At 45.5% G+C, this 121896-nt stretch overlaps 2 protein-coding genes across 7 annotated transcripts; one reads left to right on the forward strand and one right to left on the reverse strand.

Moving 5' to 3' along the window:
* Nucleotides 1-19671: 19671 nt before the first annotated feature.
* On the reverse strand, nucleotides 19672-92035 carry CRYM (crystallin mu). 6 transcript variants are annotated; one of them, XM_044303541.1, is made up of 9 exons: nucleotides 91918-92033; nucleotides 88747-88885; nucleotides 53994-54144; nucleotides 48424-48486; nucleotides 45649-45750; nucleotides 41494-41677; nucleotides 40112-40233; nucleotides 37261-37345; nucleotides 19672-20052 (listed from the first exon to the last, which is right to left on the reverse strand). In XM_044303541.1, exons 2-9 carry the CDS (start codon nucleotides 88755-88757, stop codon nucleotides 19979-19981), a joined length of 792 nt encoding a protein of 263 aa, XP_044159476.1. In that variant the 5' UTR covers nucleotides 88758-88885; nucleotides 91918-92033; the 3' UTR covers nucleotides 19672-19978. The 6 variants fall into 6 exon arrangements, with proteins under 6 accessions (XP_044159476.1, XP_044159475.1, XP_044159477.1 ...); XM_044303540.1 differs by lacking the exons at nucleotides 88747-88885; nucleotides 91918-92033 and adding exons at nucleotides 86596-86655; nucleotides 88545-88737; XM_044303542.1 differs by lacking the exon at nucleotides 88747-88885 and having other exon boundaries at nucleotides 91918-92035.
* Nucleotides 92036-92058: 23 nt separating this feature from the next.
* On the forward strand, nucleotides 92059-111616 carry LOC122944856 (cytochrome b-c1 complex subunit 2, mitochondrial). The gene is made up of 14 exons (XM_044303544.1): nucleotides 92059-92165; nucleotides 94897-94974; nucleotides 97586-97735; nucleotides 99857-99921; nucleotides 100634-100690; nucleotides 100891-101015; nucleotides 102420-102517; nucleotides 102668-102725; nucleotides 103644-103739; nucleotides 104298-104497; nucleotides 104706-104786; nucleotides 106766-106842; nucleotides 107843-107996; nucleotides 111294-111616. The coding sequence occupies exons 1-14, from the start codon at nucleotides 92133-92135 to the stop codon at nucleotides 111375-111377; spliced, it is 1356 nt and encodes a 451-aa protein (XP_044159479.1). The 5' UTR covers nucleotides 92059-92132; the 3' UTR covers nucleotides 111378-111616.
* The last annotated feature ends 10280 nt before the right edge of the window (nucleotides 111617-121896 follow it).

The raw sequence follows: 121896 nt of genomic DNA on the forward strand, positions 1-121896 counted from the left end.
TATTGTAATAGAAACCCCACCATCCCCTGTAATAGAGCGTCCCTCTATTAAGTTTATGTTTTTTGTTTTTTTCTCCCCCCATTTTATTTCTCATTGATTATACTATACAAATTGGTCTGTAAAAAGTTGGAGGGCTCAGATTTGTTTTTGCAGAGGCTAACCAAGATGTATCAACAGGGATGAGCACTGTTAGCGAGTGTGACGTATACTGCACGGGGAAAAAGAATGCCGCACCGCATGTATGGTATGAAGCGGGGATGCTCAACCTGTGGCACTCCAGCTGTAGCAAAACTTCAACTCCCAGCATGCCCTAATAGCTGTAGGCTGTCCAGGCATGCTGGGAGTTGTAGTTGTGGGACAGCTGGAGGGCCGCAGGTTGGGCATCCCTGGTATAAAGAAATCTCCCCTATAAACAATGTACAATTTAGTATTTGGTGAATGTGATAAAAGACAAGTTAGGCCTTTCTATGACAGAGGGGAGAGGCAGTCTCATAGTCATATTAAAGGATTTTTTAAATGGCTAAAGATAAAAGATAAACATTTTTTTTTAAAAAAAAGCAATACTTACCTGACCGATCCCCGCTGCTCCCGTTCTGCTGCTACCTGGATCCACTCGCTGAAAAAAAGGGTCAGAGTAGCTTAAAGGGGTTTTCCTGGATTTTCGCATTGATGACCATGTACTCAGAAGAAGTCATCAATATATCGGTGGGGACCTGACCCCCAACTCCCCTCCCCCTCTGATCAGCTATTTGAGGAAGACACGGCCTCCTTTAAGCTAACCAAACACAGCACTGTCCATTGTATAGCTCATTCATTTGAAGGGGTTTTCCAGGTTCAGAGATGAAAAGCCGCCTGAAAGAACAGCTCCTGCCCGCACCGCAGCTTTCTGGCCAGCTACACGCCTGAAAAAATTGTCCCCCAGGAAGACCCCTCTTCCTCCTCGGTCCCTCTCACCTGCCAGGACCCTCGAACAGTGCTGGGACCAGGCTTCAGGTTCAGCACTCCCGCCGCGTAGCTCTAAGACACAGAGGGCCTCCCGCCATTCCTCCTTTCCCCCGCCTGACTCTTGCGCTCTGAACAGTGAGCAAAATCCGGTCCCTCCTGCTGGTGCTCACCAAGGGACCGGATCCTCGCTCCCGGCATCTGTGAAGGGAGCTTCGGAACGGGGGCTCTCACTGGCTGCCGTGGAGTTTCTACCAGCCGCTGAAAAGAGGGATCCCGCCATGGCGACTCCCGGATTCACCCCTTAGAGGGAGACGCCGCGCAAAGGTACTGTGGCTCCTATTAGGGGACGTGATGCTAACCCTGTGGACCCTGCACCTTGCCTTCCTAAGGCCCCCCTGCATGAGCCCTGGCAAAGTAAGCAGTCCCCATCCTCCACCTTGCTGGATCAAGGGGACAGCAGCTCTCCTCTCCCTTCTGATATATGGGCTGGATCACCAAGCCCCCCATCACTTGCTGTTATGGACCCCCCACCCCTGTCTGAACCCCCGCAGCCCTGGGCGAGTTATTTTAGCCGTTTTCCTACAAAGGAGGACTTTCGGGCTCTTATTTCTGAAGTTACAGAGGCCTGCAGAGCTGAGATTGCGGCAGTCCGCACTGATATCAAATACGTAGTGGACCTGGTGAATTCCCTGGAAAATGCCCATGATGACACCAGGCAGTACATATCCACTCTTCATGAATCCATTACTGCCCAAACAGCTGTACTCAGGGGCATGGGACGGCACTTAGATCTCGGATCTTCACCCTTTTTGCGAATCGCTCGGAATTCCTATACCAGACATGTCTGATTGGGAGTTTGAGTCCCCAGCACTCCCGCCACCATGCATATGGTCCCCTGTAACCAGGAAAAGAAGACCTGGCCCAAGTGCATCCTCTTCTCCGCGGTCACCTCCGTCATCGGGGAAACGTCCACCTGCCTGACCGCCACTGGCCTAGAGGACTTGGTCGTCCTGAACTCTGCCCTTAATCCTTCACACTCCCTGGGGCGTTGGACTTTGATGGACCCCATATTGGTCGTTCATTAGTAAAGCCACCAACACGTACGGATTCCCTTGGTGAGCTGTACCCTGCACATATTATACAGGTCCTTCTAAAAAAATTAGCATAGTGTGATAAAGTTCATTATTTTCTGTAATGTACTGATAAACATTAGACTTTCATATATTTTAGATTCATTACACACCAACTGAAGTAGTTTTAATATTGATGATTTTGGCATACAGCTCATGAAAACCCAAATTTCCTATCTCAAAAAATTAGCATATTTCATCCGACCAATAAAAGAAAAGTGTTTTTAATACAAAAAAAGTCAACCTTCAAATAATTATGTTCAGTTATGCACTCAATACTTGGTCGGGAATCCTTTTGCAGAAATGACTGCTTCAATGCGGCGTGGCATGGAGGCAATCAGCCTGTGGCACTGCTGAGGTGTTATGGAGGCCCAGGATGCTTCGATAGCGGCCTTAAGCTCATCCAGAGTGTTGGGTCTTGCGTCTCTCAACTTTCTCTTCCCAATATCCCACAGATTCTCTATGGGGTTCAGGTCAGGAGAGTTGGCAGGCCAATTGAGCACAGTAATACCATGGTCAGTAAACCATTTACCAGTGGTTTTGGCAATGTGAGCAGGTGCCAGGTCGTGCTGAAAAATGAAATCTTCATCTCTATAAAGCTTTTCAGCAGATGGAAGCATGAAGTGCTCCAAAATCTCCTGATAGCTAGCTGCATTGACCCTGCCCTTGATAAAACACAGTGGACCAACACCAGCAGCTGACATGGCACCCCAGACCATCACTGACTGTGGGTACTTGACACTGGACTTCAGGCATTTTGGCATTTCCCTCTCCCCAGTCTTCCTCCAGACTCTGGCACCTTGATTTCCGAATGACATGCAACAGTCCAGTGCTGCTTCTCTGTAGCCCAGGTCAGGCGCTTCTGCCGCTGTTTCTGGTTCAAAAGTGGCTTGACCTGGGGAATGCGGCACCTGTAGCCCATTTCCTGCACATGCCTGTACACGGTGGCTCTGGATGTTTCTACTCCAGACTCAGTCCACTGCTTCCGCAGGTCCCCCAAGGTCTGGAATCGGTCCTTCTCCACAATCTTCCTCAGGGTCCGGTCACCTCTTCTCGTTGTGCAGCGTTTTCTGCCACACTTTTTCCTTCCCACAGACTTCCCACTGAGGTGCCTTGATACAGCACTCTGGGAACAGCCTATTCGTTCAGAAATTTCTTTCTGTGTCTTACCCTCTTGCTTGAGGGTGTCAATGATGGCCTTCTGGACAGCAGTCAGGTCGGCAGTCTTACCCATGATTGCGGTTTTGAGTAATGAACCAGGCTGAGAGTTTTTAAAAGCCTCAGGAATCTTTTGCAGGTGTTTAGAGTTAATTAGTTGATTCAGATGATTAGGTTAATAGCTCGTTTAGAGAACCTTTTCATGATATGCACATTTTTTGAGATAGGAATTTTGGGTTTTCATGAGCTGTATGCCAAAATCATCAGTATTAAAACAATAAAAGGCTTGAACTACTTCAGTTGGTGTGTAATGAATCTAAAATATATGAAAGTCTAATGTTTATCAGTACATTACAGAAAATAACGAACTTTATCACAATATGCTAATTTTTTTAGAAGGACCTGTATATCATCACATACCCTCATGGTGCGGTGCATAACCTTCAATGTCAAAGGGCTCAACTCCAACGCCAAGAGGAAACTCTTGCTTTTGGAACTGAAATCCCTTAAAGCGGACATTGTGTTCCTACAAGAGACACATTTTGATGGCAGCTCTTCCTTCCATTTTGCCTCTTATCTGTACCCTATTGCTTATTCAACTACTCACAGCCGTCGGAGGGCGGGGCTTGCTATCTTGGTGTCTGCACAGTGTCCCCTCAAAATTGAATCCTCAATTATAGACCCGCAGGGGCGTTATATTTTTCTTCGTGGCCACTTAGCAGATAAATCCATTACCTTATGTAATATCTATGCCCCAAATACTTCACAGGTCCGCTTTCTTGGCGGAATCTTCCGCAAGGTTTTTGCTGAGGGAGTGGACTCTTCGGAGCCCCTGGTCCTTTTGGGTGAGGACTTTAATGCCATGTTTTCTGAATCGATGGATCGCCTGGCGCTACTGGACAGACCGATACATTCAACACCGCAGCACTTGGCTAGGGACTTTCGTAAACTGGTACGGAAATACTCACTATACGACCTATGGCGCCTCACTTACCCCACTGATAGGTCCTTGTCCTTTTACTCTGCCCCACACGGTTCCCACACCCGTATTGATTATCTCTTTGGTACTATTTCGACCCTCAGGTTATTGGAGGGAGCGGACATGGGCCAAATCAACTGGTCTGACCATGCTCCTGTACTGGTTGACATTAGTAGCGGTTCGGGCCATGTTTGCCAATGCCACTGGAGACTTAATGACTCCCTCCTGAAGCAGCCCATTACTAGGGAGGAACTCCGCGAGCACCTGAACTTTGAACTGAATGAGGGATCGGTAGGGGATGTCCGTCCTTTGTGGGAAGCACATAAGGCGGTTATGAGGGGACATTGTATTGCAATAAGCTCAAAACTAAAGAAGGACTCGACTGCTTTGGTCAAGACCCTTACCTCTCGTTTGCGAAGACAAGATGGCTGCTCACCCCTCACGCTGCACACTGAGACGAATAGTTGACACTAGGGCCCAATTGAAGAGTCTAGCTTTAGGTCATGTCAATAAGTTACTACTTTACACACGACAGTGTTACTACGCCTGGGGGAACAAACCTCATACTTTGCTGGCCAGACAACTCAGGAACCGCAATCCCCAAACGGGTCCGAGTGCTATTAGGGGGAATGACGGAACGATCCACTATGACCCCAGAGTGATAGCAGAGAGGTTCTCGACCTACTACTCTTCCCTGTACAATCTACCCTCCGATCTCCCCTCGGATGAGAGGCTTAGAGATAGTACACTCCAGTCTTATTTGGCCTCCTGTCACCTCCCTACCATATCGGCTTCTGATCTTGCCACCCTTAATAGTCCGATAACACCGGAAGAGATAGGAGAAGTGGTGGACCATCTACCTCAGGGTAAATCCCCAGGACCTGATGGCTTCTCGGATAAATATTATAAGATTTCAAGACCGAACTAATCCCTCACTTAGTTACCCTTTTTAATCATTTTATAGCTGGCAACGCAGTACCTGCCCCAATGTCTCACTCTTATCTCACGATGATTCCGAAACCTGGGAAAGACCCCCACGAGTGCCAAAATTACAGGCCCATTGCCCTGCTTAACTCAGACCTTAAGATTTACACCAAGGCCCTGGCCTCCCCACTAAACGTTTTTCTCCCCTCCCTGACCCACAAAGACCAGGTGGGATTTGTCCCAGGCCGTCAGGGGACCGATAACACAGGAAGAAGCATTGACTTGATAGATGTCATATCTCGCTCGGGTGAGGAGGCGCTACTTTTTAGTTTAGAGGCAGGAAAGGCGTTCAACCGTTTAGGTTGGCCTTTCCTTTTTGCTACCTTGCAGGCTTATGGCCTTTCTGGTCCCTTCGTTAGGGCCACTCGTAGCCTATACTCCTCCGCCACAGCGACAATCAAACTACCTCATGCTCAATCTCGACCCATACGCATTGCTAATGGGATGAGACAGGGGTGCCCCCTATCTCCTCTATTATTTGCCATGTGTATCGATCCCAGGGCGGCCAAAGTCAGGGCATGTCCAGACATCAGAGGTGTTATGGTCAGGGACAAGGAGTTTAAGCTATCGCTATATGCAGACGACATCCTTCTTACCCTCACTAAACTTCATATTTCCCTACCAAACCTCCACTATATCCTGCAGAAATTTGGTCGGCTCTCAGGGTATAGGGTCAACACTCATAAAACTGAGGCCCTCCCTCTTAATATTTCTCAGGCAGCCCTGAGCTCTCTTAGGGTTAACTTCCCTTTCCACTGGAAGATGGATTCCCTGCGATATTTAGGTGTTGACCTTCCGCCCCGATATGGGGACCTTTACAAAGCTAACTTCCCAGGCATATATGCAGAAATCAGGGGTCTCCTGGACAAGTGGCAAGCTCTCCCACTCTCTCTCATGGGACGTATTGCCGCGACTAAAATGACGATCTTGCCCAAGCTTCTGTATCTTTTTGAGACCTTACCAATTGTAGTTCCCCTCAAGGATCTGAGATCCATTCATTCTCACCTCCTTAGATTCATATGGGCGGGGAGACATCATAGAACCCCAAGTTCAGTTCTTCTATCCAGTAAGTGCCAGGGTGGACTGGGAGTACCAGATCTGTCCAAATATTACTGGGCGGCCCAACTACATTCTCTCACGGCTTGGGCTTCCTTGCACCTGTACTCTGTCTGGATGCAGATAGAAAGACTCTGGTTAGCTCCTACACATCCTAACTCTATGCTATGGTGTGGTTCTCGCAAGACCCTACCAGTTAGGGACCTCTTAGGGCCTATGGCTTGCACTAGACTCATATGGCAACTGTGTAGTGGTAGGTTCCCTCTGGTTTCTAGCCATTCTGCTATAACCTCCTTTTTGTATCACCCTATGCTCCCTACTATTCTTACCACGTCCACGACGAGACCATAGTTTCAGCGGGGAGTGTTTCGGTTTGCAGATATTGTGTCCCCCTTCACTAGGGACCTCTTGCCGTTTTCTACCCTCCAGACCAAATATCATCTCCCCTCCTCCTCCAATTACTTTTATATCCATATCAGTCGCTTTGCACAGTCCATTTTTTTAGGGGTCACAGTCTCCCGACTCCCTTTGAACGCCTTTGCAGGGAAGGAGTACACGCGAAGGGTCTAATTTCTGAGATCTACTCCATATTGCTGACTCCCTCCCCTGATCGGGTTCAAAGGCACACCTACATGGTACAGTGGGAGGAGTACCTAGGGAAGGCCTTACTGGACGCACTTTGGCACCTTATATGGAGGAGAGCAGCGAAATCCTCTATGTCGGTACTACACCAGGAGAACCAATATAAAATTTTAATGTAATGGTACCATACTCCTGACCTCCTCCATAGAATGAACCCAGTAGTCCCGAGAGATTGCTGGAAGTGTGGGTTGCATAGGGGTACTTTGCCTCATATTTTCTGGGACTGCCCCAAAATACGCCCCTATTGGACTGGAGTAGGCACCCTAGAAATCCGACCTGACCCTATGTTCTTCCTGCTTATTGTGGTCCCCATTCAAGTTAAAAAACACTCACTTACGTTATTACTATTAATACTAACAGCAGCCCGTTGTTTAATCTCCCAATCTTGGAAAAGCCCTGATCCACCACGGGTTTCTGATTTGTATGCTAGGGTGACAGAGGTCCAAACAATGGAATACTCCACGGCTATGTTTCAGGAAAAATTTTACTCTTTAATGCCATATGGGACCTGTGGGATAACTACTGGGCCACGAGGCAACCTTAACGACCTTGGGATAAAGATGTGTTGTCCCCCCCCCCCCCCCCATTGTGTCATTGTCTTCTTATTTGTCTTGTCTTTTGGATATTAGTTTGATGAAGCATTACTTATTGAGAAGCTCTGGGCTCTCGGGTGTCACGGATGATGTTGCAGATAGCTGGAACTTATAAATAAACATCCGACTGGCTTGATCCCAAACTAAGGAGCATATGGATGAGGCCTATAAAACTCTAAGAGCTCTCCCTGACTGCTATGCCCATGCAAGGGTCTGAATGGTAGACAATTGCATGCCCACGTACCTAAGACTGTGTGACACCTGAAGACCCTATAATAGTGAGGGGACACGACCACCGGCTCCCTGCACTTAATACGGAAGGAGACAGGATCACCTAGAATCAAGCCAGCAAGGAAACACAAATAAAGAAAAAGACTTATCTTAGCAAACAGCAGCAGCAGCCTCCAGCAGTGAACACCTCATCCATGAAGTAGTATAAACCGCAAAGTGAGGCAGTATGGGAGGGAATATAAAGGGAGACAATTAGTCTAAATTGTCCTAGGAGAAGGAAAGGAGATGATAAAGTGAAACCAAAACAAAGAACGTCATGCAAGGGGTAGAGAAGAACGTCTGCCAGACCTACTCACAGAACTGGCGGTGACATCGGGCCTCTAAGACACCTTCATTACTACTTGATGTCTTATTGGTTCTAGGATTTGCTGCTCAGTAGTCCTATCTTGGACTGATTAAAGATAGACACAGTTTCTCTTAGTTCACTTTATTGTTATATTACTGCTCGTTTTTTCATTTTCCATCATCGCATATTATCGAGTGTTATACATGCTCAATCAACATGAATGGGATGCTTTACATGCTTCATCTTTTACCTTGTACTATTGTGGATGAATCTATTGTGGATGTGCATTGTCATTTTATATTCTTTAACAAATATACAATATAAAAAAATAAAAAAATGAGATTGAGCTGCATCTGAGGCATGTGACCAATGAATGTGATGTCACTAGTCTAGGAAGAGATGTAAGAGCTCACACACCCCAAAATCTCTTTGTAGGCCATCATTATGAAATTCCTGATACTCACCTTCTGTTATGATACTTCTTGAGTCCCTCAGAGGTCTGTACTTCCTGTCAATATTGACATAGGAAATTTTTTATTTCTATAAAATTTTTAATTTTACTGGCAGAACAACCCCTTTAAAGTAGAGAGCTGGTGCTGCTTTGCACTCTTTGTTACCCCAAGGACAGCAATAAGAAATGGGTCAAGCCATCCACCACCAAATTTACAGAATAAGGACTGAGGGTGGAACTACAGCACCAGATTCTGGGCCCCATAGACACTGGATAACCAGCCTATATGGCACATATACCACTGCAGCAACAGTTTTAACAATTATTAGAGACTGTTTTGTTTACTTTGTTTTTTTAAGATTTTATCAGTCTGCGGGCATATTTTAATTAAACCTTAGTTTCCTGTACTAGATAGGGCTTATCTTACCCTATGACAAATCTGGCAATGAATTACATTTGCAAATGAGTTTTAATCCAATAATTTCTGGAAGAAAACAGCCAGAACACACAAAAATATTCAGGCTGAATTTATTTAGAGCACTCACATAGTTTTTTCTCCAGTTAATATCTATATTTAGAGTCCATTCACACGTTCATGTGTGTGACACCGCCAATGTCGCTGGCACTTAATAGAAAATGCCTAATCTTGTCCGCGGACAAGAATAGGACATGTTCTATTTTTTGGGGGATCGGAATTGCAGACCCGGAAGTGCAGATCCGCAATTCTGGATCCGGGCCGCACATAGTGCGGCCCCATAGAAATAAATGGGTCCACAATTCCGTTCCACAAAATGCAGAACGGAATTGCGGATGTGTGAATGGAGCCTTAACAAGTACACGTCTTATCATTGAAATGAATGGAAACTCAATGAGGAGGTGTCTTTCTTCCCAGTTCTCACAAAGGGCATGTGGTCTGTCATGTGTACTAATCTAAGTAGACACAGAACATACAAATTAATGATCGCTGATCACGGCATTTGAGATCAATATTCAGGCCTTTCAGGGGTTACCTCATCCATTTGAGCACGAAGAGGCAGCCGTGGCCATCTTGCTTGAAGATCCAGGGCGAAATCTTGCACAAGTTTCGCGCAGGATCTTCAAGCTAGATGGCCATGGCGGCCTCTTCGCGCTCAAATGGATGAGGTAAGTACAATTTCTTTATGTTTTTTAAATGAATAACCCCTGAATGCAGGTATGATTTTTTTTAATTTTTACCACAATTTCAGGGAAAATTGATTCGTTACAACAAAGCACAAGGAAATTTGGCTTTGCGGTGAATCTAATTTTTCCTGAAATTCAGATCAAAGTCCACTTTGAATATTTTGATTCGCTGAAGACTAACTATGACAGTAACATACACAACATTAATACACATTCTTAAATAGGTTGTGCAGTACAAAGATTTTGGGGACCTATCCTGAGGATCGGATGGTGGTCTAACTCCTGGTACCCGCGCCGATCAGCTATTTAGTAAGATAATTTTCTCATGTGCGACCGTGGCTTCCACTTTCAAAATTGCCTGAGTGCTGTCTCCTCTGCAGCGTTGGCAAAGTGTAAGGCTACAAGCACACGACAGTGGAAAAAAACGTCAGCTAAAAACGCATAAACTGTCCGTTTCTTTGACTGATGCCTTTCCGAGAAACGGACATTAAAAAGTGTGGCGAAACTAACCTTGCCACTGGGTTTTGGAGAGGCCTGTTTGCCAGCCTCTTGCCTCAGGATTATGGCCCAAATACTAACTTTGAAGGAGAAGATAGACCGGCCGCACAGCTGTGGAACTGTTTTGGGCAGGAAAGCCATGCTTGTGGTCGGCCAAATGTGACTTCCACGGAATTCGGGAACCCCTGCTCGGATCTGGGTGATTTTTGGATATGTTGTTCACCCAGATCAGAGCTATCCATGGATGTATAAATTATGGGGATATGTGGGGTTTTCAGGTGTTTTCTGTGTTTTGGGAAAAAAGTGTGTTTTCTGCCTGTGAGTGATTAAGTTAGCCCATTATGTTTGGTAATTGTATCACAGGCAGATCCCAATGTGTTTTGGTAATTGCATTTTGTTAATTGTGTCACAGACCATGCCATTGTGTTTGTTAATTGCATCACAGACCATTGTGTTTGTTGAATAGGGTTAGTTTTTGTGTTTAAACCGTAAAGCTGTAAAGGATTGGCTGCTATGTCATGTCTTCAGTTCCCAACCAGGTCCACGGGGGTGGTACCCTGGTTGGAAAATGTGTATATAAGTCAATGCTGGTGTGTTCAATAAAGAGTTCCTGTTTTACATTCAACATAGAGCCTCGTCTCATGTGTGTGGGGATTGCTATACGTGTATACTCCCCTGGCTATTACTCCTAGCTCTTGTAAGAGCTGTTCCTGTTCCTGGTTCCTGTGGTGGTATCGGTGTCGAGTGGAGTGCTTGGAGTCCTCGGGAAGCACTAGGAGCATCCATCAACGGAGGTACGCAGTCGGGGTGTCAGGAGATCCTTTACATTGGTGGCAAGCTGCGGGATCGTTCCCACAGCCAGAAGGACAGCTACAGGAGACACCATTCCATGGATTTTACAATTTGAGGGCAACGCATGTCCTAGTACAGCGACCCTGACAGCACCAGAATGGAACCAGCAGTGGAGTACGATGAGGGTGTCATGGATGACCCAGATGCAGTCCGCAAAGGCATCTGGTACCAGGCACTGGGTATTGTGGAGTATATGCGGGACAAGAGACTCCCCACGGAAAACCAGCGGTTGCAGAAGCGAGTAGCCCTGCGGATGCCCTTCCTGGGAGAGCAGCCCCGGGAGGAATGGGTAAAGAAATTGGAACACCTAGCATGGCAGGAGCTATGGCTGGAAGATGCCTACCAGGCGCTCTGATGGTATGGAGCACAGTACCTACCCAGGACAGCTGAGCATGACAAGCCAGAGGGAAAGGAGTTTGATGGTCCTGGTTTGTTATGGGAGACTTTTTCAGAGCTGAAGTTTGGGAGCCCTACACAAGCCCGGTTCCGTGATCTCTTGGAATGGAGGGAGAGCAGGTATGACTGGGACGACACTCATGAGATTGAGCAGGACCTGGTCCACCTGGTGACCCGGGAGATGGAGCTGGAATAGGGCTACCAGCAGCTGTTCCACTCCAGTGAGAAGGCTCAGCAGGAGAGCAGAGTGACAGACCCAAAGCCAGACCTCTTCAGCTGGGAAGATATTGTGGAGGTTTACTGGGAAGAACCCCAGGGGGACGGTGGAGATGGGACCGAGGTGTCTCCACCGGTCCTGCAGGGAATTGGGAGCCCAGTCTCCATTCCCCAGTGGCAGGCTGAGTTACAGGGGGTAGAGACAGTCAGTCCTGTCCCCCAGCGGCAATGTGATTTATTGGGAATTGTGAGCCCAGTCTCCATTCCCCAGCGGCAGGCTGAGTTACAGGGGGCAGAGACAGTCGGTCCTGGCCCCACAGCGGCAGAGTGTCAAGCAGGGAATAGAGAGCCCAGTCTCCTTTCCCCAGCAGCAGGACACTGTATTGGGAGCGGAGACGGTTGATCGCCCTCCCCAGCGGCAATGTGATTTATTGGGAACCCAGTCTCCATTCCCAGCGGCAGGCTGAGTTACAGGGGGCAGAGATAGTCGGTCCTGTCCTCCAGCGGCAGAGTGTCCTGCAGGGAATAGAGAGCCCAGTCTCCTTTCCCCAGCAGCAGGACACTGTATTGGGAGCGGAGACGGTCAGTCGCCCTCCCCAGTGGCTGGAAGTATGTATGGGAGAGGAGCTAGTTACCCCCTCTCCCCAGCGGCAGCTTAACGCACCAGGGGGAGACAGTAAGCCTCACAACAGTGCAGATGGGACCGTGGTCTCTGCACTTACAGCACAGGGGGTAGGGACAGTCGGTCCTGTCCCCCAGCAACAGGGCTGTTTAGCCAAAAGGGAGACAGTCGATCTCCCCCTCCAGCAGCAGAGCTGGGTATCCAAAGGGGAGACAGTCAGTCTCCCCCTCGAACAACCAGGCTCCAACCAGGCTTCTTCCATGGTAGCGCTGGCAGCAGAGCAGAGTACCGCCGATCCCTGCCCAGAAAAGCAACCTCCACTCCAAGCCAGGGAGCAACACAGAGACCGCAAGTACCAGTTACCAACATAACCTTGGTGGACTCGCCGGACAGAGACAGGCTACCAAATTGAAGAAGAAGATAGACCGGCCGCACAGCCTAAATCTGTGGAACTATTTTGGGCAGGAAAGCCATGCTTGCGGTCGGCCAAATGTAACTTCTATGTAATTCGGGAGCCCCTGCTCGGATCTGGGTGATTTTTTGATATGTTGTTCACCCAGATCAGAGCTATCCATGAATGTATAAATTATGGGGATATGTGGGGTTTTCTGGGTTTTGGGAAAAATTTGTGTTTTCTGCCTGTGAGTGATTAAGTTAGACCATTATGTTTGGTAATTGTATCACAGGCAGAGCCGAATGTGTTTTGGTAATTGTGTTTTATTAATTGTGTCACAGACCATGCCATTGTGTTTGTTAATTGCGTCACAGACCATGCCATTGTGTTTGTTAAATAGGGTTAGTTTTTGTGTTTAAACTGTAAAGCTGTAAAGGATTGGCTACTATGTCATGTCCTCAGTTCCCAACCAGGTCCACAGGGGTGGTACCCTGGTTGGAAAATGTGTATATAAAGGCACAAATATAACGTGGCTCACCCGTGTCTGTTAGTGTGGTCAAGGTGCTCTGTTTTGAGGATGTCAGATTCAAAATGTCAGATTGGAAACCTTTTCCTTTGAAGATAACAACATAGATGAACCTATGGAGAAATCCATTACGGAATCTTTTAGAGAGCTGGAAACCTTGCTTATTAGACAGCTTAAGCAAAAATGGGAGATCAAATCCCTAGGGAAACACCTAGAATTGGGTATAATACCCAAAGGATTACAGCTCTCTAAAAATCCAGCCATGGATTTGATCACTGATTCCTTTAAAGAAGAATGGGATAAACTTTTACTACAACAGTCTATAGCACTGGTAGAATTAATTATTAAAAGGAGGAACCAGATTTTAGAGGAAACCTCAGAAAAAATCCTAAAAATCAAAGAAATAATACAAAAATCTCCTCTCAATGATGAAATTATAAATTGGCAAAAGAGAATCTGTAAAAATTTAGGATCAATAGAACAAGAAATAATCAATAAAAAGAGTAAAAAATTAAAAAAAAACTACCAGGGGTGAAATAGACAAACACATACCAGTTGGGAATCACCATACAAATACAGAGATAAATGAAGATCAAATTAGAGAAAGTAGACAACATGTTGAATATGCAATCCCAGTGAGAAACAGGTATGAACCAATTATGACTAATCATTTTTTAGATGGGACCCCCCCGCACCACAAAGCGAAAACACGCCAAATGAGACATGCAACCCCGGAACGAGAAAAATCCCCCCCAAAGACGGTTTATTACCAAGAAGCAGGTCACCAATACAATCTAAGACACAGGGACCAACAACAATACAACTTCAGGGAGGAGGATTATCAGGGCAGGAGGTCAAAATATACCCCAAACCGTTACCAACGCCATTACGATCAAAAGGGACAAGGAGGGGAAAAAGAAAAAATAAGAAGGAATTACAGATAATAAAACTCCAGAAAGAAAAAGACTCAATCATTAATCTTAGCCAAACAGTACTTACTCCAGCACAGATTCAACTGTTAAATAAGGGTCTCAAATTCGCCCCTACGGCACAGGCTAACAAATTCGATATTTATATTGGAATAGAGAAATTTGTTAGAAAATTGTGCTTAAAGAAACATTTTATGAGGAACCCTATAATTAGAAACTCTGGGGAGAAAGATATTTTCACACACACAAACTTAAAAGTAAAAAGTAAGATGTACCCAAGGCAACAAATAGGCCATGAGATGGCAGCATTTAAAAAGTCTGTAGAGAAAGACATAAGAAAACTGAATATAAACGGAAGAATAGGAAATAATGTAACAACACAGGAAATACAGGCCCTAAAACAATTACAAAAGATTGAAAAAATTACTATACGGCCTGCTGACAAGGGAGGAGCCATTGTCATTTTGGAGACAGAAAAATATGATGCAGAATGTCAAAGACAATTGTCAGACACTGACACATACTCCAAACTGATGAAGGACCCCACAAAAGAATACATTGAGCAGTTGGTGGACTATGCCAGAGATGGTTGGGAAAAGGGAATAATAAATGAACAAGAGTTTGGATATATCAGTACCACTCACAGTAGATTATCTGTATTCTACTGTCTTCCAAAGGTTCATAAAGACCAGATGAACCCGCCTGGCAGACCAATCATCTCTGGCATAGGTTCACTAACGTCCAATTTGTCAGAATACATTGACAAACTTCTACAGCAAAGTGTGAAAAAGAATTTTGCATATATTAGAGACACAACTCAAGTTATTAAAATAGTGGAGGGATTAAAATATGAAACAGACTGGATATTGGGGACTTTAGATGTAAGTTCCCTCTATACAGTCATAAATCATAATCAGGGAATACAGGCATTGAGGAACCAACTAAAGATACATAGTGATTTCCCTGAGAAACAAATAGACTTTATAGCTTATAGCGGAGGGGGTAAAATTTATTCTAACTCATAACTATTTCGCTTATAATCTGGACTATTATCTCCAGACCAGGGGAACCGCCATGGGTACCAGGTTTGCCCCCAGTTATGCCAATTTATTTATGGCAAATTGGGAATGTGAAGAGATCTTGCCCATCCTGGGGGCAGACCTGGTACTCTGGCATAGGTTTATCGATGATATCCTATTTATCTGGAAAGGTACAAGAGAAAATCTCGATATATTTCTTGCAAACATCGACATCAATGCATATAATCTAAAGTTTTCTGCCAATATAAACAAAGAGAGAATAGAATTCCTAGACCTACTAATTAAAGTACGGAATAACCAGTTAATCTGTAGCACATACCAAAAAGAGGTCTCCCGAAACAGTTATATACTGTTTTCAAGTTGCCATCTACCAAGATGGTTGCTTGAAGTACCAAAGGGCCAATTTAAACGCATAAAAAGGAATTGTACAGATGTAAATGATTTTGAAGTTGAGGCCGAAATTATGAAAAAACGTTTTTTAGAGAAAAATTACCCAAATATTGTATTGGATAAAGCACTCACAAAAGTTAAAAATATGCATAGAGATACCTTCTTTGTAGAAAAAACAAAGAAGGACAGAGAAGAAGAAAATAATGATCAGTTGAGAATGATATTACCCTTCAACAAACAACACAGAAAAATAGAAGGAATTGTGAGGAAACATTGGCACCATTTATTAAGTGATAGATTAATAGGCCCTTTGGTTAGCAATGGTCCTCAAATAACATACTCAAGAGCTCAGAATTTGTCCTTAAAAATAGCACCAACTGTCCCAAATAAAAGGAATAAATTATCCATGCAGGGTTGGTTGAATTTGAGTGGCTTCTATAAATGTGGGAAGTGTGCAATATGTAAAATCACATCATTTCCCAAGAAGACCACTGAAATACAATCATGCGTTAACACTTTTACATGGAAAATAAAGGAATTTCTGACGTGTAGCTCAACTAATATCTTATATGTTATAGAATGTCAGTGCAAAAAACAATACATTGGACGAACAAAACGTACACTGAAAAAAAGACTGTCAGAACACATTACAAATATAAGAAATGGCTATGAGAAGCATTCTCTCTCACTGCATTATAAAGAATATCACAATAAAAACCCTGAGGGTATGGTCTTCGCAGCTTTTGAAAAAGTGGATGTGCACTGGAGAGGGGGAGACCATATCGCCAGGATGTCGAGGCAGGAATCCAGAAGAATCTTCAATTTTGAAACACTCCTCCCACGAGGACTCAACTCGGACTTTGAGTTGTTTGGCTTCCTGTAGACATTGGGGATGGGTGCCCTCCTCTGATGGTGACATCCTGAGTCGGGCTGTTTAGCAGCACCAGGATCTCCCCTCGGAGTTGGGCCCCCTCCCCATATTTCATCCAAAATCCATGCAGATATTGTGCAAATTCATCTAAACTCATCTATCTATTGTGCAAAGTCTACTCTGCAGAACAACCCAAAAAATGAGAAGTAATAAGATTGGAATTAAGAAACATCCATTTTTGTGTCTCTAAAACAATCTATTTTAGTCCCCAAGCATTAGGGACAATACAGAAATTATAGGGAAACCCATGGTGGAGAAAACGCATCGAAAACGCATATGCGGTTTTTTAAGCATGATGCGTTTTTTCCAAAATTCGATGCGTTTTTTCTATTATTGACTCTTTTTTCTATTATTGACTATTATTGATTGCAGCAACTGAAGAATCTAGAATGTAAAATGAATTGATAGAAATATCAATTAATTGAGTGAGTATACAAGGGAAGGGTTATCCAAAGACGTTCTTTTAAATATTCTGAATTTAAATGTATAATCTACATTTTTACCAATGTTTATTTTAGTTTTTTAATGTCAGTTTATAAATAAAATTGTCTATAGAGATATATAATGATATGCATTGAGTAAAAGCTATATATGAAGATCAAGAATCCATGCCGGGTATTTGATGAGGTTCGTGTTGGAGGAGTATATAAAGAAGAGGGTAGAGGCACTCGCAATATAGCCACTGAGGAAGAGGGAGACCCCTCGAAACGCGTCTGGCTGGTCCTGCGAGTGATATACTACCCATCCTAACCCGAGGAAAGAGACTTACAAATCATCGGCAATATTATCAGCGAACAAAAGCTTCTTGATACCAGCGATAGAGGAGCTGATCGGAATTATCGCGAGATTACGCGATCCCTGCACGCTGCTTCCTGGAAGGTGACACGTATCAACATCACGTGGTAACGCCGAGACCGGAGAGCAACAAGCGGGAAGTTTAAAAGTTTTACAACCGAGCGCTACAAAGTACCTTATACACAGCAACAAGCACTCTGAAAGTCAAGGTAAGAGGGTTTACAGTGAGGGGGACGCCCCATTCAAATAACCCGAATATTACCTATATCCTTGTACTTGGAGTGCGGACTCTGTAAGCTGCTACATTTGTATCTTCACTCTGTTACAGCAGTGTTACCAAATACTGGACTTAAAACAAGTTGCTACAACAATTTTATATGGACACAGTTCATCACCATCTATCTTTTCTTCTTTTATTCACTAGGATAAATTTTTCTTATATTTTCATTTATATTTCACAAATTGTCACTTACTTATATCACAATGCATTTATTGATGTAAGCAATTTTCTGAACCCCAACAGTACTTGTTAACCACAGATAAGCTAAACCAAGCGCAGTGCTTTCATGATTATGTTATATTTTATATGTTTTATAATTTTTATGTGATATTTTATTGCAAATTTTACTATAAATATTCTACTATAGACATACCAGCTGTTGAGTGCCTGTTTTATTTTTATTTCTAAATGTGTATATAAGTCAATGCTGGTGTGTTCAATAAAGAGTTCCTGTTTTACATTCAACATAGAGCCTCGTCTCATGTGTGTGGGGATTGCTATACGTGTATACTCCCCTGGCTATTACTCCTAGCTCTTGTAAGAGCTGTTCCTGTTCCTGGTTCCTGTGGTGGTATCGGTGTAGAGTGGAGTGCTTGGAGTCCTCGGGAAGCACTAGGAGCATCCCTCAACGGAGGTACGCAGTCGGGGTGTCTGGAGATCCTTCACAAAAAGGAACCCATTCAATTGTATGGGGCAGTTGGTCAGTCAAAAATGGACAAGATAGAAAATGCCTGTTATTTACTGGCTGTCAAAAAACTGCTGTGTAAATAACCCCATAGACTTCCAATGGCCTTAAAACGGATGTGTTATGGCCGTTAAAAAAACATCCATCACACGTCTATTTTTCACTGTCGTTTACATGTAGCCTGATTACAACTGCTCGTCCCATTCACTTAAAGGGGTTGTCTCACTTTAGCAAATGGCATTTATTATGTACAGAAGGTTAATACAGGGCACTTACTAATATGTATTGTTATTATCCATATTACATCCTTTGCTGTCTGGATTTTTTTTCCCATCACATTACACACTGCTTGTTTCCATGGTTACAACCACCCTGCAATCCAGCAGTGGGGGTCGTGCTTGTACACTATAGGAAAAAGAACCAGCCTATGTGCACTCCCACGGTCCTGGCCCCCAGAGAGGCTGATGCTTTTTCCTACAGTGCAAGCACGGCCACCACTGGTGGATTGCAGGGTGGTAGTAAAGGCAGCATTATGGGTAATAACAATGTATTAGTTAGTGCCTTGTATTAACTTTCTCTACATGATAAATGCCACTTGCTGAAGTGAGACGACCCCTTTAAATGGGATGGCCAGCTGTAAATACACTGTGCCACCTCTATAAGCGAGACGATGAGCAGGTCATTTTTTGAAGGGGAAGCAGCGCTCACACAAGCGCCACTATCTCTCCAGATAGCTAATCTGATATGGATAACCTTTACCTTTGCACTGCAGAATCCCTTTAATGTAACCAAGCTGGTGCAGCCCTTGATCCTCAAAGCCATAATCCATCTGGTGCAGGCTAATCCATGGCACAGACCAAGACATTATGCATTCTTCACCCTATGCCTCCCTGGAAGAAGGCATGGACTTTGCCACAATGAATCTCCTGGTGACACTTACCCAGAGTAGTTTTGGATTGATGGCGGTAATGTCGCAGTAGCAAACGTAATCCAATAACATGCGGAGATTGGCGACAGGAGGTCGTCAGAAATACCAGGGGCAAAGAGAATAACAAAGTCTAAAGCAAGTCAGAGTCATAAAACCACAAGTGTCAGCAATCCAAGGTCAGAGAGAGTAATAAAGTCTTGAACAAGCCAGAATCACATTAAGGGCTCAAGCCCACGACTCTATATATTTTTTCGTCCGCAAAAAATACGGATGACGTCCCTGTGCATTCCGTATTTTGCAGAACAGAACAGCTGGTCCATAATAGAGCAGTACTATCCTTGTCCGTTATGCATACAATGATAGGCATGTTCTATTTTTTTGCGGAACAGACATATGTTTTTTTTTGCGGACCCCTTGAAATGTTCCGCATAGGGTCCGCAAAAAAAACAGAACAAGGGAGGAGAAAGAAGGGAAATGTCTGTATATATTTCTATACAGGTATTAGACAACAAATAATTATGTAATAAGTTTATTGCTGTCAAAATAAAATGTATCGTTATATGATCAGCATATTCATGTCACTGACACATTATTATTATTAGAAAAGCATTTTGATGTGCTATTTGCTAACATATTACAGCTACTTGGCAACACATTATATTTAATTAGACAGTAAAACAATGGTGTTTAACATTTGTAGTAAAAATATGATTACACAAGAATAAGAACCAAAAAAAAGCAGAATGACAAAAAAGCCTGTAAAATATGCTCACTAGAAACATTGTGTATGATTACTCCTAGAACTAATGCACATTAGCCTTTATTTATTTCCTTTACTTGATATCCAAGAGTCATAGACCAGTTTTGCTGAGACTGTGTCTTCAATGGCCATGCCTGAAAGGAGAGACACAAAAAGCAATCATTGTAAGAAGCAAAGGACATCAAAGGCTTAAAGGGGTATTCCAGGGGTCCTGCTTTACCATTTCTACCCCCTGCTACTGTCTTTAACTGCTAACTAATAATGTAATCTGTGTACTTATTCCAGGTCTTTTGTCACTGTGCATTGTTAATATTGCTCTGAACCTAATATGTTCATGTAATATTCCTAGTTGTCCAGCAGACGGCGGGGTGTATCTGGCAGAGGGAGAGAGAGATCATTAGATAGAATGGAACTTACCATTCCATTCTCCCCCTTTTGGGAAGAAGTGGGCTAGTCCTCCTTTCACCAGAAGGAGGGGTTGCAGTTCTAGTTTATTCCAGTCTAGTCTAGAAAGTGGAGCTGAGAAGACATGAAAGATGTAGCAGTGAGGGGAAAGTTGTACCTCCTACAGCAGAAGTCTCAAAAGGGAAGTAGCTCGTAGAGCACCATGACTCCTCAAAGATCTACAGACAGAGTGTCACTAGGGGGTCAGCAGCCAAAAGCATCCCACTCCAGAGATATCAGAACAACCCTAAAGTCCAGCTACCAGACTAAAGCAGAGTTTAGCACAGAAAATAGAGAGAAAGCAGAGTTATCAAGTTTTCCTGCCAGTTTCTGCCAAAGCCTGCTGGGACCAAGAGAAAGCCTGAATATTGTCTGGATGCAAGTTGATGAAAGTAAAGCTGCTGAACTTTATAAGAGTCTGGACTTGACTTATTCTCCAGCATTACTCATCCCCTTTATTGCTTCGGAGCCTAACCCTTGGGAGCAACGATATTCAGGTAGGAGCACCATGACACACACAGAAACTATTAAAGGCCACACCACAACACTCGGCATTCCGATAAACCTGGGACACGATCAACGGCACGTCGTACTGCTAATGGCACCCCCACCGATTCCGATAACGGGGACCCTGTCCCCCGTGGAGACGTCTGAAATGAACAGAGTGGCTGGTCAGGCATACGCGCTGCTTCTCCTTTAATTTCTATAGGCAGTTACGGAGACAACGCTCGGCTATTTGTAGGAACCAGTTAGCAGGAACTACAGTCTTAATGTAGAAGTAATGTATGCCCCAACAATTTGCAGCTCAATGGTTGTCTAGTCTGTTTTGACCACAAGCCTGTTTAGAAAGTGTTGGCAAGCCATCCAGGCACAGCAGAAAAAGGAAACATTATGCAACCCTTCCTAGATCATTGAGGAAATGATCATACTTTGTGTTGATCAGTAGATTTCTATACAGGCAGAGGTTGGGTGACAATAGGGGTCATCTTCTACTCACAAACCACTTCTACATCCTGCCCTCTCTCAGTGTCCCTCAAGGCTATGTCTTAGGCCCATTACTCTTCTCCATTTATACCTTCGGCCTGGGACAGTTCATAGAGTCCCACGGCTTCCAGCACCACTTCTATGCTGATGACACTCAAATGTACCTTTCTGTACTAGATGTTACTTCCCTGCTATCCAGAATTCCAGCATATCTATCAGCTATATCCTTCTCCTCTTACTTTCTAAACCTCAGCATTGAGAAAACCGAGAGAAATCAGTATTAGGCCAGCTCACCAATTCAGTTGACATGGTTGTGGAGTCAAATATGCTGAAAAAGTCCTATACTCTAAAAGCATACCGGAATAAAATAAAAAAACGTTTTCATAATTTTTGTGCTTCATTGTACAATCATAACTGTGAAGGAAAATATTTGGTGTTCTCTAATGTGTTCCTCAGCCAAATTATTCCCCTCTTTAGCTGCACAGCTAGATGCATTTCCCTGACAAGCAGGGGCATCTCCCTTCTGTGGAATCTGCCTGTACTGCAGTGATCTCACTTCCCACTATGTTTGTTTTCAGCTAGGGAGCTTCCACAACAGATGAGGAGAACAGACTTACAGAAAGGAAGGATGCTTCTCTCATCTTCAAAAGCCCTGTAGAGCCAGTGCAGTGAAGTCAGAATCTCAGCTAGGTCTGACACGCCCCTATTTCCTGTGAACCTCTGATGGATGGATCTAGCCTAACAACAGGCAGTGAACTGCAAATTATGTGGAAGTGAGACCCTTAGTGGCCATAACATATTTTTTTCAGGTGGATGCATGGAGATTTTTTAAATTAAGTGATTTAGAAATTTGCTAATTATATCATTCTCTATTAAATTGCGTGAAAGTACGGTGACTCTTTAAGACAATATAATGGAAATAGTATATAATGACTATGGAGAAAACAACTCCATCTTTTTTCACCCATCTCACTCAGCCCCCCACTAGACCCATCAATTACAGTGAACGGTTCCACACTTACACCAGTCTCATACTTCTGTTCTCTCAGGATAACATTTGATTCTGTCCTGTCCTTCAAACTGCACTCTACTACCCAGTGGCGTAGCTTGGGAGGGGGGGGGGGGGCCATTGCCCCGGGCGCCAAATTTCAGGGGGCGCCAGGCAGCAGGCAGTAAAGTGAGGGCGATGGAAGCCCATGACTCCCATCCCCTTTGTTCTTCCTCGCAAACTTCAGGCCAGGACTGAAGCCTATGAGGCAGTAGAGCTGTGCAGGAGATCGCAATTACATCACCGTGACCTCCATCGGTGCGGGTCTCGCAAGATGACGTGATGATGCGGTGCAGGAGGGCACAGTGATGTGTTCCTGACCGCCTGCGCCAGGACGCCCGAGCAAAAGCTACAAGAGGCAATGAAGAGAGGTAAGTATTTTATTTATTTTTATGTAAGTACTAGGGGCCATACTGGAGGCACTATGGAGATGGGGGGCATTATATATTATACAGAGGGGCCATTATTAATGGCCCCTCTGTATAATTATAATATATAATGCCCCCTCTGTATAATATATAATGACCCCCCCTGTGTAATTATTATATATAATGGCCCCTCTGTATAACTATAATATATAATGCCCCCCCCCCTGTATAATTGTTATATATAATTGCCCCTCTGTAATATTAGGATATATAATAGACCCCTCTGTATTATTATTAGTATATATAATGGCCCCCTCTGTATTATTAGTACATATAATGGCCCCCCTCTGTATTATTATATATATATATATATATATATATATATATATATATATAAATAAAATGGCCCCTTCTGTTACTGCTGAGGGCACTATTGGAGGCCTTATTTCTACTAGGGGCCCTATGGGGGCATTATTATTGAGCACATATTAATGGGGTTGCTATTGGAGATACTGTAGGGTAGTGTGTCTCAACTCCAGTCCTCCAGGCCCACCAACCAGTCATGATTTCAGAATATCCCACAGAATGAATACCTGTGGTAAGTCCTGACGCACTGACACAAATTATAGCACCTACTCAGTACTAAGGAAATCCTGAAAACATAACCGTCAGGTGGGCCCTGAGGACTAGAGTTGAGGAACCCTGCTGTAGGGAACGCTATTACTATGGAGGACAGTTTGGGAGCATGTTATTATGGGGGACTATCTGTCTGGCTCTACCACAGTATTGGGGGTAGCAGCAGGATGACAGTCACTAGGAGGGGGAGAATGATAGTAAAGTGAGGAATCTAAAAAAAGAATCTGTGAAACTCTGCAGAGACGAGACGCGGCTGAAAGAAGGTTTCATGGCTTTCTTATCTCCAAATGAAGACGTTGAGGAAAGTCTACATCACAGGAGATGTCACTGGATGTAAGAGGTATGTGATGCTGTATTTATTCTCCTGTATATTTTGTAGTGATGTATGTAATGTCCAAACACATATCTGTTTCACAGTAGGGTTGGGGGGGGGGGGGGGTTTGCATATAGAATTTGGCCCACATTACTGCATCCTGGCCCCAGACTTCAGGTCACACTGTGCATGTTCTGAAAGTCTGGGGTCTCACACCTACAATGAGGAACAGAAGTATTTGAACACCCTGCGATTTTGAACGTTCTCCCACTTAGAAATCATGGAGGGGTCTGAAATTCACATTGGAGGTGCAGTCCGAATCTGAGAGACAGAATTTAAAAAAGAAATTCAGGAAATCACATTGTATGATTTTTGAAGAATTTATCTGTCTTGCACTGCTGAACAAAAGTATTTGAACACCTGAGAAACAGCAAGAATTCTGGCTCTCAAAGACCTATTACTGTGCCTTTAAAAAGCCCACCTCTACTCCACTCATTAATCTAACTTAGTAGCACCTGTCTGAGCTCTTTAAAGACCCCTGTCCACCAAACAGTCAGTCAGACGCCAACTACCATCATGGGCAAGACCAAAGAGCTGTCAAAAGACACCAGAGACAAAATTGTGGACCTTCACAAGGCTGGAAAGGGCTACGGGGCAATTGCCAAGCAGCCTGGTGAAAATAGATCAACTGTTGGAGCAATTGTGAAGAAAATGGCTTAAGACAACTGGCAGTCTCCCTCGGACTGGAGCTCCATGCAAGATCTCACCTCGTGGGGTATCACTGATGATAAGAAAGGTGAGGAATCAGCCCAAAACTACAAGGGAGGAGCTGGTCAATCACATGAAAAGTGCTGGGACCACAGTTTCAAAGGTCACTGCCAGAAGAACACTACGCCATCATGGTGTCATGCCCTGCTCAGGTCATGTGCGGAGGTCTGCTAGGTTAGCAGCACGTGTAGCCTTTTGTTATTATTTTGGAGTGGAGCTGTATCCGCCTCCCTTCAGGTGCACTGGGTGGGGTAATTGGTAAGAGTTTAAATTACGCCCACTCCCAGTGCGGGTTATAGCTTCTGTCTGGCTCAGAGGAAGGAAGGATTGGTTGTTCCTGCTCAGCAAAAGATAAGTTGGTTTTGTTTTATTGTGGTTGTCTGTCTAGGCTGTTAGCGAGACGCCTGCCCCCTCCAGGTCCTGAGGGAGCAGGCTGCCTCTTTCCCCCTTTCACCATCTTAGGGATTCTAGGGAATCTTCAGCCCAGGCACGAGGACACATTCATTCCCACCTTCAGGGTCTGAATGTGGGCATAGAAGTCTAGGGAGAGCTGGTAGGGATTTGTCAGCAGCTTCTTTCCTAGACACTTGTTTGTTATATCCTGTGTATCTTGTATCCTGTCTGCAGTGACACATGGTTTCAAATCATTGCACGGAAGGTTCCCCTGCTCAAGTCATTACATGTCCAGGCCCATCTGAAGTTTGCCAATAGAGGATGATCTAGAGGAGGCATGGGAGAAAATCACGTGGTCAGATGAGACCAAAGTAGAACTTTTTGGTCTAAACTTCACTCGTCGTGTTTGGAGGAAAAAGGATGAGTTGCATCCCAAGAACACCATCCCTACTGTGAAGCATGGGGGTGGTAACATCATGCTTTGGGGGGTGCTTTTCTGCAAAGGGGACAGGACGACAGCACTGTATTAAGGAGAGGATGAATGGGGCCATTTATTGTGAGATTTTGAGCAACAACCTCCTTCCCTCAGTCAGAGCATAGAAGATGGGTCGTGGCTGGGTCTTCCAACATGACAACGACACGAAGCACACAGCCAGGATAACCAAGGAGGTTCTGGAGTGGCCTAGCCAGTCTCCAGACACAAATCTAATAGAACATCTTTGGAGGGAGCTGAAACTCAGTGTTGCTCAGCGACAGCCCCGAAACCTGGCAGATCTAGAGGAGATCTGTGCGGAGGAGTGGGCCTAAATCCCTGCTGCAGTGTGTGCAAACCTGGTGAAGAACTACAGGAAACGTTTGACCTCTGTAACTGCAAACAAAGGCTTCTGTACCAAATATTAACACTGATTTTCTCAGGTGTTCAAATACTTATGTCCAGCAGTGCAAGACAAATAAATTCTTTAAAAATCATACAATGTGATTTCCTAAATTTATTTTTTTATTCTGTCTCTCAGAGTGGTAATGCACCTACAATGTGAATTTCAGACCCCTCCATGATTTCTAAGTGGGAGAACTTGCAAAATCGCAGGGTGTTCAAATACTTCTGTTCCTCACTGTATCTACTACATTACCTGTACTCAGAGAGTTATCACTGTATTATCTGTGGTGATACATAGGACTACTACATTATCTGTAAAAAAATACATGGCTTGCAACCCACTCTACGCCCATCGCCACTGCTACAACCACCTGCTGCCTCCAGCTCAAAAACATTTTGAGTATCTGCTTTTTCCTCAACCTTGAGTCAGCAATAATGATGGCACCCACCTCTCCTGCCTAGACTACTGCAATAATCTTTTCTGAGGCCTCCCATCTAACACACTTGCACTCCTCCATCTGTACTGCTAACCAGATATTTCACCTCTCCCCTCCTTTCTTCTTCGCCTCTCCCCTCTGACAATCTCCTCACTGGCTCCCCATTGCTCAAGGAATTCAAAATATGAGCAACAATTTTCTCCTCTTGCCTGCTCCTCACACAAACGTCGCCTACATTTCTCACATGCATCCTCCATACTCTGGAACTTTCCCAGACTCTCCCACCATACAAACTTTGATGTGCAACTTTAAAACTTACTTCTTCAGGAAAGCTTACTTCCTACCATTACCCTGCTGCCACTACAAAACCATCTAAGGAGCTTCTACCCACAACTACTGTCTCCTTCCCTTGTAGACTGTAAGCCCTCATGGGCAGGGTCACCTCTCCCTCTGTGTATTAGTCTGTCACTCATGTAGTTTATGTTTAGGGTATTTGTTTTTTATTGTGTATGTAAACCCTTATATGTACAGCACCCTGGAATCAACCCCTCCCGACCAGCGCCGTACATGTAAGACTTTAAAGATGGCGGCTGCTGGCAAGCATGGTGGGCACCATAGCGGTTTTAAAACAGCAGACACTTACGGCTATTGTCAGTAACTGACAAATGTCCACGACCGGCATTACTTACACTTCAGATGCCGTGGTCAAACATGACCACGACATCTGAATGCACCAAAAACATGTACTCCAGCTCACCCCAGTGGAGATCGGGGGAGCCAAATGCATTGTACGGCAGTTTCAGTCCTCCAGAATTAACTGAAGCTACCACACATTAGTTCTTATTAGTGTCATACACTCCAATGCTATGGGAACTATGAAAAAAATGTTTGAAAAAAATGTTTTTAAAAAAATAAGATATTTTTTTTAAATCACCCCCCTTTCCCCAAAATGAAAAAAATAAAATAAATAAAAATACACAAATAAAAATACACTTCATGGGCATCGCTGAATGCGAAAACGCCCATACTATTAAAATATAAAAAATATTTATCCCATATGGAAAACTTCAAAATGAAAGAGAGTGCCATGTGGTATACGATGACTGACTTTCATTTTTTACATTAATCATGGAAAAATCCCTTTAAGAAAAGAGAACACCATCCATACCATACCATTCCATACACTTTTATTTCTATTACTTCAGGGTCCAGTCATAAAATGACATAGCTGCCCAGAAATTCATTACTGCCCAATACATTACCAGCCATGGTTCAATGCACTATTCTTTCTACCATCTAAGGCAGGCATGTCCAAACTGCGGCCCTCCAGCTGTTGCAAAACTACAACTCCCAGCATGCCCTAATAGCTGTAAGCTATCCAGGCATGCTGGGAGTTGTAGTTTTGCAACAGCTGGAGGGCGGCAGTTTGGACATGCCTGATCTAAGGGTACTTTCACACTAGTGTTAAAGTTTTCCGGTATTGAGTTCAATCACAGGGGCTCAGTACCGGGAAAAAACACTTCAGTTTTATCTTAATGCATTCTGCAGACCTTTAAATCTGTGAGAAAAATAAATAAATACCGGATCCGTTTTTCCGGATGACACCGGCGATACGGATAAGGTATTTCAATACATTTGTCAGACAGATCCGCATCCGGATCCGGAAACAAATGCTATCCGTTTGCATACGGATTTCCAGATCCGGCAGGCAGTTCTGGCAACGAAACTGCCTGCCAGAATCCTCAAACGCAAGTGTGAAAGTAGCCTTAATTGTTTCAGTACTATAATAGATGGATATGTCATTTATGTATATTTCAAGGGTTGCTAATGTACAATATGTTTGAAAGCAGAATCTGACAGACTGTTACGGCAGACCGCATTATGTAAAAGCGTTATCTAACTTCTTTGATGGCCACTGCTGACAAATTAAAGAGGACTATGTAGGCTCTTAGATGCTGCCATGGCAATTTATCGAGAATTTATATTTACTAAGATGCATAGCTTAATGCACCTTTTAGCTTCAATACCATGGGTTGACCTTGCAAACTTAGAATTACATAGGTCACCCTGACACAAGAGAGCGGCGAGTACAATTTTCCAGGAAAAGACCAAGGCTTGAACAAATATAGAATTTATCTGTACAGAGAATGTCTAATTGTTAGTCATGAGCACCACCAATCTGTTTTCTTAAAGGAGTTGTGCCACAAAAAAACATTCTACATATTTTTTAAACCAGCACCTGGATCTGAATACTTTTGTAATTCCATGTAATTAAAAATGTTGCATACCCACTGAGCTATTCACTAAAATGCACATGCAGCATACGGGTAGGCTACCCGACACTGCTAGATTTGAGTGTGTAGTTCCCTTTAAGCCAGTCAGGTCGGTTACCGGCAATCCTTATAACAGCCAGCAGAGGGAGCCCCCAGTTCAGTATAAATAGGCTAGGGCCTAGCTCAGGAAGTTTTAGAAGTTTCCAGACTCAGTGCAGAGAGGGTTCCCCTCCTGAGTCCGTATGCATAGAAGTCAGAAGGGCATAGCTAATCAGCCTGAAGACACAGAATACCACAGAGGCCGATCAGATAAAGCAAGAGGTACTCAAGATAACAGAGGAGGTACTAGATAAGGACAGCTTCAAGGGTACGCCAGCTATAGGGCATTAGACCTTGGAGAGAAAGTCACATGTTTCAGGACCAGTCAGGAATAGTGTGCAAGCCGCCTGTACTGCATCTCCTGTAATCAACACTCTGTAAAGAACATTGCTAAGACCGGCCATTCTGTAATTCCAAGAACCACCTGTATTCTTATGGAGAACCAACTGTCTTTCATGGAACGGCGCTTCCAACTGCGTCTATGTATTATTATCGCTGATATTCAGTAAAGTTCCAGTTTTTGTTGGCTACCCTATGCTTGCTTCATTCTTCCACCATACCATACACGGCGTGTCACCGTTTAATTGACACTGGCGTCACGAACTTTTAACTACCTGCCTGTTCCAGCATTCGCCCCGATTTGAAGATGACAGTGGATCCCAGGTTAGTGGGTAATCTGCACTACAAAGCCCAGCATACACTACTGACCCCCTGGGACACTGCATCGCTCTTTTTGGCGTCACGAACAGGATCCGCATACTTCTGAAGTGCAGAGAAGTGTGAACTGTGTGCTTTAACTATTCCACCACCGTATTGCAAAGACTGTATCCTTTATTTCCAAATCTGTGGATTACAAATGTGCCTGGGAGGAATCGGATGCGCTGTACTGTGTTGCGCTACCCCCAGAGAGAAAAATCGTATTTGTGGACTGTGATTTATTGGACTTTGCAACACCCTGCTTGCTGTCAGGGAATCGTGATCAAGATGGCCACCGGCCGCCTGGAGTAAAGTTTCCCGCGCTGCTGAGGACCTCCGTGGGCGGATCCCTTCAAAGACACAGAGAATCCCGCCCCTCTTCATCATCGCACCGCCGCGGCCCTGCTTTTCCTGCGTCAGCAACGTCACCGCGTACACAGGACGTCCGGAGTCTCACGAGATTTGCCCTGCCCGAACCCGGCGATACCGGTAAGAACTTGTATCCGGAGGGAAGGGGATTGTTCCGGCCCCTTTAGTCACCAGCGGCCACCTCGTAATAAGTTAACATGTCAGATCCGGGAGTTGCCGAGCGGCCGGACCCGGGAGAGCTTGCGGCTCCTAATCATCCTATAGCCCCCAGCATGATGCCCTTTACCATGCCTTACTATTTTGGGGCCCCATGGTTTCCCCGCTATAACGGAGAGGCCCATACCCTAAGAGACTTTAAAGAAAAGTTGCTGGCCTTATTCAAACTGTACCCCATAAATGCCGATCAGCAAATGGAAATCTTGCTAGCGCAACTGGAGGGGGCTGCCCGCAGAGAGGTATTATCCTGGCCTGCGGCGGAACGGAGTACTCTAGAGCAGATATTCACCCGCCTCAGGGCCACTTTTGAAACGAGGACTGCCTCAGAGATAAAGATGCACTTCTTTGGCAAGAAACAGAAGCCCGGTGAGTCCCTCCGTGACTATGCCCTATCACTTCAGGAGGCTTTGGGGGCTGTAATTCAGATAGATCCCAAGGAAGCTGATAACCAGGATCAGACCCTGAGGGAACAATTTATTACCGGAGTGGCTAGTGAGCAAATAAGGACCCAATTAAAGATGCTGTCCGCCCAACACCCTAACAGTACCTTTCTGGACTTTAAAGAACTGGCTATAAAAATTCTGGGGTCAGCAGTATCTACAGAGTTGAGCACCCCACCTGAGTTATCAGCCTGCAGGTCAAAACCGTTTACCATTAACCGAGCTGAGGCCGGTCAAGCTGTTCAAGCTACAGCTACCGATACTATCGCCATGCTGACAGAGCAAGTAAATCACCTCACTAAAAGCCTAGAGAGAGTGTGCAGAAAAATGGAGGAATGTGAAAAACCTATGATGTCAGAAGAGGAGTTCCTGTCACCCTCTAAGCCGTTCCCACCTCCATACCAAGAGACTCACCCCAGGGATCCTGGGAGGTGCAATAGGGGTCGCCAGCGGCCCGTGTGTACATACTGCAAAAAGATGGGACACACAGAATCCACTTGCTGGCAGTTAAACGGGCAACCCCTGAGGCTGAGGACCACCCCTCGGGAGGTAGAACACTAGGTCCAAAAGATCCAAATTGGATGCCACGGTATGTAGGATCCCATCCTAAAATCAATGTGGAGATTAACGGGGTCCCCTTTGAAGCCCTATTAGATACTGGGTCTCAGGTCACTACTATTCAGCTGCCCGCCTTTGAAAGATTCTGGGACACCAACCAATTAACCCAGCCGCCTGAATCCTGGGTAGAGATTATCGCCAGCAATGGCAAACCGGTAAAGATCCATGGATACTGGGAACCCACCCTGCAGGTGGGAGAAGTAACCTTGCCTCAACAGGGGGTGATAGTAGTACAGGCCGGCGACAGAGGAGGACATCCTGTCATTCTAGGCACCAATGTCTTCAAAAACTGTTATGCTGAAATACTTGCCGTATTACATCAGACTCTGCCCACTGCTTCCTCTGCATCCAAGAGGGTGATTCAAAAGACTATCACTGTGTTAAGTGCCCAGCAGAGGTTTGCTAACGGGAAAGGAGAAATTTGTACTGCCAAGATTCGTGATAATAAGCCTGTGACTTTGCCTCCTAATTCCCAAACTCTCTTATGGTGTCGTGCTGTCCTGGGAGTCCAAGGCCAAGATTATCCAGCCCTGGTGGAACCAATCCAGATGGAGAACTACCCTTATGTGAGAGCTGCCAAGTGCCTGGTGAACGTCTCCCAAGGTAAAGTACCTGTCCGTCTGATTAACCTGAGTGATCATCCTGTTGCGCTTACTAAGCATTACCCTGTTGCCCAGCTTTCTCAGGTGTTCTTCCAAGACATCATCCGTCTTCCAGTGACAGAAAAGCCGCCAGCTGCAGTCAGCGGATGTCCGCCGGTGCCCCAGTCACAAGTACCCTGGTGGGAAGAGCTACATGTCGGGGACGAGACTACCCCCCAACATCAACAAGAAGGGATACTACGGCTTGTCAAAGAGCACCACCAGGCCTTCAGTAAACATGCTGCTGATTATGGAGAGGTTAGTGCCATACAACACACCATACCTACTGGCTCTCATCCTCCTATCAAGGAGAGATACAGACCCTTACCGCCTACTTCTTATCAGACTGTAAAAGAAATGATCCAAGAGATGAAAGACTCTAATGTAATCCGGGACAGTCGTAGCCCGTGGGCGGCACCCCTGGTCCTTGTAAAGAAGAAGGATGGTGGTATCCGTTTCTGCGTGGACTATAGAAAAATTAACCAAATAACCCACAAAGACGCATACCCACTGCCCCGCATTGAAGAGTCACTAACTGCTCTGGGCTCCGCTGCCTATTTCTCCACATTGGACTTGACCAGTGGCTACTGGCAAGTACCCATGGCCCCGGCAGATAGGGAAAAGACTGCTTTCACCACTCCCATGGGCCTGTTCGAATTCAATTGTATGCCGTTCGGGCTATGTAATGCCCCAGGAACTTTCCAGAGACTAATGGAGCGGTGTTTGGGTCACAAAAACTTCGAAACAGTGCTGCTGTATCTAGATGACGTCATTGTGTACTCAAAAACATATGAAGACCACCTGAAACACTTAGCAGAGGTCTTTGAAATCCTTGTCAAATATGGCCTGAAGGTAAAGCCATCTAAATGCCACCTGCTCAAACCTGCGGTAAAATACCTGGGGCATGTGGTAAGCGGAGAGGGCGTACAACCTGACCCTGATAAGTTAGCGGCTGTCCGTAACTGGCCGGTACCCACTACCGTCAAAGAGGTGAGGGGTTTCCTTGGTTTTGCCGGCTACTATAGACGTTTCATCCCCCATTTTGCTCAAATAGCCGATCCTATCCAGGAACTCTTGAGGGGGCAGCCCAAGAAAAGTCCTAGAACTCCAGTGCTCATTGAGTGGAATGAAGAGAGAGAGATCGCGTTCCAGTTGTTAAAAAAGAAACTGACCGAGCCTCCCGTGTTAGGTTATCCCGACTACAGCAAGCCCTTCCATCTGTATACTGATGCTAGCAAGCGGGGCCTGGGGGCTGTGTTAGCCCAGATTCAAGAGGGAAAAGAAAGAGTGATAGCTTATGCAAGCCGCTCCCTGAAAGGAGCTGAGAAAAATGACCAGAATTATAGTTCCTTCAAACTAGAATTCCTGGCATTAGTGTGGGCAGTAACGGAAAAATTCAAAGATTACCTAGCCGCTACCCCATTCATTGCATTCACTGATAATAACCCTCTGGCACACCTAAATACAGCTAAATTGGGGGCTTTGGAGCAAAGATGGGCCTCTCGTCTCGCCAACTATGATTTCTCTGTAAAATATCGCGCTGGACGTACTAATGACAATGCTGATGCTTTATCCAGACTTCCCACAGAGACAGCTCCTGATGATGTGCGAGATGCTTGGGAAGATGTAGAAATGCCGGCCTTCTACCATAAATTTGCTCAACAGGATCAGGCTCGGGCTACCAGTAACAGAGCTGCAGTTCCTTCACCCTCCAGTAGGCCGGAACTCAAAGAAGAAAAGTGGGTGAAACTACAGTCTGAAAGTAGAGTGCTGGGTGAATTGTTAGACTTCATTACCAGTGGCAGAGCCCCTGAGAGGATTCGGCGTAAGAGTACAGATCCTGAGCTCATCAAACTGTGGAGACAGCGCCATCAACTCTTCATACAAAAGGGCCTGTTGCTACGGAGAAGCCTAGACCCAGTGTCCAACGAACGAGTGCATCAAATTCTCATACCCCGACGAGATGCAGGTATGGTGTTGGAGATGTACCACAATCAATCCGGTCACTTTGGGGTCCAAAAGACTGAGGCAAATATCCGCCAGCGGTTTTACTGGGTGGGCATGAGAGAAGACATGGAGAAGTGGTGTCGGGAGTGTGTAGCCTGTGCCTTGAAACGAGGTAAACACCATGATCAGAGGGCACCACTGAGACCCATTGTAAGTACTCGTCCTCTTGAACTTGTCGCCATCGACCATGTGAAACTGGAGCCTAGTCGCTCAGGGTATGTGTACGCTATGACTATTATTGACCATTTCACTAAGTTTGTTGTAGCGGTGCCTGTGAGAGACCAGACGGCCAAGACTACAGCCGAACTGTTCTGGAAACACTTCCTCCTGCCCTACGGTTGTCCAGAAAAGATCCTCACCGATCAAGGTCCTGCTTTTGAGTCCCACCTGTTCCATGAACTGTGCCGCCTGCACAACTGTAAGAAGATCCGGACGACGGCCTACCATCCGCAAGGTAATGGATTATGTGAAAAAATGAATCAGACCTTGATAGAGATGCTGAGGACCGTGCCTCCTGAAACCAGGGGAGATTGGCCTAATCTGTTGCCACAGCTCATGTTCACATACAATCATACCATACACTGTTCCACCGGGTATACCCCCTTTTATTTGATGTTTGGGCGCCAAGGGTTATTGCCTGCTGACCACTCCTTGGATGTACTCGTACCTGATTGCATCAACCCATTCCCTAATACCGACTGGGTTGCTGAACACCAAAGGCGATTGAATACGGCCCAAGCTATTGTTCAGGAACGTATGGACTATGCTAGAGACCGGCAGCAGAGAGACTATGACCAAGCAGCCCATGCAGAACCCCTGACGATAGGGGCTGTGGTATGGTTAAAAAATAACCGCCGTACCAGTAAACTGGACAGTAAATGGGAGCAAAGTCCTTATGTTGTCACTGCAATCCCAAATGTTGGAACTCACACTTATGAGATCACCCGGGAGGGCAGGGGATCCCAAATTGTACACCGAAACCGGTTAAAGCTCTGCCTGACACCAGGACCCAGTGCCGAGAGTTCTATATCTGAACCCCCTGTGTCAGAGTCATCGATACAGCCCGAGGATCCTATGCAGGCTGTCCGAAATCTAAGGTATGACGCTGATCCCATGCATTGGCTTCTGACACCATGGTTGAACTTGTTGGTGCCCGCTCCGGCACCTACTGTACCCTTACTTCCAGAAGAGCCGGTTCAGGATGCCCCGGATCCAGTTCCCCCTCTAGTGGATCCTGTTGTTCCTGTTGTTCCTGACCAAGGTCTCACGGATGGAGATCCTCCTGTTGCTCCTCTCTCTTCTACCTCGGTGCTAAGGGAAGAGGAAACCCCTGTGTTGAGAAGGTCCACCCGGATGACCAGGGGACGTCCGCCAGTCCATTTAGGAGACTTTGACTATACTGGTGGTGTCTCCTCCCGAACAGTTGTTACTATCGGAAATAGCCTGCTTAATGTTTGTGCGCAAGAATGGACTCCTCCACGTGAGCCCTTGCCTGTTCTACACCCACGGGGAAACCCTGTGTAGTTCCTTATTATGCTTCAGTCAAGAAAAATAGACTAACCTGGTTCACCTTAAGTCCGCTGTGCCAGGTCAGCGGCCGTGCCTAAGAAGAAAGAAGACGCCCCTTTTTCTCGCGTCATTTATTGCAAATGTTATATTTTTGTGTGAAATAGTTGTTTATTATATTTATAATGCCATGTTTAACTTATGCATCAGCTTATGTTGGTTCAGGCATGTGTGTGAGTACGAGGCCTTACTCACGTTAAAGTCTGGGGGTGTGCAGCATACGGGTAGGCTACCCGACACTGCTAGATTTGAGTGTGTAGTTCCCTTTAAGCCAGTCAGGCCGGTTACCGGCAATCCTTATAACAGCCAGCAGAGGGAGCCCCCAGTTCAGTATAAATAGGCTAGGGCCTAGCTCAGGAAGTTTTAGAAGTTTCCAGACTCAGTGCAGAGAGGGTTCCCCTCCTGAGTCCGTATGCATAGAAGTCAGAAGGGCATAGCTAATCAGCCTGAAGACACAGAATACCACAGAGGCCGATCAGATAAAGCAAGAGGTACTCAAGATAACAGAGGAGGTACTAGATAAGGACAGCTTCAAGGGTACGCCAGCTATAGGGCATTAGACCTTGGAGAGAAAGTCACATGTTTCAGGACCAGTCAGGAATAGTGTGCAAGCCGCCTGTACTGCATCTCCTGTAATCAACACTCTGTAAAGAACATTGCTAAGACCGGCCATTCTGTAATTCCAAGAACCACCTGTATTCTTATGGAGAACCAACTGTCTTTCATGGAACGGCGCTTCCAACTGCGTCTATGTATTATTATCGCTGATATTCAGTAAAGTTCCAGTTTTTGTTGGCTACCCTATGCTTGCTTCATTCTTCCACCATACCATACACGGCGTGTCACCGTTTAATTGACACTGGCGTCACGAACTTTTAACTACCTGCCTGTTCCAGCATTCGCCCCGATTTGAAGACGACAGTGGATCCCAGGTTAGTGGGTAATCTGCACTACAAAGCCCAGCATACACTACTGACCCCCTGGGACACTGCACACATGCTGCTTGTTCTTTTCCTTAGTTCTTGTCCACCTCACTAAGATGGTCGCACGTGCTTAGTTTGAATCTTCAACTGCCACCAGCAATAGCTTCTGTTAGATACTGTGACAATTACAGGGACAGAGCTACAGCAAAAAGGACACACTCCCTGAGAAAGAATACTGCTCCTGAGCTGCCAGCCTGCGATAACTCTAGCAGTGCAATTGGAGCAGTAAATGGGGAGATCTCTCGATCCATGTGAGGTTCGGAGCTGGTTCTAGTTTTTTTTTTAAGTGATTATCATATAGTATATGATGTCTGATTTTCATTTTTACATCAATCATGGCACAACTCCTTTAATATTAAATTTTTTAACATTATATGATTAAAAAAAGTGTATCAATGAGAGTCCAACCCACGATACCAAAATGGGGTTCCTGGTTCCCAATTACTAGTACATATGGTATTAATAGTGGGTGTAGAGGTACCAGTCAAACTTGGCACTGTTCCCTGAGGGAGGTCTCACACTTACGCCTCTGCCCTACCGCGAGTCTGGCAGCACTATGGTGTGAGTCACATAAAGGACAAAAAGTAGACAATAGTAAATGTAATAAGTAACAGCAGTAATGTGGCGGCACTGCGGATCAGCGCCCCACCAAGGTTACACAAAATCAATATATCCCCTAAGTACACGTCTCCTGATGGCCTGAGTAAGCTGAATAGCTGAATTATCTCATCCACAGGCCAGAGGGGAACGTGGGCTTAAGCAATAATGCAGGTGTTAACATGCCAGCCGAATCATAAGAGTTAATGGACACAGTGTATGGATAGCATATCCACAACAACGGACATAATTAAATGCCACATGCATCCAGCACATAAAAAGTCACAACCGGCATGTAAAACACATATGTAAAATAAAGGGGAACCAACCATGGGACCTTGGTGAGCGCACCCCTGACGCGCGTTTCGCTGAGCTTTTTCAAAAGCTTGTAATACCCAACACCACTGCTACCAAGTAGTATTAGTAAAAATAATATTATATATCCATGTGGAATAAAAAACACACCTAGTGATTAGTGACAAATTCATATGAAGCGCACCATTTGGTCCGTTTATTGCACTTGACATTTTATACAATTAGGGATTTCTTTTACAATATACATTTCTTACCAACTGACTTAAAAACTGTTGTCTTATCCGGAAAAGCAGGTTTTGTTCCTTTCAGGATTTCACCAATTTCCCCAAAAATGGATGCCTAAATGACAAAGAAAGGCAAAAAAGTTTTTTTTTTTTTAAATACATTTTAAGATTAAAACTATGGAAGTCTTTGTCACTACAAGAGTTTGAGTCTGTAAAAACTTGCATTCTATTCATTTTGGGAAAAAAAATTTTTTTTTCCAGTCTTCATTAAATATTTTAAATATTATATATTATTATATATTTAAGTTTTCACTTCAAGTGAATAAAGTCTCTGCTCCACACTCAATCTGTCACCGAACTTCTGACGGTTTGATCTGTAGCCCTTATCTGTTATTTCCTAACAGCTCATAAACATTCATTTAATGCTACATTTTTGGATCCTGATAAGGTCCAAGTTAATCATACCCGGCATAGCCAGATACTACCTTTCCCCGCCAGAGCCCATTGACTATAATGGGACCCGGTGGGGATCCAGACTGTTTTCGGCATCAGTGCCGAGATTCGGCCATGCAAAAAACTCTGCAGCTGTATTTGTCTGGACAAATCTCAGCAACAATGCTGGAAACAAGCTGGATCTCCGTCGGGTCCCATTATAGTCAATAGGACCTGGTGGTGTCCCGACGGGCCTTGTGATGAACTTCGGCAGGCTTTTCCTATACTAGAATAGTCTGTCGGAGCAGTTTAGCACTAGTGTGAAGCTAGCTTAAGTCATATTCTTCTCAGTTTGATAAGAATTTAGCTAAAATGAGTTTATGAGCTGTCAGGAGGTCATCGATAAGAGCTACAGATCGAACTTGGGTGTAAGGCTGAGAGCCAGGCAGTCTGTAAATGCACTTAAAGTGAAAGCTGTAGAAGAAAAACTGTTGAACTTAATTTTTAATAAAGACCAATTAAAAAAATTTAAATGTGCCCCCATTTGTCCATAGCCTTTACATTATTAGTCTACTTTAGAAAAACAATCTTTAAACCCTCTATCTTACCCCTACATACTGCACATGGATTACACGCCATAGCTTAGAGCTGCGGATTGTTATAAATCATGTGTCCTAATTCTCTGTAGGTTATTTATAAGCTAAGATACTCGTTATACAATAATTAGCCCTTACCAGAAAACTATACTAATGACCTCGAAGGTGTAAGTCTGAACACATGCAATGAAATAAAACTTCATGTCAATTACTAGCTATGGGGTTATCAAATACAAAGTAGTTCTACCACGGCCATGCTTAATTTTAAATATGAGAAGGTTATACTTTTCAGTATGGATTTCCCATATAAATGAAAAGGAAATAAAGGAATTTCAAGAATTTGTAAATTACATGTGATATTTTCAGGAGCAATAGGGCAGAATATCATCACATACATTACATTCTAAGGCCTCTTTCACACTACCGTATGGCTATTTCAGTGTTTTGCTGTCCGTTTTTCACGGATCCGTTTTTCAGTTTTTTTGTTTCTGTTGCGTTTCCGTTTCGTTTTTCCGTATGGCATATACAGTATACAGTAATTACATAGAAAAAATTGGGCTCGCCATAACATTTTCAATAGATGGTTCAGAAAAAATGGAACGGATACGGAAGACATACAGATGCATTTCCGTATGTGTCCCGTTTTTTTTGCGGACCCATTGACTTGAATGGATCCACGGAACGTGATTTGCGGGCAATAATAGGACATGTTCTATCTTTCAACGGAACGGAAAAACGGAAATACGGAAACGGAATGCATACGGAGTACATACGGATATGAGTCCTGTATCCGGAGATGAGTCAAGCGGAAAGGAGCCCAGCACCGCCCCGCGTCCTCCGAATCTCCTCCTTGCTGGCTGACGTCACAGAGCTGGAGCGCCGAAATCTCGCGATGCGCGAGCTAGCGCATGCGCAGTGTCGGCATCATGTTCATTCCCTGTACTGGCATCAGCACAGGGAATGAACTACGCATGCGCTAGCTCGCGCATCGCGAGATTTCGGCGCTCCAGCTCTGTGACGTCAGCCAGCAAGGAGGAGATTCGGAGGACGCGGGGCGGTGCTGGGCTCCTTTCCGCTTAACTCATCTCCGGATACAGGACTCATATCAGGTCATTTGCATATGGATCAAAACTGTTTTTTAACACAATAAAAGCACACAGAGCTATGGGGACTGGGTATTGCGGATGTGCTAGCGGCCATCTAGCAGCCCATGTCCCCAGCTCTATGCGCAAAATCCTGGTGACAGGTTCCCTTTAATGGTCAGTGTAGCTTTCATTGGTTGGTCTCCATCTTTTCTAAAAAGGGATTGTCCAGGATTAGAAAAAAGTTAATTTTTTCACAGGAAGAACTCCATTATTGTCCATACCTGCAATGTCTAACACAGCCAACAGTGACACTGTTTCTTGGGGGAAAACAAGGGGGACAACCCTTTAAAGCATACCTGAGGTTTCAAAGTTTGCATAATGGCTGTGTTTCTTTGTACAATCAAAACTATCTTTTTCAGCCATATTATTCCCAGTTTCAGCTGCACTGCTAGATGCATTTCTCTCATAAGTCTTTCTTCTGTGAAATCTGCCAGCACTGTTCTGCTGTGATGTCCTTTCCCTTACTTCCCACCATGTTTGTTTTCAGCTCCGGAGCTCACAGAACAGATAAGGAAGGGGAGATCACACTTACAGACACACCGGAGGTTCCTATAATCTTCAACAGCTGTGTAGAAGCAGTCGTTTTATCAGGCTCAGGATCTCAGCTTGCTCTGACACTCCCCCATTTTCTGTGAGCTGTCTAATGTGTCTCTGCCACTGACTAGTCCAAGATCCGTCCCTAGTAACAGTTTTGTAAAAATGTCTTACCCCAGATAAGACAATATCCCCAGACTCCTTCTGGCTGGCCTCTTTGGTGTCCACATACAGCACACAATTCTTCATAAGAGCATCATCCAGTTCTCTCCAGTCTGGCCGGCAAGCACCAAGAGCTGAAATAGAGCATTGGGTGGGAATTTATCATGAGGGAAATCTTCAAAGTCAGTTTTGCTTGAGTCTGTGTTAGTGCATGGTGCATGTTGTTTGTTACATTTGGCACATCTGTAAACACTTATCTAGAAATGCTTCTTCATTTTTTTTTTTTTTCACCCCCCTACTGCAGTGAGATGCCTTTTTACAACTTTTTTAGAAAGTTGCAGTGATAAATCTGGAATGAAACTACTAGCTAACCACATATACATTTCAAAACTAGAGTAGAGTAGTGTAAAAATTCAAAAAGTTGCATATTTTGGCACAAATAAGCCAAAAAAAGGCACAAATGCCCTATTTTGTGACTTTTACAGCCAGAATTCTGATGGGCGGGGTTCATAGACAGATAGAGCCGTCATTTACATAGGCTTTACGCCAGTTAGTTGGCGTAAAAAGTTGCAAAATGTGGCGCAAATTACCTTTTGTGCGCAAAAATAAATAAAATGGTGCCTTTTTATGCTTGACTCTAAACTCACCACTTTTTACAAACCTAGGTGGAGCTAAGTGGAGGGGATACAGGAGCCCGACACATTTAAAGGTTATGTACACCTTTGGGGCAGTTTTTTATTATTGCATTGTACTCATTTTGAGCTAAAATATATTTTTTTAATTGGTCTTTGCTAAAAATATGGAGTCCTTATTTCTGTACAGAGCTGACATGCTCCTTATCTCTGCTCCCTGACATTATAAACACTCATTATAGCTCAGTTCTTATCTTACAGATAAAAATGTGGCTTAAATAAGTGTTTATGACCTTTCAGTAGTTTAGAGATAAGGTTTATTAAATGACCAAAGTGAAAGTACCAGTCACACAGTTAGAAAAACTGTTAACTCTTTGTGACAGAATAGCTCAATATTTTTAATTAAGGCCAATTAAAAAACAGATTTTTAGCCAAAAATTAGTAACATACAATTATAAACAAAAACTGCCAGAAAACCAGCGTAAATTACAACTGAAAGCTATGTCAGCTGCTGTAGGACTCAGTTTCAGGCACATAGACCTCACAGATGAGCCTCTTTATAAATCAGTTGCATCTTTTGCCAGTGTTTTTTTGTTATTTTTTAAGAAGATTGGCACGTGAAAATCTTTAGTAAATGACCCCTACTGAATTGACAGGTTGACTCTGACTGCTCTCCAGAACATAACTGTCCTCTTGTTTTCTATTTCCAGTAGGAATACTACTCTTCTGCATGGAAAATAAATACAGGATTAACCACAGTACCATTAATGTGTGCACCCGGCTTGACCCAATCCCCGAAAAGGATGGGCTCTGTAGACATTGTAGCTGTGATAATCACATTGGCGTCCGTCACTGCTTCTTGGGCTGTAGAACAAACACGAACATTTCCTTCAACAGCTTTTGCAAATTGTTCAGCGTTTTCCCTTGTGCGGCTCCAAATCCTAACCTGCGCATAAGTAAAAAAAAATCTTGATAGGCAGCGATTTTAACATTATGCTTTACAATGGGATGAAAGAGGTTTTTTTGGGCCACTGGGGAAACAGTTATATCATTACAGAAGAGAACATCCATCCAGAATAATGAACTTCTGTTACCAGGCACAGTGCCTTGTAGTGCTAGCTCAGATAAATGTAATCCCTAGTGATCTGCAGCATCATTCTGCAAAAAAATAAAATAAAAAATGTACTTAATCTTTATGCAAATAAGCAGTTAAGTGCACTGAGGGTGGGCCAAAGCCACTCTGTGCACCGTTGTTCCTCCTGCTTCCTTTGCCAGCCCCTCCCCCTTCTTGATTGACAGGGCCCTGGAGAGATGACTATGCAGAACCCTCAATTAAGGAGAGGGAGGGGCTGGCACAGGAAGCAGAAAGAGCAAGGGTGCACTGAGTGACTTAGGCCACCCAGGGTGCATATAACTTCTCATTTGCATATTGATTAAAAGTACTTTCTCCAGGATGAAGCAAGAGATCGCTAGGCGGGAGATATCATTACATTCCGCTGGCATAACCCTACAAGGGATTGTGCCTGGGGTATCAGTGAAACAATCACGTCACTACCAGCTGATATTATGGCATATGCACCTGCCGATCAGCTGTTAGGCCCCTTGCAGACGAGCATGAGCGGATTAGGTACGGATGCGTTGCGGATGCGTTCAGTGAAAACTGCGCAATTTCGCAAATCTATTCAGTTTTGTTTGCAATCGCGTTCAGTATTTATCGCGCGTGCAATGCGATTTAATGCGTTTTGCACGCGCGTGATAAAAAAAACTGAATGTTTACAAACAACATATCTTAGCAACCATCCGTAAAAAAAGGCATCGCATCTGCACTTGCTTGCAGCCCCATTCACGTCTATGGGGCCAGCTTTGCGTGAAAATCGCAGAATATAGAACCTGCTGCGATTTTCACGCAACGCACAAGTGATGCGTAAAAACCAACGCTCATGTACACAAACCCATTGAAATGAATAGGTCCAGATTACATGCAGGCGCAATGCGTTCGCATCGCGCTGAAAACTCGATGGTGTGAAAGGGGCCTTAGGGTGCATTCACATGACTGTATCCGTTTTTGTGAATCCACAAAAACAGATACAAGCTGTGTGCGTTCCGCATTTTGGACAAGAATAGGGCAGGTTCTATCTTTTTTGAAGGGCCGCACAACAGACGTGCAGATGAGGAGATCACACGGTGTGGCCCTATTGAAATGAATGGGTCCCCATCGATCTGCAAATTTGCAGAATGTTTGCGGAAAGAAAAATACGGTAGTATGAATGGGCTCTTACCTTGTAGCTCCAGCACCGGAACTACACAGCTCAGTCCATTGTGTAGTGGATGGAGCGGGTCACTCTCAGCATAAGGCTACATGCACACGACCGTGCCGTATTTTGCGGTCCGCAAACCTACGCAAAAAAAGGAAGCTGCCCGTGTGCCTTCCGCAATTTGCGGAACGGAACGGGCGGCCCATTGTAGACATGCCTATTCTTGTCCGCAAAACGGACAAGAAGAGGACATGCTATATTTTTTTTGCGGGCCCACGGAACAGTGCAATGGATGCGGACAGCACACGGAGTGCTGTCCACATCTTTTGCGGCCCCATTGAAGTAATGGGTCCGCATCCGAGCCACAAAAACGGCGGCTTGGGTGCAGACCCAAACAACGGCCGTGTGCATGAGGCCTAATCCCATTCAACCACCATAAGGCAATTGTTATCTTTTATGCCAGTACATGGTGTACATCCCATGGCGGAAAAACAGAGGTCTATAGTTTGGTGAAAAGATCTTAAGAGGAAAATCTGTGTTTGCCATCCTCTATACTCATCATATTTATCCCCGTTACAGATGGAGAGATTCAGGTAATGATATATAAGGGAACTGCTTATAGGCAGTTCCCTAATAATTTCGCCATACCGGTAGACAGTTATCTTTCAGCACTGTTATGTCACACCGGCCCCATGCACACGACCGTATCCGTTTTGCGGTCCGAAAACTGCAGATCTGCGAAATATACATACCGTCCGTGTTGCATCCACATTTTTTGTGAACTAATTTACTTCAACAGGTCTGCAGTCCATATTTAGCGGACAAGTGCAAGACATGTTCTACCATTTAGCAGAACGGACATATGAATGCTAAAAAACATGGATCGTCTGTGTGCTTTCCGAATCTCTATGTCCATTCCGCAAAAAGATAGACTATGTCCACAAAATGCTTTTCAAAGGGTCTGCAAATAAAATGCGGACAGCATCTACATTTTGTGGATCCGCAATTTGCAGGCAGTAAAATGGATACGGCCTTACCGAGAGCTGTTTGTCAGCTTCTGCACTCATTACCAGTTGTAGTCTATCAGGTAAAGCATCTGCACATGTGGATGATGAGAATGCTCTTTGGGACAAAAGCAAACAGATGTAGGATGTAATAAAACTGACATCACTAAACATGAAAAATCATCTTCTCTACATTTCAGGGAATGTTGCTTATCTTCCATGAGGCCTACATGTCAATTAGTGAATTTGCAGTGGAAAGCAATGGGTATACTGTGTGGCAACGTTCCTTCTTAAAGGGGTTATTCCATGAATAATGAAATACAATGAAAAACAGACATCATATAGGACATGACAATCTGTTTCTAACAAAGCTAGAACCAGCTTTATATCTCACATGGATCCAGGGATCCCTCCATTTATTGCTCCAGTTGGTCTGCTAGATTTTTTCAGGCTGGCAGCTCAGAGGGCAAGTCCTTTCTCAGGGGGCATGTCTTTTCTGCTGCTGCTCTCTCCATATGAAAGCTCAGGGGGCTTGTCCTTTCTGCTGCAGCTCAGGGGACATATCCTTTCTTCTGCAGCCCTCTCCCTATCAAATCTCAGGAGGGGTGTCCTTTCTTCAACAGCTCTCTCCCTGTCAAAGTTCATGGAGTGAGGCCTTTCTGCTGCAAGGTCTCTACCTATTAAAGCTCAGTGGGTGTGTCCTCTGTTCTGTAGCTCTCTCCCTATCAAAGCTCAGGAGGTATATTCTTTCTGCTGCAGTTCTCTTCCCGTAACTTTCAGAGAGAGAAGATCCAGCTGGTGGCAGTAGAAGGATGGAACTGAGCGTGTGCGACCACTTCAGCCAGGTGGACAGAGAAATAAAGAAAATAACAAACAGCAGGTGGCGCTATACAGATACATTTTATATAATAACCGTGTGGCTATGCTAAGACTAGGTTTTTAATTACATGCAATTACAAAATTGTTCAGATCCAGGTGCTGGTTTAAAAAATGCTGAACATTTTTCATAACCCTTTAATGTAGTTTAAAAGTGATAAAAACACCATATGCTCCCGGCACCCCCACCGATCAGCTGTGAGATGAGGAGACGGCACTATGTCCCATGTCCAGTGGAGCGATGACGTAGTGTAATTACCAGCACAATTGAATGGAGCGGGTACTTCTATTATACTGCACTTCCGAGACGAAGTGCGGTGTAATGAAGAGGAAGCGGCACTCGCGTGGAGCTCCGCCTCTTCTTCAAACAGCTGATCGGTGGGGGTGCCGGGTGTTGGACTCCCACAGATCAGATATTAATGACCTATCCTGAGAATAGGTCAACAATATTAACCGCTGGATAACCCCTTTAAACTATCAAGACCTCCCACCAAACTGAATAAGGGCATTAACCCCTTGGCCTTTGCTAGTCGCTTCCTGCTCAATAAAAGACACTTTTCATCCCCCACTCCTCGCTTGGCTTCATTCAAAACAATATTTGTATTTTTGTCATGAAAATAACCTAAAATGGCTTTTACAGTATGCTTTGCGCACTTTGTTCCGCTCAATCCCTGACTGTAAGAGAAATGAAGCATGCATTGTTCTGCATAATACGAGCAATTCTCATCTCAGTTAATGCACGTGTGTCGGTTCCTCTCGTTATATTGATGGCTCTTATTTACCTCTTTGAATAGAAACTGTTGTGTGAAGGCTTGGTAATGACTGAGCGCCTGAGCTCCGGAGCCCAGAATGCAGAGCACTTCAGCGGGCGAGGGTTTCAAGAGCTGGAACAGAAGCAGCAAAAGCTCATCACTTCCTTTATGAATATGCATTGAAATATTAAGCAAATTAATTTAAATTGAATCAGAATCAGAAGTGTACCTGATAAACCACGAATGTAGTCCTGCCCCCCACCCAAAAACAGGTTAGAGAAGCACTCCCACAAAAATGATTATTCTCTGATCTGTTAGAAAGATGCATGACATAAACTGTAGTGAAGGTAATCTTCCTACCAGTCACTGTATTTGTGTGTTATACCCTCCCTTCTGCTCCTCAGCTGTGTCATGTGACCAACTACTCTGATCTCCAACTGACACAGGACAGGAAGTCAGTTACTTGTCTATGCATTCCTATGAGACTGATATTGAGGCTCCTATAGGAATACATAAAGAAACTGGCTTCCTGTCCACACATAAGATGCTATGTTATTTGGAATGTAAGAGTGTTGGTCACATGACACAGCTGAGGCTCAGAAGGGGGTTATAACTCACAAATACAGTCACTGCTAAGAAAATTACCTACACTATAGTTTAAATCATGTAGGATTCTAACAGGTCAGAGAATAAAAAAAAAATTGTGGGGATGCTTCCTTCAATTTTATTATATGCCTATGGATTTGTGGTGCTAAAAACTACAATGTCAGTAGAACACAAATTGAGGGCCACCAGTCATGGACCTTCTATGAAGACAATGGAAAACTCTTCAGATGCAATTATATAAAAGGTATAATCATATACATTTATTCACAGAACTCTTCCTTCCAAGACCCTGACCTATCAGGACTTCAATGGCATGGCCACCTCTTAACTACAGTCAGTGGGGAGTGCTACATTATTGAATCAGCAAATGGGGATCACAGGACCCCTGTTCTCCCACAGGTGGGATTTGCATCTATCTCTCATTTATGAAATATGTGCATATACTAGGAACCCTCCCTTAAAGAGGTATTCCAATGGGATATCTCCAGTATAAGATATGTCAGAAATGTGTTATGCTTTTCAGCCTTACCTTGGGACCTCATAACCCCTGGTAAACTGTAGACACTGGTTGGTGACAGGTGTATAAGTCTATGAGATATTCGGAAACCAGTCATCAAACACAACCAGCTCTTCCATTCCTCCACCTTTTTGCATCAGGTTCTGGCTTGCTCTAGAGTAATGTTGAGCGACTAGTACCTTGGAACCGAAGTCGAGTTCATTTTCAAGTTTTAAAGTGGTTTTCCACTTTAAAAATCAATTATCGAAGTTATCCAACGAAGTCAAGCTCATCGGAGCCCATACATTCTAATACCGTACAGAGACGGATGTCCATACAGTTTTATTCCGAAGTTTTCAACAAAGCGATTTCAGATTAAGCATCCGAAGCTCGCTTCGCTCAACTCTACTCTAGAGCCAAGTCGAGATGATGGGGATGAACCTTTTCCAAATAACCTCTGGGACCCCCCAACTATCAGACATTTATAACATATTCTATATAAATGTCTGTCATTAAAATACCCCTTTAAATTGGACACTGGAGCGGAGACACGTAAATGGCAGCGAGTAGTCTGCAGTCAGCGCTCCTGTACTGGCCGACTGCTCCATTATGGAAAACAGGCGTATATGCTAATAGAAGAAAATTAGGGAATTTCCTATACTCATTAGTCAAATTGAAATCGTTGGGTTTGGCAGACAATAACGGTCATCAATATCAGATTGGTGGGGGAACAACTCCCGGCAAACCTGTCGATCAGCTGTGTGAAAAGGGCACCTGCCTCTTCCTAGGCCAATGACATCACATTTACCACTCACATGGCCTAGGGCAGTGGTGGCGAACCTATGGCATGGGTGCCAGAGGCGGCACTCAGAGCCCTCTTTGTGGGCACCCACGTCCTGGAAAAAGTCTATGGTGTATCAGAATGCCTTAAACTTTTACTGCCATTCATCAGAGCAGTGCGCACTATGAACAGTGCAGGCAGCACATTGAATGTAGGCAGGCTATTATAGTACATTGAGGATATAATAGGTTAAATTGCCGTGTTGGCACTTTGCGATAAATAAGTGGGTTTAGTGTTAGAGTTTGGGCACTTGGTCTCTAAAAGGTTCACCATCACTGGCCTAGGGTCAGCTCCATCTCATTCAAGTGAATGGGCCTGGACTGCAATACCAGGCACAGCCACTATACAATGTACGGCGCTGTGCCTGGTAAGCTGTGAAAAGGCTGCAACTGGAGCGCCACGGCCTCTTCAAACAAGTGATCGTCAGGAATGCTGGGACTTGGACCCCCACGATCATATATTGATGACCTATCCTGAGGACAGACCATTACTATAAAAATCTAAAAAAAAAAACATTAATGTGTATGGCCAGCTTAGTGTCACCCCATGGAATGCAATTTAGGCTACTTTCACATATGTGGTACAGCCTTCCGGAAGGCTGTTCCAGCATGGAATGCTAGGAAGAGGCCAGTAAAAACCCAGCATATTTGACAGACAGCGGCCGGATCTCCACTGGACCCCATAATAGTTAATGGTATCGGCAGGCATTCCGGTACCATCTGGCAATGCCGGAACCAGAGAGCTCCAGCAGGCTGTTCAGGCACATACCTTACCGCATACTATACTTACCGCATATGTGAAACTAGCCTTAGGATTTCGGGAATTCTTCACAAATCGGAGAAATAAAACCCTGTGCTCTCACCTTTGTTGCGATTACTGAAACTGCAGCTGTTCTTTTATCTGTAATGACTTTGCCATCAATTACCTGGATCCAAAAAGAACATATCAAAAGAATAAATGAAAAATGTAAGCAGTGGCAAAAAAAAACACGACAGTGCTGCCAGTAAAATTAAAGTAGTAATAATAGAAAAAAAATATGTATAAACTACTGTTAAAATCTACAAACCAATATCACTCAAACTTCTAATTACTTAAAGGACTACTGTCATTGAAAACAAACATCTACAGGCATCTGAAGGGTTAAAGGGGTTTTCTGGGTTGCATCAGCATCCTTTAAAATAATCATTTATGAAGGTCGCTGTAATTTTGTAATGTATTTATTTTACCTTTATTGCTCCTATCTTCTGTCCTGGGCTGTGGTCACATGGCCAGGTCCAAACAGCTCTTTATTTCCTGTGATGTCACGTCCATTGGCGGGGCAATGATAGGGGAGTGTCTATGTAACTAGCTGGGAGGGAGGAGCTATAAACTAGCTGGGCGGGGCTGTGGCAGAGAAAGGAGAAGTGCATCATGGGTTTGGTTGGAAACAGCAACAGGAAGTGCTACATACAGGATGGAAACAAACCAGAGGGATTGGATTACGTGGTGAAAATGGGTCGGGAGAGTCCAAATTGAAAAAGGAAAAGCATGGGAAAGATATAATGAGGTAATCAACTACATGAGCAGATCTGTTATAAAGTGTGGTAATCCCATAAAACCCCTTTAAGCCACAGGACAGCCACAGCACAAGTTTAGGGGTGTTGTACAAAACAATCCCTATGGTCCTAATATAAACCATATTAGAAAAATATATATTTACACTCACCTTTGCCCGATCCCACCATTCCCCAGCCCCAGTTGGTTCTGGACCCTGCAGGACAGGAAATGTCTTGGTCCATGGCCATTGTGGCCAGTAACAGGCCCCAGAAATTATCATGTACTATATGATGTCACATACTAGTCGTGGACTAACCCCTTTAAGAACGAATGGATTAGTGGACACGGGGACAATAGGAAAGGCAATAGCGCGCATAAAGATTTACTATATTTACGGTATAGTATACATCAGGTACAGTCAGGTCCATAAATATTGGGACATCGACACAATTGTAACATTTTTGGCTCTATACACCACCTCAATGGATTTGAAATGAAACAAACAAGATGTGCTTTACCTGCAGACTGTCAGCTTTAATTTGAGGGTATTTACATCCAAATCAGGAGAACGGTGTAGGAATTACAACAGTTTGCATATGTGCCTCCCACTTGTTAAGGAACCAAAAGTAATGGGACAATTGGCTTCTCAGCTGTTCTATGGCCCGGTGTGTTTTATTCCATCATTATCCCAATTACAATGAGCAGATAAAAGGGCCAGAGTTCTGTGCTATTTGCACTTGGAATCTGTTGCTGTCAACTCTCAAGATGAGATCCAAAGAGCTGTCACTATTAGTGAAGCAAGCCATCATTAGGGTGAAAAAAAAATAACTATCAGAGAGATAGCAAAAACATTAGGCGTGGCCAAAAAGACTGTTTGGAACATTCTTTAAAAAAAGGAACGCACCGGTGAGCTCAGCAACACCAAAAGACCCGGAAGACCACGGAAAACAACTGTGGTGGATGACCGAAGAATTCTTTCCCTGGTGAAGAAAACACCCTTCACAACAGTTGGCCAGATCAAGGACACTCTCCAGGAGGTAGGTGTATGTGTGTCAGAGTCAACAATCAAGAGAAGACTTCACCAGAGTGAATACAGAGGGTTCACCACAAGATGTAAACCATTGGTGAGCCTCAAAAACAGGAAGGCCAGATTAGAGTTTGCCAAACGACTTCTGAAAAAGCCTTCACAGTTCTGGAACAACATCCTATGGACAGATGAGACCAAGATCAACTTGTACCAGAGTGATGGGAAGAGAAGAGTATGGAGAAGGAAAGGAACTGCTCATGATCCTAAGCATACCACCTCATCAGTGAAGCATGGTGGTGGTAGTGTCATGGCGTGGGCATGTATGGCTGCCAATGGAACTGGTTCTCTTGTATTTATTGATGATGTGACTGCTGACAAAAGCAGCAGGATGAATTCTGAAGTGTTTCGGGCAATATTATCTGCTCATATTCAGCCAAATGCTTCAGAACTCATTGGACGGCGGTTCACAGTGCAGATGGAGAATGACCCAAAGCATACTGCAAAAGAAACCAAAGAGTTTTTTTAAGGGAAAGAAGTAGAATCTTATGCAATGGCCAAGTCATTCACCTGACCTGAATCTGATTGAGCTGCATTTCACTTGCTGAAGACAAAACTGAAGGGAAAATGCCCCAAGAACAAGCAGGAACTGAAGACAGTTGCAGTCGAGGCCTGGCAGAGCATCACCAGGGATGAAACCCAGCGTCTGGTGATGTCTATGCGTTCCAGACTTCAGGCTGTAATTGACTGCAAAGGATTTGCAACCAAGTATTAAAAAGTGAAAGTTTGATTTATGATTATTATTCTGTCCCATTACTTTTAGTCCCTTAACAAGTGGGAGGCACATATGCAAACTGTTGTAATTCTTAACACCTGATTTGGATGTAAATACCCTCAAATTAAAGCTGATAGTCTGCAGGTAAAGCACATCTTGTTCATTTCATTTCAAACCCATTGTGGTGGTGTATAGAGCCAAAAATGTTAGAATTGTGTTGATGTCCCAATATTTATGGACCTGGCTGTAAATGCTGTCAGATTTCTCATCATAATTCCCCCCTGAATTACCGCTCCCTTCTGTAGACTCGCCGAGGTGACATACAATCAATATTTGATATGTTTCATCTATTAGCTTTTTATTTTACACAATGTGACATGGAGAAAGGAAAGCTGGTAGATGTAATGGTGTGTCTATAAAATGCTTGGTGGCTTTTTCAATATCCATCATCTCAATGCTGCAGCATTATATACTACCAAACGCTCGCTATTATTCCTAGCGCAGTTTTCACGAGTTGTATAGGTGCCTGCTTGTAGGTGCAAAATGTGTACGTTAAAATGTCAGTTTTAGAAACTACTTGTACTCCCCCTTGTAATAACAATTCTGGAGCTTCTATTCTTATGACTCTATGTTGTGCCGTTCCTGTATTATTTCTGCTAGAAGTTTACTAATAAATTGTCTGCAGTAAAGGTACTGCTGGGTGTTAGGCTACTTTCACACTAGCGTTTAAGTTTTCCGGTATTGAGTTCCGTCATAGGGGCTCAATACCGGAAAGAACGCTTCAGTTTTGTCCCCATTCATTGTGGGCAAAACTGAACTGAACAGAAAGGAATGCTGCAAACTGCATTCCGTTTAGTTGTGTTCCCAGACCGGAGAGCAAACCGCAACATGTTGTAGTTTGGTTTCCATCCTGGGATGCGGAGCAAGATGGATCAGTCATGACCGCCAATGCAAGTCAATGGGGACTGATCCGTTTTCTCTAACACAATCTGACACACTAGAAAACGTATCCGTCCTCCATTGACTTTCAATGGAGCTCATAACGGATGCAGATGGTTGTATAATCAGTAACGGAAGCGTTTTTTGCTGAACCCTGACGGATCCAGCAAAAACGGTAGTGTGAAAGTAGCCTAACCAGTAGCGGGTGTGTCTGACTTTGTCCTATCACTGTTGCTGGTGTTAGACTATGCAGGGACACACCCCCAACTGGTAACATTCATCTATGCCTTTACTGCAAGCTGCTAGCTTCTAGTAGCAATAACGGAAAGGCACAACATAAAGTCATAAGAATAGATGCTCCAGAATTTTATTACATGGGGAGTCCAAGTAGTTACTACAACAGACGTCAGGAGAGGAGTCAGGTCGTCTTTAAAGGACATCTGTCAGCAGATTTGTTTATATGACACTGGCTGACCTTGTCATATATCTTCTATATAAAAGAATCTTCATATAAAAGAGAGGATCAAAAAATATATATATCTAAAAAAAAAAAAATAATTATATGATCCTTCAGGCGGACATAAACGCTTCTAAGTTCTTTTATCGAGTATCTTAATTTGTGCAAGCAGTGAAACACAGGGACAGTTGTATATGCAAAATACATATGTTGTTTATTATAAAACAAAGAATATAAAATCAATACAATTGCAAAACAAATGATGAAGTTACAAAATAATACCCGAACACGCCACACGGTGGTGCTAACACACCGCTATCTCACCAGCACAGTATAACTTAGTGATTTATGACAACCAGTGTTATACCTTTAACAAACAGACTCATGTACCAAGAGAAACTTAGGATCTTCTGTTTATCAAACAGGCTATAACAATAAAACACGGATATACAGTAAAATAAATGTTATCCCTTGACTGTTTTCCTATGACCAATCAAAAATATAGGATATTAAAATGATAAAATATTCAGCTCGGCAATCAGACTAGGGAAAGTAACTTTCCAAGGGTTTAGTCCTCTTTTCAAATAATGTCAGATCTTCTATTAGCAATATGCATCTTTGCTAAGAGAATAATCAGCATTATGGAGGCGCCTAACACTTTATATTCCCACAGTATGGGAACTCTTGGCTATGTACCGAGAGAGATATCTTATTATTCCGAGCAGTAAACACAATATACGTTACCGGGTCAAAAGGACAGTTCAGATGGGACCAGTTCAAGAACTTTCCTAGTAGTCCCAAAAAAAATAATCCAAGTTTTTTCTGCTATAGTTTTCTTTTTGAGTTTTTCATTTGGTCTTGATTAAATGGATGGATTCTTTTTATATAGAAGATATATGACAACCTGTTACACATGCGCTTGGCAGCTGAAGGCATCTGTGTTGGTCCCATGTTCATATGTGTCCGCATTGCTGAGAAAAATGAAGCTTTATTATATGCAAATGAGTCTCTAGGAGCAACAGGTGTGTTACCATTACACCTAGAGGCTCTGCTCTCTCTGCAACTGCCACGCCCTCTGCACTTTGATTGACAGGTCCAGGCAGTGTGAACGTCATCACTAATCACATCATCACCTCCATCCTAATATGATACTATGCCGGTGAGCAGGGCAGAGAAATTAGAAAAAGAGCAAACAAAGAGCAAACAGCAGGTGGCGCTATACAGATAGATTCCATTGAATAACTCAGCAGCTATAATACATTTTTAATTGCATGCAATTATAAAAGTATCCAGCCGCTGGTTTGGAAACTATAGAATATTTTTTGTGGGACAACCCCTCTAAGTAGCAATTAGACTCCAGCAGCATTGGTCCGGTTGTACATGGAATGGTTATTACAAGATATGAAGGAGTTAAAGATGAAGATATCGTGTCAATTACAAATAGTTTCGGCATATCTGAGACAAGTGCTATATCAGTTAAGCTATAAATTTCTGTTAAAATGCTATCACTCAACTGGAATAACTATAGCGAGAACATTTAAGACAGCAAATATTAACCATTTCCCAACCATTTTTCATCATCACATGAGATAAGAGCAAATAGACAGCAATAAAGTGCTTTGATGCCCCCTGCTGGAGATTACAGAAACTGCATAACACCTCCCTGTAAACCAGGAACAGTCAGTCATACACTGTACTTACAGCTTTCAGAGTCCCGTTTGACGGCTCAAATAGGAGAACGGTTGCTTGATGCGAGGGAATGTCTGACGACGTGTTAGTCTCGTAGAAAGTTACCAACTTTGTGGTTAAGGCATCATCCTCTGTACTGTATGCCGGCATCACCCCTAAGAATCTAAAAGCACATAATACTTAGCATCTTCTATAATATTTCATATAAAACAGTTTTTCTTTTTTTTTTTCATTACTGGAGTAGAACAGAGAAATTATGCAGATGTGAACATAGCCTAAGGGTCCATTCACACGTCCGCAATGCTGTTCCGCATTTTGCGGAACGGAATTGCGGACCTATTCATTTCTATGGGGCCGCACAATGTGCTGCCCGGATCCGGAATTGTGGATCCGCACTTCCGGGTCCGCAATTCCGTTCCCGAAAAAAAATAGAACATGTCCTATTCTTGTCTGCGGACAAGATTAGGCATTTTCTATTAAGTGCCGGCCATGTGTGGTCTGCAAAATGCGGAACACACATTGCCGGTGTCTGTGTTTTGCGGACTGTAAAATACATACGGTCGTGTGCATGAGGCCTAAGGCGGACAATATGCGGACCGCAAAAAACAGAACGGTCGTGTGCATGAGGCCTTACTCCGTGTCCATTCGGTTTCCGTATATGTACGTATTTCCGTTCCGCAAAAAAATAGAACATGTCCTATTAATGTCCGCATTATGGACAAGGATAGTACTGTTCTATCAGGGGCCAGCTGTTCAGTTCCGCAAAATACGCAATGCACACAGACGTAATCCGTATTTTTTGCGGACTGTAAAATACATACGGTCGTGTACATGAGGCCTAAGACTGAGTTCACATCAGCGTTCAGCCTTTCCGTTCTCCTGCACCGTTCTAGGAGCAGGAGAATGGAAAGGACGAATTGGGCACATAACTGAGCCGAACAGAACCTAAGGACCCCATAGACTATAATGGTTTTTTTTAGGTTTCTGTTTGGAGGAAGATTTTTTAAGCGGAAACAAAAGTCCTGCATGCACGACTTTTGTTTTTGCTTCAAAAATCTTCCTCTGAGTGGAAACCTAACAAACCCCATTATTCTATGGGGTCCTTAGGTTCCGTTCGGCTCAGTTATGTGCCCAATTCGTCCTTTCCATTCTCCTGCTCTTATAACGGTGCAGGAGAACGTAAAGGCTGAACGCTGATGTGAACTCAGCCTTAGGCCTCATGTACACGACCGTATGTATTTTACAGTCCGCAAAAAACGGATCCGCAAAAAATACGGATTACGTCTGTGTGCATTGCGTATTTTGCGGAACTGAACAGCTGGCTCCTGATAGAACAGTCCTATTCTTGTCCATAATGCGGACAATAATAGGACATGTTCTATTTTTTTGCGGAACGGAAATACAGACATACGGAAACCGAATGGACACGGAGTAAGGCCTCATGCACACGACCGTTCAGTTTTTTGCGGTCCGCATATTGCGGATCCGCAAAACACGGAAGCCGCAATTTGCGGAACGGAACAGGCAGCCCATTGTAGAAATGCCTATTCTTGTCCGCAAAATGGACAAGAATAGGACATGTAAGGGTCCATTCACATGTCCGTAAGTGTTTTGTAGAGCCGCAAAATGCGGATCCGCAAAACATGGACACTAGCAATGTGCATTCGGCAATTTGCAGACTGCACATCGCCGGCACTATAATAGAAAATGCCTAATAGGACATGTTCTATTTTTTGCGGAAACAGAAGCACAGATGCAAAAGTGCGGATCCGCAAATGCAGACAGCACATTCCGGCCCCATTGAAAATGAATGGGTCTGCACCCGTTCCGCAAAATTGTAAATGGACCCTTTTTTTTGCAGAGCCACGGAACGGAGCAACGGATGTGGACAGCACACGAAGTGCTGTCCACATCTTTTGCGGCCCCATTGAAGTGAATGGGTCCGCACCCGAGCCGCAAAAACTGCGGCTCGGATGCGGACCAGAACAACGGTCGTGTGCATGAGGCCTAACTTCAGTTTTTTGGGCGGACCCAGGGCCGTCTTTAATATTGATTGGACCCTGGGCAAGAATTTACTTGGGCCCCCTGGATTCCGCCTTCACACACCCTAGCATGCAATCACGCCCTCCACCACAACACACACAATCAGCCTATCAGAGGAACGGGGCCCGGCCGCAGCACTTCCATCTGTATCGCTGTCCTGAGGACGGCGATACAGATGACTATGGAGATATGCGCTTCCACAATGGCATTTTACAATTGTAGGTTAAAATTTTCCATGTCACTATCGAAATTTTTAAAAAGTCCTAAAATCCTGCAGTTTTCATACTGGCCACTAATCCTGATAATATGTAGACACCTCTTGTTCTCCACAGGTCACTTAGTAGTCATCTAATTAGCACAGACAGGAAACCAAAACCAATGTTTATTAAACAAAAGTACCAAACACAAACTATACAATAAACCAGGCCTGGAAAGAACCGCAACTGAGATGAACAGCGGATGTAATAGCAGAGCAAGCTGAATGGATGAGGTGGATCAGTGGCAGAAGTGTAACCACTGTGCCAAATGACCGGTTTGACTTTGGGCCAAACCCTAAGGGCGTTATACCGGTGCCCCATGGTTTTCAGCCTCTAACCCCTATACAGGGATATGGTCTTTGCTGCTGGGGGTGGCGACCGGACCGCTACCTTCTGGGATAATCCAAGTATGGCCACTCAGTTCACCCTCAAAAGCCGTCCACTGTGGCCACGCCACTGACTCTGCTAAGCCTAAGCCCCAGCTCTGCTAAGCCATGCCCCCGCTGCCGACAAATATAAAGAGACGACTTGAAGAACGTGGGGTGAGCTGCAGGGGGGCGGTGGGGAGGGTCAATTTGTGCCTGCAGCTCATGCTCAGACAGCACAATGCTGCTGTCTGAGCATGAGCTATGGAAAAGGAGGACCCTGCGCTGAACAGAGGACAGGAAGTCAGAAAACTCAACTGTCCAACCTAAAATCGGATGTCTGGCCACCCCAGATGGTCCCGGTACACTTGGCAGCTGACCTGAAAGGAAACAGACGCTGTTGCAGGGCACCAACAATCCAGGCATACACTATTCAGCCACAAGGCCAGGACACAGGATCATGGACAGAGCCACATAGCCAGGAACCCATGCAAATCAGGATACACGGAACATGGTGAACATAGACAGATAAGATAAACGACAATGATACATTGCCTGGAATCCACGCGGAACTGACGCATGGAGCACACAGACAGATCAGGACATACAGACGACAGGGGTGCACCACTAATGAGGCCAGGTGAGGCGATCACCTCAGGCAACACCAGGTAGGGGCAAAAGAGGGGCAGCCGAAGGGCCATGGGCTTACCCTGGGTTCACACCTGAGCGTTTTACAGCGCGTTCAAACGCGCTGTAAAACGCTCAAGACATGAAATCCAATGCTTCCCTATGGGAATGGTTCACACCTGGGCGTTTTACAGCGCGTACGAACGCGCTGTAAAACGCCCGACGCTCAAACAAGTACTTGAGCTTCTTTGGGGCGTTTTGACGCGCGTTTGTGGCCATAGGACACTGCAGTCAATGACACAAACGCGCGTCAAACGCGCGTTCACTATTACAAAAACGCGCGTCAGAAACGCGCGTCAAAAACGCGCGTTTGACGCGCGTTTGGAAAACGCTCAGGTGTGAACCCAGGGTTAAGGAAGGGGTTAGGTTAAGAAAATGGCATTGGGGAGGGAGGGGCACCGTTTCAGTTTTCGCCTCAAGCAGCAGAAAGGCTACGTGAAACCCTGACAGACAACATTGATATATTGCCAGGAACCCATGTGGAACTGATGCATGGTGCACACAGACAGATCAGGACATGCATACAACACTGATATTTGTGGTCATGGCTGCGGAGATAATGACCTGACCTGAGGAGTGAAAACAGCTTACCTGAATGGCCAGAACTAACTAGAAATGGCAAACGGTGTTCCCTCAGCCATGAGCATGGGTAGGCATATAAGGGGGCAAAAAAGCAAGCATAGGACGTTTGTTAAATAATGATTTTTATATATTATATATTTTCTCTTTACAAAAGCGTTTCAAAATACTAGATCACGGAAAGCATTGGAGAGCTCTGCGTGAGGATTGGGGATGTAACAAACAAAGCAAGAGGAACGCCACCTACCCATCTTCTTGATGATATGTCCAGGTACTCCGTGACGAGAGGCTGAGGAAGCTGCTCCAATGCGGAAAGAATGTCCTGAAATAAGACTCGGGTCAAAACCTAGGCCTGAAGTTAAAGTGCGGATATGTGAAATGAATTGGGACGAGGTGAGATAATGGTTATTGAAAGGAAGCAAAGGACTATCTGATGGGGCATCACCTAGAACTAGTAAAAGTGTGTTTAACACCTGAACCGGGCACCAGTCGTTGAAAGTTTGATAGTATCTGATCGCTACCGGAGGTCCGGTATGAGAAGTTTTGGTGTATGTCAGTGATAGGATGAAGTGACCCTCTTGCCACTCTAGTTGGCCTTTAGTTAAGCCTCTATTCTTGCGTGAGGAGCTGGTGAAATCACCGGGCCTGAGAAAACTGTAAAAGCTCAGAAACATGGCAGCTTTGATGATGGTGCTGACATAGGGCCCAAAAGGATTCCGTCTAAAGCGCTGGATAGCTTCCTAAACACGTCTCCTGAAACTGGCTGTCTGGTTGAGGTAGAATCTTTACCACTCTTTTGAATGTTCCTGAGGGTTGCTTTGATTGCCTGGGAAGAGAAGAATGATCTGCAATTGGCAACTTTCAAGCATGAAAAAATGCTGGACCCCTGCTAAATACAACCTAATGGTGTTGTAGAACAGTTTGAGCTTCGTATGGCAGTAAGCTAGGAAAGCCATCATGTATGTTGTCTCGTCGGTGTTGTCCCTGGGATGCAAGTGAGCGAATTTATTGAAAACGTTCCAGCCGATTTTGTAGTTTCTGGCAGTGTTTGTGGATAAAGACTTACGAATGAGGGATTTGGCAGAGGCAATGTGCGAGTTTAATCCATGATCAGGGAGCGAAAGGCAGGCGGGGTCAATCCTATGCGGTCTGCGTCTGGCATGACCAGAAAAAAAGCAGGGAAATTTAAATGTGACAGGGCATCAGCCGCAAGGTTCTTAGAGCTCTGGATGTGACTGCAGAGAAAATGAAATTGAAATGCATGGAGAGCCAAACCAACTTGCGAAGGAGAGACATGATTTGTAGGGATTTTGATCTGCCTTTCTCAAGTATCCCGACTACTGACTGGTTGTTGGTGAAGGCCACCGGGAAGTTAGCCCAGTGCCTGCCCCAGACTTGGGCGGCTGCTACTATTGATAGAATTTCCAAAGGGGAGAAGATTTAAGAGCTTCTCTGGTCAAAGCAATTTCTGGAGGCCACAAACTCGCAAACTTGCCGAAAATCGCCACAAACCCTCCTGAGGCGGCTGAGTCAGAAAAAAACATGGGTGATGCGGGGCTCCAACTAGGAACAAACATGGAAACGCCGTTCCACTCAGATAGGAACACCTTCCAAATTGCAAGGTCGGCCATGGCCTGGGAATCCAAGTGGGATGGGAGAATCTTGTTCGGGAGCCGCGGGAAGTAGCTGGAGTAGTCTGGAAATGAAGGCCCAGCCCTGAGGCATGACCCTCATAGCAAAATTTAGCATGCCTAGTAGGGACTGAAGCTCTACCTTGGTGATTGTGTTGGAGGACACTGCCTTGGAGATGGTCTCTTTGATCTTCGACAACTTTTCTTCTGGAAGTCTGGCTTCCATACTGACAGAATCCAGAACTATGCCCAAAAAAAGTGACCGTGGTTGAAGGCCCTTCTGTTTTTTCCAATGAGACATGAGCGCAGCAAACGTTGCCAGCGGAGTTGCGAGGTTTCCTGGTTTACAACCTGGTTCTTCTACCAGGAAATAGTCATTCAGATAATGAATGACCATCTGACAGCCACAATGGTTGACCAAAATCCAATGTAGTGCCTGGGCAAATTAATCAAACAGCCTGGGACTGCTTTTAGAGCCGAAGGTTAGTCTTTTAGCGAAATAATACAGGTCCCGCCATTTGATCCCATAGAATTTCCACAACTGTGCCTGGACCGGCAACAGTTTGAAGGCATCTGCAATGTCGGCTTTGGCCAACCATGCCCTTGTGCCTGCCTGAAGGATGACCTGAATGGCTTCACCTACCGAAGAGTAGTGCATGGAAAACTCTTCAGAGGGAATTAAAGAGTTTAAGCTAGGAATGCAGGAACCATGAGGAGCTAAAAGATCGTAGATCAGACGTTTTTTATTGGAGACATTTTTTTACACTACTCCAATCGGGCTTACACGCCAGAAATCAAAGGGAACTGTGAAAAAAGGTCCAATTAAAAAACCCTTGAGACACTCGGACGAGATCAGAGAATCGACCGAAACAGGATCCCTGATGGCTGACTGGAGATTTTCGCCCTCCCAGGTGGATTGAGGCAGGGCAACTAGACCTGTGTGGAAACCCTCTGTGAACCCGGAGATCAGAAACTGGACAAACTGAGGTTGGGGATGATCCTGGAGGAGGGTGGCCAGTAAATCAATGTTGACCCCGACTAGTCAGGAGTGTTTTGCTGACCTTTGGGGGCAAGTGGACTGAGGCTGAGCTCTGAAGCATAACAAGCAAATGTGAAGGGCTCTACACTTGTTGTAATTGTAGACGGCCATGTTGTAATTATTACAAACCTGGCTCCTGCCCAAGAGAACTATGGGCCTACCTAGTTTATCTACCGATAGCAACTGTTTTTGTATGCCAGATGGACCTGGAAGATACCTGTCATGGTGAGTGGGAGTTGGGATGGGGCACCATTCAGAGGAGTGAAGGATGGATTGGCAGGAAGCACAGGTTGGAGCCTTAAGCCCTGCAAAGTGACGGCAGAAAAGCTCCATGTCCAGCACAGCCCAGTTTGTCATGTACTGGAACTGAGCCAGGGCTGCAGCTGCTTTCGCTGAAAAGGAACGATGGTAATCGTAGAAAGCGAAACCACCGTTATGCCCCAAGTCAGTGACCCTGTAGAGATACGTGTCTAACTCCTCACGTCTCCCTGGTTGGGCAGAACATATAATGTCCCTGAAAGCCAGGACAAATTCTGTTATGGATAACTTATTGAGGTAGGCATCTTTAGATTTGAGGATGATGGAAACATCGCCGCAGGCGATTGTCTTATTTTCAAGGGAATCATGGGTGGCAATGAGGATGGAGGCTAGGTTGACATCACTCCCAGCCAAGATATCCTTTTTGATGTTTTCAGGGACAAACTGAGAAGGCGCGATGTCGGGTATACTTGAAGCTCTACCTGGTGAAGGACAACGAGAAGTGGAGGGGACTGATGCCTGTGGGCCCGGTTGGCTGGTTGTGAACGGGCGAGCTTTCACCGCAAGCAGCCTGGACTGCATATCAGACACCGTGGCGGTGATGTTATTTATCACGGCATGCAACAGCGTCAGGGCGAGCTGGATGGTGGACATCGAAGCTTGTTCCTCGACTGGAGATGTAGACTCGGTGAATAGCAGTCTGTATAGTTCAGCCTTCCTGACGGAGGCCGGGTGACGAATCCCCCGGCGATTTAACTCCGCGATCAGTTTGGGAATCGTCCAATTTCTTAGCGAGACATTGCTGGCCTGCTCAGACACCTGGGTTTCCGGGACCGATAGCGCGTCTTCTATGTCCGATACGTGTGACATGTCTGCAGCTGCGAGGCAAAACAATAACTTAACGAAACGAGGACGCGGAAATGAAGGAACGGTAGTGAGAGAAATGGTACAGAAGTGACATGAACGAGAGAGGGCCGGAAATAAAAATGATTAAGAAGCCCTTGTTACCTGGGCCGAAAGGCTTCGACCTGAATGAACAGAAGAAAATGTAAAACATGAACATACTGTATCTGAACAAGATATACAAAATAATGATGTTGAGGAGGACGTAGGCTACCGACGTGGAAGGCGGCCTAGGCGTGACACTAACTGACCGGGAGGACCGGTGGTAAAATTAACAAACGTAACCTGACCGACGTGGCAGGTGACCCTGAGAGGCTTGCTACGTGACCTGAGACAGGTAAATATTTTACAAACGTAACCTGACCGACGTGGCAGGTGACCCTAGAGGCTCGCTACGTGACCTGAGACAGGCGAATATTTAACAAACGTGACCTGACAGACGTGGCAGGTGACTCTGACGGGGAGCCGAGTGGCCTGAAGACGAGGCAAGACATTAAAAATGAAAAAAAGGTAAAACGACTGAAGAAGCCGGAACCGAGATGGAGAGCAAACAGTGAATTGACAACGTGCGTGAATAAACAAGCTGAAGAAGCATGTGCATAACTGAAAACATTGCTAGACAACCCATACCTTAGACCTGAACGATGAATCGACACTGAGAGGATGACGTAGCCTGGACGCAACGGATGATAGGTGAAAAGGAGACCTATTTATTGGCAAAACCTAAAAACATTAGAACAAAGGTGAGCATATAAAGTGGAACATGGTTTAACTGACTGTATGCCATGGACTGGTGGCCGTCAATAGCAGAAGTACAGATCCTGTCCTGAATTGCCAACCCAGGACAGATGTGGCAATGGGGCCTAACATGATAAAGAGAAGTGAAGCTGAGCGTGGCACGCCTCATTAGGAGTAGAAGCGTGAGGAAATTGAAACTAAACACTCCCCAATTATGATTTTTTGGTATACCAAGTAAGAGGGATCTGGAGCTTCTGAGGGGACAGCCCTATGGGAGAAGCCACGTGCGCACTGACCAATATTCCAGCAGAAATACACAGGCAGGAGACGGGCCAGCAAGACAAGAATTGTGTGAAATTAAGCCGCATGTGAAATAAAACAGTATGGCACAGTGGCAAGGTTACGGAAATGGACTGTTAAATAGCGCTTTATCAGCAGGATCAACCCTACTGAACCATGCATACTGCCTGGTTGAGAGCTCCTGTCTGAATGTTGGTTGCGGCCTCTCTGTAAAAAATTACATGGATCCTTTTATGGTTGGTCCTTGCCCCTTGGAGCAGCGCAGCTTACTAGTGCCGGCGACGTCCTGATACAATAGTATAAGACTCTCTATGGCTTACGTGGTGGTGAGACACATCCACCTAAACAGACTGCTGTAGAACTAAATGTGGGGCGTCCTGCTATCCCACCGCCAGATGGAGGCAGCGCAACGAGGATGAAGCTGCCGGATCTGGCGGCCAGTCTCGCGAGATCTCGAGCGCTGGCCGCCAGGAAGGAAAAACGGCGTCCCACGTGGGGAGCGGGGTTGGACGAAGGCCGAAGACGGCGGCAGGAACCTGGAAGGAAGGTGGGGGGTGACTTACCCATCCGGCCGGATAGTGTGTCCTGCGTGCGGACCACTGCGCTGCATGGGACCACTTACCTACGGATCAGTAGCAAGTCGAGCGCCGTGCTGCTCCACTTTGTTAGCACCGGAAGTGCACATGAGAGGTGAAGGCTCTCTGGAGGAATTTATGGAGCGCTACGCCCCACCCACAAATGCAGGCTGAGAATCTCAGCCTGCTGAATATAGCCTGGAACCCATGCGGAACTGATGCATGGCACACACAGACAGATCCGGACAAAAACATAGAAATGTGGTAAACAGCCTGGAACCCATGCAGAATGGGGAGCATGGCGTTCCCAGACAAACCTGTACATAAAGACATTGATGAATACCCAGGCTGACTACACAAGTCAGGGTAGAATCACAAACACACTGGTTAGGAGCATACACCCTGCACACAGCATTCCTGGAGACAGACTGAACTCCCAGGCATACAGCACACAGGTCTGTTTCACACTTGCATTTTGGTTTCCGGTTTTGAAATCAGACAGAAGATCTCAAAACTGCATCCGTTCCGTTAGGAGGAGGTTGTGTCACATTGAAACAGAACAACCTGGATCCGGCAGTATAATCATTGTCAATGTGTGACGGATCCGTTTTTTTGGGGATTGGAAAAAACGGATCGAGCATCATTGACTTACCTTGGCTTTGCTGCCGAATCTGGTTTGTTCCGTTTCAGACCGTACACAAAACCGCAGCTTGCAGCAGTTTTGTGTCCGGTCAAAAAAACGCATCTGCTGGGTCTCAAAATTGGAATGTCACAACGCAAGTGTGAAACAGCCCTAAATAGCAGGGTGATGAGAGCACCTGACCACCTGGTAATGAAACACAGGCTCAGCGAAGAATTAACCCTTGACCACTCACCTAAAGAATTATTAGGAACACCATACTAATACGGTGTTGGACCTCCTTTTGCCTTCAGAACTGCCTTAATTCTACATGGCATTGATTCAACAAGGTGCCGATAGCATTCTTTAGAAATGTTGGCCCATATTGATAGGATAGCATCTTGCAGTTGATGGAGATTTGAGGGATGCACATCCAGGGCACGAAGCTCCCGTTCCACCACATCCCAAAGATGCTCTATTGGGTTGAGATCTGGTGACTGTGTGGGACATTTTAGTACAGTGAACTCATTGTCATGTTCAAGAAACCAATTTGAAATGATTCGAGCTTTGTGACATGGTGCATTATCCTGCTGGAAGTAGCCATCAGAGGATGGGTACATGGTGGTCATGAAGGGATGGACATGGTCAGAAACAATGCTCAGGTAGCCCGTGGCATTTAAGCGATGGCCAATTGGCACTAAGGGGCCTAAAGTGTGCCCAGAAAACATCCCCCACACCATTACACCACCACCAGCAGCCTGCACAGTGGTAACAAGGCATGATGGATACATGTTCTCATTCTGTTTACGCCAAATTCAGACTCTACCATTTGAATGTCTCAACAGAAATCGAGACTCGTCAGACCAGGCAACATTTTTCCAGTCTTCAACAGTCCAATTTTGGTGAGCTCGTGCAAATTGTAGCCTCTTTTTCCTATTTGTAGTGGAGATGAGTGGTACCCGGTGGGGTCTTCTGCTGTTGAAGCCCATCCGCCTCAAGGTTGTGCATGTTGTGGCTTCACAAATGCTTTGCTGCATACCTCGGTTGTAACGAGTGGTTATTTCAGTCAACGTTGCTCTTCTATCAGCTTGAATCAGTCGGCCCATTCTCCTCTGACCTCTCGCATCAACAAGGCATTTTCGCCCACAGGACTGCCGCATACTGGATGTTTTTCCCTTTTCACACCATTCTTTGTAAACCCTAGAAATGGTTGTGCGTGAAAATACCAGTAACTGAGCAGATTGTGAAGTACTCAGAGCGGCCCGTCTGGCACCAACAACCATGCCACGCTCAAAATTGCTTAAATCACCTTTCTTTCCCATTCTGACATTCAGTTTGGCGTTCAGGAGATTGTCTTGACCAGGACCACAACCCTAAATGCATTGAAGCAACTGCCATGTGATTGGTTGACTAGATAATCGCATTAATGATAAATAGAACAGGTGTTCCTAATAATTCTTTAGGTGAGTGTATATTGATGGTGAAATGCATGAAAAATTTAATTTCACTATTTGTTTTTTACATCATTTACAAGAATTGAACTAGATGTGAGAACTTTATATCTTTATCTGTTTAACTTTTTTTTATTTATATGCAGTACAAGGCTTTTTCTTCCTGGAGATGTACCTAAGAAAAGTTAGTGGTCACTTGGGTAAGTATTCATATAAAACAATAAAACCTCTAATTACCTGGCTGACAAGTATAACGTCAAAGATGAGGCGATATAGATAATGAGAGTAACTAATGATGGCGCCAATGTATAACTCCATCCCACATGGGAATCTACCCTACCATTTAATGATCACCTACATTGACTTTCCTGCCAGCACACAACTCTATAGACCTTTATTAGTCAGAGTGGCTGCTCTAGATTGTCTAGGCCAGGGTCTAATGAGTCTCTAAGGATCCTGGTTTTCAACAGCCTTAGGCCTCATGCACACGACCGTTTTTTTTTAAGGTCCGCAAAAACGGGGTCCGTAGGTCCGTGATCCGTGACCGTTTTTTCGTCCGTGGGTCTTCCTTGTTTTTTGGAGGATCCATGGACATGAAAAATGAAAAAAAAAATCTAAGTCAAGTTTGCCATTGAAATGATAGGAAAAAACGGACACGGATCACGGACACGGATCACGGACACGGATGACAATCTTGTGTGCATCCGTGATTTTTCACGGACCCATTGACTTGAATGGGTCCGTGAACCGTTGGCCGTGAAAAAAATAGGACACAAGATTGTCATCCGTGTCCGTGATCCGTGTCCGTTTTTTCCTATCATTTCAATGGCAAACTTGACTTACATTTTTTTTTCATTTTTCATGTCCGTGGATCCTCCAAAAATCAAGGAAGACCCACGGACGAAAAAACGGTCACGGATCACGGACCTACGGACCCCGTTTTTGCGGACCTTAAAAAAAAACGGTCGTGTGCATGAGGCCTTAGGCTACATGCACACGACCGTGTGTGTTTTGCGGTCCGCAAATTGCGGTTCCGCAAAAAAAATGGATGACATTCCATATGGCATCAGTTTTTTTTGCGGATCCGTTTTTTTTGCGGATCCATTGTAATAAGGCCTCATGCACACACCTTTTTTTCACGGTCCGCAAAAACGGGGTCCGTGGGTCCGTGATCCGTGACCGTTTTTTCGTCCGTGGGTCTTCCTTGATTTTTGGAGGATCCACGGACATGAAAAAAAAGTCGTTTTGGTGTCCGCCTGGCCGTGCGGAGCCAAACGGATCCGTCCTGAATTACAATGCAAGTCAATGGGGACGGATCCGTTTGATGTTGACACAATATGGTGCCATTTCAAACGGATCCGTCCCCATTGACTTTCAATGTAAAGTCTGGAGTTCTTTTATACCATCGGATTGGAGTTTTCTCCAATCCGATGGTATATTTTAACTTGAAGCGTCCCCATCACCATGGGAACGCCTCTATGTTAGAATATACTGTCGGATATGAGCTACTTCGTGAACCTCAGATCCGACAGTATATTCTAACACAGAGGCGTTCCCATGGTGATGGGGACGCTTCAGGTTAGAATACACTACAAACTTTGTACAAGACTGCCCCCTGCTGCCTGGCAGCACCCGATCTCTTACAGGGGGATATGATAGCACAATTAACCCCTTCAGGTGCGGCACCTAAAGGGGTTAATTGTACTATCATATTCCCCTGTAAGAAATCAGGGCTGCCAGGCAGCAGGGGGCAGACCCCCCCCCCCCAGTTTGAATATCGTTGGTGGCACAGTGTGCGCCCACCATCGCCCCCCCCTCCCTCCCTCTATTGTAATAAATCGTTGGTGGCACAGTGTGCCAACCACCATCGCCCCCCCCCCTCCCTCTATAGCAGCAACATTGGTGGCAGTGTGCGGTCTCCCATTCCCCCCCTCCCCCCCATCATTGGTGGCAGCGGAGTTCCGATCGGAGTCCCAGTTTAATCGCTGGGGCTCCGATCGGTAATCATGGCAACCAGGAAGCTACTGCAGCCCTGGTTGCCATGGTTACTTAGCAATAGTACAACAGCAGTAGAAGATTCATACTTACCTGCTTGCTGCTGCGATGTCTGTGAACGGCCGGGAGCTCCTCCTACTGGTAAGTGAAAGGTCTGTGCGGCGCATTGCTAAAGAACTGTCACTTACCAGTAGGAGGAGCTCCCGGCCGTTCACAGACATCGCAGCAGCAAGCAGGTAAGTATGAATCTTCTACTGTTGTACTATTGCTAAGTAACCATGGCAACCAGGGCTGCAGTAGCTTCCTGGTTGCCATGGTTACCGATCGGAGCCCCAGCGATTAAACTGGGACTCCGATCGGAACTCCGCTGCCACCAATGATGGGGGGGGGGGGGAATGGGAGACCGCACACTGCCACCAATGTTACTGCTATAGAGGGAGGGGGGGGCGATGGTGGTTGGCACACTGTGCCACCAACGATTTAATACAATAGAGGGAGGGGGGGGGGGCGATGGTGGGGGCACACTGTGCCACCAACGATTTAATACAATAGAGAGAGGGAGGGGGGGCGATGGTGGGGGCACACTGTGCCACCAACGATTTATTACAATAGAGGGGGGGAGGGGGGGCGATGGTGGGCGCACACTGTGCCACCAACGATATTCAAACGGGGGAGGGGGGGGGTCTGCCCCCTGCTGCCTGGCAGCCCTGATTTCTTACAGGGGAATATGATAGTACAATTAACCCCTTTAGGTGCCGCACCTGAAGGGGTTAATTGTGCTATCATATCCCCCTGTAAGAGATCGGGTGCTGCCAGGCAGCAGGGGGCAGTCTTGTACAAAGTTTGTAGTGTATTCTAACCTGAAGCGTCCCCATCACCATGGGAACGCCTCTGTGTTAAAATATACTGTCGGAAATGAGTTTTCACGAAGTGAAAACTTAGATCAGAAAAAGCTTTTATGCAGACGGATCTTCGGATCCGTCTGTATGAAAGCAACCTACGGCCACGGATCACGGACACGGATGCCAATCTTGTGTGCATCCGTGTTCTTTCACGGACCCATTGACTTGAATGGGTCCGTGAACCGTTGTCCGTCAAAAAAATAGGACAGGTCATATTTTTTTGACGGACAGGATACACGGATCACGGCCTCGGCTGCAAAACGGTGCATTTTCCGATTTTTCCACGGACCCATTGAAAGTCAATGGGTCCGCGAAAAAAAACGGAAAACGGCACAACGGCCACGGATGCACACAACGGTCGTGTGCATGAGGCCTAATGCCTATACTTGTCCGCAAACTAGAAAAAAATAGGACATGCACTATTTTTTTAGCGGAGCAACGGAACGGACATACTGATGCGGACAGCACACTGTGTGCTGTCCTTGTTTTTTGCGGACCCATTGAAATGAATGGGTCTGCATCCTATCCGCAAAAAAAACGGATCGGACACTGAAACAAAATACGGTCGTGTGCATGTAGCCTTAGGCCTCATGCACACGACCGTTGTGTGCATCCGCGGCCGTTGTTCCGTTTTCCGTTTTTTTCCGCGGACCCATTGACTTTCAATGGGTCCGTGGAAAAACCGGAAAAATGCACCGTTTGGCATCCGCGTCCGTGATCCGTGTTTCCAGTCCGTGAAAAAAATATGACCTGTCCTATTTTTTTCACGGACAACGGTTCATGGACCCATTCAAGTCAAGGGGTCCGTGAAAAATCACGGATGCACACAAGATTGTCATCCGCGTCCGTGATACGTGTCCGTTTTTTCCTATCATTTCAAAGGCAAACTTGACTTAGATTTTTTTTTCATTTTTCATGTCCGTGGATCCTCCAAAATTCAAGGAAGACCCACGGAAGAAAAAACGGACACGGATCACGGAACAACGGAAACCGTTTTTGCGGACCGCAAAAAAAAACGTCTGTGTGCATTAGGCCTTAGGGCTCGTTCTGTGCTGCCCGTTGCGGTATTGCGGACCACATTTGCGGATCCGCAATACACGGGCACCGTTCCGTGTGCATTCCGTATCACGGATGCGGACCCATTCACTTCAATGGGTCCTCAAATCCAGAGATGAGGAATGGAGGCGCGGAGCGGAACACTACGGAGTGCTTCCTGGGGTTCCGTTCCGTGCCTTCTCACCGCAAAAAGATAGAACATGCTCTATCTTTTTGCGGAATGGAGGGATCGTGGACCCATTCAAGTGAATGGGTCCACCATCCCCATGCGGCTGCCCCACGGACGGTGCCCGTGCATTGCGGACCGAGCCCTTAGGCCTCTTGCGCACGACCGTGTTTCCCCCGTGGCCGTATTGCGGCCTGCATACGGCGGGTCCACAATACACGGCACACTGGCCGTGTGCACTCCGATGACATGAATGGGTCAGCAAATCCAGAGATGTGGTGCGGAACGGAGGCACAGAAGCACTACGGAGTGCTTTCGTGGGGTTCCATTACGTGCTTCCATTCCGCAAAAAGATTGAATTTGGCCTATCTTTTTGCGGAACGGACAGATCATGGACCCCATTCAAGTGAATGGGGTTGCGATCCGCATGCGGCTGGCCCATGGTCGGTGCCCGTGCATTGCGGACCACAGCACGGGCACGGGCAGCACACGTTCGTGTGCAAGAGGCCTTATACAGGTAAGAACTTCCCAAATAATGCCACACTTTGACTCTGTTCATTTTAGGGCTTATGCACACGACTGTATGTTTGTTGCGGTTTGCAAAACATAGATACGCTAAAAAAAAGGAAGACATCTGTGTTACATCCGGTTTCTTTTTGTAATAATGCCTGTCCTTGTCCGCAAAACGGACATATGGATACGGAGTGCACACGGGGTAATTTCAGGTTTTTCTGCGGCCCCATTCAAATAAATCATTCCGCATATGGGCCACAAAAAAAACTGAATGGACACAGACAAAAAATATGTTTGTGTGCATGAGCTCAAAGGGGTTATCCCATGAAAAGTATTAAAGGGGCATATCCTCATGATAGGTCACCAGAATGAGATCGGCGAGGATCCGACTCCCAGAAGCCCCACCGATCAGCTGTTTGAGCAGGCCACAGTCCTGCCGCGAGCACTGCAGACTCCTCGTAACTTACCAAGCACAGCGCCGTACATTGTATAGTGGCTGTGCTTGGTATTGCAGTCCAGGGCCATTCACTTAGGGCTCATGCACACAAACTTATTTTTTTTTCCCCGTTTCCGTTCATTTCAATGGATCCGCAAAAAAAAATGAAATTACTCTGTGTGCATTCCGTTTCCTTATGTCCGCATGTTCATTCCGCAAAAAAATAGACCATGTGCCTACTTCGGCCAATCTTATATTGATCACCCATCCTGAGGATATGTCATCAATATATAAATCCCGGATAACCCCCTTAATATGCAATCAACAGGGCAATACAAATGCAATAAAAATATGGTTTGTTTTTTAATGTAGATTACATTTTCCTCTCTGGTGGCGCCCCCTGCTGATAATCCTTCTGGTCCACCTGCTCCTGCATTCAGTGGTGGACTTAGGGTGGGTTCACACTAGCGTTAGGGATTCCCTTATGGCTTTCCATTATAACAGGGTTATAACGGAACATAACAGAATCCATAAGACGGAAGGGCGGATCCGTTTTGCTGCCCATAGACTTGCATTATGACGGAATGCAAAACAGACGCCTTTAAAAGGCATTCCGTTTTGCTCCGTCCTAATAGAAGTCTATGGGAAAACATAACGGATCCGTCTGGTTCCAGTTATGCAAGACGGAAAACAAAGTCCTACTTTGTTTTCCGTCTTGCATAACGCGACCCAGACGGATCCGTTATGTTTTCCCATAGACTTCTATTAGGACGGAGCAAAACGGAATGCCTCTTAAAGGCTTCCGTTTTGCATTCCATCCTATGGATTCCGTTATGTTCCGTCATAACCCTGTTATAACGGAAAGCCATAACGGAATCCCTAACGCTAGTGTGAACCCACCCTTACATGGTCACTAGTTCCCTTGCTCCCTTCCCCTCCCCTCAGTGCTGACGTAGTGATCTCATGGGAAGCAGATGATGCGTTCCAGACACCTTTCATTTTATATAGTTATACAGTGGGATTTACATCTAGGGCTGTAGGTGAGGGAATATTTTCCATACGGGGAAGGAATGGGTTAACCAAAGCTAATTGTAATACATCCTAGAAGATGCAAATGCTTGATGAGCTGCTGCCTATCCACAGAAAGGGAATAAAGTCCTCCAGATATGCGAGTAAAAAAAAAAAAAAGGTAATTAAAGTATTAAAAAAAAAAAAAAATCAGGTTCAAGTTAAGATCTTAATATAGAGTAAAACCCCAGCACCGTCTTCCTTTCCTATTGGAGCCTGTTTCTAAGATTAAGAACTTTTCTTATGCCATTTCCCAAACTTTTCCGCTGTTCTCTGCCTTCCTGATCCTGGTGTGACACACAGAAAATGACAGGCGATGCCTGCTCAGCAAATCACTGGTTGCAGCGGTGCCCCGTCTCAGCCATTAATTGCCCCAGTCTAGCAAGCATCTTCAGGCATTTTTCGCATGTCAAACCAGGATCATAAAGTGGGGGCCAGCTCAGCCTCAGTAAGCGTCAGAACGCTGTCTCTGCTGATCAGTAAGATGAGATGATGGTTCTCTTTTTAACCGTTAGGATACTGGAGGTTTTTTCATTTTTGCGTTTTCAATTTTCTTCCCTATCTTCCTTGAGCCGTAAGTTTTTTATTTTTCCGTACACATAGCTGTATGAGGACTTATTTTTTGCGGGACAAGTTGTACTTTCTAATGCCACCATTTAATATGGCATACAATATAGTGGGAAGCAGGAAAAATCCAAATGGGGTAGAATTGGGAAAAAAAACACAATTCCTCCACTGTTTTACAGGTTTTGTTCCCACAACATTTCATTTGCAGCAAAACTGAGCAGTGCTCTTTATTCTCTGGGTCAGTACAATTACAACGATACCACATATGTTTAGTTTTTTTATGTCTAAATAGTGTAAAAATAAATGTAAACTTAGAGAAAAAAATTTTTTACATCACCATATTCTGACCCCAATAACTTTTTTTATATCTACTGAACTGTGTGGGGGATTATCTGTACTTTTTATTGATACCATTTTGGAGTGTGTGTGTGTGACTTTTTGATCACATTTAATTACTTTTTTTGCGTAAGAGAAGCAATAAAAAAAATGGCAAATTGGCCATTTTGACCTTTTTTTCCATTACACCATTCGCTGTATTTTTATATTTTAATAGCAGAGGCATTTTATTTCACGGTGATCCCCATGATGTTTATATTTTGAATTTAATAGTTATTTATGCATTAATTTTTTTATTCTACGAAAAGAGGGGTAATTTAAACTTTTGTTTCTTTTTTTTATATATATATATTTTTTTTTTCATTTTATGCTTTCGAAGCTCGTATTTGAGCTTACAAAATCCATTATTTATTTTTTTATTCTGAGCAATCATGGTTCCCTTTCGTCCTAACCAGCAGCACAAGTGGGGTATTTGCCCCTGTGAAGCTGGTCAGGACAGGCGGAATTTTTAATGAACAAAAATTTCTGCCTAAGTATCCTAATTAGTAATTAACTAATTACGGTAAGCCCCTACCCCATATAACCCGGCCCCAACTGGACGGGGTTGCTTTTTTATTGTCCTGTGGACTCCAGGACAGGCTAGACTCCTTACTGGAGTCTCCCATAATTAGCCATAGAATTAAGATGGTTATTATAATCTTTAATTCTGCCCTTTGTTTTTTCTAGGTATCCTGAGCCTGCCCTCTCCTACCTCGGTGGGAGCGTGCAATGCCTGCTGTGGCTCCTCGCTTAGCGCTGGCGGTGTTCACATCTGTGGTCCTGGGTTTCCCCATCTGTGTCAGTCATATCAGATGCTGGGGGGAGATGGCGGCGGTTTGGCTTCCTGCCTCCCTCCTCGTGTGCCGCTGAAGCAGTCGCTTCGCTCCTCCGGCGTCTCGCGAGTACCGGAAGTGCGTCATTGACGTCACTTCCGGTCCGCAGCTCCGACCTCCAGCGCTGTGTTCAGCGCTTCCCTGTGTAAAAATACCTTAAGTTCGTGCCCTCAGTTTTGCTGGGGCTCCCAATGGGGGGAATTAGGGAGGTTAGGTTATTTTTATTAAAATTGTTCACTTCAACCTGGAAATCCACCCCCTGGGTGGGGGAGTGATTATAATCTCCTCCCCCTTGTGCTATTTAAGGCACCTGTGTGAGGCAGGTCAATGTTGCTCTCAGTTTTCTGAGCTCAACTGACTTCTGCTGTTGATTACTCCTGCGCTCAGGAAGTTTTTCTTGAAGTCACCTTGCTTTCTTCTAAGATGGTTGTCTGTGTCTTAGGCAAATCTACCCAGAAGCAGAAACATCTCGCCTGTTCCAGCTGCAGCACCCCATTGCCGGATTCGTACGAATTCCATCGATGCCCAGGCTGCCGTCCCAGACCAGCGGACCCAGAACCAACGGTGGTGGATATGTTTTCATGGATGAAACAGTTCATGGATACGTCCATTGCCAAGATTAAGGGAGCAGTCTCTAACAAGAGGCCCAGACAGGCTTCTCCTGGTCCTGTACCCATGTCTGAAGACGTCGTCTCCATTGAGGACAATTCTTCCTCTGAGGAAGAGAGTTCGGCCTTCCTCTTTCCGGCCGAAAAGACTCAAAGACTGTTACGCTCCATCAGGTCGAGGGACCATGATGTTGAGCAAGGGGAAGCTCCACAGTCCACCTCTAGGGGGCCAAGGGCCTTTAAAGTGGACGAGTCTTTAAAGAAATTAATGGCAACCGAGTGGAAACACCCGGAGAAGGGTCCAGTATTAACAAAGAGGTTTAAACTAATGTTCCCTCTACAGGATGCGGATTCTTTAGTTTGGGTTCCACCTCCAAAGGTGGATATGGCCATATCAAAGCTCTCCAAAAGAACTTTAGTCCCCTCAGACGACGGCAGCAACCTAAAGGACCCCCTAGACAGACGAGCAGAGTGCACGCTTAGACGCAACTACTCGGCTGCCTCCGCCTCTGCCTCAGTTGCTATAGCGTGCTCTGAAGTATCAGAGTTCATCCATGCACGCACTCTCAGAATCCAATCGGACTTGGATTCTGGGGTTGCCCGGGACGACATCCTGGACCAATTCAAAACTCTCCTCCTGGGGATTGACTTCCTAACAGATTCCTCCCAACAACAATTAAAATTAGCGGCCAAGTCTATGGCGCTTTCCTCAGCCAGTAGGCGCCCACTCTGGTTAAAACCATGGGCGGCGGACAACACGTCCAAGTTTAACCTTTGCTCCCTTCCCTATGAACCAGGTAGATTGTTCGGTTCTGAATTAGATTCTCTCATGGAGAACTTAGCGGACAAGAAGGGTAAATCCCTCCCCCAGCAGTCCTTTCGGGGTCGAGGAAGGGGTAGAGGAGGAGGAGGAAGATTTCAGGGGGGAGACAGAACCCAGAGGCGTTCTGAAAATAGTAAGAGAGGTAGGGGTCGCGGTCGTGGAAACCGCAGGGCTGATCTATGACTCTCCACAGCCCGTCAATCCCCCTCCCCCTCCCCCCGGTGTCCCAGAGGAAGGAACAGTTTTCAGTTCCCCAGTCGGTGGACGTTTGAGTCTATTCAAAAGTTTTTGGATGCAAAAAATTCCAGACCCTTGGGTGCTACAGGTGATAGCGTCAGGGTACACAATAGATTTAATTTCCCTTCCTCGGGACAAGTTCGTCCTAACAAGGACTTTAGCACCCGACAAACAATTAATCCTGGAGGACGCGGTTCTCCAGTATATACAGAAAGGAGCATTAGAGGAGGTTCCTCCTCACGAATGGCGGCGGGGGGTTTATTCCCCCATCTTTCTGGTACCAAAACCATCAGGAGACTGGCGGATGATCATCGATTTACGTTACTTAAATCGCTTCATCAGGAAGAAGCGTTTCCGGATGGAAACCATTCGCTCTGTCTTAAACATCCTGAACCCAGGAGATATGATGGTAACTATAGACCTGAAGGATGCTTACCTTCATGTTCCCATCTGCCCAGCACACAGTTTGGGCCCCAGTTTGCTGTATTGCCCTTCGGCATATCCTCAGCTCCGCACACCTTCACAAAGGTAGTGGCTCCTGTGGTCGCCCATTTAAGACTTCTTGGGCTAGAGGTCGTACAGTACTTGGACGATTGGCTTTTAAAAGCCGCAAACGCAGACGTCCTGCAGAGTCAGCTTCAACAAGCTCTCCAGATTCTCCAAGGTCTGGGTTGGTTGATAAATTGGGACAAGTCGCACTTAGTCCCGTCAACCACGAGAACGTTCTTGGGGTTCGTGATCGATTCACAACTGATGACCCTATACCTGTCTCCACAGAGGAGGGACAGAGTAATAAAAGCCGCACAGTCTCTTATACCGCCCAGACGAGTCTCCTTAAGGGTTCTTATGAGGATGTTAGGCCACATGTCAGCATCTGCAGAGGCAGTTCCTTGGGCCTTATGGCACCTACGCCCTCTTCAGGAGGAGGTCTTAGCAGCTTGGAGTCGCAAGCCCAAAGACCTAGACAGAATGCACTCCCTGTCGGTAGAAGTCCGTTCTTCGCTCAAGTGGTGGAAGAACCTAAAGGATGGGAGGTCTCTGATCCAACCTCGTTGGGTCACATTGACCACGGACGCTTCTCTGCTGGGCTGGGGGGCCCATCTGGAGGACAACCCAGTACGAGGTACTTGGAATCCTCAGGAGAAAATCCTCTCATCCAACTGGAGAGAGCTGAGAGCGGTCAAACTAGCCCTCCTTCATTTTGCTCCTCTCATCCGCGGTCAGGCGGTGAGAGTCCGGACAGACAACACTACTGTGGTCGCCTACCTAAACAGACAGGGAGGGACGAAATCCCTAACCCTCCTGAGGGAGGTGGGTTCCATTCTCTCTTGGGCAGAGATCTACCTATCCCACCTAATGACAGTCCATATCAAGGGGGATCTCAATATAGTGGCAGATCGCCTGAGTCGGGGTCTACCAGTTCCAGGGGAATGGTCCCTGAACAAGAGTATCTTCTCTATGATTGTCCAGCGGTGGGGCACCCTGGAAATCGACCTGATGGCTACCCGACTGAACGCCAAGGTGAGCAGATTCTGTTCCCTGTACAGGGAGGACAACCCGGTAGCGATAGACGCTCTGTCCATAACGTGGAGGTTCAGGCTGGCATACATTTTCCCTCCAATTTCCATGATACCGAGGGTATTGATGAAGATCAAGCAAGACCAGACCTCAGTGATTGCCATCATGCCATTCTGGCCAAAGAGGTCTTGGTTCACCCAGCTCATGAAGATGAGTCAGGGCAATTATTGGAGACTTCCCCTAATACAGGACCTTGTGTATCAGGACACAGGTCTCTGTCTAGATCTGAGGAGGCTCAATCTGACAGCCTGGAGATTGACAGGTCCCTTCTAGAAGCTAGAGGGTTATCTGTGGAGGTCCTGAGAACAATTTCTCACTCCAGAGCGGAATCTACAAGCAAGAAGTATTCTAGAATCTACAGAATATTCCTGCAATGGTGTAATAACAGAGAGGTAGTTGCCTCAGACCCTCCTCTCTCCGCTATTCTACAATTCCTCCAGGATGGTCTAGACAAGGGTCTAAGCCCATCTCCTCTCAGAGCTCACGTCTCTGCCTTATCGGCATGCCTTAGCAGACAGATTTCTCAGGACCCCCTAATCAAGAGGTTCCTGAAGGGAGCCGAGAGGCTTAAACCCAGAATCCTGAGACCAATCCCACAGTGGGACTTAACGGTGGTTCTAAAAGGGTTATGTGTCCCCCACTTTGAGCCTTTGAATGAGGTGGACTTCAGGTTCCTATCCCTAAAGATCACATTCTTACTAGCTATCACATCAGCTAAGAGAGTTGGGGAACTTCAGGCTCTGGGGGCTTCTGAGCCCTATTTAAAGATCCTTCAGGACAAGGTCCTGTTAAGGTTTTTGCCAACCTTTTTACCAAAGGTTCCTACTTTTTCTATTATCAATCAGACGATATGTCTGCCCACTTTTTCACCGGCTGCGGCTTCTCCCGAGGAGGAGAGGCTCCGTACATTGGACATCTCAAGAGGTCTTAGAATATATCTGGACAGAACAAGCGAATTTAGAAGATCGGAAAACCTCCTTCTGACCTATGCAGGGAAGAACAGGGGTCTGAAGGCCTCCAAACCCACTCTGAGCAGGTGGATTAAAGAAGCAATCCGTCTGGCCTTTCTGTCCCAAGATTTGACGCCTCCCTCCTTTGTCTCCGCCCATTCTACCAGGGCTGTATCCACCTCTTATGCAGAGAAGAAACTGATCCCCTTAGATCAGATTTGTGCAGCCGCTTCTTGGAGTTCTCTGAACACCTTCCTCTCGCATTATCGTCTAGAGACTAGACAGGCGGAGGGAATGGCCTTTGGACAATCCGTTTTAAGTGCCGCCCTCTCCTGAGAGGGGAATAGGGAGCCCTCCCAATTTGGGTGAGGTTCTTGCTACTTCCCCACTTGTGCTGCTGGTTAGGACGAAAGGGAAGCGTCAATTTTGACGTAAATTTGTTTTCCCTTAGTCCTAACAGCAGCACAAATTTCCCTCCCCTTGTATGATTTATTGTCATTTACTTGTTATAAAGCAACCCCGTCCAGTTGGGGCCGGGTTATATGGGGTAGGGGCTTAATTAGTTAATTACTAATTAGGATACTTAGGCAGAAATTTTTGTTCATTAAAAATTCCGCCGGTCCTGACCAGCTTCACAGGGGCAAATACCCCACTTGTGCTGCTGTTAGGACTAAGGGAAAACAAATTTACGTCAAAATTGACGCATCTTTTAGACCCATTATTTGAGCAAAATTGCTCATTTCTTATGTTGGCCTGTCACCTGCTGGCCAAAATAAGAATTGCAGCTTCAATAACCAGGGTATCGAAATCAATTACCGGCATCCTCATTGGCCGCAGACAGGGGCGTAACTATAGGGGAAGCGGCTGCTTTAGGGCCCTGACCCAGAAGGGGCCCATCCAGGAGAAGGAGGACTACAAGATTTTGTCAGGGCCCCCTCAACAGTATTACACAATGAAATTCTATACAGTGGCAGTATAGACAGTGTAGAAAACGGATGGAACAGCTGCCAGGCCTGTTCTGAGAGAGCGATCTTTACTAGCCACAGGAATGGGGGCGGCATGAAAGGAAGGGGTTGCGAAAAAATTACTGGGGGAGGGGGGCCCCATTAAAAAATTTGCTGTGGGGCCCAGTCATTTCTAGCTACGCCACTGGCCGCAGAGGAAGCCGGTAAGACGCCCGGAAGTGCAGACACTTGATCACAGCATGTACATGTATGGCGCTGGTAACAAAGGGGTTAACTCACTCTGCTCATATATATAAAAAATAAAATCACTAGCTCTCTTGTATCAGCACAGCTTCATTCCTGGACTGATTAAGCATTCTACATTCTATGGGGGATCTTATGTGCTGTCAGTGATGCTATGTGATTCCCCTTTTGCCCTGCAGAGGTTGCTCTGCTTTCCCTCTAGACTTGTACATAGCCTATCCAATTCATCCCCTGTAAACTGCCTTATGTCTGTGCTTTCCTTCCTATCTACCACTTGTGTGATCTGCCCGCCTTGTGTGTGGAGAGGGGGCCAGTAGAAAGCATCCATCTGCCATGTGCAACCTCCCCTCCTTCTCTGCCGCTATCTCTAACACTGGGAGAAGGGAAGGGGAGAGCAGAGAGAGCCACCATAAATAGGAGCAGGACTCCAGGAGGGATTTATGTGAAATTCAGCAGCACCAAAAGCTAAGTGAAGGACTTACACACTCTGCAGAGCCAAGATGGTAGGAAATGTTTAACAAAGATTGAAAGCTGCTTAATTTTTGCATTTAGGAAGCAAATGAACAGTTAAAAATTTCAGGGCAAATGTGTCCTATTTTCCAACTGTATAGTTAACAATAATCAGTGCCTGTATTGGAAGCTTATGGTGGATAAATCCTGTGTCTATAGGGCTGTGTATAATGAAACCTGCTGACAACCCTTTGTCACTTTAACGCTGGGTTCAGACCTGAGCGTTCTGAAACGAGCGCTCTGTATGCGCGATTGTACGGGCGTTTACAATCGCGCATACAGAGACTGGCGTTCACACATTGTCGCGCGTTCCCGAATTTCTATGTGCGGGAACGCGCGACAAACGCCCAAAAAAAAGCTCAAGCACTTGTTTGAGCGTCGGGCGTTTTACAGCGCGATCGTACGCGCTGTAAAACGCCCAGGTGAGAACCATTCCCATAGGGAAGCATTGGTTCTTGCCTGTTGTGCGTTTTACAGCGCGTAGGAACGCGCTGTAAAACGCTCAGGTGTGAACCCAGCCTAAGACATCTATAGCTGAACTTCTCTTAGGCCTCATGCACACAGCCAACTCTAGGGGCGGACTGGCCATAGACACCTCAGGGAGTTTTCCTAGCAGGCCGATACCTGGGCCCTCCTCAGTGCCACTGCCCGGGTACATACTATTGGGGGAACTACAGAGGTCATTATTAGAGGAAGTCCAGGCAGCATGCTGAAGGTAGGGTTGTCTTTGTGTTGTGGCCTACATCTCACCTCCTAAGTAGAGATGAGCGAACTTCTGTTTTAAGTTCGGCGTCTAAAGTTCGGGGGCGGGTTAGCGGAGAATCCCGATCTGGAACCGGATATGGATTCCGACTTCCGTTGTGGTCCGTGGTAGCGGAATCAATAATGGCCGATTATTGATTCCGCTACCACGGACCACAACGGAAGTCGGAATCCATATCCGGATCCATATCGGGATTCTCCGCTAACCCGCCCCCGAACTTTAGACGCCGAACTTAAAACAGAAGTTCGCTCATCTCTACTCCTAAGCCCCCTGCTCCATATCCATATTAGAGACAACAGGAGGCGGAGGACAGAACATGGCAGCTATTGATGGCCACCACAGAGGAACAGCTTCTGGGAGGTATTTTGTGCTGCACTGGGGTATCTGGTTCTGTGGGATGGTATTTTGTGCTGCACTGTGGTATGACTGACCCTGACAACTTGTATTGGCATCTACTTGTGTTGCCCTGCCTTCTGTCAATTTAGACGCACCTGCAAGATTCGGGCCACATTTAGGTTTTTCCTAGACAGGGGTGCACCTAGCCTTTCTGCTGCCTGAGGCGAAAACTGAAATGGTCGCCCCCCCCCATGCCAATTTCTTAACCTAACCCATTTGCCACAATGAAAGCACTCATAGCCCATGGCCCTTCCACTGCCCCCCTCTTGCCCCTACCTGGTGCTGCCTGAGGATCGCCTCACCTCGCCTTATTGCTGGTGCACCCCTGTTCCTAGGGCCATTTTAAGTTCCCAGTCCGCCCCTGACTGTCTGTGTGCCATCCGCATTTTATTTGCGGACCCATAGTTTTCAATAGGTCCGTGGTCCGCATTTTGCGGACAAATGGGGTCATTTATCAAACTGGTGTAAAGTAGAACTGGCTTAGTTGTCCATAGCATCCAATCAGATTCCACCTTTCATTTTCCACAGGAGCAGTCAAAAATAATAGGTGGAATCTGATTGGTTGCTATGGGCAACTAAGACAGTTCCACTTTACACCAGTTTGATAAATGACCCCCATAGTCTATCTTTTTGTGGAGTGGACATACAGATGCGGAAAGCACGAGGATGATCCGTGTGATTTTCGCTTCTGTATGTCCGTTCCAAAATAAAACATAGATAATGTCCTATACCAATACCACGGACCGACTGTAGTCAATGGCTCTGTAAAAAAATGTGGATACAACATGGATCGCATCCGTATTTTGCAGATCTGCGATTTGCAGACTGCAAAGCAGATACAGTCATATGCATGAGGCCTTAAACTTAGAAATGACTTATTCTTACACGTTTCGGGACAAGACATGTTAATCTTGGGTAACCAGGGGAATACTTTCAAGTTCTCTTGAAGGCAAGTGCACATCAGCTCAGAGCTTCCCCAAGGCGATTTCCCGTCTCTACATCTTCAGGTTGTGCTTTAAAGGGTCAGGAGAATGAACGCTCATTGAGGTCTTTCTCCATGTGACATATGTATGGTTTGGCATCGTTTAGAAGATATGCCCCCATTGTTTCAGATGGGAATACCCCTTTAAGGGCTCATGCATACAAATGTATGTTTTGTCCATGTCCGTACAGTTTTTTTTTTTTAGGCCCGTATGCGGAACCATTCATTTTAATGGGGCCGCAAAAAACTCTGTGTGCATTCCGTATGTTCGCAAGTCCATTATGAAAAAAAATAGAACATATCCTATTCTTGTCCATTTTGCGGACAAGGACAGGCATTGTTACCATAGATCTGCAAATAAACAGATGTATCATGGATGTCACATGGATGTCATCAGTTTTTTTTGTGGATCCGTGTTTTGTGGACCGCAAAATACATACGGTCGTGTGCATGAGTCCTAAAACAAATAGAACTGATGTCCTTTTCAAAACACGAAAGGCGAATGAGCCCTTATAACTCATAGGAAATTGATATTTTATTTTGCATTAGGCTAATGATGCACGCCGATCTTTGCCCCGACAACTGTCACCTAAACAAAGAATGTCGTGTAGCAGTGCATGCAGCCATTGAACTGAATACAGTCGCAGCATGACTCTTAAGTTGCCGCCACTGCGACCCCAGAATCGCAAAAATATCCAGAACTGCTGAATTTTTTTTCATGATTTCATGGTGATCTTTGGTCATGTGACAGGTGTCAGGGCCACAATAGCCGTGCAGACCCAGCCTAATGCAAAAAATAAAAAATCTATTTCCCACGAGTACACGGCGACATGTATCGCATGACATTTTATGTCATTTTTGTCAAGGGTGTCGGAATGCAACATGAAACATGCTGCGACTGCGATGCGACAGTCGTAAAAAATCTAATCCAGACATGTGTTGCAGGTCGCACACGACTTTTCGGCTAGGGCACTGGTGGATACATACAGTAAATACGATTGTGTGAATGCATCCTAAGGATACGGTTACGTGGCCATGTGTCGCGTGACAGCAAGGGCAACACAAAGAGGTACGACTACTTGGCGACAAATGTTGCACAACATTTCATGTCATATATTACTATGGTTTTGCAATGCGACATGAAACTTGCTGCGACGCAAAAGTCGAAAAAATCTGACTTGGATAAATTTTTGCGGCTGTCACGCTGCAGTACATTATATGTCGCGTTGCGAAACCATTGCAATACATTACTTGAAATGTTGCACGGCCAGTGTCGCCGTACCCTTAGATCTGTGATCTGGCTGTGAAAACACAACCAAGTCGCAGGCGAGTTACGTGTCGTGTGCACTGAAGTCAATGGAGTGAATATTGCATGCAAAGTTTGACTTGCATCACATGATGTCTGGATTTTTTTTTGCGACTGTCTCGTTGCAGCACGTGGCGTGTCACAATGCGACTCCATAGACATACGTTACACTGAGTTGCGCTGCTAACGAATGCACTAAAAACAGTGCAGACGTCCGCGAAGAAAAGGTGTACGTAATAAGAAGATGCTTACCCCCTGTACTTCGCCACCGGTACAATGGTTCGGATGGGCTGCACAACACCTCCTTCCTTTCCTCTAGAATAATTAACCAGAGCTTTTTCCAGCATCGGGATCAGAGTTGAATAAGCTAAATGCTTCTCCACTATGTCTGCCCCTAGAAACACCGGGTGCTCACTCATACTGACAGTACAGACGGGAGCTTGATAGTCAGCTCTGCAGGTCAGCAGCTCCGAGTAAAATACCCAGCAGTCAAAGAGACTCAGCTACTAACCCGGCCCAATTTCTGGTGACGCCTCCTCTCCCGGACACTCCTCTCGCTCTGGTTGGGGGAACTTTTCCAAGGTTACTTCTCAATCCTTCTGTTACATAGTTACATAGTTATAATAGGGTTGAAGAAAGACATAAGTCCATCAAGTTCCACCAAGGGATAGGTGGGGACGCGAATCCCAGAAGGAAGTGAGACTCTACACATTTTCATAAGCCTTAGGCCTCCTGCACACGACCGTTGTGTGCATCCGTGTCCGTTGTTCCGTTTTCCGTGATTTTCTGCGGACCTATTGACTTTCAATGGGTCCGTTGAAAACTCGGAAAATGCACCGTTTGTCATCCGCGTCCGTGATCCGTGTTTCCTGTCCGTCAAAAAAATATGACCTGTCCTATTTTTTTGACGGACAACGGTTCGCGGACCCATTCAAGTCAATGGGTCTGTGAAAAAACACGGAGGCACACAAGATTGTCATCCGCGTCCGTGATCCGTGTCCGTTTTTTTCCTATCATTTTCAAGGCAAACTTGACTTAGATTTTTTTTTCACTTTTCTGGTCTGGTGATCCTCCAAAAATCAAGGAAGACACACGGAAGAAAAAACGGACACGGATCACGGAACAACGGAACCCCGTTTTGCGGACCGTGAAAAAATACTGTTGTGTGCATGAGGCCTTAATGTCATTTACTTTTAAGAATTCATCTAAACCCTTTTTAAAACTGTCCACTATTGCTGCCGTGACCACGTCCTGAGGAAGTCTATTCCACAGATTCACCGATCTTACAGTAAAGAAGCTTTGACGCTTCTGGAGAGGGAACTTTTTCTTCTCCAGTCGGAGGCAGTGCCCCCTTGTCTTTTGAGGGCATTTTACATGGAACAGTTTTTCACCGTATTTTTTGTATGGGCCATTTATATATTTGTATAGGTTAATCATGTCGCCCCTTAGACGTCTCTTCTCAAGACTAAGTAAATTAAATTCTTTTAATCTTTCTTCATAACAAAGACCCTCCATACCCCTTATCAGTTTAGTCGCTCTCCTCTGTACGTTTTCCAGCTGTAGTGCGTCCTTTCTATGGACTGGTGCCCAGAACTGGACTGCATATTCTGGATGAGGCCGCACCGACACTTTGCTAAGTGGTAATGTCACATCCCTGCCCCGCGAGTCCATGCCTCGTTTAATGCATGACAATATCCTGGTGGCCTTAGAAGCAGCTGATTGACATTGCGTGCTATAATTTAATCTACCATCCACAAGGACATCCAAATCCTTCTCTATAAGTGACTCTCCCAGTGTTACATCACCTAGGACATATGAAGCACAGAGATTAATACTACCAAGATGCAGAACTTTATGTCACTATGATTCTGTGGAAAAAAGGCCATGCAGAGACACATAGCATTGTAAATCATGATAATGCCGTGCGCTCCTGCAAGTCCTGAGCGGAGGATCACACTCACACACAGAGCGCGTTTCCCGCAATGGACTCGCTCGTATCAAACAGCCCCTAGGGTCAAGAACGCAGACGTCTGTTATTTAACAAATGAAAACCGCACTGTATAGGCATTCTATATTTTTAATGGCCACACAGCACCTTAAATACCGCTATACTATACTACACAGTGCGGTCTTCTTCAGGCAGCTGCGGCCTAATTGGCTGCACGGTTCTTGAACGCAGCTGGCCGTGGCCGAACAGATCGCAAACATGCAGTGTGGTCATACCCTTAGGCCTCTTGCCTTTTTTGCGTTCCGTATATGGAACCATTAATTTTAATGGGTCCGCAAAAAAAAACGGAATGTCCTCAGTATGAATTCAGTTTTTCTGTTCCGTTCAAAGATAGAACATGTTCTATTATTGTCCGCATAACGGACAAGGATAGTACTGTTCTATCAGGGGCCAGCTGTTCCGTTCCACAAAAAACAGAATGCACACAGACGTCATCTGTATTTTTTGCGGACCGCAAAATACTGAAAAAGCCATATGGCCGTGTGCAAGAGGCCTTATATATACATATATACCCCAGACAGAAGATAGTGTGAACAGAGCCTTATACAGAGTTGTAACAGAAGATCCATTGAGGACCATGAGGCGTAAGGAGTGGGGTTTTTTTTACTGCTGGATCCCAACAGTATTCATACATACAGCACCCTGCCGAGCTTTACGGCAGCACACTGAGGCTGTGCAGGTAGGTAGTCATACAGGGTTCTGACCTGTGTATGAGCTCTAAGGCCCCTTTCACACGGGCGAGTATTCCGCACGGGTGCAATGCGTGATTTGAACGCATTGCACCCGCACTGAATCCGGACCCATTCATTTCTATGGGGCTGTGCACATGAGCTGTGATTTTCACGCATCACTTGTGTGTCGCATGAAAATCGCACCAAGCTCTATATTCTGCGTTTTTCACGCAACGCAGGCCCCACAGAAGTGAATGGGGCCACGTGAAAATCGCAAGCATCTGCAAGCAAGTGCGGATGCGGTGCGATTTTAACGCATGGTTACTAGGTGATGATCGGGCTGGGGACCCGATCTGTATTATTTTCCCTTATAACATAGTTATAAGGGAAAATAATAGCATTCTGGATACAGAATGCAAAGTAAAATAGTGATGGAGGGGTTAAAAAAAAAAAAGTTGCGGATCTCTGTCTTCTTCTGTAATGTTGAGCTGCCGACTAAGGACCTGTGGTGATGTCACATCACATGATCCAATCACATGGTCCCTCACCATGGTGATGAACCATGTGATTGGACCATGTGATGAGCACAGTGACGTCATCAAAGGTCCTATTCCTGTGCACAGCAAAGAAGAAGACAGAAGAGATGCCGGCTGTGGGATCAAGTGGATTAAGGGGAGTTAAATTTTATTTTTATTTTTTTAACCTCTCCAGCCCTATTGTACTATGCATTCTGGGTACCAAACATGCTGATTGCAAAACGCATTACAATGTTTTGCACTTGCGCGGAAAAATCTAGCATGTTCCCGCAACGCACCCGCACCTTTTCCCGCAACGCCCGTGTGAAACCAGCCTTATAGAGCTGTGCAGCGCAGTGGTGTCAGCTTCTCCCTATATAGCCCTTTGGTTCTGGGAACTATTAGTGGTCCAATGTCATCCTCCCATATGTACCTATGACCTATCATTTTGACTGGAATGACCCTTAAAAGTTAAAATATAATATGTCATAAAATAAAATATGGCTGCGGTGACCATTACTATCAGCTGTTGCAATGGAGTGTGAAGCACAGTTTAGTTTTGATATTGCAAGACGAGCAACTTAATGAAAACTTACCAATATACAGTACAATAAGACAGTGACACCTAGTGGCTAAAGCAGTAATCTACAAATGTGGCCATTTCTAGTTAAAAATAAAATTGGGGGTCATTTACAAAGCCTACCGTTTTACACTGGTCATTGTTTCCCCTCTGCGCTGGCGGAGTCATCATAATTTAGGCATGCTGCCGGCAGTAAAAAAACTATTTCAGCCCCTGATTTGAGTAGTTTTCACTACGCCCGTTTCCAAGCGTGGTGGGGGGGAGACTCCAACAGCTGGCAACTCCACCAATCAGTTATTCTGATTACCTGACAGCTTACCAAGCACGGCGCCATACATTGTAGAGTGTCTCAGCTTGGTATTGCAGCCCAGCCCCATTCACTTGATTAAGGCTACTTTCACACTTGCGGCAGAGGATTCCAGCAGACAGTTCCGTTGCTGCCGGCAATCTGGACGCAAACAGATGCATTTGTGAGGCGGATCCGTCACACAAATGCATTGCAATACCGGATCCTTCTTTTCGGGTGTCACCCGGAAAAACTAATCTGGTATATTTTTTTTTCGCTGATTTAATGGTCTGTGCCTGCGCGGACTAAAAGAACGGATCCCTTTTGCCGTAACACTTGGGGCCGGATCCGGCATTAATGCATTTCAATGGAAATTAATGCCGGATCCATCATTCCGACAAGTGTTCAGGATTTTTGGCCGCGGAGAGAACTGCAGCATGCTGCGGTATTTTCTCCGGCCAAAAAACGTAAGAGGGACTGAACTGATGCATCCTGAACGGATTGCTCTCCATTCAGAATGCATTAGGATAAGGCCTCATGCACATGACCGTTGTTTCATTCCATGTCCGTTGTTCCGTTTTTCGTGACTTTCAATGGGTCTGTTGAAAACTCAGCTAATGCACCATTTGTCATCCACGTCCGTGATCCGTGGTTCCAGTCCGTCAAAAAATATAACCTGTCCTATTTTTTTCACGGAAAACGGTTCGCGGACCCATTCAAGTCAATGGGTCTGTGAAAAAAGACGGAGGCACACAAGATTGTCATCCGCGTCCGCGTCCACTTTTTTTCTATCATTTGCATGGCAAACTTGACTTAGACTTTTTTTTTACTTTCCTTCATGTCTGGTGACCCTCCAAAAAAAAAGGAAGACACACGGAAACAAAAACGGAAACGGATCACGGAACAACGGAACCCCATTTTGCGGAACGGAACACAACGGTCGTGTGCATGAGGCCTAAGACTGATCAGTGTTTTTTCCGGTATTGAGCCCTTAGGACGGAACTCAACACCGGAAAACAAAAACGCTAGTGTGAAAGTACCCTGAGCCGCACATAGGGCATGTGACCGGTTAACGTTATGTCACTCACCTAAAAGAGGCTGTAGCGCTCCGGAGTCGAACCTCCACCGATCAGATATGGATGACCGAGCCTCAAGGTAGGTCATCAACAATAGGCTACATACACACGACCATGGTGTGTTTTGCAGTCCGCAAAACACGGATGGCGCCGGTGCGCATTCCGCAATTTGCGGAACGGCACCGACAGCCTTTAATATAACTGCCTATTCTTGTCCGCAAAGCGGACCACGGAACGGAGTAAACGGATGCAGACAGCACACAGAGTGCTGTCCGCATCTTTTGCAGCCCCATTGAAATGAATGGGTCCGCATCCGAGCCACCAAAACAACGGCCGTGTGCATGAGGCCTTATTCTCTGGATGGGTCATCAGTATCTGATTGGTGGGGGTCCGACACCCAGGACCCCCGCCGATCATCTGTTTGAGAAGGCACCCACGCTCACGGCCTTCTCCGTACTCACCAGGCACAGCGCTGTACATTGTATAGTGGTTGTGCTTGGTATCGCAGCTCAGCCCCTTTCACTTCAAGTGACCGATAAATGTGTCGTCACTGGCCCGGGGCACTACCGCAAGCGCTGCTGCCTTCTCAAACAGCTGATCGGCATGGGTCCTGGGTGTTGGACCCCTCCATCCACCGATCTTGAGGATAAGCCATCAATATGTGAAGTCCGGAGGACCCCTTTAAGAAATTATGTCTGTTTCTCATTTACCACAGAGCACGGATTGTGCATTTGCTATAATGGGGAGTTTAATGGGAACGGACGACAGAACCGCACTTTCTGGGTAACGATTCTTTCTCTACCCCTCGAGGAGTAATTGGGTATTGTGGCTGGATTTCTATTGAGTGATAAGTGAGTGCACCAAAAGCGTCATTGAGGTTTTTTGGCAGGTTAGCGTGGGAAGCTGGCTCGCCTGCCGTTCATAGTGCGTCTATTCAGCCACAGAGGCAGCGTTTTCCTCCTTCCAGTCGGCTGCTCCTCTAATCGATTTTGATTTGGAAGTGACCCGGACCTGCTTTCCCATCGCTGTCCTGAGCTCACACCATGCTGTCCTACATGAGAAGAAAGCATAGCCATGATATTCAGCATGGGAGCAAATCACAAAGGTCCTTTTCAGAAATCCTATATTTATAAAGAAATCCAAGCATCCATTGATGAAAGGGGTAATCCCATATACGTTGTATTTTTTATGATAGATGGGTGTCCGGCCTCTAGGACCCTCACCGATCATGAGAATGAAGGGACCTAGAGGCCAGTGCGTTACGCTTTCCCTTCACTGGTTTTGCACAAAATTATTCTGAAGGGCCCCTCAGGACTAATGCATGTTCACATTTCAAGGGGCTGTCCCACAAAAAATATTCTACCGTTTTCAAACTAGAGCATGGACACGCCCCCTTGGCTGCAGCAGAAAAGACACTCCCCTTCAGCTGTCAGCTTGATATAAATCGAGTAGACCAATGAATGTGGAGATTTGTTAAAAAAGAGATTGTCATGTCCTGTATGATGTCTGATTGTCATTTTTTACATTAGTCATGGGAGAGCCCCCTTTAAAAGGACTCTGTCACCACTTTCTAACCCCCCCTTTTAAAACTATTGTTCTCTCCATGGCGCCCTTGTGATTACAAAGGTGTTGTTATAACATAAATTCTCCGTCTCGTTTTGATAAAAATACCTTTTATCTAACCTGTCAATCTTGTGGATAAGGTGCCCAGGGCGTTTCTGAAGGTCTGAAGCTGCCGCCCGCCGCCGTTGGTGCCCAGCTCCTCCCCTGATCCTTTCAGCGCCGCCTGAATGTAAAGAAATCCGCCTCCGGCTCTCGCTCAGTGCCCCCTCCTCCTTTTCAAAGATCCCGCGCGTGCGCACAGGCCTGTGCCTGATGCGCCCGTGCGGACATTTAGAATCAGCCTCATTGAGCGAAGTGCGCGCGCGCGGGATCTTTGAAAAGGAGGAGGGGGCACTGAGCGAGAGCCGGAGGCGGATTTCTTTACATTCAGGCGGCGCTGAAAGGATCAGGGGAGGAGCTGGGCACCAACGGCGGCGGCGGCGGGCGGCAGCTTCAGAAACGCCCTGGGCACCTTATCCACAAGATTGACAGGTTAGATAAAAGGTATTTTTATCAAAACGAGACGGCGAATTTATGTTATAACAACACCTTTGTAATCACAAGGGCGCCATGGAGAGAACAATAGTTTTAAAAGGGGGGGTTAGAAAGTGGTGACAGAGTCCCTTTAAGTAGTTTTTTTTGATCATTGCACATTCAGGACTTATCATCTGTATAGTCAGATAGGATATCTGGTGCTTATTGGTTCCAAGGTCTGCTCTAAATTATCGTCTGCTAGACCTTAGTAGCCTTGTTTTATAAGGGCCCCTTTTATGATATAGGGTCCATTAATGTGTCGGTGCTTGGACGCACCAGAGGATCCTTTGGTACTCTGGTGGGCCAGTCTGTCCCTATCGGTGACAGGACCGAGGATGTGAAAGGACCTGTTTAAGGCTCCATTCACACGTCCGCAGAATGTGTCCGCATCCGTTCCGCAATTTTGCGGAACGGGTGCGAACCTATTCATTCTCTATGGGGACGGAATGGATGCGGACAGCACACAGTGCGGAGCGCGGCCCCGATCTTTGGGTCCGCAGCTCCGCAAAAGATAGAACATGTCCTATTCATGTCCGCAGCTTGCGGACAAGAATAGGCATTTCTATGGGGGTGCCGGGCTGGTGTGTTGCGGACCTGCAATTTGCGGGTCCGCAACACATCACGGACGTGTGAATGGAGCCTCAAGGGCATCTGTCAGCAGATTTGTCCCTATGACACTGGCTGACCTGTTACATGTGCACTTGGCTGCTGAAGGCATCTGTGTTGGTCCCATGTTCATATGTTCCTGCCTTGCTGAGAAATATTACGTTTTAATATATGCAAATTAGCCTCTAGGAGCAATGGGGGCGTTGCCGTTACACCTAGAGGCTCTGCTCTCTCTGTAACCCTCCACTTCTTTATTCCTCCCCCCTGCCGGTGCTCCACATTACAGGTCTGTGCAGGGGGCTGGCCGGCAGTCAGCCTCAGCTCATCCACAGACCAGAGCAGCCGATGTATCCTGCTGCTGCTGCGAGGAACAAGGTAAGTATGTGGAGTTTCGTTTTTACCTTTTTAGTGAGGGGGCACATATCTGGACATAACTACTGTGAGGGGGGCACATATCTGGACATAACTACTGTGAGGGGGCACATATCTGGACATAACCTGTGAAAGGGGCACAATGTGGACATAACTACTGTGAGCGGGCACATATCTGGACATAACCTGTGAGGGGGACACATATCTGGACATAACTACTGTGAGCGGGCGCATATCTGGACATAACCTGTGAGGGGGGCACATATCTGGACATAACTACTGTGAGGGGGCACATATCTGGACATAACCTGTGAAAGGGGCACAATGTGGACATAACTACTGTGAGCGGGCACATATCTGGACATAACCTGTGAGGGGGGCACATATCTGGACATAACTACTGTGAGCGGGCACATATCTGGACATAACTACTTACTGTGAGCGGGCACAATGTGGACATAACTACTTACTGTGAGCGGGCACAATGTGGACATAACTACTGTGAGCGGGCACATATCTGGACATAACCTGTGAGGGGGGCACATATCTGGACATAACTACTGTGAGGGGGGCACATATCTGGACATAACCTGTGAGGGGGGCACATATCTGGACATAACTACTGTGAGGGGGGCACATATCTGGACATAACTACTGTGAGGGGGGCACATATCTGGACATAACTACTGTGAGGGGGGCACATATCTGGACATAACTACTTACTGTGAGCGGGGCACAGTGTGGGCATAACTACTGTGTGGTGGCATGAAGGGGGAATTATTACTATGTGGGGGCATTTAGGGGACTGGTTGGGATTAGGTGTTTAGTTATGTTTTGGGCAGAGTTACAGACGTGGCCTAGTGCGGAAAACATTTGCTGCTGTGTGTTTTTTGTGTCCCTCTTTCTTCTTTTCAGAAATTTAGAGGTGTGTGTGTATATATGTATGTCATATAGTCATGTAGTACTTACAGTGTAGTAAAACTGCATTGTCAATAACACTCAGCTGTAAGTACACGCTGGGAGTTGTAGTTCACAGGCAATGCTCGACAGGAGTAGGACATGAAGAGTGCCCAGTGCCGCAGCAGTGACGGGGTTAAGCAGAAAGGGGGCGGCGCTGGGCATGCCGGGTAAGTGGACGCGGCCATCTTGTCTTCCTGTCAGGGGCTGAAGGAGAGAGCGCGGTCATGAAGCTGATCAGCGGCGCCCGGTTCCTCTCTGTAAGGACCTGTCTCCGGTGTTACCGTCCGGTCACTCCCGGTGGTTCGGGCTGCGGCTCGGGGCTGTTATGGCTGGGCTCGTTTATAATGGAGGGGTGGGGGACGCCGGTGGTAACTCAGGCCTTCACCTCGGTGTCTATGGATGGTATTGCCCGGGTGACCCCCGGTGACAGGCGGGCTGTGCGGCAGGTGCTGGGGTGTCAGTGCGGGAGCTGGCGGAGGGGAGCACCGCAGTGTGTGAGAGAACGGCGGGGGACACGGTGAAGGTGACCCCGGTGTCCTGGGTGACTGCTGCACTAGAGTGTACCCATGGCCTGCAGCTCCTTGGGGGGACTACAACTCCCAGCATGTTATACACACCACTTTGCTTCACCCTGAGCCCTGTCAGTGTACCTGATGCTGTTGTGGTTTCAAAAGAAAGTAAAAACCAGTAGATTGTAGCACTGAGCGGCATTAACCATACTGCAGGCTTCAGAGCTGTAATCTCTGCAGGCAGCGGGCTCTGGGGATTGCGCCTACAGTGTCCATGATTTTAGTTTTAGAATTATTAGTGGTTTTATGAAATGTAAAAAAAAAAAAAAAAAGTTTTAAAATGACCCGACTGGAAAAAGTGCCGTCGTGGTGGAGAGAGGACAGTGATATATTTACAATGGTATAAATGCATTAATGTGACCCCCAATTTTAGATTGGTGGTGGTCCCACTACTCGACCCTCCCCTTTCACTATCATAAGACTGGGGGGCCATATTCCCTGCAGGGCCCCCTGAAATGAATTGTCAGGTTGTTGTATGTTCACCCACTGCTCTGTTTATGTGGAGCACCCTGCGGGGTAGAGGGTTTTTAGTCGAGGGGGTCCCAGCAGTAGGTCCCCCACCGATCAGGCCTGTTTCACATTTGTATTTAAAGAAATCCGTCCGGCTGTTTCGGCCGGGAACAGTCTGCCGGATCTCTACATTCCAGCATCGCTGTCTGGCCCCATTTACTATAATGGGGACCGGTGGCCATTCGGCTGCAACCGCAACAAATGTGCCGAGAAGCAGCTGGACAAATGCTGCTGCGCGCATCGGTTTTCTTCTAACCGCTTCTCCGCGCGTTTGCTGGCTTGCGGCTGGATCTCTGCCGGTCCCCCGTTATAGTGAATGGGGCCGGCGGATGTCGGTTAGCATCCTCTGGAATAGGTCATCAGTATCTGATCAGTGGGAGACCCCTGCCGGTCACGTGGCTTAGGCGCAGCATAGCTTTATTGAAGTGAATGGGGCTGAGCTGCGATACCAAGCACAGCCACTGTTCGATCGACAGCGCTGTGCTTGGTTGAGCAGAGAGAAGTCAGCAGCGCTACAACAAGTGCCGCTGCCTTCTCAAACAGCAGATCGATGGGGGTCCTGGGCGTTGGACCCCCATCATCAGTTAAAAATGTCAGAAAACCTCTTTAAAGGGGTTAACTCACCTCAGACGTGGATGGTATATATCGCTAGAGAATGTCACCAATGTCAGATAGGTGACGATCCTACCTCTGGGACCTGCACCTATTTCCAGAATGGGACCCCCAAAGTGAACGGAGGGCAGCAGAGGATGCGTGGCCGTCCTCCTTTCATTTCTGTGGCTATTTCTGGCATTCTCATAGAGGCAGATAACGCCTTCCTCACACGTCAGAGATTTACAGAGGTTAAAGCCAGGACTGGGGCCTCCACGGAGATCAGGTATAAGGGAAAGATCTGCTCCTGTTCTGTGTTTAGAGCCGCACCTGGTTTTGGCTCAAAATCAGTAAAGGAAATCACTGACCGAACACTGAGGCCCCTTGTAGACGAGCGGGTCCAGATGCATTCAGTGATAAATGCGCAATTTTGCAAGCAAGTACATTAAGTTTTCTCTGTTTTTATTGCGCAGGTGCATTGCGTTTTGATGCGTTTTTCACGCGCGTAATTAAAAAAAATGAAGGTTTACAAACAACATCTCTTAGCAACCATCAGTGAAAATAGCATCGCATCCGCACTTACTTGCGGATGCGATGAGATTTTCACGCAGCCTTATTCATTTCTATGGGGCCTGTGTTGCCTGAAAATCGCTGAATATAGAACACGCTGCGATTTTTCACGCAACACACAAGTGATCCGTGAAAGCCAACGCTCGTGTACACAGACCCATTGAAATGAATGGGTCTGGATTCAGTGCAGGTGCAATGCGTTCGTGTCACGCATTGCACCCGCGCGGAATACTCGCTCGTGTGAAAGGGGCTTAACTGTGTGAATAAGGCCTAAGCTGTGGTTGCGCTTATGCAGTGCACTCTACATTGATTTCTATGGGACTTCTGGAAATAGGAGCTGGGACCCGCACCTATCTGAAATTGGTGGCATATCTTGGCAATATGCCACCAATGTCTGAGATGATAAAACCCCTTTAAGATGTTTAAACTTACTTGAATTTATTATGATTTAATGTGCAGTCTTCCACTGTAACTGGGGTATCCACTGGGCCCCAGTTACAGGAGGACATGGCTCCTTGTAGTTCCATTAGTCTCTGGCAGAGCTGTTCTGGGGCTGTGCCACTCTGCGGGGTGCCCAGCGATCATTTAGAGGCTGAAAGGTGATAGATTAAAAAAATGTTACCAGTAGTCACCAAAAATGGAGTCTTATTGCTTCTTGTATCCCGGCTGAATACAATATTGCTGCTGTCACCACAGTAGGAGCTCGGTGATGATATCTAGTAACCGTGTCCTTTGTCCTTTCTTATAGAGAAGGCTGTACTCTGCAACAGCAGCTGCAAAGCCAGAAGCTGCCGGAGGAGCACGTCTTCTGCCCGAGGAACTAGAGGTAAGCTTCAGTGATGACATGCCAGATTTTATGGCAGTCATAAAATCCATATTATATGTAGTCTTGCGCTGCTTTCTGCCTGTGTAGACAGGGGCTTTGAGTGGCAAGATATAGTTTATATTTATTTAGACATGAACTGTTAAGGCTAGTTTCACACCAGCCGCAGAGGAGTTCTGCCGCTAGTTCACTTGTGCCCTCGGACTGCCGCTCAGTCCCTATTGACTATAATGGGGGCGGAGTTCCGACGGCAAGAGGCAGCCGGACTAAAAGTACTGCATGTCAATAAGGATGGAGCGCCAGTCCAGGGGCACACGTGAACTAGCGGCAGGACGGATCCGACAGGCTGTTGACACGCCGGACTCCCCTGCCGCTAATGTGAAAGTACCCTAAGATGCCAACATTTACCACAACAATTCAATTCGCCTTGGTGTAAGATGGCAGTTGTGAGAAGTGTTGTCATGTGCACTAGAGCCATTGCACCTAAGCAGGCAGCTATCTGCCAGAAGTCGAGAGTAAAACCAGTGCGTCCTCAGGATCGGTGGGACCTCAACCAATCCGTGCATTGTAATATGTAATAGCGCAACTTGATTCCCTTATACTGTATTTAGTGGCCTAAAGGAACTGTCTTACTTCAGCAAATGGCATTTATCACGCAGAGAAAGTGAATACAAGGTAGGGATCGACCGATTATCGGATTTACCGATATTATCGGCCGATATTCAGGATTTTGAACACTATCGGTATCGGCATCTATTTTGCCGATATTCCGATAGTGTATGGGGAACACAGATCGCGCTGCTGACAGCGCTCTCCGTGTTCCCTCAGCAGCACAGGGGAGAAGGAAGCAGTGTCTCCTCCCCCTGTGCTGCTGCCGCTGCCGCCAATGAGAGGACAGGGGACAGGAGGAGGGGAGGAGCTATGGCCACTGCTCCACCAATGAAGATTAATCTATCATTCATTCATATACAGGAGGCGGGAGCTGCAGGATCACATAGCCGGCTCCCGGCCTCTATGAGCTGTAGCTGCGATCTGCGGTAGTTAACTCCTCAGGTGCCGCGGATCGCAGCTACTTGTCATAGAGGTCGGGAGCCGGCTATGTGATCCTGCAGCCAGCTCCCGCCTCCTGTATATGAATTAATTGGAGATTAAGCTTCATTGGTGGCGCAGTGCGCCCCCCAGTATTAGACATTGGTGGCGCAGTGCGCCCCCCCCCCCCAACCCCCCCAACATTAAGCATTGGTGGCGCAGTGCGCCTCCCCCCCAAGCCCCCCCAGTATTAAGCATTGGTGGCGCAGTGCGCCCCCCCTCCCCCCCAGTATTAACCAGTGGTGGCGCATAGGGCCCCCCCCCCCCACCCCAGTCGCAGTGCGCCCCCCCCACAGGATCCCCTCTCCCTTGCTCCTCCGATCGGAGCCCCAGCAGTGTAATGCTGGGGCTCCGATCGGTTACCATGGCAGCCAGGACGCTATTGAAGCCCTGGCTGCCATGATAAGCTCCATGCTGCTGTGTGCACAAAGCACACAGCAGCAGGGACAGTGTGAGCTCCTATTCACCCTGATAGATCTCTATCAGGGTGAATAGGACAAGGGTTCTAGTCCCTAAGGGGGCTAAAAGTTAGTTTAAAAAAAAAAGTTACAAAAAAAATAATAAAAACACCAAAATATTAAATATAAATGAAAAAGAAAGATTTACAAAAAAAAAAATACACATTAACAATAAACATAAATTTTCAGCAGATTTGTGGGAATTTTTAATTTTTTTTCAAAAATGAAAATTCCCAGAATATCGGTATAAATTATCGGCTATCGGCCTGAAAGTTCACAAATTATCGGTATCGGCCCTAAAAAATCTATATCGGTCGATCCCTAATACAAGGCACTTACTAATGTATTGTGATTGTCTATATTTGCCTCCTTTGTTGGCTTGATTCATTTTTCCATCACTATATACGCTGCTCGTTTTCATGGGTACAACCACCCTGCAATCCAGCAGCAGTGGTCGTGCTTGCACACTACAGGAAAAAGCGCCGGGCTCTCTGGTGGCCGGGACCGTGAAAATCAGGCTACCGGAGCTCACCGTGTCCATCATTGCCAGATACGACCATGTACCACCAGATCCCTATTGACTATAATGGGATGCAGCTGCTTTGCCGGCAAAAATGCTAGGTTTCGGCCGAGCAAATATTGCTGCATACCATACAGAGCTTTTGGTCTGGCCAAAATTTATGCTGGAACAACCCGTCGGATCAGGCTACCAGATTCACAGCGCTACTGTGAATGTAGCCATGTATACATAATGTTGTGCATGATAAACTTGTCCAAGTTAAATGAAACCTCTGGCAGCCCCTGTACATGTGATAGAATAACAAGAGGTTATACCCCTTTCTCCCCTACTACTTCCAGCGTTGCGCTCCAGTCCTCCCCACTGCTGTTTGTTTTCCTGGCTTCAGCAGTGACGTTCTGTGCTCGCAGGTCACCATGCAGCCAATCGCTCGGGCCTCAGTGACATCCCATATACTGCTGCAGCCAGAAAGGTAGAGAGGACCAGATAACTTGGATAAACCATGTAATGTTCTGCCTGTCAGTAAGTACGTTGTGTGTGTGCTTTACAGATCACAAAGTTGCCAAATGGGCTGGTGATTGCATCTCTAGAAAACTACTCCCCGGCTTCTAAAATTGGAGTGTTTGTAAAGGCTGGAAGCAGATACGAAAATGCTAACAACTTGGGTGTTAATCATGTGCTGCGCCTTGCCTCTAACCTGGTAAGTTTTGCATTCCAAGATGTGTTTTTAGCTTAAAGGGGTTGTCCAGGTTCAGAGCTGAACCTGGACAGCCCTCCATTTTCACCCAGGCAGCCACCCTTGCATGAGCATCGGAGCAGTTCATGCTCCGATGCTCTCCTTTGCCCTGCGCTAAATTGCACAGGGCAAAGGCATTTTTCTGAGTTCCGGTGACGTACCGGGCTCTCTATGGGGCTGACAGGAACCCCGGTGACGTCACCGGCACTGATGGGCGGGATTTGGCTCTGCCCTAGCCAGTAAAACGGCTAGGGCAGAGCTAAAGCCCGCCCCTCAGAGCCGGTGACGTCACCGAACACACTGCTGGGCGGAAGTTACCGCCCGGCAGTGTGTTATTGAAAACACAAGAGCCCGTGCCCTGCGCGATCTAGCGCAGGGCACTGGAGCGCATCGGAGCATGAGATGCTCCGATGCTAGGCTCAGGGGGGCTGCCGGGGTGAAAATAAGGGTATGTCCGGGTTCAGCTCTGAACCTGGACAACCCCTTTAAGTTGGTTGGAATTTTACATGGCCTTGTGGTTCAAGAACCTCACAATGTTTGTGACTGCTTCTATAGCGACATATCTAGTGTATTTAGTAACATTTGTGGAGGAGCATGGCAAATGAAATAAAATGTGTGCCAAGACCTATTAAAAAGCACCTAAAATGCCGAAAAGGGACACACTTTTCCTACATTGGACTAATGTATCCCCACACTAAAAATGCCACAAATGTAATTTAAGAACAATTCCCAACAAGGAATAAAGGCAACACCCACCAAATATATCAAATAAAATGCAAGTTTATTGAAAAATACAATTATGACATAACTATGAATAATCCTTAGGAAAACATCAGCTCATGGAAATCATAGGCTATGCTTCATAGCCATAAAATTGTTTTTGTAGGTAGTATAATGTATTTTGGCATAACCTAGTCCTTATGTTTGAGGCATTAGGTTCTTCTGTTCAGCCGTTTCTGAATTATCATGGCCGGTTTCATGGGTAGCAGAGGTTGAAAAACCATCTCTAGTACCAGGCACTAATCTGTAGAGTCTTAAGGGGGTATTTGGTATCAATGAAGAAAAAAAACTGTTACAAGGTAAAAATCCATATTTAGTAAGTAAATCTTTTCAGTAGTTTCCTACATAATCACAAACTATTTATTGGCCAAAAATCTGATACTTACCACTCCCTTTCAAGGGTTATGACCTGTAGTTCACCTTCAGCTCACTGGTCAAGCATGCTCAGTTTCAGCATATAAGCTGATCATAAAGTGTCCTCCTTCTGTGTCGTCGTCGTCTCCCCCCCCCCCCCCCCCCCCCCCTATATTACCATTGAGAAAACATTGGCAATAGGTGTTTACGTCCTCTACAGCGCCACCACAGGGGAAATGAATGATTACACTACACCAATTTACATCATTCCTCTGTTTGTGTAATGCCAGAGCGAGAGAGATTCAACAGAGAAGGATCCTGAGCAGAGGACCCCTCTAATAACTCTGCCTCCCTGTACTGTGGTTTAGAAAAGTCATGTTTAGAAACTAGCATTATATTAATGTATTCTTCAGGCAGTTGCAGTCTATCCACCCTGTTTAACCTTGAAGGGGTGAGAAATTGCAGGATGTACTGCAGCTGCCCATTTAATGCATTCCAACAAGCCATTCTTAACCTACCCTTGTCTTCTAGTTAAAAGGTTGTAAGTACTGTAAAAGCAAGAGCTATTGGTGTCCATTGGTGCTGTATTTCACACAGGAACAGTGTTGGGCTACTTTCACACCAGCGTTTGTTTTACGGTATTGAGTTCCGTCATAGGGGCTCAATACCGGAAGAAAAACGCTTCAGTTTTGTCCCCATTCATTGTAAATGGGTACAAAGCTGAATTGAAAGGAACAGAATCTAATGCTCCAAAATGCGTTGTGTTCCCAGACTGGAGAGCAAACCGCAACATGTTGTGGTTTGCTTTCCGTCCTGGGATGCGGAGCAAGACGGATCTGGCATGACCCCCAATGCAAGTCATTAGGGACTGTTCCGTTTTCTCTGCCACAACAGAAAACTGATCCGTCCTCGTTTGACTCAATGGAATCCATTTTTTTTTTTCCCTTTCAGACTACAAAGGGAGCCTCTTCTTTTAAAATAACCCGAGGTCTAGAAGCTGCTGGTGCAGGATTAAGGTTTGTGTCTATAACATGTAATCTTTTTTTTTTTTTTTTTTTTGTAGCATAGTTTAGAAAACATCAGGTTCAGTCCAGCATTTAAAGGGGGACTCCAAGCTAAACATGTATGCTGTAAAATCATTTGCCAACTGTTTGGGGCAAGTCACCTGCAACACTTTTTTTCTTGACCTTGTTACATTAGTTTTAAAGTGGGTTTTCCAGTACTGAGAGATTGATGGCCTAACCTCCAGATAGGTCATCAATATCAGATCGGTGGAGTGTTGACACCCGATCAACTGTTTCGGAAAGCCATCGGCGCTGGAAAATATACAGTGGATGGAGCCGGAAGCAGAACACTCTGTCCGCAGAGTTATTGGCCCTGCCGAGATACTGGCGCTGAGTCCCCATTCAAGTCAATAGGAGCCTCTGCTTTCAACTCAGTCCAATGCATAGTTTCCGATTAGCTGGTTGGTGGAGGTGCTGGGGCTCCGCTCCCCACAGATCTGTTATTGATGACCTGTCCTAAAGATGGCTCATCAGTAAAACCCTAGAAAACTCCTTTAACGCTATGACACAATGATAATGTTACCACATTATGTAAATGTATGGTTTGGATGTGCATTTAGATTTGCCATAGGAACAATAATTCGCAATAACGAATTTCTTATTGGCAAATATTTGTTCTGTTAAGAATAAGCCAAGCCGAATAATTGTACGTATTTGTTTGCAGTGTAACATCTACCAGGGAAAACATGGTCTACAGCGTGGAATGTCTGAGAGACTACGTGTAAGTAATTTTTCCATTTTCACCAGTATGAAGAACACCATGCCCTCCAGACTCTGGGTCAGTGCGGTGGGGGTATAGGGGAGAAGGATGCATAATAGCAAAATTTATTTTTTATACTTCCATACACTTTAAGAAACTCACACTTGAAAATAAATATCTGAAAGGAATGCAAGATAGTAAATTCATAAATTGTATTTCAGTGATACTGTGATGGAATATCTCATCAATGTCACTACGGCCCCGGAATTTAGAAGATGGGAAGTGTCTGGCCTTGATGGACGGATAAAGCTTGATAAAGCTCTGGCTCATCAAAATCCACAAGTTGGTGAGTAATGGGTAGGCCAGTAACCATCGTTAGGGCAAATGTTAGAAAAAGCGTTTTAGCTGCTGTCCTGTAAAAAGGCATCCAGTTGGCTCAAAGATGTATGAGAGGTAGATAAGTCTAAGGTGGTTCTTCCAGGCAGTACAAAGATAGAACTCCAAAAGCAACACACAAATCCCAAAAAGTCAGCCAAGAAACGGTTATCCTAAAAGGAAGGAAAGGCCTTCTTTTTTTTTTTTTTTTTTTTTTTTATAATACGCTCCTGGTTTTGGCTGAAACATAGCATTTAAAAAAAAAAGCAATTCAAGGCTGACCTAAGACCAGTTTCACATGACCACTATATGGGCACATTTCTGCACCTTTACGACATAAGTACCAGCCTTCTGATGACCCAAACTAACAGCATCTTAGATTCTTATGCATCCACATTATGCTTCAGCGAAATTGGCCTTAAAGGGGTATATTGATTATATAAGTTATGCCCTATCCACAGGATATGGGATAAATATTAGATCAGTGGGAGTCCTGCTGGGACTGCTGATCACGAGAACAGGTGCCCTGTGGAGCCCCTTAAAATGAACTGACCTACCAGAATGGTTGCTGTACTTGGCTGTCTGCCGAACTCCTGGCTGGCCACTCCAGTTATTTCAGGGGGGTATGGTGCCCCTGTTCTCATGAGAGCTGGGGTCCCAGCGGTAGGACTCCAAACCAATATAATGCTCATTCCCTATCCTGTGCATAGGGGCTAACTTTATATGACCAGAATACCCCTTTAAAGCGTTTTTGTAAATTACCTTCTCTTGGTATGCATACAGTCTAGTTCCTGTAGGGTATGTTCACACATGGCATATTTTTTGGTGGAAAGTTTTGAAACTGAGGATCATCTAAATGGGTTTTTTTCTGCAGTATGTACGTGAAGACCCTTTCAGATGAATAGGACAGTCGCAGAAATTACAGTTTCACATATGCCACATTTGAATACACCCTAAGGCAGTGATGGCTAACCTCCGACACTCCAGCTGTGGTGAAACTACGACTCCCACCATAATCCATTCATTTCTATGGAGTTCTGAAAACAGCTAAGCAAGTGTGCATATTTGGAGTTGTAATTTTACCACAGCTGGAGTGCCGGAGGTTAGCCATCACAGCCCTAAGGGCATTTCACAAACTGCAGACTTTTTGCAAAATACTCTGCGACTGAACATCATTTCCATCCATCTGAATTGGATTGTTCATGCAGGAAGCTCATGGATTTTTGCAGCCCTCATTCAGGTGAATGGGACTGTAGCAAAAATTTCTGCAAGAAATCTGCTGCATGTGAACTCGTCCTAACTCTCCCACTAAGGACACTTGGATGCACTTGTGTAGGGTAACTATGATTGTTTTTAATTTGCATTGGTTTTTTAGGTGTCTTGGAAAACCTACATGCTGCATCTTACCGAAATACACTTGCTAACTCCTTGTATTGTCCCAACTACAGAGTTGGAAAAGTATCACCTGATGAGGTAAATAATCAGTATAAAATATATATTTCTCGCTAGTATCATTATTTATGGATTGTAGACATCCAAGAACTTTAAATTCAAACTCTAGATATGAACCTTTAAAACTTTGTGGTTTTCTTGGATTTTTAATTAAAATCTGTCTTTTTGTAGCTTCATCAGTTTGTACAGAATCACTTTACAAGCGCAAGAATGGCACTGGTTGGATTAGGTGCGTATTATGGAGAAATTGCATTATGGCACATGGGAGATTTATCAAGCCTGGTGTAAAGGAAAACTGGCTTAGTTGTCCATATCGACTAATCGGATTCCTCCTTTCATTTTTCAGAGCTCCTTTGGAAAATGAAAGGTGGAATCTGATTGGTTGCGTTGGGCAACTAAGCCAGTTTTCCTGTACCCAAGGTTTAATAAATCTCCCCTCAGTCTTGGTGAGCCCTGCTTCCCCAGCCACTACACTTTTCAGTGATGGTATATGTGTTTCAGTGACTCTGAAATCTGTGATATTTGAACAGGTTTTTACATAAATATTTTGAATTTAATCATGGAAAAATATATACCGGATTTTTGCCATATAAGGCTACATCTGCACCTTGTATTCCGGTTTTAAGATCTGGCAGAGGATCTGAAAACCGAAGCAAAACACTCCTGTTGGAAGAATTTTGCCCCGGTTTTGAGATCCTCTAGTTGGGGGGGGGAATATATGGATTTTTTTTCATCAGACCTTAGCTCCGACCCCCAATGTTGATTGCACCTTAGATCAGACAAAAAATAAATAAAAATGCACTTATTCCTCCTGTTCCGGTTGCTGCCACCGCTCCTGAGATCCAGCACTCTTCCTGCCGCGCTGTGCCGTGACCCAGTGTTACACAATGTGAGGTCACAGAGCACGCCTACGTCGTCACGCTGTGCGCAGGTGACAGCACAGTGTGTGGTGCCGGCAGAAGATCAGGGAGCGGTGAGTACAGAGCCAGCACAGGGAGCACTGTATTCTGTAATGGAAGCGCTTCTTAGTATTCATCCCATTAGACGCACTGACAAAGTGTGTCTTTATAGGTGGAAAAATATTGTAATCCTGAGTGTAAGAAGACAAGTTTTGTAGAAACTCATTTGGTACAATATCCTGTTTCAGGCGTCAATCATTCTGTCCTTAAACAAGTTGGAGAGCACTTCCTTAACATCCGAAGTGGAGCGGGTTCTGGGTCGGTGAAGGCTCAGTATCGTGGAGGTATGTGTGTGCCCAATGATGATTCAAATCTATTTTTCAGCACTGTCGTCTTGTGCATTTCATGGAATATTCATGCTGAGTAATGGAATTTGCCGCGTTGCATCTGGTTGTTACCCATAGCCAGATCATTGTCTGGTGCCCTTTCAGCCACACAACACACTATGTTGCAATGGAAGCATTTGTTTACTGGGAGCTTGCATATTACACTGGACCAAGTACGTATGTTTTCAATACAAAAATAGAAAAAAATGTCTGAAGCAAAATTGGTCTGCTGTACTAACCATTCAAAGCAAGACCTTGCGGATGTGTGTACAGCCTCCTTGTATAAATGTGCCATGCTTCCTGCAGGTGCACTATGTACAGAACTGTTATCTCCGGGGAAAAATACCTCCATACAAACAGCATCTTATGGAGTTTTTTTTTAGTTTTTTCTCTTAAGTTTGTGCCAAATTCTTTATATCCAGTAGGAGGCAGAATTTATTACAGGCCATGTGCACGAGGCCTAAACCTGAAGCAGCGGGTGAAGAAAATTGATCTTAATATGATCTTTCCCACCAGGTGAGATCCGAGAGCAGACTGGAAACGATCTTGTCCATGCTGCTGTTGTTGTAGAAGGAGCATCGGTAGGAAGCCCTGAAGCAAATGCTTTTAGTGTCCTCCAGCACGTCCTGGGTGCAGGACCTTACATCAAGAGGGGAAGCAACACCACCAGCAAATTGTATCAAGCTGTGTCCAAGGCAACTAATCAGCCCTTTGACGTAAGTCTAAAACTAAAGTGGGGGGCAGAGAAAGTGCCTTGTTAATGGTGAAAACATCTCTGTTGTGATCACGAATGTTTTGCTTAGTTGATTCAGAGGAACCAGTGAATAGATTTTGTGGGAATTGCAGAAGACTGGGAAATGTTGCAGTCTTTTTGTTTTTGTTTTCTACTTATTTGAATGTAATTAATCTTATTTATGCTTTCAGGTATCTGCATTCAATGCCAACTATTCAGATTCTGGTCTTTTTGGAGTGTACGCTATCTCGCACGCAGCTACGACGACTGATGTAAGGAAGTAAAAACTTTAAGAGGTTCTGCCTAAAGTTTTACTACCATAAGGGGGTAATCAGATGCAGCACATTTACTGCAGGAATTTCTGTGACTGAAAATCCTGCAACTACAAGAAAATTTAGACTGGCACATTCTTATTCATAGTCATAGGTGCATATCCATTAAGAAAACCTAGTTGATAAAAAAAAAAAATAAAAAAAAAATGGCTGCACACACACATATGCAGTAAAGCTGAGAAATGGGGATCATTCTAAATTCAAGTGGTACTATACCTACTATAAATGGATCAATGGAAGCTCTTGGCGCACATTTTGATCCAACTTGTGTGTGGCCCATCGACCAAGCGTCAAGGTGGCTCCTGCAGACAGGTCCCTATCACTAATATACCGCCTCTCTTAGGCCCCTTTCACACGGGCGTTGTGGGAAAATGTGCGGGTGAGTTGCGGGAACACCCGCGATTTTTCCGCGCGAGTGCAAAACATTGTAATGCGTTTTGCACTCGCATGAGAAAAATTGCGCGTATTTGGTACCCAGTGGATCAGTGTTCTCTAGATTGTATTATTTTCCCTTATAACATGGTTATAAGGGAAAATAATAGCATTCTGAATACAGAATGCATAGTCAAATAGCGCTGGAGGGGTTTAAAAAAATAATTTAACTCGCCTTAGTCCACTTGCTCGAGTAGCCAGCATCTCCTTCTGTCTTCATCTTGGCTTTGTGTAGCAATAGGACCTGTGGTGACGTCACTCCGGTCATCACATGATCCATCACCATGGTAAGATCATGTGATGAATGTGACGTCACCAAAGGTCTTTGTTGCTACACAGAGCTAAGATCAAGACAGAAGGAGATGCCAGGATGCGTGAGCAAGTGGATTAAGGGGAGTTAAAAAAATAAATAAAATATTAACCCCTCCAGCGCTATTTTACTATGCATTCTGTATTCAGAATGCTATTTTCCCTTATAACCATGTTCTAAGGGAAAATAATGATTGGGTCTCCATCCCGATCGTCTCCTAGCAACCGTGCGTGAAAATCGCACCGCATCCGCACTTGCTTGCGGATGCTTGCGATTTTCACGCAACCACATTCACTTCTATGGGGCCTGCGTTGCATGAAAAACGCACAAAGAGGAGCATGCTGCGATTTTCACGCAACGCATAAGTGATGCGTGAAAATCACTGCTCATGTGAACAGCCCCATAGAAATTAATGGGTCCGGATTCAGTGCGGGTGCAATGCGTTCACTTCACGCATTGCACCCGCGTGGAATACTCGCTCGTGTGAAAGGGGCCTTAGACTTATCCAAGTCCACATTTTCAGGGCCGTGTAGGAACCAGCTACATTTGTACTTTGCTCAGAAGCCCCAGGCAGATGGGCATTTGCTCAGTCTAAAAGAGGCGCTACCCTCAATAAATACTACAAGAAAATTAAGACTAGCACATTCTTATTCATAGTCATAGGTGCATATCCATAAAGCAAACAAGTGATAAAAAAAATAATCCTGAAAATCCTGCAAGCATGTGGGTTTCTGCAAGCCTAATTCACGATGCAACAGTCAAATTTCTGCTACAAATCTTGCACAAAGCTTGCATTAACAGCGCAAGCCCTGTACTTAAAACTACAGTAGGGTCCATATGATGGCTTATGGTATTTCCAGTAACAAGCAAAGTCAATGACGATCGGGGCAATGGGGAGAAATGACATAAAATAAGTAAGCTCACATTGCTGAAGCAGAGTGGTGAAGCGGCAGAGATGCAGTGGCGGTTTTCAGATGAGCGAGCAAAGTATTTTATGGCATTCTCCCTACCTTATTGCCTTTTTATTTTTATTTATTTTTTCTCTCTCGTGTCATTGGGGGACACAGAAGACCTTAGGTATAGCTACAGCCACTAGGAGGTGACACTAAGCAGAAAACGTCTTGCAAAACCACTTTAGTATATACCTGTTGTAGATTTATACCTTTTTCTTTTTTAGGTGATTAATGCTGCAGTTAACCAAGTGAAGACTGTTGCACAAGGCAGTATCACAGAAGCTGATCTTACAAGAGCCAAGTGAGTAATTGGGAATCGGTTCTAAGATCTGAAATACGTTCATGTCAATTTCTGACAACATTGCTCCTCAAGGAAAGACTTGTAATCAGACATTTACATTAAACACTAATGTGTATTTATATGTGGCTGGGCTTTGAATGTCTGTGTAGCACGGACACCTTAGCATACATGCTTAACTGCTTTGTGTGTGTTTTTATGGTTCAATCAGTTCTGTGTGTTTTATGAAAGATATATAATTGGGTTTAATTAAAAATGTTGTACCGTTTGACATTTGCAGCATGCACTTAAGTAAGATGCAAGCTGCTCAGTTCTGTTCTGTGTTAAATCCATCAACTGGCTCCAGTCCCTCTTTCTCCTTTCCTATATGCTAATCTACGGTCTACTCTGATTTGAGTTGATTTAAAGGGATTGTCTGAATCTGATACTGGGGTTAGACTTGCTGTAAAAAAAAAAGAGGTGGTGAAGGGGGCGTTACGCCTGAACATCACGGTTCCCCGCCTTCTAACCCCACCAGACCGAAAGTGTGACATGCCCATCTATGTGAGATTTCTGTACATACCACTGCTGAGACCATTGATTGGCCAGCAGCAATGGAATGCATACAGACAGCTTGTCACACCAGGTGCATTGTGCAGGGGTCGCTGCATTGAGCCCCCTTCATCTCCAGTAACTTTGGAGGTCCCAGAAATTCGATCCACACCAGTCATAAAGGGATGGCATGCCTTAGTGAGAAAGCCATACATACATAATACATCTAGCTATCGTATATTATATGTTTTCCCATTCTTCTGCCTGCCCCAAAACATATGATAAAAAGATTTGACAAATACTGATGCAAAATACGCTTCTGTGAAAGCGGCCTAATGAAAACCTCTGTTTTTAAAAACAAATTAATACCTCACGTAGGTAAATGGTGTCTGGTCATTAAAGCTGAAAAGACCCCCATCAAAAAGTTGTTTGTCTGTCAAAACGGTGAGTAAACTAACTGATGTCATTTTAGGAACCAGCTGAAAACGCACTACCTGCTGTCTGTGGATAATTCCTCTGGGCTGCTGAATGAGATTGGCTCCCAGGCATTGGCATCCGGCTCTTACTCATCACCAGCTGCCATCCTCCAGAAAATAGATGCCGTAACCAGCGCTGATGTTGTAAATGTGAGTGTTCAAAATTGTCACCCTTTTAAAAGTGAGAAAAAAAGTGTTAAACTTAAAAGGACTCTTATACAGATTCAAATACTGCTCCGGCTGTGTTTACACCATATACGCAACAAGGTTTCTGACATGTAGTCTATTAACGGGCCAGACATATTATTCAAAGATATACTTTTGAATAGTATGTGTTTTTGTTTTGGCCGCATATGGGGATGAAACTGGGTGTATATTGAGCCCTAATGAAGCAGTGATGAAATCCGGGTCAGGCAAGCTGTGGGAACCTTGCAGATTTTATGGTTACGTGATGTGCCTTTTAATCTCCCCTTGTGAGTATAATATAGTGGTTTTATTTCCTGTATTGCGGTGCTTCACTATTTTGCTCCCCATTCTCCATTTTGTAATGGGAGGTGGGGAAAGGGTTCACATTGGAGCTTTTTCTGCAAGGAAATATCAAGCAGTGATTCATTACGAGAATAGAAACAGATGGTTCTCTAAGACGTTTTAACATCTAAAGGTGGATCGTATGGGTGGGCGATATGGCCTAAAATCTATATTGCGATATAATTTTAAGCATGTGCGATATATCGCAATATATTGTCTTCTATATTTGGGGGGGGGGGGGGCGTGTTTACATTTTATTTTTTTTTACTTTTTATTTAATAACCATTAGCCACAGATCTCCTCCCCCCCCCCCCCCAAACCGGTGCCATCCACAGATCTCCCCCTTCCCCTAAACGGTGCCATCCACAGATCTCCTCCCCCCCCCCCCAAACCGGTGCCATCCACAGATCTCCCCCTTCCCCTAAACGGTGCCATCCACAGATCTCCTCCTCCCCCCCCCCCCCCCCCCCTTCCCCTAAACGGTGCCATCCACAGATCTCCCCTCCCCTAAACGGTGCCATCCACAGATCTCCCCTCCCCTAAACGGTGCCATCCACAGATCTCCCCTCCCCTAAACGGTGCCATCCACAGAGCTCCCCTCCCCTAAATGGTGCCATCCACAGATCTCCCCTCCCCTAAACTGTGCCATCCACAGATCTCCCCTCTCCTAAACGGTGCTATCCACAGATCCCCCTCCCCTAAACGGTGCCATCCACAGATCCCCCGACGCTCACATGAATACATTTAAAAACTAATCAGTAACTTTATTCACTGCGCCACCAATGTTTAATACAGGGGGGAAGGCGCACCGCCACCAATGGTTTTTAATACTAACGTTTAATATACAACTAACGTGGCACCTGAGGGGTTAATTGCTGCGGATCGCAGCGCCCTGTCAGAGGCAGGGTGCCGACAATGTTTCTGCCGCCGGCTCTAGTTGTATATTAAACGTTAGTTATCATTGGTGGCGCAGTGGCCACAGCTCCTCCCCATCTGCGCTCTCATTGGCGGCAGCACAGGGGGAGGGAGAGACTGCTTCCTTCTTCCCTGTGCTGCTAAGAGCAGCGCGATCCATATTATCTGATACTGGGCAGTAGCACAGCCTAGTATCGATAAAGGACAGATCCCGGTATCGTATCCATACCAGGCTAAAAGTATTGATTAGAGGATCTTGCAGTGCTCACAGTGGGGGAACATTTTAAGGGTCCATTCACACGTCCGTTGTTTCTTTCCGGATCTGTTCCGTTTTTTGCGGAACAGATCCGGACCAGTTGCGTACCCATTAATTTTCAATGGGTCCTGAAAAAAATCAGACAGCACAATGTGGGCTGTCCGTTTCCGTTGTTCCGTTCCGCATGTCTGAAAAAATATAAAACTTGTCCTATTATTATCCGCAAAATCGGATCCTGGTACTATACAAAGTCAATGGATCCGCAAAAACGGATGACATACGGAAACATTTTCAGGAACAACGGATCCTCAAAAAACGGACCGAAATTCGGGATATAGAAAAATACTGACGTGTGAATGGACCCTAAGGATGATTCTTTTTTTAGACACCCTCCATATTCCAGCCTAATTATCTAATTTATTCTAGAAAGAAGTTCCCGACCAGTGGGGTGAGGGGGGGAGATTGGGAGCGATTCACCTGGCTGCAATAACCTTACGTGCTTTATTCAGTATTCTCTGGATGGCCAACTACACATGATCTAAGTCCAGAACCGTTAGCAGGCATATACACGGTTCCCCTGCCTCAAACTATCTTAACTGTGTGCATTCTCACACCATATAGGCATCGACCATGCTGCATCTGGGATAGCACGCGTCCTCCCGATTACCAATTCTGTGCATCAGTAACATGGTTTTATAAACTCTATGAAGAAAATATCATTGTGACATGCACCGCCCTTCCCCTAATGATAATCTGGGGACTAATTCCAAAATATCAGTCCACTGTTCATTAGTAACTTGCCCCTTATTGCTCTATTTATCCCTTCTCTGCAGGGACAATGCTATTAAAGGGAACCTGTCACCTCAAAAACGCATATAAAACCGCCAGCATTACCTTTTTATAGTAGCCCCCAGTCTTATTAATCATGTGTTCGCGGTAATCTGATGCTCCATACATGACAAAAAAACGATGTTTTAAGCGCTATGTTGCCTGGTCAGCCTGAAGTCAAGGGGCAGCGGCCTCCTTGCTTAGTCACGATAAGCATGCCCCCTAACCTCGTGTGTGTGTGTGTGTGTGTGATTGACATCCTGCAGTGCGGCCTGGGATCGCGTTGGTCTCGCGCATGCGCGGTGCGCTCCTAGTTACTGCGCCATCCCGTCTCCAGCTTCCGCAGTTAGGCGGGTTTCATCAGCACACTGCGCATGCGCGAGACTTGCCCTTCTCCGTAACATACTCCAGCAGTGAATGTGAAATAAAACTAATGTTTTGATATTTGGTGGAATCGAGGAACACTGCCTCCCACAGATCTTTAGGAAGTTTGTATGTCAATGTATTTCCCCAAGTTGGTGAAGTTTTATCAAGGAAGGATACAGAGGAGGTGAGGGGGGAAAAAAACATTTAGAGTCTAAGGAACAAATCAACACCTCTCATAAACAACTTGTGTGGCCTAATGGTTGAGCGCTCTTTTATCTGGCTTCTCCTCCCTGGCAAGATGAGAAGGATTCGGTTATTTTCTGTGTATATCATTCAGGCATGACGGGCCAGCCTGTCTTGTAGGAGTATGTTCCTGCAGATGTGTCACCGTGCACATAATTCACTGGTAGGCTAATGCAGCATGTGAATCCCATTAATTATGTGCTAGTTAATATTTTAAATATTTCGTTTTATTTCTTGTAATGGTGTGTTATTAAGTTTACAGATTGGTAATTGCTTCATTTTGATTTTTGTGTTATCTTTTTTATTTCCAGGTTGCAAAGAAGTTTGTTTCTGGAAAGAAATCTTTGGCAGCTTCCGGAAACTTGGAAAATACCCCTTTTGTTTCTGATCTGTAACGTCCGTCCAGGAAGTCACCTGTATAAAATCCAGACCACTTGCTAAGATTTGACTAGTGGACCCTTTAAGTTGACGTCTTTGATCAACACCATGTAACGTGAATTATTTATGACAGCAAGCCATACATGTAAATGCTCACGTGGAATCAACAAAGGCTTCAGATCATGATTTCTTGGGGGATGAGCTTGTGTGTCTGTGTGCTGGCAGCATAACATACAATAAAAGATTACTGTTTCTATCTTTGAATTATTATGTAAGTTTTGACATCACCTCTCAGGATCGGCTCTGATTGGCTGCAGGGGCGGGCGAGCAGTTCAATTTATTGCAGCTCTCCTCTCCTCCTTTTGTGTCCGGGAGAGAGGAGCGCTGCACGGATCTCCAGAGCCAGCACCACCTTCACTAAAAAGTATTTAGGGACAGGTTAGGCAGGGAAATTTTTTTTTTTTTTTTTTTTTTTTTTAGTTTGAGAGGGAAAAAAAAAAAATCGGGCATCTGGGGTGCACAGCTCTGTGAACCTAGACCCCCTCCCCTCAGGGATTCTGCAGCCTGCCCCTGCCCCCCCCTTTCCCCACCACATTTTTTTGGGGCGCAAGCATTTTTATTTTTTTCTGCGTACGCTGACTGTGGCCGGCACTCTTAGCGCCCGTCCACTGTTAGCGCATCGCATAACCCCACCGCTGATCAACTTCGGACGGTTGATCAGCGAGTTAGTTTTTTGTTTTTTTTTCTTTATTTATTTTTGTCTGTTAGGTTTAGGGTAAGTCCGCGAACACCCGTCCCCCCACACACGCGCGCACAAAATATTTCAGCGCACGCACACACTACCCTATGGCCCGCCAGATGTTCTTGGACAAGGAGGCATACGCCCAGCTTGCCTCCGAGTCAGAGAGCCCCAGTGAGCACAAGGATGACCCCACTTTCCTTTTGTCATCCGCATCATCTAGCGATGATGATGAGCCCCCAAGGCGGCGGAGCAAGGCGACCGACATGCTAGGAACCCTGTGGCTCACACTAGTACGAGCAGCTCTGGGGCTCGTACTAGTTTTCCCTTACGCCCATGACAGCACCCTTGAGAGAGACCGCCTCCATCCAGGACAGGAAACAGGAACTTTCGTGGAGAGCTCATAAGGAGGAGCATGGCCCCAAGACCACCAGTTCCTGTTTCCTGTCCTAGACAGAGGAAGGTTCGTGGAGAGCAAAAAAGTTTTAGGCTGCAGGGCCCCTGAGAGTCGTTTGGAGTGGGGTTACCTGTTCCGGCGTAAGTCTCCTCTAGGAGCCGCCTTCGGAAGTCTGGTGCTAGCTGCTAGGGTCTGGATTATGCCGCGCTGCCACTACTCTGCAGTCCCGGCCGCACTGGGAGGTGCGTCTGGCACGCCGGTCCTTCCTGACAGTTCAGGCGCAGGGGGACAAAATCTCGCGAAATCCGGATCTCGGCTGCGAGACTTCCGGTATTTGGAACGCATGCCGAGAGTGCCCAACGCACCGATCAGCAGGAGGGTCATGAGAGCAGACCAGTACTCCTGGTGGGGTAAGGGGGATCATTCCCCATCACTTTTCTTCTTTAGTCATGCTAAATCTCCTTTCCCTTTATCTTGGGAAAGAATGTGCCGTCTGTAAAAAGAAACTTGCACCCTCTTGGTCAAAAATGCTATGTCAACGTTGCATTGAGAAACTAGTGGAGGAAGAGTCCCCATCCCTTCTGCAGAGTATTAGGGAGATGGTAAAGACCGAGGTCTCTGATTCCTTGAAAGATTTCAAAAAGAGCTTCCCCTCTAGCCTCGAGCTCCCCTGGAACCAGATCAGGCATGGCTAATAAATCTGACTCGGATCCATTAGAAGAAAGTGAAACGGGGGAAATCCTAGATAGCCCAGACTCGTCCCAGGATGAAGAATCCACTGGCAGACCACTTTTTTCCCCGGATGATACGGAAGCTTTACTAAAAGCAGTCCGTGCTACCATGAAGGTAGACTAATCCAGAGACCCGAAATCCGTTCAGGATATCATGTTTGGCGACCTAGAGCAGAAAAAAAATCTAGAGTTTTTCCCGTAAATGAGAATATAAAATTTGATACAGAAGGAATGGAAAAAACCTGATAAAAAAAAAAATTGTCCCTAAAAACGTGAAAAGGAAGTATCCTTTTGATGAGGCGGACAGGCCTCCTAAGTTGGATGCACCTGTTGCAAAGATCTCAAAAAAATCGGCTCTACCGTTTGAGGACTTGGGTACTCTTAAAGACCCTGTGGATAAACTTCCGCTAGTTTACCTAAAAAAGGTTTGGGAGACCTCAGCTCAAGCTTTTAAACCGAATATTGCCGCCACATCCACTGCTAGGTCTCTAAAGTTATGGCTAGAAGAATTAGAATCTCACATTCAGAATAAAACCCCGAGAGATCAATTATTAGCCGTTTCTCCCACTATACTTAAAGCGGTAGACTTTATTTCTGACGCCTCAGCGGATGCATTGAAATTAAACGCTAGGTCAGCTGCGCTTTCTAATTCAGCCAGGCGAGCTATTTGGCTCAAAGGGTGGTCAGGAGACACTGGATCAAAAAATAAGCTTTGCGCAATTCCTTGTCAGGGCGATTTATCTTTTTGGGTCCGTCTTAGACAACCTTTTGGATAAGGCTTCAGGCAATAAAAAAAAGGATTCCCTGTCTCCAGACCCCCCAAGAAACAGCGTTTTTTTTTGTTGCAAAAACAAGGATTTTTATAGGGGCCAGAGAAAAGACTTCAGAGCAGACCACAAGAATAGGAAAGGCAAGGGCTTCCTGTTCAGTTCCCAATCTTCCTCAGCCTCTAAACCCTCTCAGCAATGACTGTGTTTCTCTCCCGTGGGTGGCAGACTTACTCACTTCCTTCACGCTTGGGAAAAAAAAATCTCCTCAAGCCCCTGGATTTTAAGCGTCATAAGGGAAGGTTTTTGCCTAGAGTTTGTCTCTCACCCACCGGACAGATTAAAAATGACAAATTTCCTAGGAAATTCGGAAAAGAATCCAGCTTTACAACAGGAGATTGCATCTTTACTTCGAAAAAATGTTCTAATCCTGGTGCCAGAGGCGGAGAAAGGCAGGGGCTTTTACTCTTCCCTTTTTCTGGTTCCCAAACCAGATGGAACATTCAGAACTATCATCAATTTTAAAAGATCTAAATCGGTCCCTCTCTTACAAAAAATTCTGAATGGAGTCGATCCAGTCAGTTTTAAAACATCTTTTCGGGGGCTGTTTCATGGCTTCAATAGACATGAGATGCATACTATCACATCCCTATTCAGGTAGCCTGTCAAAAATTTCTGAGTCGCAGTTTCAATAGGAGGTCACATTCATCACCTACAATATACAGCCCTTGACTTTGGGATTTCTCAGGCTCCCAGACTATTCACGAAAGTCATGGCTCATAGAAGAGAAAGAGACATTCTAGTAATTCCTTACCTAGACGATCTCTTGGTGGTAGCGGAGTCAGAATTCCTTCTGGAGTTACACCTCAAAAAAGTAGTGCAGATACTATAAGATAGGAGTTGAGTTTTGTTTGGCTGTTAACCCTTGCTTTGTTACTGGAAAAAATGGAAAAGCCCAAAAATTCTAATTCTTAAATTTCATCTCCATTTGCCAATAACTCTTGTGTAACACCTAAAGGGTTAACGATGTTTGTAAAATCAGTTTTGAATACCTTGAGGGGTGTAGTTTCTAGAATGGGGTCATTTTTGGGTGGTTTCTAATATGTAAGCTTCACAAAGTGACTTCAGACCTGAACTGGTCCTTAAAAAATTTCAAGATTTACTTCTAAGCCTTGTAACATCCCCAAAAAATAAAATGTCATTCCCAAAATGATCAAACATAAAGTAGACATATAGGGAATGTAAAATAACTATTTTTGGAGGTATTACTATCTATTATAGAAGTAGAGAAATTGAAACTTAAAAATTAGCAAATTTTTCCAAATTTTGGGTAAATTTGGTATTTTATTTACTCCATTTTACCAGTGTCATGAAGTACAATATGTGACGAAAAAAACTATCTCAGAATGGCCTGGATAAGTCAAAGCGTTTTAAAGTTATCACCACTTAAAGTGACACTGGTCAGATTTGCAAAAAATTGCCTGGTCCTTAAGGTGAAAATGAGCCCGGTCCTTAACGCCTTCAGCCACTGTGACGTACCGGTGGCTGCGGTAATGTATGGGGTGCTGGCTGTATAATACAGCAGACACCCTACCGCAATGATAGGGAATTGTGATCAAGTGGAACCTCATCATTTAACACCTCAGATGCCGCGAGTAACACCTATTGTAGAGTAAGGCAGAGTGATGCAGCTCCCTCTGCCTTCTGATCGGAGCCCCTGCAGTGAAATAGCGGGGCTTCGATCGGTTACCATGGCAGCCTGGGTGCTTTTAAAGATGCAGCTCAGGAGGTAGCGCAGTATGTCATTCACCCTAATAGATCTCTATGAAGGATCAAAAGATCCCAGGTTCAAGTCCCCTAAGGGGGTTATAAGTCATAGTTTAAATTTTCTTTTTTTATTCACTGCACTGCATGTCAAAGCATTGATGTGCACGGAGGGGCGGAGGGCGTTTTTGGTATTTATACCTTACTGACATTAAATATGTATAATCCCTATTTTTACATAACATTTGCCCGGCGGTGGGGAGTCAAGATGCCCCCAAACACATTAGATGGCTGACTGATCCTGATCTCTCCTATGGCTCTATATGTGAATCGTTCAACCCTGGAATTGAAATGGTGAATAAGTAACACTGGTTAATGGCTGTGTGATTTTATGATTTATACTGATAGAGGCCTATTGTGCTTATCCAAAGCAAATTCATTAGCCTTCGAGCTCATGCACATGAATATTTGCCGCCTGTTCTGTGCATTGGGGATCACAAATTGCAGTCCCCGACGCACGGGCACCGTCCATGTGGCTGGCACAGACGGATGCAGACCCATACAACTTGAATTGGAACGTGATCTGTCCGCACTGCAAAAAATAGAACTTGTTCTATATTTTTTTTGCGGTGTGGAGGCACTGAAAGAAACCCCACGGAAGCACTCCGTAGTGGTTCTGTGCCTCTGCTCCAGATTGTGGGCTGCAATACAGGCACCGACCAACAACGGTCGTTTGCATGAGCCCTTATGCAGTAGTTGAAACCTATAGTGAGTCCTGAGGACTTGTCTCCAAGATTTTTATTTATTTTTTTTGTTTTGTTTTTTTTGCTTTCATTTCTAAACCACTGCACCCAAATCCATTAATCCAAAAGACGATAAAAAAATAAATAAAAAGGCCTGGAATCATTCAGTCAATTTTGTTTCACCCCATGGAAATGGGATCCGTTGTAGAACTCTAGGGTCAGGGCCAAAGGACAAAGAAGGTATTCATGCAACTGGAAATGAAGGCACATGGTGCACGCATGTCCTCCTCTGTCTACTGTTAAAGGTGAAAGTAGGGGTGCTGCCCCTGACACCAAGGTAAGTTATCTTGCCAAACATTTGTGTAAGTCAAGTTGAAACTGCTCTGTTTTGGGATATTTGTCTCTTATGTGTTCTCACTAGGACTCATTAGACCACCCTTAGGGATGAGCGAATCGACTTCGGATGAAGCATCCGAAGTCTATTCGCTCATCCCTAACCACCATATTACAGCTGCAAGACCTTGCCAGATAAGAGTAAGCTGGAGAATAATTCTACATTTTTCACAATAACGCCTGGATTTGAATACTTTTGTAATTGAATGCAATTTAAAAAAATTGTATGGCTACTGGGTAGTTCAATAAAATGTATGTGTAGCGCTACATGGTGTTTATTTTTTTTCCTTATTTCTCTGTCCACCTCCCCGAGGTGGTCGCACATGCTCAGTTTAAATCTTCAACTGCCAGAAGCCATATATTCTATTAGAACAGGGGTCAGCAACATTAGGCTAGGGCTACACGGCGACATGTCGCACAACATGTTTTATAATGCTAGTCTATGTGTCACGGCTGTTTGTGAGCAACAAGAGTATACACAGAACAAAGAGCTACTGACCGGACCCAAACTAGGGAAGATAAAGGGTGACCCCTGTCAGACCCTCAAAGCTCTCCCTATGCTGCTAAAGCACATGCCCGGATCCAAATGGTGGAACGCGTACCTAAGACTGATGACCACTGTAACCCCTACAATAGTGGAAGGGGCACGGCCACCGGTGCCCTGCTCAGTATATAGAGGGAACCGTGGCCACCTCAGATCCAGTCAGAAAATAACCAGGTACACAACAATGTCTGCACACTTAGCTGAAGGAGCTGCAGCCGCAGAGAAGACGGATCCAAGGACAGCTGGCAATGTCCGGAGTGCTTGCTGCAGCAGAACACAGGTCCAGTGAACTGATAGCTTACAAGTGAAGATACTCAGGCAAGAGCTACAACTGAAATTAGAAATATAATCCACGCCCTACAATAGGAGGAGGGGTGATTTAAAGGCAGGGAAATCAAACGCAGGAGGAACAGCTGGGAGTAAAGACCTCATCACAGGGGTGGAGAAACAGAGCAGTGAGAACTCCTCCAAGCTCTACGTGACATCATCACAGGGGTGGAGAAACAGAGCTGTGAGAACGTCTCAAAGCTCTGGTAGTGACACTATGGTGTCGCACTGCAACAGCAACCCGACAGTTGCAAAAAAAAACATCTTGGATGTTTTTTTTGTTTTTTTTTGCAACTGCTGTGTCGCAGCATGTCGCAGTGCAACACCATAGACTAGCATTATAAAATGCTGCGTGACAAATGTTGTGTAGCCTTAGGCACTCCAGCTGCTGTGAAACTACAACTCCCAGCATTCACACTTGCTCAGCTATTTGTCCAACTCCCATAGAAGTAAGTGAAGACTTCTGGGAAACAGAGTTTCAGAACAGCAGGAGTGCCAGAGGTTGCTGATCCCTTTGTTAGAAGTTACAGGAAAAGAGTTACAGCAGAAAGTACATGCCCCTGAGAAAGGACACGTCCCCTGAGCAGCCAGTCTGAAATAAAACTTGCAGAACAATTGGAGAAATGAATGGGGGGATCTCTGGACTAGTGTTGAGCGAACTTGTGTTTTAAGTTCGGGGTTATCGAAGAATCTCGTTATGGATTCTGAATTCCGTTATGATCTGTGGTAGCGGAATTCATAACCCGATTCTTCGATAACCTGAAGCTGAACTTAAAATACAAGTTCGCTCAATACTACTCTGGGTCCATGTGAGATGCAGGGCTGCTTCTAGACTATTAGAGATGAGCGAATTTTTATATTTTTTTAATTCGTTCACGCTTTATTTACTGGTAAAAATTGAATTGTGTTATGGATTCTGTTACCACGGACAATAACGCAGTTCTATGACGGAATGCCTTTAGAGGCATTCCGTTATTCATTCCGTCATAATAGAAGTCTATGGGCTGCAAAACGGGTCCGTCCCGTTTCTGTTATGCAGGGGAGTCCTCTCCTGCATAACGGAAACGGGACGGATCCGTTATGCAGGCCATAGACCTCTATTAAGACGGAATGAATAACGGAATGCCTCTAAAGGCATTCCGTCATAGAACTGCGTTATGGTCCGTGGTAACGGAATCCATAACGCAATTCACCTTTTACCAGTAAACGATGCGTGAACGAATTTCATATCCTGAAATTCTCTCATCTCTGTCATGTACTATATGATCTCTGATATATATTTTTTTTACATCAACCATGGCATAACCCCTTTAACAGAATTCCCTGAATCCCTTCAGAGGTGGCCAGAAATCACCAGCAGAAAGCATGTATGACTAAAGGTGCAGTATGGTCATGCAATACTCTGTTGGTCCAGTAGGTGGCAGTGCTTTCATTCTGAACATATGCCTTGACATTTCAAAATTGCTGTCCTTGTACGCTATTGTTTCCTGAACGTACTATGATCCATCTGTATCAATATAAAATATTCTACAAATAAGGGTTAAAAGTAACAATTCAGTTCTTCAAAGATAGGGAATATATTTCATCCACTAGAGTTTCACTGACGCATCAAAGTCTATGGGGTTAATATATTATGAAGATCATTTTTGCTTTTAGTTGGAATACTTTTCACATTGTTTGCTAAATTTGGGGCATCTTTAAACCTAACCCTTTGTGGGAGATTTATCAAAGATTGGCGATGCTGGAGGATGTGCCCAATTCATGCCTCCTTATAAATTGGGCGCACCCTTCAGCAGTCTGTGCGCCAGAATGAAATCTATGGCAGCTTGGAGCTGTCTTCACGTGCGCCTGAAAACTGATGCAAATAAAGACAAATGTGGCGGACTCTGCCCTCGCCACGCCACGCCACGTTTTCAAAATTGGTAGGGGTGGTGTAAAACTGATAAACGGCACAGAAAGAAGGATTAGTCCATTAGATACATTAGTCTAGGTTCACATATTCCGGCAGAGGAGCAGACTACTGGAATAACCGTACACGGCATAGCTGGGACCCGTCAGACCCTTATTCACTATAATGGGGTCCGCTGGGTTTGCGGCGTGAATGATGGTTTTCTGCTAGAAAAATACTGCTGCATTCCTCTGCCGAAACAGACTATAAGAATACCGTTAAGCAGATGTCACCGTATCCGTACCCCTTCCATATTTGTTTAATACATAGGTGAGTGTGTATGAAAGCAGACGGCACAACGCATCGCCTGATAATGGCTTCATCATTTGCCTCCTTTGCTTCATAAACACGATGCAACAGCAGCCAATTTTACGGATCATTGAGCTGGACGCGGACAGCATTTTTGATACACCCAGCTGATTTATATGTGTAGTGATTAAAAACTGCCCTGAGGGGTTAATGAAAGACGTCAGAAACTGGAAGCAGTGACTTGTGACCGAAAGAAAACCCTTCACTGTGACAGACCTATTTAAAGGAGTTGTCCGGGCTTTTTAATATTGATGACCTATCCTCAGGATAGGTCATCAATATCAGATCGGCGGGGGTCAGACACCCGGCACCCCTGCCGATCAGCTGTATGGGGAGACGGTGCGCGCAGTGTGCACGTGCCGTCTCTCTTCCTGTCTGCTGCTGTATGTCTATGGGACAGCAGCAGCAGGGCAAGAAGGGAGAGGGCACGTGCACACTGCGTGGGCCACCTCCTCATGCAGCTGATCGGCGGTGGTGCCGGGTGTCGGACCCCTGCCGATCTGATATTGATGACCTATCCTGAGGATAGGACATCATTAGTAAAAAGCCCGGACAACCCCTTTAAGCCTGTAGTTCTTTTGGGCCAAACCCAAAAAGCGACAACTGGTTTATTTTTCCATCACCATACCCAAAGGTGTTTTTTTTTTTTTTTTAGGGGGGGGGGGGGGGGAACATATAACTTATTGATGACCTATTATCAACTCTTTCTGGGTGAATGCAAAAACAGCAACTGCACCATTGTCTTGAATCTTACGAAGGGACCTGTTTGGCCCTGAAACGCGTAATTCTCATTGAATAAAGAAGTTATTGAGTATCCTGTACCTGACTTTCATCCACTTTAAAAAAGTTGTGGCCTTTCGGGTTTGGGCCTTGGGGCTTAAAACAGCTACAGGCTTAAATAGGTCTGTCCACAGCGACGAGCAGCGCGTTTTGGGTCTCTTCTCTGCTTTCTGTTAGTCAGCCTGTTTATGGTGACCGATTCCCCAGCGCAGCAGCCCGTGGTGTTTTGAATGCTGATTTGGATGCTGTGATCCCAGCACAACAGGAAGAGGTAAGCTTCCATTCTGTGATTTTCGGTCCCCCTTTCACCAGCGGTCCTATCTATGTGCGCTTCTCCCCTTCTGTGTTGAATGAGCACACTCAGCTATGTTCAGAAGTCCCACAGAAGTGAATGAGGAGAGCAGCGCATGCTCAGTCCCCTGTCCATCGACAGTGTCGTGGTACGGAGCCCCCTTATGATCTAAAGGTGGTACCCGCACCTGTCGTCCATTTTTTGCACATCCTGTGAATATACCATAAATGTTCAGATAGGACAACCCCGTACACGGATCCGCAAAGAATATGGATGATGTCCGCAAAACTTAACCTTTACTAGTGCTACCATAAAAATCATGCCACACCAAAAAGACATACAACTCACAGTTATATAACCAATCACCTGTACTGTAACAGATTGTAGCACACTACACAATATTATCGGGCCCATAAAACACAATGAAAGGGGAAAAGAAAGGGAACAATCTCACCAATCCAGACCTAGTGGGTCCTAAAAGGGATGTAGATCATTCACGAACCCCAATAACAAGATGGTGCCAGGCAGAGGTCGCAATAATGCCTGTACAAGAATCATAGACGCCTGTCCAGGCCATTTTACTCCCTGGATACACCTTAGACTTTTCCCTGCCATTCATGAGCGCTGTGAACGGCAAGGGCAGCGCAGCGATGCTGCTGCCTGAAACAACCAATGACAAAGCTCCTTACAGTAAGGAGCTTTGGTATTGGTCAGTTTGAGCGGGCTGCCGGAGCTTATGGCACACCGCTCTGAAGTAAGGAAGGAGGCGCACGCGATCCTCACTGGCAGGGTAAGTGGCCTT

This window comes from Bufo gargarizans, chromosome 8 (genome assembly GCF_014858855.1).
Source record: "Bufo gargarizans isolate SCDJY-AF-19 chromosome 8, ASM1485885v1, whole genome shotgun sequence".
In the NCBI taxonomy this organism is placed as follows: Eukaryota; Metazoa; Chordata; class Amphibia; order Anura; family Bufonidae; genus Bufo; species Bufo gargarizans.

Bases quoted from the DNA above. Each gene is read 5' to 3' on its own strand.
- CRYM (XM_044303538.1), bottom strand. From the start codon at position 83,117: ATGAGTGAGCACCCGGTGTTTCTAGGGGCAGACATAGTGGAGAAGCAT. The intron at 48,487-53,993 runs GTAAGTACAGTG...TTTTGGATCCAG, and splicing joins CAAACGGGACTCTGAAAGCT to GTAATTGATGGCAAAGTCAT. The intron at 45,751-48,423 runs GTGAGAGCACAG...CTTCTGTTCCAG, and splicing joins TTTCAGTAATCGCAACAAAG to CTCTTGAAACCCTCGCCCGC.
- LOC122944856 (XM_044303544.1), top strand. From the start codon at position 92,133: ATGAAGCTGATCAGCGGCGCCCGGTTCCTCTCT. The intron at 102,518-102,667 runs GTAAATAATCAG...GTCTTTTTGTAG, and splicing joins GAAAAGTATCACCTGATGAG to CTTCATCAGTTTGTACAGAA. The intron at 104,787-106,765 runs GTAAGGAAGTAA...TTTCTTTTTTAG, and splicing joins ACGCAGCTACGACGACTGAT to GTGATTAATGCTGCAGTTAA.